Source organism: Phocoena phocoena, chromosome 5, assembly GCF_963924675.1.
Source record: "Phocoena phocoena chromosome 5, mPhoPho1.1, whole genome shotgun sequence".
In the NCBI taxonomy this organism is placed as follows: Eukaryota; Metazoa; Chordata; class Mammalia; order Artiodactyla; family Phocoenidae; genus Phocoena; species Phocoena phocoena.
Genome location: NC_089223.1, coordinates 24,232,240 through 24,376,418, shown reverse-complemented (window position 1 = coordinate 24,376,418; position 144,179 = coordinate 24,232,240). Strand labels below are relative to the sequence as shown.

General features: G+C 38.7%; 1 protein-coding gene across 1 annotated transcript; it reads right to left on the bottom strand.

The window, feature by feature from the left end:
- Nucleotides 1–36,945: 36,945 nt before the first annotated feature.
- Nucleotides 36,946–125,872, bottom strand: HHIP (hedgehog interacting protein). Its single transcript, XM_065877461.1, has 13 exons — nt 125,064–125,872; nt 119,135–119,327; nt 113,057–113,213; nt 112,161–112,362; nt 68,290–68,441; nt 67,736–67,909; nt 66,979–67,122; nt 63,083–63,204; nt 60,654–60,777; nt 59,572–59,702; nt 55,849–55,930; nt 41,567–41,715; nt 36,946–37,793 (listed from the first exon to the last, which is right to left on the bottom strand). Exons 1-13 carry the CDS (start codon nt 125,340–125,342, stop codon nt 37,600–37,602), a joined length of 2,103 nt encoding a protein of 700 aa, XP_065733533.1. The 5' UTR covers nt 125,343–125,872; the 3' UTR covers nt 36,946–37,599.
- Between the last annotated feature and the right edge of the window lie 18,307 nt (nt 125,873–144,179).

Genomic DNA, 144,179 nt, shown 5'->3' with positions numbered 1-144,179 from the left:
ACAATTTCACATTTTTGAAGGAATTTCAATCCTGTTAGAAGTTCTAATATGGACAGGTTGTCCTCTGTTACTGAAGAGAGGTCATTCTAGGATCACCAGCACCATCAGTTCAAAATTCCTTTTGGCTCTGAATTTCCTGTCTTCAGAATCCTATGTATTACTCCTTCTTTGTGTACCCCTTCAGTTTGGTAGAATATAGCCTCTAATAACTTCCTGAGAAAGGATCTGTGGGAGATAGATTTATGAGATCTTGCATGTCTAAAATATTCTTTTCTTCTACCATCACACTTTATTGTTAGTTTCTTTGCATATATATGCCTAGTTATAAATCCTTTTCTTAATAATTTAAAAAAACATTTCTCAATTGTCCTCTAGATTCCAGTGTTGCTTATAAAAACATGGAGGACATTCTGATTCCTGAATTTTTATATTTGACCTGTTTTTCCTCCTGGGAATCTGTCAACAAACCTTCCTTAGTTTGGCACCATTCACCTGTTTCCATTTTCAATAGTAACTTCTACACTAATTCATGAACTTCTTGGAGATTCCGTGGTGAACACTAGGTTAGTATTGGCTTTCTCTACTGGTAGCTTAGGATTTATTCTTCTCGGTACAGTTATTTAACTCTTGTCCAGTGGCTTTCTAGCTTCAGATATTTTATAGTGTCTTTTCATATTCTCCCCATGCTTGTAGGTTGTTGCCTTAAAAGCTATTCCTTTAATTAGGTTTCAGAATGAACCAAAAAGAGATGTGTGTGCTCAATTTTCCATGTTTACCCAGCAGTATCCTGTTTTTAAAGCATTTTAAATGGATGTATAACATATTTAAAGTGTGTAAAACACTAATTTTAAGTTTACAGCTTGATGAATTTTTACATCTATCTACCCGTCTACTTACCTACCTCCTTACATCCCTAGATATCTGTCTATACATCTATCTAATCACTAGATAAATCAAGGTGTAGAATATATCTAGCATCCCAGAAAGAAGTTTTCCTTCCATGCCAATGCCAATTTCCAATAGTGATCTCTTCTGATTTCTATCATCATCAAATAATTTGCTTGTTCTTTTGATTAATAGAAAGATAATTATTATGCAATCTTTTGTTTCTGGCTTATTTCACTCAACATAGCCTCTGAGGGATTCATCAATGTTGTTACATGTATCAGTAAAGCAGCAGAGGGCTGAAGCTGACTCGTACCAGCTTGCAATTGTGTGCCTTTCCTTCTGAATTCTGTGACTTCATGTTGATAACTTGAAATTGGCCATGTTGGGAGTATTTATACCACAAAAATTAGAATAAACTACCAGTCAGGACTTTTCTCCTCCTTGGGGAGCCAGTTGTTAAATGTTTTTGAGCATATCACTGCAGTAGTTTTTTTTTTATTGCTGTGTAGTATTCTATTATATGACTATGCTATGTAGCTTATTCACTATCTTGTTGATGGACATTTTTGTTATTTCTAGTTTTTACCTATTATGAATCAAGCTGCTATGAGCAGTGTTGTTCATATCTTTTTAATAACATATATATTTATTTCTTTTGGGTACACACTTGGAAGTGTAATTGCTGGGTCATGCATTGGGTAGATATTTTGCTTTAGGAGATACTGCCAGTTTTCCAAGGAGGTTTTACCAATTTATACTCCTACCAGCAATGCAGTTGTTCCACATTCTTGTTAACTCTTGGTTTGTCAGTCTTTTCAATTTTGCTGGTTGTGTGATGTCTCTCTTTGTGGTTTAAATTTGCTTGTGCTGATGAGTAATGAATTGGGGCACCTTTTCTTATATTCATTGGCCATTTGTGTGTCTTCTTTTATAACATATCTGGTCTTCTTTTTTTTTTTTTTTTGCTTAATTTTAAATTGCTTTTTAAAAGTACATTCTGCATAAAAGTCCCTTGTTGGATTTTTGTATTGTAGATATCTTCTTCTACTCTATGATCTGTCTTTTCATCTCTTACTGATGTCTTCTGATGAATATAAATGCTTAAGATTAATTAAATCTAATTTAACAATTTTTTTTTTCTTTTATGGTTAGTGCCTTTTGCATCCTGCTTAAGAAATCTTTGCTTACTCCAAGGTCATGACGATATTCTATATTTTCTTCAAAAGTTTTTTTAATGCTTTTACTTTTTATATTTTTGTCCATGAAGAACACCAAATTAATTTTGGTATATGGAATGAAGTAGGCATCAAGCTTCACTTTTTTTCTTAATATGGATATCTAATTGCTCCAGCATTATTTACTAAAATTTTCATCTTTTCCCTACAGAGTTTCAGTGGCATTTTCTGGGTAAATCATTTGATTGTATATGGGTGGGTTTAAATGTGATTCTGTTTTTTTATTCCATTGTCCAATGTTACACTGTCTTAATTACTGTAGCTTTATACTAGGTCTTACAGTCTAGTAGTATTATTCCTCCAAATTTGCTCTACTTCAAGATTGTTTTACTAAGTTCTTTAAATTTCTATATAAATGTTAGATTCATTTGTCAATTTCAAAAAAAAAAAAACACAAAAAAAGATCCCTGCTGGAATTTGGTTTTGGATTGAATCTATAGATAAATTTGGGGAGAATTAATATCTTAATGATCTTGACTTCTTCCAATCTATTGACATGTTGTGTCTCTCAATTTATTTAGGTCTTTAATTTCTCTTTAATATTTTGTAGTTTTCAGTGTAATGGTCACACATATCTTTTGATAGATTCATTTCTAGTTATTTGATTTTTGAATAAAATTGTATATAGTATTTTCAAAAAATTCACTTACCAGTTGTTTGTTATATCCTAAAAATACAGTTAATTTTTGTATATCGATTTTTTTAGTGACACTTTAAATTCACTTATTCTCATAGTTTGCAGATTGTTTTTGATTTTCCATGAATATAGTCATGTTTTCTGCAAATAAAAGTAGAGCATTTTTCTTCTTTTCCAATCCTCATACCTTTTCCTTCCTTTCCTTTCCTATTGCACTTGACTAGAGCCTCCAGAACAATGTTGAAAATATTTGGTAATGGTGTCTTTTTTGTCCTTAAGACATTATTGGTTTTCACCACTGGGGGTAAGGGTGTGCTACTGGCATCTAGAGGGTAGAGGCCAGAGATGCTGCTAAACATCCTACAATGCATGGACCATATTCCCACAACAAAGGATTATCCAGTCCAATGTCAACAACACCAATTTGAGAAACCCTGGTGTAAGGGAAAGTAGACTAACAGCTCATAAACCTTAGGGCATGGCTGCTGATATTCATAACCTTGACCTTGAATCATTAGGGAAACATTAGATTATGATCAGCACACTCTAAAATGTAATGCAGTCTAGAAAGATTTATGTAAAAATGGTTAAGATTTGCAATGATTTGGGACTTAAAGACATGTTTCAATTGTCTAAAAAATTAATTTATGTGGAAGCTGTCATTTGCAAATCGTGCCAAATGCAAGAACAATTACAGAAAGGCAAGACCTCGTTACAATTTTTATATTGTTCAACGATAATTTAAAAAAATTTCTGGCTTACTGGTTTGATATTTGCACAGAGTATTTCAAAAAAAAAGAGGTTCTAAAACAAACCGCAGTTTGGACAGCAGGGCCCCAATGAACATTCTTCCTCTCTATAGAGACCTTTACACAATTGTGGGCCCGGACCTCAACCGCAGCTGGCTATCAGCTGGGAACTCACTCAGAAGGGGCTTCTTCTGCAGACCCATCATCCCTTTCACCTTCAGGGCTGATGCACCCTCAGCTGGTGCATGGAAGAGTCAACTAAATTTGGTGTAATTGCAGCAGACTTCTGGAATTCATCTGGAGGGGAGCGAAGGTGGTATAGAAGGGAACTATGCAGAAGTTCAGGAAAGGACAAACTGTGCTGAAAATAAAAAGAATATGCAACAACATCTGGAAATTGATTGAAAAAAGGCAACAACTGAAGAAAGTGCATCTGGGGAAGAGAAAACAGGACCCAGATTGCCATGGATCTGGAAAGACCAGGAGAGCAGAGAAAGTTCTATTAAAAAAAATTTTAAAAAAAAAAGACCCTGTGGCCATGCAGCAGGAAGCAAACACACTTGGCTTGGCTTCCTGACCCAGAAATCTCTATTTGTATCTCAGCATGCTTCCTGAGTTATGAAATATGTACAGGAAGGAAGCCCAGAAGAGCCATAAATCCCAGTGGTAAGGAAAGATGGCACTGCTATGGCAGAACACAAAAGGTGCAGAGTTGAGTGGAGATCGTCTCTGTAGCTAACAGGTCATCTGTTAGGCAGAAATAAGCAAATTTCATTGCCTCTTTGATCACTGCATTCCATCAGTCTCCTCAATGAAATGTTTTCTTGAGTCCTGGATCACAATATCACCAAATAGCTCAGATGACACTGGCTCGTGATGTGGCATATGTGTATTTCTCTGTGTGTTTATAACATAACAATGAATAATAACCACATCAGCCCTACTGGTCATAAATCACGCTATCATCACAGTTTCCCATCATACAGAGCCAATCACGTTCTCCCTGTCCATCTGAAGAATGAAGAGAGCCCAGCATTATTCACTGGACCTCAGTGTCCTCATTAAGTCACGAAGGAATGAATGTTTAATGCAATCTTCATATACAAAGTGAGTCTGTCATATCAAATCTCCAGGGATGATGAGATGAGGACCACCAGAGCTGCTAGCTGGTGTTTCTCATGGAGACTCAAAACTAGGACATAATTCCCTTCTCTGTTAGGACTGTGGTAGGACTCTTTGTCAAGAACATGGTCATGTTTCTCAGGAAGCTCACAGATTTCTTCCTATTGTGGTATTTTCATTCTCCTTTGTTAGCAATCTCTTTCCTTCAGTTCTTTTGGGAGAGGAAGCTTGGCCCACTCTACAATGCTGAGCTTGAATCTTAAAGAAAGGATGCTATTCTGTAGTCCCTATTATACTAATCTGTGGGGAAGTCTACTATTTGGAAAGCATTTTGCCTCTAAAGACAAAAAATGACACAGTGCACAGACACCTATTATTATGGGTTGAATCCCTCCACCCCAAATTCGTAACTCCCAGTACCTCAGAATGTGATTGTGTTTGGAGTAGGACCTTTAAAGAAGTAATTAAGTTAAAATGAGGCCATTAAGGTGGGCCCTAATACAACATGACTGGTGTCCTTTTAAGAAGAGAAGATTAGGACACAGAGGGAAGATAATATGAAGACATACAGAGAGATGGCTATCTGCAAGCCAAGGAACAAGGCCTCAGAGAAAAACCAATGCTGCCAACACTTTGATCTCAGACTTCTAACCTCCAGAACTGTGAGCTAATACATTTTTGTTGTTTAAGCCACCCAGTTGGTGGTAGTTTGTTATGGCAGCCCTAGCAGACTAACACACCCATATACAGCTTGATGTGTTTTTCTGGATAAATAGTAGGGGAGTAGAGAAGTGAAACAGAAAACTTGTGTTAGGAAGCAGGCTACCATTGTAGGCAACTAACTGGGGCGCATTCCCATAAGAGAGCCCTGGGAGAGGGTACAGAACAAGCCTTAGGTGTGTCACTCTTGAAGCCATATATCTAAGAGTAAAATTGCTGGGTCATGTGTTAAATCCTTGTTTAACATTTTCAGGAAGTGCCAAACTATACAGTAAATCCCCTACATACAATCGAGTTCGGTTCTGAGAACATATCCTTAAGTCCAATTTGTTTGTAAGTCCAACAAAGTTAGCCTAGGTACCCAACTAACACAATCAGCTATATAGTACTGTACTGTAATAGGTTTATAATTCTTTTCACACAAATAATACATAAAAAACAAATGCAAAAAATAAATAAAACATTTTTAATCTTACAGTACAGTACCTTGAAAAGTACAGCAGTACCAGCTACATCACCGCTGCTTTTACGCTTGCTTCTGGACATCCTGGGCTTGAAATAAAAATACTGTACCCCACTGTACTCTATACAGTACTGTATGGCAAAGTACACAAAAACACAGCCACTTGTAGAGGGTACACACACGTGACAATGTACTCCAGACGTGAACTAACTCACGTGATTGGACATGTGGACCCATGTCCGCATTTTTGAAGGTTCGAAACTTGAAGGTTCATATGTAGGGGACTTACTGTATTCCACAGAGGCTGCATCACTTTAAACACCCACTAGCAATGTCTGAGGGTTTTAATACTCCACATCCTCATCAATATTTGCTATTATCAGTCTTTTGTTATAGTCATCCTAGTGGTTGTAAAGTGATATCTTGTGGTTTTTATTTGCATTTCTCTAATGAGTGTTGCACGTCTTTTCATGTGCTTATTGACCATCTATATATTTTCTTTGGTGAAATATCTATTCAAATCCTTTGTTACATTTTTAATGGGGTTATTTGTCTTTTTATTGTTTAATTGTAAGAATTCATTGTGTTCTGTATACCATTTGTTGAAAAGACTATTCTTTTCCTCATTGAATGGTCTTGGCACCCTTTTCTAAATCAACTGACCATAGATGTATGGGTATATTTTTGGACTCTCAATTCCAGATGATTGATCTATGTCTATCTTTATGCAAGCACCACAAAGTCTTGATTACTGTAGCTTTATAGTAAATTTGAAATTGGGAAGCATAAATCCTCCAACTTTGTTCTTTTGCAAGATTATTTTGGCTATTTTGAGTTTCTTGCAATTCCATATGAATTTTAGGATCAGCTTGTTAGTTTCCTCAAAAGGAAAACTTTCTTTGCATTTAGTTTGTTCCTCTAAAGGTGGAAGGATGGGTTATAGATCTGAGACCTTTCTTTTTTCTTAATATAGGCACTTATAGCTATAAATTTCCCTCTAACAACTGCTTTAACTACTTCCATAAGTTTGGGTATGCTGTATTCATTCATCTCAAAGCATTTTCTAATTTCCCCTTGATTTCTTCCTTGAGACATTGTTTTTTTTAAGAATGTGTTGTTTGATTTTCACATACTTGTGAATTTTTCCAATTTTCTTCTGTTATTGATTTCTCATTTCATTCTGTTGTGGTCAGAGAACATACTTTGTATGATTTCAATCCTTTTAAATTTATTGATACTTATTTTATGTCCTAACATATGGTCTCACCTGGAGAATGTTTCAGGTACAATTGAGGAGAATGTTCATTGTCCTGTTGTTGGGTGGAGTGTTCTATAGATCTCTGTTAGGTGTAGTTGGCTTATAATGCTATTCCAGTCTTTGATTTACTTGCTGACGTTTTGTCCAGTTGTCCTATCTCTTACTGTAAGTGGAGTATGAAATCCCCAACTGCTGTTGAACTGTCTATCTCCCTTCAATCTTGACAGTTGTTGTGTCGTGTATTTTGATGTGCCGTTGTTAGGTGCAGTTGTCTTTTGAATCAGATAGGAGGAAAAAAACGAGTTACAAACAAAATTTTATTTATTCGGTCTTTTATTTTTACCTATGTCGTTACCTTTACTGGCACTTATTTTTCTCATAGATTTGCCACTGCTTTGTCTTTTAATTTCATTTTAGTGTACTTTTTAGTATTTCTTGTATGGCAGGTCTCAGGTTCATTTATGGTTTCTCATTTATTTCTTTCAGAAAGAAGACCATATAACCATCTGAGTGGCTATGAAAATCATTAGAAATGACTGATAAAATGATAAAACAATAATGACTCTTTATTACAAAAATATTTCATGTTCTTTGGAAAATACTGTAGTCCTTTTATTTTAAACCAGTTTAAAAAGTTCTCTTGTTTTTAAAACTGAAAAAAAAACTTTTCCGTAAGAGTGATGGAAAAACCCTTCCTGAATGTAGCAATACTAATAATTAAATTATGAAAAGCACTTCAGTTTAAATTATGAAATAAATTCTTTCTGAAATCAAATCTGGATCTGCAAACAGTGGTGTTTGTTTAAAAAACTGAACAAGGGACTTCCCTGGTGGTGCAGTGGTTAAGAATCCACCTGCCAATGCAGGGGACGTGGGTTCGAGCCCTGGTCCGGGAAGGTCCCACATGCCATGGAGCAACAACGCCCGTGCACCACAACTAGTGAGCTTGTGCTCTAGAGCCCGTGAGCCACAACTACTGAGCCCACGTGCCTAAAGCCTGTGCTCCACAACAAAGAGAAACCACCACAATGAGAAGCACGCACACCGCAATGAAGAATGGCCCCTGCTCGCCGCAACTGGAGAAAGCCCGCATGCAGCAACGAAGACTCAACGCAGCAAAAAAAACCCCAAAAAACAACAACAACCAAAATAAAACCCCCCAAACTGAACAAATAATGGAAAGCTTGGATAAAGGCACAGAACATAATTCTTGAATATTGAGTGGTAGGATTGCCTTACATAACTCCTTTCAAAGTGTTTTATACATATTAATTTAAACCTCACAAGTGTTCACTGGTAGATCATTTACCTACAAGTGTTGGCCAGTAGATTATTTATCCCAGAGATAGGAGATGGAATCGAAGATACAACTAATGAAGTCTGGAGTCATAATTTTCTTACCAGAAGCAAATGTTGCTTCCCTCCAAATAGCCCTGGATGTTTAGAAAGAACTAGTAGGCATTTTCCTAATAGCATTTCCATTTAATCACAGACAAAGTAGAATCTAGAGTAGGCCTTGGCACGTGGAAAGTGTGTTTAGTGGCCTTACATCATAGAAACACATCTATCTGTAGTGTGCTGTAATCACACACTATTTCTGATCCTGTCCATCACAGCTGTCATGTTTCCTCGGCCAGGTAGGGAGAGGGCAAGTCTACCCCTTCAAGTCACTGAGGAATTGATTGCTGTCATACCACATCCTTTGCTATCACTGGGGCCAAGCATGCATTGTAGATCTTACTTGAGAATAGTACTTTGCTCCAAGCCTTTCTGGAGTGTTCCTTCTTAGCATGACTCATCAGGAAGTTTTCTCAGAAACTTAGGGGCTGTCTGGGAGGTCTGGCCACTAATGATCTACCTGCCTATTCAGACAGGATATTTTCCCTTAGCCAACTAAAGAAATCCCTTTTATAAAGAGCCCTCCTGCTGAGCTTTTGCAGGATTAAGTGCCTAGTTGAGTGCCCTCTACCAGGGAAAAGTGGAATGGATTTGGTTTATTTCTTAGTTCTGTGGAATCCATTTTGAAAACTGTCAACCAGAGCAGATTAACAGAGCGTTTGCCATAAGCTATTTTGTGGATTTCACCCATAGTTCTGAGGGCTTGAACTCAAGTCTTTCTTAGCTTGAATGTCATGCATTTGAACAGTGAGGAGTAAAATGACCCATTTTGGTGCATCTTGACACTTTTTTAAAATCAGGTCTAACGCTAACATGGTATTTTTTTTTAAGGGAAGACTTATTGATAGAGGAGTTATTTTTTTCCCAAGGTCTCTCCATCTAGCAGGTTACCTGAGGTCTGTTTTATGTAATTCTTCCACTAAGTAGTGGTCGGACTTCTTTAAAAAATAAATAATTAATTAATTTTTGGCTGCATTGGGTCTTCGCTGCTGCGTGTGGGCTTTCTCTAGTTGTGGCGAGCGGGGGCTGCTCTTTGTTGCGGTGCATGGGCTTCTGATTGTGGTGGCTTCTCTTGTTGCAGGGCATGGGCTCTAGGGGCACGAGCTTCAGTAGTTGCAGCATGCAGGCTTCAGTAGTTGTGGCGCATGGGCTTCGTTGCTCTGTGGCATGTGGGATCTTCCTGGACCAGGGCTCGAACCTGTGTCCCCTGCATTGGCAGGTGGATTCTCAACCACTGCACCACTAGGGAAGCCCTAGGGAACCACCTAGGGAAGTGGCAGGACTTTTAAGCACTGTTGCAAATGTGTCCCAGAAAGTTCTCTTGGAACAGAGAAATTAGAATTGTCAACATCCAGTGCAGGTCAAGGGACTTAACTGGATTATGCCTCTGGGTTTCTATGATTACTTTGCTCTACATTTCTCCCTGTTATGCAGCTTTATTTTTCCAGGCAAACAATGCGTTAAGAATGTGTTTTTCTTTTGGCATCATGTCTCAATTGCGGAATGATTTAGTCACAGATCATCGACTGAACCATCTGTGGTTTCCTGTTTTGGGGAAGAAAGAGGAATGCACTTTGGACTTTGAAATGACAAAGGATAGAATCTTTCATTGCCATCTAAAATGGCAAGGGTGGAGGACGCAGTGCTGGAAGAAAGTTGGAGTGTTGGAGCCTGAATAGAATGAAAATGCATGAAAAGAAATGAAAGGAATGATACTAGGATGTAGCCAACACTACAACTGTAAGAGAAAGCCCATTGCTTATATGAATTAGAACCTTGTGGAATATTGGGTTCAAATTATGTTTTGCTTTAATTTCATCACTGAATAAGGGCCTTTTGGGCCCATGATTCATTGTAAGTGGCATTTGGGGTGATCCTGGCTAATTAAGTTAGTCAACATGCTTTAGAGATCATGTCATCAAATAGAAGTGGAAAATATTTTCCCAGCTATCTGAAAAATAAACCAGTGAAAAATGAAAAGGTCAGATTGCTGTAATTTGACCTTTGGCTTTTGTTATGGGCAGTTGCGAATAGCATCACTTACTCTCAGATAACTGGAGCTTGAGTTACATGCAATAAGCCTTTGGAATTAAGTTGATGGGTGGTCTTTAGTGTGTTACTCTAGCACTTGGGTACCAATACTTAATATTCATGATTACATCCAAGGAGAAAAATTCTTGAAATTGCAACCTCCTTTGGTGTTTGGCGAAGAATCTAGTTTCAGCCAAACTTTTCATTTAACCAGCATGTTTTAACCTTCCTTAACAGAGAAGGGGTAGAGTTCCAAGTACTATGAAATGTTTACCTTTGGTTCACTTGCTGGAGAATGTGACAGGTTTGCAGATGTGTTTCTAATACTAAGATAAGGAACCTGTTTCTCTCTTTCTCCTGTAACACAAAACCTCACAAAAGCCTCTGTAGTGCAGATCCAGCTGTTGGGAAAGTTCAGGCACAGAAACTCCCCAAACATGTAATCTATTGTCTCCTTGCTCTGCCTATGAATGTCTGGCTTTCACAGACAGGTGCCCTTATTTATAAACTCCTCCTGTGAAGACAGCCAAAGGTATGAGATGTGCCTGTCAGGGTGAGTGATGGGTGCAGTACTGAGGAGAAAATGGGTGGGACAGTCCTGAGTTGAAACCTGAGCTCTTCTAATCCCTCGGGGCAGGACACCTGGAAGCTCCTCCTGCCAGGTCCCCCTAATAGCCTTGGGTTTTGTCAGATATGGGAGGTGGGGAGAAGTAAACAAATAGAGGGGGGATGGGATGAAGGATGTTTGGGGAGTTTAATCCCAACCAGTGAACTTCAAAATGCCTCTCACGACTGAAAACAAAGCTCTCAGGGGTGGTTCTTTGATTTTCACTGGGGTGGCCCCTCCATGCTACAAGGCATGCCTTTGACCTACTACCCTGCCCGCCATGCTGCTCCTTCCTGCTTCTTTTGCCCCTTGAAACTCTTCCGGGTTGAATGCAGGGTGAGGTAGGGAAATACTTGAAAGAACGGCCAGTGTGAAGTCTTCTCAGTCTGCCGGGTAATCCCTTGGGTGGCTTTTGAAACATCTGTTGGATCTTTCACAAGGGCGATCTATCACCCATTGGTTTTCGTGCTTGTAAAATACAAAATACTCTTTTTTGTTTTGAATTTATGTTAGTACTCCTCGAATCCAAGAAGTGGTGCCTGATGGTTTAAGTAAAGCATTATAATGACATGACTCTGTGCAGTTTGTCTTAAGAAAGGAAACTTAACTTAGGTACCATTAATAAGCTAATCTTTTAAAAAATTTTTTTAATTTTCAAATTAAAAAAATTGAAGTATAGTTGATATACAATGTTTCAGGTTTACAGCAAAACGATTCAGTTTTTTATATATATGTGCATATATATATTCTTTTTCAGGTTCTTTTTTTTTTCAGGTTCTTTTTTATTATAGATTATTATAAGATATTGAATATAGTTTCCTGTGCTGTACAGTAGGTCCTTGTAAGCTAATCTTTTCTAAGTGGCAAAGCACTGTGTAAACAAGCTCATATGTTGTAGAGGAAAGGTTTGATAATTAGACACATTTGGTTTAAATTTCTGTTCCAGCTTCTATTACATATAAATGACTTTGGACAAGTTGTTATACTTTGTGCCTTAGTTTCCTACCTCTATAAGATGGGTTATACCCTACTGTCTCTCTTTAAGTGCTGTGATAGATGAGTCCATGAACATTACCCACGGAGCAGTCATTCTGACGCAGAGGGTACCTCAGTGCATGCTAGCTCCCCCCTCTAACAATTCGCGATAGAACCTGTTTTAAAACAAGGATTAACTGTGAAGCAATGACTCCAAAAGGTTATCTCCTTGGTTGATTTTTTAATCACTGTAGAAAAAAACTTCCCTGGATGCACCTGAGTTTTCTGCTGTTTTCACTCTCTCCTGGAAGAAATGCTGAGTACAGAAAGCAACAGTTAAAGACAATGTTTGGTGGATGGGAAATGGATAGAAACAGGAGAAGTGTCCTAATCAGGAAGACTTTTTTTCCCTGTTCTTAGAACTTTGGTTTTCCTCATTAAACCCATCTCTAGAGATATAATCATGGCTTTTCTCCACCCATGTGTCAGCCATTTGTGAAGATATTTTTGCCTGTGTGATAGAAATCTAATTTCAGGGATAATAAAATAAGATTAGAGCTGGAAGAAATTATCCCTGTTATTAAAACAGAATGTCGATGGACCCAGAAGGGATTTGAGAACCTAGAGATGCCACACGGTGAGTTCGTGGTAGAGAAAGGATTAAAATCCAGATTATTGGATTTTTAATGCAAAGCCCTATATTTCCGGGCTTCATCATAACTGTTTTTTCTCTCAGTCGCTGCTCTTGGTTAACTGGAAAGAAGCAAGCCGATATTAAGAAGGTGGGCTTTTTTACTCACCTACAAATGATCTTCTAAGTGATTTGAAAGAGAAAAGGCAGGTGGATTCAAGTTGGAAAAAAGGAAAGAATCAAGAATGGCCTTTCCAGGTTGGAATCCCCACAGCAGTTTCTGTTTGGGGCAAATATTGGAATGTTGAACCTTGAGTTTATCATTGATTCTACTCATTAATGATCAGCACACTCACTGATTTGAAGAGCAATGAATTTATATGATTTGTGGGAAATCAGAGGAGTGTTTCTTAAAGCTGTGTAAGGAACCATCTTATACGGATTTGTTTTGATTGTTGTACGAAACTAAATCATAGTGAGATTTCTCAGGCTTTACAACCATGAATTAAAAATTAACAACCAGTCTCTCTGGCCAAAATCTTCTCCCTAACCTGTGTTCCGCATCTTGTTCCAAGCGCGGCACACCCTGCCAAGCATACTGGATGTAGCATCGGCAGCGAGGATTGGAAAGGAGCATTTTGCCCTGAGTTTGATGGTGTTATTTTTCCCATGGTTTGATTTGCCTGGCATTCTTTGCCTGCATTTTTTTTTTTTTTCCTTTCCTTAGTTGCTGACGAAGTCGAGAGGGCGCTGAGGCTGGCTGGGTTTATTACTTTTGGCAGATGAATGGTGTGATGTGGCTTTACTTCCTATTTGCAGAGCCTTTCTAGAAACCTGGGCTCTGTTCTCCGGTGAGTCCTCCTTGTGGGCTTATATATATTAAAAAAAGAATGAAAATGCGAAAGGAGGAAAGGAATTTTAAAAAGCAGATTCTTAAAGAGAATGGGACCCCATGGGAAAGCAGGGGCAACAGAAGGGTTGGAGCAGAAGCCGATCGTCAGCATGTAGAAACTGTCTTTCTTTCCAGCAACTAATGTGTAGAACTTGCATGTGTCCAGTCTATCTCGTAGCCTGTTGTAGCTAATAATGACAATAACAAAAGCATCAATTACAAATGACACATGTGTGGTAAAGCTGACTTTTTGCACACATTATTTCATTTAAACAAAGAAAGTCTGGAACACAAAGCAAAATTTTTGAAGATTTGTAGTAAAACCCCGAGAGCTTGGGCCCCAGGATGATGGGCCAGCGCGGCACAGAGGAGGAAACGGTGGACCTGGCACCCGGTGTATGGTTTTTGCTCAGCTGAGACATTAAAGCCTTGGATAAGGCATGAGTCCCCAGGCCTGTTTTTCTCATCTTTAATATGATAAAATTATAGTAGATGATGTCTAGGAATCCTCCCAGCACTAATATTCTAATTCTACGAGCCATTTCTCTGGGTGGGGAGAAAATTTCATCTTAAACAAGGCACCATTTGAATGTTCCAAGGCTCACTCTTCTCTTTGAGGAAGTCCCTTACTGCAGCCAGAAGTCTGTCCAAAGGTTTACACATGGTTTACAAAACCATGATCTTTTTAAGCATGCAGCTAGCTTAAAAAAAAATTAGAGCTTTCATCACCACCATTTCTATTCTGAAATGAAAAATTCTCCCTGAAAAAATGTAAATGGGAGTGTGTCCTATCCATATTGTGTAATGACCTCACCGTGCCGCAAGTCTAACAAAAGCAAGAATCCCTTATTGGATGCCATAAGCCAGCTCTTTTTTAAAAGTATCTTAATACTGTTTAATTTTTTTATTGAAGTATAGTTGATTTACAATATTGTGTTAGTTTCAGGTGTATAGCACAGTGATTCAGTCATACATATATAGATATTTATTTTTTCTCAGATTCTTTTCCCCTATAAGTAATGACAAAATATTGAGTAGAGTTCCCTGTGCTACACAGTAGGTCCTTGTTGGTTATCTGTTTTATATACAGTAGTGTGTATATGTTAATCCGAAACTCCTAATTTACCCTCCCCCCGTCTCTGCCCTTTAAGCCAACTCTTCCTGAATGTAATTCTAAGTCAGAGAGATCTTCAGTCTGCACATATGAATCCCTGTTGTGTTACTTAAAAAGAAGTTTCTATACAGCCAGGCAAATACGGGAAAATGAAGAGCAAGCACGCAGACAAGGAAAGGAAAGGACAAGTTAGCTGTTTTTCAGCAATGATCTGGAGTGTGTGTGTGTGTGTGTGTGTGTGTGTGTGAATTAGGGAAGGTGGGAATGATTGAAAGAATGAGTGTTATAAATTCAGAGGGTTTAAACTTAAAACGATAGGAATCTTGCCTCCTTAACTTGGGGCATATGATTCTTCTGCACGCTTGTCCTTTTCACATACGCCTTCAAAGGAGATCTTAAAACCAGTGAGAGCACACTCACTGTAGCATGAGAGAAAGAAGGGAAAATCCAATGAGAATATTGTCTTTAGTAGAATACCAGTTTCTGAGTTGGGCGTTTCTAGATCTATTTCTCCTTAGTTTCAAGAAAAATTTGTAGCTTGTCATTGGGAGCTGTATCTTTTTTTCCCACACCTGCTATGTTTTTTTTTCAAAAGTAGTTTTTTATTGTTCATTTTAAGGATTCTGTTTCATAAGCAAACATTTTTCAAGTAAACTTTTTATTTCGGAGTAGTTTTAGAATTATAGAAAAGATTTCTAAATATTTAGAAAACACAAAGATTTCCTAAACATCCCTCACCCTGTTTCCCTAGTGTTAATGTCTACATTGCCATGGTACATTAGACAAAACTAAGAAATAAATATTGGGATATTAATATTAACTAAACTCTAGACTCTATAGATTTCACCTGTTTTTCCACTCATGTCCTATTTCTGTTTCAGAATCCAATCCAGAATCCCACAAGGAATTTAGCCTGCCGTGTTTTATAGAGACAAACAGAAGGGTCTGGGGAAGACCCACAATGCATTTAAGAGGTATTGCCTTTTATCCGGATTTTCCCCATTGTTCTGGAGGTGCTGTTGCACAGTGATTAGCTAGACTCTGCTTTTTTAAAAAAAGTTTATTTTATTGAAGTAGAGTTGATTTACAATGTTGTGTTAGTTTCTGCTGTACAGCAAAGTGATTCAGTTATACATACACATATACATTCTTTTTCATATTCTTTTCCATTATGGTTTATCACAGGCTATTGAATATAGTTCCCTGTGCTATACAATACGACTCTGTTGTTTATCCATTCCGTGTATAATAGTTTGCACCTGCTAATCTCAAACTCCCACTCCATCTCTCCCTCACCCCTCTCCCCCTTGGCAACCACAAGCCTGTCCTCTATGTCTGTGTAGACTCTGCTTTTCTGACCAAACACTGATTGATCCCAAGGTGGCTTTGGTTGTTCTTCCTTGATAGTGCCATTTGCAAACCTCTATCAGAGCACTCATCAGGCTGGACTGCAATCTCACGGGCAGATACTGGGAGTTATTTAGCATTAAAACTACACCTGAGGCTGAGAAGAAATGCTGCCTGTTCAGATAATGTAGTTTGTTTCACATGGCTTTGGTGGCATTGAGTAAAGGAGTCTTGAGACCTTTGCTTATGGCTAGAGCCTCAAACTATAAGCCCCATGAAGCAAGGGATTGTTTCTGTTTCGGTTACTACAGGCTTTCCAGGTCCATCTTGTGCCTGACCCAAAGTAAGCTCTTAATAAATACTTGTTGAATGAACAAATGCATGAGAAGGTAAGAAGCTGCAGAGCTGAAGGAACACCAGCAGAGACAGGGAACACCACAGTTGGCAAAGGAAGGGCATTTGGCCCTCTCGGTCCCCACCCAGGCGGCCTTGGCAGAGAGGAGGAAGGAATCCTCCCCTGTGGGGGGCAGCTCCGAGTTCTTCAGCGGTTCTGAGTTGGAAGTCTCACTTCACTACATCACACCTGGCTATATTTCAAGGATTAATGAACAGCGTCTTGTCAGGTTTAATATATCGCACTTGGGCAGTTTACTTTGCCGACGTAATCATAAATTCTCTGAGCTGCGAATCACACCTTAAGGACTTAAATGTGAGAACCAAAGAAACAGGAATCACCGTAAAATTTAAAAAGTGCCAGTTTTGAGAGAAAACTGTAAATTTTCTAGGACATTAGGTTTCAAAAGAAGGATTACACACAGACTAAACAAAATAGAAGTCATAAAAATTTAAAGACACCACAAAACATAACAAAAATAAGATCCTTTTTAGTTATGACAGAATTCTAAAAGGAAACTTACACCAAATGATGCCACCCAAGCAGAGCCATTAATTAACCTAATGAGAAAATATCTTCCATTTCCATGGCCAAAGCATGTCAGGAAGACTTTGACATTTTAAAATAGGAAAAAAGAAAGAAAGAGACAGAGACAGAGAGAGAGAGAAAGAAAAAGAAAGAAAGAAGGAAAGGAAGGAAGAAAGAAAGGAAGGAAGAGAGAAGGAAAGGAAGGAAGAAAGAAAGGAAGGAAGAAGGAAAAAAGGCAGTTGCACCGTTCTAAAAAAGTTTTAGCTATTCACTTAACAGTTCAGGAAATCTGAGATACTTTGATAATATTCTCAATGACCCCTTTGGGACATTTTTGCAATTGTCGCATAAATACAATGTGGATTACAAAAACAGTATTGGGAAAAAGAAGTTGGAGTCAAGGGAACAATCAGGAAACTAAGGATCAGCATCTTAAGTGGAAGCTTAGCCACTGACCTTTGGGCAGAACTTCAGAAGATGAACTTGAGTAATGTGGAGAGAGATAGAGCAATGACCTGCCTTCAGCCCTGTCCCTCCCAAACCTACACTGACCCGAGGACTCAAGCAAAGCGTGGAGATAGAAAAATATGTATTGTGAAACAAAACAATGACAAAATAAAATTCCCCAAGCCACCCCCCTTTCTGTTTCCTAGTACTTTTATTGGTTCTATGATTCATGTTGCTTACGTTACAACCAAAGTTGTTTTCTCTCCGGATTGCCATATTCCACCCCCTTTCTTCCCGGACCCCTCAATGCCCCGAATCTCTCTACCGGCTCTCAGTCTTGAGCCCAGTCATGAGCTCAGAGTGAGACCTGGGGAATTCACTGATGCCCGCTTTTTTCCGCCTGAGAAATGGAGACGATGATATTTCCCATATATTTCTCAGACGTTATTTTAAGGGTTAGCGAGGTCATGTGGGTAGTGCTTTGAGGTCTGCAGATGAAAAGGGCTATAGGAGGCCAACATATTATTAGTCAGCTTTCTTCAATTGCTGTACATTCTCGTACTAGCATAGTTAGAGTCGAAAAGGTATTAGTCGGGGCTTTATGTATTTCTCCCCAAGATCACTCTTAAAACTGAAATTGCAAAGTGGTCCCAGTTGTGAAAGTCGAAACCAGAGCAGGTAATGAAGGCTCTAGGCCTGATTCACAGGCATCCGGGGCAGTGCTTTGTGGCCTGGACAGGCTCCAGGTTCTACCTTCTCTGGTGACCTGAGGGGCAGCCTGCCTGCCCTTTTGCCCTTTCAGAGGTGATAGACAGTTAACAGAGTCCTGGCAGCCCTGGAAATTTTGCCTCAAGGTCTGAGGTCATAGATGTTTTTCCAGCCTATTCTGGGAGGGTAGTCTAATTCTTACCAGCCTACTGATGCTGCCAATCATTTCAGGAGGTCCTCCGTTTGGCTGACTGTATTCAAATAGAAGAAATGAATCTTGAGTCCACCCTTTTTCAGTCTGACATATTACCGAGTCATCCATCCTCCTCCCTTTAGGGATAACCCCAAGGCCACTGGAAATGTTCAAAGACGTGCCTAGGGCTTCCCTGGTGGCGCAGTGGCTGAGAGTCCGCCTGCTGATGCAAGGGACATGGGTTCATGCCCCGGTCCGGGAAGATCCCACATGCCGCGGAGCGGCTGGGCCCGTGAGCCATGGCCGCTGAGCCTGCGCGTCCGGAGCCTGCAACAACAAAAAAAAACAAAAACGTGCCTAGACTTCAGGAACTCCGGTGCTCCTGGGCCCGGTGTCCATACCAGGGTATTAAGAGCTTGACTTTCAGGGTTTTGAACTTGGCCAAGGATCATATTATTGAATCAGAAGATCTTTAAATGAAGGTTGAAAGGATTAATCTTTTTAACTGTGAAAAAAGGCTGAGGATTTTTATATGGCAGTTGCGACTTGATGATGAGAGTGAAACATTTTTGAAATGAATTTAAGTGCGAAAGTCTAGATTTGTGTTAAATACATCAAACGTATTGATTCTGGACTTGTTGATTGTTAGATCTAAGTTTGGAGACAGTGGCTAAAATTCTTTAGTCCACCTAAGTGAATCTTGAGAGTGCCTTCCTTCTCAGACTTCAGGATGCGTCTGAATTTCCTGGAGGAAATTAAGACGTTTAGTGCCGAGCATCACTGCAGAAATTTCTGATCTAGTAGGTCTGGGGTGAGAGCTGAGAATTTGCATTTTTCACAAGTTCCCAGGTGATGCTGGGTGCCGCTGGTCTGGGGACCATGCTTTGGGCATGGGCTATAGAATCTGGAGTCTAAACTAGACTCTTACTACACTATGTATGGTCTTGGACCAGGGTGTCAACATCACATAGAAGCTTGTTGAGAAATGCAAAGTCTCAGGCCCCACTCCAGACCTATTATGTCTGAATCTGCATTTTATAAGATGTCCAGGTAATTAGTATGGACATGAAAGTTTGAGAAGCGCCACTCTCAAGCTCCCCATATGTATTTGTTACTATCCAGTAACCTGTGAATTGTTCTGCATTCTCAGGACAGACATCTCTCTGGGCCACGTAACTTTCCATTTGAATACAGCTGTGCTTGAACATGACCAAGGACTTTAGGAGAATCAGCCTAGCACAACAGAAAGAAAACTCATCTCGCACTCATGTTACATCAAAGAATGAATTGGGACCTATAAAAATGGCCAATGAACAAATTCAAACGGCTTCAGTACACAGACAAGCTTGCTTTTGCTGCAGGCACCAAAGCCCAAGGAGAGACTTTGTACTTCTGAAATCATCAATGGGGTGACTCCTTTTGAGCCAGACTCCCCTGAACCAGACGGGAGCTCATGGGTGTTCACCTTTTAGCTCTGTCACACAATGCTATAGAGCAGAAATGTCAATGCCTCTCTTGGCAGGGCTAGCCGCAGCGCTCCCTGTGTGAAGACAGGTGTTCAACATCAAATAACACGGCCCCGGACCTGAGCAACCCAGAGAGAAATGTAAATGAAACTAAACAGTTATGATAAGAGCCAGTCGACCACCCGGTCCACCCTGCCCCCAACTCATCCCCTCCACCCCCCACCTCCCTTCTTTGCTCACAGAGCTGAAATGACAGGAGTGTCTTCATAATTTCAAATGCTGTTTGAAAAAACAAACTTCACAAACCTCAGAAATCAGGGCAGATGAACTGAAGGTCCTGGGCACAAAGGACTTCAGGCAGAAGAACCCATCAGCCTATGCAGGGAAGGACACAGTTGGCAGGTTACAGTTGACTAAATGGGCAGATTGGGCTACTCAGTCAAACATTTGGTGCATGTTTCATGGGTTTGTTCTAGCAAGTCATTCATTCAAGAAGTATATACTCAGTGGTAGGGCCTATGGGGAAATACGAAAATGCAGCTCCTTGTAGGGGAAATAAATGTGAAGATAAAAAAGTAGAATGCAAGGTTCAGAGGGTTCAGGAAACCCAGCAGAGAATCTCACGGGGTGGGAGAGAATCATAGGGTACAAATCTCTGAGATAAAGGAGACGTGGGCCACGGCAGTGTGAGCAGAAACTGGTGATTTTGGTTGTGGATGTACTGTCTCTTGAGGTCACTCCATTTTGATTTCCAATGGAAGCCAAATTTCCAGCCACCATGGAAGCAGTTGGACCACGCTGGGGCCAATATGCTGTGAAAAAGCTAAACCTAGCCTCTGTGGAGAGACCACGAGGAGTACAGGAAGAAGAGTGATGTTTAGCCAGGCCTGCCGGGGAAGCTCCAGTCACCTCCTGACTGCGACTGCACAAGAGCCTCTGAGCAGAAACCACACAGCCGAGCCTTTCCTCAATTCCTGTCCTAAAGAAACTTAGAGATATAATAAAATGATTGCTTTTGCTTTATACCACTAAGCTTTGGAGTGATTTGTTGCCTAGTCATTGGTAAACAGAAGTTGAGAAGGAAATGAACAGGTTGATGGCATAGAGAGTAACCGGGAGCCAGAGCTACTTCAAACAGGGTGGGGAGGGGCACAGAAATTCCACCTCAGGAGGAAGATGTGAAGAGTTTGGAAGAGGGCATCACAGACAGAAGAAAACACCAAGACCTGAATGGGGGAAAGGTCTGGTCATGGTCACAGAGGCCAGATGGGCTGGAGTATTGGAAGCAAAGCGAGGAATGAGGTTGGAAGTGTAGGCAGGAGACAGTTATACAAGGCCTTGGAGGCACTGATAAGGAATTTGGGTTTTATGTCAAGTGCATTGGAAAGTCCTGGGGTGACTTAAGGCCACTAGCTAACCCCAATCCATACCCATTACTCCAGCTGCCTTGGCTCCAAGGCTCTCTCTCCACAGGCCACAACTGCCTTCATGCATGATCATTAATCCAAATAATAAGCTTCCACGTCCATTGGAAACCAAAATGAAGTGACATCTAGAGACCATACATCCACAACCCCCAACAGCCCACGCACCCTCTTCTCTACAGGGTTTGGTTATTCTTGTACCACAAAGTGGGTGTGCATTCGTTGTTTAGCTGAAAGTTGAATGAATGCCCAAATGTCAGGATAAATGGATGCTTCAACTCAACTCTTTCATGAGACTAAAACACGTCCTTTGTGAAATGGTCTTTCCCCTTTGACCCACCCACTTTCTAAAGGATGTAGTAGTAACTACACAGCAGCAGTAAGAAGTCTCCCCTACCCCTTCTTCCTTTTAAGCTGACATTTCTCCCATGCTATTTAGCTCTCGTTTGAAAGGCACAGACATTCTGAGCTCTTCCTGTGCTCCCAACAGGGCCTGGACTAGTCTTCAGTAATTACTTATCAATGGATTGGTGGATTGTTGTGTTCTCAACACTGTCCTTGACAAATCAGTGTCTCCTGGTCCTAATGTCAGGTTTTATTGTGTAAATGAAAAGAGAGACTATGTATGAAGGAAACCTCTCGATTTGCCCCTCCTCTCTCCCTTCCTCCCTCCCTCCATCTTCATTCTTTGATTTTTCTCTCATTATAGAAATGTAGGGCTAAGTTTATTTTGTTTTTGTTTTTTCTCAGACTCTGGTGATCAGACTTCCCTGTCTCCCTTTCCACTTGCCGTCAGTATAGTACATTGATACGAGTCCTTTTTTGAAATCTAATATTGTAGGGGAATCAATCAGGGGGAGCACATCCCTATGAGCTCCTAAGTCAAAACAAGCAGAGGTGAACTACTACGTTAAAACAAACTTCTAAGAAACAAATCAAATCATTTCTCACAGTAAGACAACGGACTATAGAGGCCAGTCTTCACATATATCCGTGCTGGGACAGAAAGCGGTAAAAAAAAATGATATCACAATGCTTTTTATGAGGTAAAGGCGTAGACCCTCCACACCTGCTGTGTTGGATATTCAGCACGCCTTTGAAAAACCCTGTGGACTTTCTTTTTACCAAAGTTGGTAACGTAGTGAGTCAAGCTAGATAATGAGCAAACTTACCGACAAAGCACGATTGCACTGTAGTGTATTAAACTCATCATCAGAAATAAATGTTTGAAAACAAGATGAAAATAAATATTATTATTAACTTGGTAGTCACATTGTGGGAGGCAACCCAAATACCTAGAAGTGTGGAGTGATTAGGTCACAGGAATCTTAGGTTTTTTTCCAAAAAAAGCGGAGAGACAAATGGCAATTATCTCCACGTCCTCCTTCCCCTTTTCCCTTTACTAGAAACCACCAATGTGGTCCTGTTATTCCAAAGAGATACCAGGCCAGTGTGGTCTATCAGCTTGCTAATAAGTTGTATTTACATCCAGGAAGTACCATTTTCAAAGCACTTTCGCTATGTTATCTCTGACGTTTGCAAAAATGTGGCAGTTATCCCTATGTTCATTTTATCAGATATGAAATATGTATAGATGATGATTTCTTCCAAATGTTAGCCTTCCGGTGTCTGTTGAATGTGACATTGGAAAGACCACTGATCAGTGACTGCTGGGTTTCGGACTCAGTTTTCACTGCTGGTCCTGCAACCCAACCAACATGCTATTATCCAGCCCAAATTATCTTGGGCCTCAAACTATGAACACAGATTACTTTACATAGGCATTGTTAATTCATAGATGTCTAGTTAGAATAGCACACGACCTTGAGTTACATTATGAGGTCAAAGGGGTATAAGAATGGCTGTGTTGGCCCATCTTTCCCACATTCTCTGGCTGAGGCTCTTCCTGGAAGAACGCTTTTGCTCTCTTTGAGGCCATCCTTCAAACTCAGGTACGTTTCAACCTCAGTATCCACTTAGGGCTTTTCCTCTTGCTCATGTCCACCGGGAAAAGAAGACATTTAGCTTATCCTGTAATTTCTTATTCTACCAATTTGGAGGTTACTTGGGGAGGAGTTGGAATGATAACAGAATTTCCTAAAATTTTGCTACTCAAAGAGGGGTCTGTGGGGGCAGTAACTTTGGAGTGACCTGGGAGCTCATTAGAAATGCAGACTCTCAGGCTACACTTCATACTCAGTGAATCATAAACTGATTTTGCCAAGATTCCCCAGATACCTGGTAAGAAAGGACATTAAAGGTTTGAGAAGCACTGCCCTGAAAGACAGGGTACTACTTAACAGTGCTGGGGATTGGCGATCCGGGTCAGACACAGCACCTGAGGTAGAAGAAGTACGCACATCCTCCTTTCAGATGTTTGGTGTTCTGGTGGTTTCGGTTGGTGATGCCTGATGTTCAAGGTTTTGGGCACTAGAGGGTGACATTGGGCTGCATGGCTAAGTGAGCAGGGCCTCTCTTCAGGAAGTATCTTGGGATGGATATCTTGAAATGATGTACAATTAAATTTTTTTTTGGTCTCTCATATTAAATTTAGTCCAGTTACCAAATAATGATTGACATTTATTTAGCATGAACCAGGGCGTTTACATGAATGGCCTCATTGAATCCTCAGAGGTACCATTGTTGACCTACTTTAAAGATGAAGAAATTAGGGTTTCAGGAGGTCACATTCATGGTCACACAGCTGAGAAGTGAAACGAAGTGGTGGGGCATGGATCAGGCTGGGTCTGTCTGTCTGACCGTGAGCCTGAGGTCTGATCCTTCACCCTGCACTGCCTTCTCTTTACTCCTCTCAACAGCGCTCCAGGGCAGGCATCACAGCAACCAATGGTGATCCCTTTAAACAACTGAAATAGAAGAACAAGGAATTAAATACAAATTCTGTACATTTTTAATGCACTTTCTTTGTGAGGCAGGAGAGCACAAAGCTTATTGCACAGGCTCTAAAGTTATTCAGTCTGTTATGAAAGCCACTGGCTAGGGATGGTTATTGAGCACTTGAAATGTGGCTGCTGTGATGGGAGAAATGAATATTTAATTTGCTTAATTTTCATTAGCTTACCTTTAAAATCCAATACTTGATTACTGGAAAGCTTTTAAGTATGTTTGGAACAGCTCGGGTGTGTGAATCTACTTTTTCAACTGTCAAGTTTTTTCGTTAAAAATTTTGTATCTCTGATAAATTAGGAGGTTGATTAATATAAACACACTACTATACATAAAACAGATAAGCAACCACTGTATAAGGACCTACTGTAGAGCACAGGGAACTATATTCAATATCTTGTAATACGCTTAATGGAAAAGAATCTGAAAAAGAATATACATATATAAAAAATGTATAACTGTACATTGCTGTACACCAGAAACTAACACAATGTTGTAAATTAACTATACTTCAATAAAAAGAGAAACAAGATTAAAACAAATTTGTGTCCGAATGAAGATGTGCTGTAAGTGTAGCATACACACTGGTTTTCAAAGACAGTATACAAAAGGAATGTATTTATTAATATTTCATTAATAATTCATATACTGATTACACATTGCAATGATCATATTCTGGGTATGTGGAGTTATATAAAATATATTACTAAAGTTAGTTTCACCTGTTTCTTTCTACTTTTTTAACGTGGCTACTAGAACGTTTGAAACGATGCATGTGGCTCACGTCATCTTTCTGTTGGACACTGCTGCTCCAGAGCCAGATTATTGGGTTCAAACCCTTACTCTACTGCTTAATAGCTGTGGGAACTCTGTGGCTTCCCATTTCATTTGTAAAATGGTGTAAAAGTACCTACCTCACATGGTCGTTGAGATGGTTATGACTCAGTATGTAAAGTGCTCACTGGGTGACAATTCTCCATGGGCCTTTTGTGTTTCTGCACCCCTGGTAAGCAGAAGCCCTGAAGGCCTTTGTTCTAAACTATCTTATCAAGGATGCTTGCACAGCAAACGGCCTTGGAAAATAGATGGTAGCTTCTCCCTCTAACGCAAAGATCAGGTGCGTTTGCCTGCTGTCTATGATAAAAGATTTGGTCACCCTAAGCGCAAAGTTCCTCTTCTGAAACTCAACCCACTGCACGAGCAGCTACCATCTGGGCCTTTCTGCGTCACCCTGTGGGAACTGGAGCTCAGAGAACCAGTTACCGATCATGGCTATTGCTGTGAATGATAAACTGTCCATTGTCTCTGAACCAGGAGTCTCCTGTCTTCTGCCGGCATCGGTGAAATTGTGGCAGTCTGACTTGTCTACTTCACCAAGTAGAGTGAAATTGACACCTGAAACTAACATAACATGGTTAGTCACCTATACTCCTCTAAGTAGAGTGAAACTAACACAACACTGTTAATCGACTATACTCCAATATGAAATAAAAATTAAAAAAACAAAACTCAGACCCTTCACAGTTTTGGACAGTACTTGGAACAGGTGCTGGACACACAGCACCATGTAAGTGTTGGATTTTATTACTATTTTACTATTACTATTTTATTACCCCCTCTTACTTCCATTTAGTTTAGTTGAATCACTACCACCTTCTGCCTTTTGTGTCTGCTTCCGCTTAGGGAGAGAGATTTCCTCACTCTCTCTTTGGACCTCTGGCACTCCCATTGGCTGTACCTTATCACTTACCCCTCATGGTGATGTCAGGTTGCATGTGGTCAAATTGTTAGAGCTGAATCTTATAGATCAGCCTAATGGATTTGATTTTCCCTCTCCAAATATTGTCTCTTATTGCTCCAAAATTCTTCTCTTCCAGGAGAACTTTCTAGAAATAAGTATTAAGGCACAGAGTGGCAATTTATGCCTTCTGTTCCTCTGACTGTACTTCCTCTAATACAGAGGACAGTTCGGCACATGACAAGTGTCAGCCACCACCACTTCTCTCTACCAACAATTCCATGTGTCTAGCGCTACTTCTTCACTTGTTTACACTCAGAGATGTGCAGACACACGATCACAGTGTGTAGTTTCCACATAGGCATAATAGATTTTGACTGTACTATAAAAATATACCTAGAGTTAACAATGTAAAAAATTTCAGAGCAGAGTATGTACGTTATGCTATTTGGAATAAGCTACAGGATCAAAACAGAACAAAGTTAAAGGGAATGTGAAACATTTCATTGTGAATTATGTATAAGGGATTATCACACAAATGCATTGCTAAAACGTTTTAACTGAACTCTCTGAATTGCCTTGAGCTCTGGTTTTTAAAGTAGACACCTACTTTGTATAATATAAAAAGACACCTTATTTTTATATTGGCAACAGAAATTTAAATTTAACTAAAATTAACTAAAATTAAACAGTCAGTTGCTCAGCTTGATAGCCGTATGTGGCTCATGGCTACCATATTGGACAGTGCGGATCTAGTACATTTCCATCACAGAAAGTACCATTGAGGATTCCTGCTCTCAAATTACATGAATGTTGGAATCAGATGGTAAGTATTGTTCTTTAGCAAACAGCATTAAAAGTTGCGTCCAAGGTATTTTGGACATAATTCTAGATATGTTTACAACTCTAAGTAATGTGATTATGTCTTGGTTTTAAGATAAAGGCATGAAACTTTAGCTATGAAAAAATTCAACACAACACAGGATTCACTTGCTATTGTGTCGAGGGTTATATCTTCATTTAAATCTATTTGCTCATAGTGATATTTTCCTTTTTAAATGTTTTCTCTTGCCCGAAATCTTCCACAGTTTTGTTATGGCTACATACCATCTTGGCACAGTTTACACAGCTTAAAACTAGCATGTATCTTATTTATGGTGCATACTGCTTTAGCAATCCAATTTAAGTTTACTCTGAACAGATACATGAATTGCAATGTACCTAAAAATATTGTGCTTGTTTGTGTGATTACGACGCTACTGCTGAAAATCACAGCAGCTGAGTAACAACAGCAAGCAGCCCCAGCATCACAAGAATAACTGACTGCCAGGTACAAGTATTTACCTTGTGTTGTGTACATTCTACTCAACTAAGCACAAGCCTGATATGAAGATATGGGACGTATCAGTTTTTCCTTTTTGGTGACAGAAAGCCATGATTTCCATCAAGTTTTTCCAATATTACTGTTCTGTCCTTAAGGTGAGAACAGCCTATAAACCATCCTTTAGATCTTTGCTCTTCAAAATGTGGCCCAGGAACCAGCATTAGCATCACTTGGGAGTTTGTTAGAGATATGGAATCTCAGGCACCCCCAGACCTACTGAATCAGATTCTGGGTTTTAGCAAATTCCCCAGGTGATGGGAGGTACACTGAAGTTTGAGAAGCACTGCTTTAGACACCGAAAATGAGACCTCAGTACATTTGATGCCATTTCTGAGGCACAGTGTTATGGATTGAATTGTGTCTCCCCTCAAAATGCCTGTGTTGGAGCCCTAACCCCCTGTACCTCAGAATGTGTTCTTATTTGGAGACAAGGTCTTTACAGAGGTAATGGAGTTAAAATTAGGTCGTTAGGGTGAGTCCTGATCCAATATGACTGGTGTCCTTATATAAAAGGGGGAACTTGAGCACAGAAACATGTATGAAAAGAAGATTATGTGAAGACACAGGGAAAAGACGGCCGTCTACAAGCCAAGGAGAGAGGCCTTGGAAGGGGTCCTTCCCTTCCAGCCCTCGGAAGGAACCAACTCTGCCAACATCTTGATTTCAGACTTCTAGCCTCCAGGATTATGAGACAATAAATTTCTGTTGTTTAAGCCACCCAGTTGGTGGTAATTTGTAAGGGCAACCCCAGTGGACACATGGTTACTCCTTCTTCTTTTGTATCATGAATTGTCTGCCTTTTAGATGACGTCTACCAGGCATTTGCCCTCTTGTGTCTGCCCAGAATGTGGTATCTATCAGTCAGGTAGGGTGCCTACAACAGTCCTCTTGGGAACACAGATCATGGAAGAGACAATTATGTTTCTAACAGTTGCAAAACTAGATATTAAGGGCCCTGGAAGGAATGGCAGCCTCCCTTAACCCTTTTAACAGTGCACTTCTTCAGCATGAAGAAAATAATGGCCATAGATCAGAGAGTGCTTTAGATATTTAGAGCAAGAGCTGCAGGAGACATGAAAGGATTATTCAAGAATGAACCATACTGGGATGGGAGGAACAGAAAAAGGTGATTTGGAGAATACATCAGAGAAAGCAACAAAGAACCACAGAGGGCAGGAGGAGAGGAGGCTGGGAGACTGGAAAAAAATGAGTAAGAGTATCTTTTCTAATCATTCAGACACCTCAAATTCATGCAATGGAGTAGTTAATGGAGTCCTGTCTAAGATTTGCAATTTCCAGTCTGCAACTCACATGGATCCTGGGATTAGGAATATCTAATAACAATACCTGTTACAGCTGGAAAGAACCTGTCTCTCATTTTACACATAAGGAAACTGAGTCCAGCTAATTAGCTGGAGAAACAAGCCCAGGATCCTCATCTCACAGCCATAGCCCAGGGCTCCTGCCAGCACACCTGGTGTACATGACTTTTGGTGGCTGTAGATCATAGAACAGGGCATCTATGATCATCTAAATTGCTTTACATGAAGCACATGGATTTTGCATCAAGTAGTTTTAATTATAAGGCTATGTCAAAGGGATCTGATGACATCTTATTAAATTACAAGAGTGAGCTCAAGTAGTTTCTGATGTGGGCATAGTCCCAAGAAGAATGAGTTTTATAGTCAAGGGCTACCCAGGCTTCTCTCTGCCTCTAGTGGCCCCCTCCGTTCCCCTTTTAAATTCTGTTTGTTTTAATCATAGAAAATGTTATAGAGAAATCAAGCATAAATCAAATTATGAAAATACATAAGAAATATTGCATCCAAATTGTTTTTCTTTCTTTGATCCTTTCATTCCTTTGAAGGATGGCGGAATTTAATCTCCAGAGAGAAATTTTCAGACCTCCATATAGAAAAAAATGTATTTTTTTCTGATGAGATACTCAATGTGGCTGCCATTTTAAGTTGTTCTTCCATTGGAAATAATACATTAGTCTATACAATTCTAAAAAAGAAAAAAATGAGTGTAAAGAAGCAAGTTCATAGAATTCCCTCTCAGATTAGCCGTCAGACTCCTGGACAAACTGGAAGCTGATAGGTTTAATAGTACAAATGTGCATTATGAAAATTCTTAGTGACAACTGTGGGAATAATGGCCTTTTCCATTGGTAGCTGCCCAAGTAATTGAAGGGTTATATATCAGGTTTGGCAGTAGGATCCCTCTGACTACAACTTGCTGTAATCGCGTTGGAACTCTAGGCAGTGGTTCCTTAAGGTGTTCTCCTAAAGGAGATCTCATCAAGTCCCTTTGTAATGCCACCCTGTTATCTCTCTTCTCATCTAAGTCACTCATTAACATATGTATCAATCAGAATCTAAAAAAAGAAAACAGAAACCACTTTCATGTTTACAACAAAGGGAATTTAATGCAGGGGACTGATTGTACTGGTGATGGCAGAGCTGAGAAGCCAATCAAGGGACAGTGAAGAAACCCAGAGAGATTATTAGCATCAGGAAAAAAAAAACACTTCCATCTCTAGGCTGTTATATACATATTATTATTTTCCTTATGGCAAGTAGGCAGGAGCTGCTCTAGACCTGTCAGGGATTCTAAGCAGAAGGTATGTCCTCAGGAGATTTATAATCTGGTCGGAGAGACTAGACACGCACAGAAAACAGATTGTGATTAAGGGCTAAACCACAGGGACAGAGTCTCAGAACTGGAAAGGCAGTCGCTGAGGGAAAGAGACCTTTGGTGCTTCCTGGGCCATTGAGGAATGTGCTAAGGGACACTTTTTTTGTGTGGTACGCAGACCTCTCACTGTTGTGGCCTCTCCCGTTGCGGAGCACAGGCTCCGGACGCGCAGGCTCAGCGGCCATGGCTCACGGGCCCAGGCGCACCGCGGCATGTGGGATCTTCCTGGACCGGGGCAGGAACCCGTGTCCCCTGCATCGGCAGGCGGACTCTCAACCACTGCGCCACCAGAGAAGCCCCAGGGACACTTTTCATGGTGTCACTTTGCCTAACTTAACACTCCAGAGAGTAACCTGAGTTTAGGGACTCTGAATAAGCATCTGTAACACGTTTTATTCTCTTAGAACAATCATCTCTTCTAGGGAAACAGCTTTTCCTCTCAATGAGTCAAAGAGACGTATTTGTTCAGGAAGGAAGGAGATCTAGATGAAAGCGTTTTGCTTTTCTAAAGAATGTTGGCAGATTTAAAATTCATGTTCAAAACAGCATGGCTGACCTTGTACAAATACTCTCGATACAGTTAACTGGAAGAAAAATGGCAAGGTCAGCCAGGTTGTATGGTATCTGCAATCACTTTTTTCATGTCTCTCCCCTTCTACGTGCTTCTTTCCTTCAATGTGGGCACTTAGGACTCTCAACCGCTCTTTTGCATTCTTCACTTGTTAATTCTTACTTACCTGAAAGGATCAGATTTAAGTCATTTACAGCTTAGAATAAATTTAAGTCAATATTTGTACACAGTGAAACTGACCCTTAACGTTGGCCTGTATTTTGGGGAGTAAATTTAAAAATTAGAACATGAAAAATGACAAAAGGCAAGAATATTTTGAACAAGTAGTTTGGGTACGGAATATTTAAAAATTAGTGTTTATATAGTCAGTATGGATACTTAGGGAAAACTTTAAAAAATTCCAAAATAAAAAAAATTTTTAAATAGCACATGTACATCAGGTCATAAGATAAAGTTTAATACATTTGATCATGTTAAAGGACACAAAACACAGCCAATCTAACCAAATTTCAGGCATGCATTTACATAAATATATTAAATTAAGAAAAGAAATTATACACTTAAACATCCTTTTCACCTAAAAATCATTAAATCCACAGATCAACAATAAAAACCAATTCTCTGCATTTATCACTTCAAGATACAATTGTTCTATTTTAAAGATAACACAAATACACTTGTTAGAATTTATATGCATTATACATATATTATATATTACATAGATAGTGTGTATACATATGTAGTGTTTGTACAGATAGATAAATATATATACATGGGTGTGTGCACACATACAGATACACACAGATGTACTTTAGGCCATCTGTACTGTTATTGCTGGATTTTGATGTTAAACAATTGGAGCTGGATGGGTGTGATTATTATCTTTTGCTTCAAATGTGTTCATCATACCCATGGGGCTCACAATCCCCCATTATAAACATCCTTGCCTTTTCCATAGTACATAACCATGCTGGGCACTTCAATAAACCTTTGTTGAATTATTGAATGGATGGATGGCTGAATAATAGATCAAGCAAAGAGTAATGAATATTATAATAACTTGGTTAAGTAAGTCAGATTAATTCAAATTTAGAAGGATTATCTGAGCCAATGACTTTGCATGTTACTTTTCAGAAGAACATTTACAGAAATTCCAACTAGTACATACATTAACTCTGCTCCCTTAAACGTGTACCTGCTTTAATTACTTGTGCTTCTTATTAATAGAAATCCCAGCAAGGTATCCTCTGTGAATAAGGTTACGGACAAATTGCCCAAACTGTCAACAATCTAAAGGAAAATGAGCAACTAGGAAAAGCAAAACGTGTTAGAAGAATGAAAAAGTTAACCATACTTTAAAACTGGATAAAATTAATCACAGATAAAGCCAGGAAAGACACAGGGGTTTCTGTGCTGATTTGTTTTCTGCTTCTTAATTATAATGATTTGATAATTTTTTCATTTTAATTAGATGGGTTTCTTTTAAATAGTCTTTAGCGAATTAAGCTCCAAAAATTCCTTAGTACCTCAGTATCATTTATCTTGTTACCACATGGTTCTTGGTGAGATGCACGTCCAAAAATGTCCTATGAATATAATGAGATGTGGGAAATACCTGATATCTTATAAGGTTGTCAATGCGATTTCTCAATAATAGTATTATGAACAGAATGTATTAATGTGTTAATAGTATTGGGTTCTACAGTACATGAACTCCTAATTTATTCTATGAAAATCATGTTCTGATTTTAAGAACATGAAGTAAAGAAATATCCAACGTCCATTTGGGGCACAGACTACCAAATCTGATCACACGGTGTTCATGTGAATGGAAACTTTTGGCTAGTTATTTTTTAGTGCAAAGGGAAACGTACAATTAGTTTCTAACTGTGAAGACGAAGTGTATTTTCTATTTAGCCATTATGAATTTCCCATCACTGTTATGTTCCATTTTTTCTATCCTATGTGCTAAAAATGTTTTTTTAACTTAAAAGATTATAGTCAATTGAGATAACTCACCAAACATGTTTGTTAATTTGCTTACATATGTATACATGTATTTTAAGTAATACAGAATCTACATATGCAAAAAAAAAATCCTGACTGAAATGTGAGGTCTGTGTTTGTGATATACATGAGATGTAACTTTAGAATTCATGTTGAGTTGGTACCTTTTTTTTTTTTTTCCGGTACGTCTCTCTGTATTCTGGTTTAAAAAAGCAGTGATAAGATTTAGGCCTAAGGCTTTATGTTAATACAAGGGATCATTATTTATTTTTTATTTATTTTTCAACCAACTTATAGATGACCTAAACGAAAGCAAGGTAAATGATGGGTGTATCTTGGGCTCTCACTTAATGAAGAATTGAAGAAAAGAGCTAACCTGATAAGTGAGTAAATCTCTTCATAGCCTCGAGGGAAACAACAACTGTGATTAGAAGAAAACAATACAACACCTTCTTACACTCTCATGAGTACATCATACTCCCTGAAATAGTTATTTTAAGACAATTTTCAAAACTTATATATGAGTAGCTATTTAAGGGAAAGAAGTGTTGAAGTTGGCTAGGACTAGTGTTTGGCAGGTATTACGGTTTTGTTTTTAATATCAAAATGCTTCTATTCTTAGGTTTCCCACTTTCTTTGTCATCATATTAATTATTAGAGGTATGATGGATTTGTGTTGGTGTGATGACGAGAAAGAAAGTAAGAGAGCAAACATCTGTTTCTTTAGGATATTCTAATGGAGAACTTTCTAAACGTATTGCCAGTAGTCACAGTAACAGGCCCACTAACTTCCTGTGGGTCATAAAGAAATAGGTACATTTTCCGGGCATGGAACTTTGGTCTGAGTTCTCTGCAAGTTCAAGGCTCAAGGGTGGGGAAAGAAGATTCTGAAGTTTCCATTGAGGAACTACTTATTTTTTCCTCATCAATTTCAGATAATCTTATTTAAAATAGACTCCACTGAGATGGTGGTTGCTTGAATAGGAAATAGCTACTAACTTTCCCTACTGTTAACTTGCGCTCTTGACTGGGGATATTCTTTTCAGCATCCAAGATGGAACCCCAGCTGAGCTGGGACATCCAGGCTGGGAGTCATTTACGCTTTTTGTTACTTCTTTCAGCGATATTAATAGGTCAGTCTAGTATGTTCATATTTGTGTACTGTTCTTTATGTTATAGCATCTGAGCAAATGTGGTACTAGGAGAAGGTGTTTTCAGGAAAATAAAGAAAAGATCATAGCCAGCAAAATCAATAGCAACCTGCCCCAGGGTATCTTTATGATGGGTGTACTGAAGACATGTCTGTTTAGTCAGAACCAATAGAAATAGAGAAGAGAGCTGTTAAGAGGAAGAGGGGTACATGGGGGTGGGGAGGCAAAAAGACAGAGAAACAGAGAAAAAGAAAGATAGATATCTCAGATAACGTTCTATAGAGACATCCAGAAACTCTAACTTATTGATCAGCCAACTACAAATGCCTATGATACACCTTAGTTTCCTCTTAAAAATGTAGGTTTGGTTTCTCTTTTATGTTTCCAAGCTAAAAAAGTTAGACTAATAAAAGTTTAAATTAATGTGTTCTTTAAAAGTCCCTAGATGTAGCATCTAACCTTAAGTCCTAAACCTAGTAAGCTTCTTGTATAGTTTATGATTTGGAGATAAAAACGACATCACAAAAATGTTAAAAATTATTAGTACATTATCATGTAATTATTTTCAAAGAAATAAATAGAGAAGAAGTGACTGCTCTGAAGTATGTAAATGAAAAAGAGAATGGTTTTCTATTTAGGTTGTATGTATATGTTGCATGTGTAGGTAGGTTTCTTTGCTCTTTCTTTACGAGATAGTCTGTTAACCTGAGAAAACTTCTGAGTGTTCTTTGTGATAAAATAAAAGATATATTTTACAATAGCCACATTGAAAGGAAATTCCAAGAAGAAAGGTATGAATGGAAGCACTTTTTATCATCACTCAAGTTTCTTAAATCTTCCCTTCTTTCCACTTAAATGATGTGCCTATTCAGTTATCTTCTCATTACCTTAAATAACTAGCAAGAAAACGAAGTTCTATTAATCAGAACAAGAGTTTGGCAGAAGCAGTGGCAGAAAGTTTTTTCCCAACTCTTTATAACTACCGTAACAGCCTTTCACATTAAATTGATACCCAAAGCTTAAGCTCTAGAATGGAAAAAGGGATAATAATCTACATTTTTCTGTTTCTTTATTTTATCTTTATCTCACACATTTGTATCCATACCAAGGACGTTTTCTTCTATTTTGATTATGTGCTCTTTGAACCGAGTAGATGTTACCATTCGTGTGATGAAACAATCATTTTTCCCTAGCTCATACTTTTTAACCAATTCTTACTTGCCTCTCATCATGAATTATTTAAGATCGTTCTCCAGTCACATATTTAAAAAATCTACTTGAAAGGAAAGGTCAAAAGATGTTTTGAAATGACCACTGAGATTTTAAAAGGTAGCTATTAATTAGCCATTGCTATTTACTTCTAAGAACAGAGAGAAATGACTCCAATGACTGTCTTTGCTGGGGGTCTAATATCCCTGGATCTTGTGATTTTCTTTTTCAAAGATTTTGATCTGTTATTCTAATGACTCACAATAGAAAGGGCAATGATACCTGGGGTACATATGTTTTTCTAAGTCATTTGAAACTCTTTCACTTGTGAAAGGGCTGTATAAAATAGCTGGGTCTGATCAGTTTAATCTAGATATTTTTAAACAGAAGAACAAATGGCGATAGAACGCCATTTCTTTTGGAAAGATTCTTTTGGAAAAGATGGAAAGATTAAAGACGTAAGAAGAAATGCTGGGCGTTTTCAGATTTGGCTGAATATATAGCAGTATCCTGATTGTTTTCAGTGAAACTATGTACAGGAGAATGTGTAATAAAATTGCACAATTTGACAGATTTAGACAGCTGGCTCCCTCACAAGTAGTTCACATTTTGTGAATGTCACCCACGTTGAATAAGAGACGATGAGATGGTTAAGGTCCATTTACAAAAATGGTTGTCAGGACATTTTGTTTTTTAATTGTAAAACTTTCTGTGATGGAATTCAGTAAAAGGGCTACGAAGAGAAAGCAAAGAGGACAAAAGACTGCTATTAACCTACAGATGTGGGCTAGTACAGGGTTCACTGCAAGATTTGTCACACTGTTGGGCCAATGAAGTGTTCGTGTGACTAGAAGGGACCACCCCTTTTCTGGGGTAAGAGGGCAATTTGGTCTCCATGCTCATTTAATCCTGAGACTTCTTTGAATAGACTGTCAATTGAAATCTAAATTGTGCAAAATTATGCATGCACTTTTTAATGCAGGCTATTGTTCACTAAGCACTGCACCAAGATTTGTCAACCCATTTCCATTGGGCATGAGGCCACTTGAAACTTAAGTAATCATATATGGAAGACAAGAGCAGAGTACTTAACCAACCTTTCTATGTTGTGGTTTCTCACTGTGCTTTATTTGCAGATCTCTCACTTTAAAACAATAGACAAATATTAGTTACAAGATTTTGTTTCTTTTTGAAATTGAGGCTCCTTTTCATAAAGGTAAGGAGCGGGTTTGGGAAGTCAGTCTGTGCTGTATAATCTGTCCTACTCTACAGTTTAGATTCTGGAGGAGCAGATGTTTAGAGAAGGGCAACCTATAGTAGGTGCCCACATGTCATGAGTCGATGTTTTCTCAGTGGGGCAAAGAGGCCTGATAATTTTGTTATAATCCAAACGTGGCAGGATTGTCTCAAAAACCATGAAGAAAAACGTGTACCAGACTTTTTGCAGTTTAAGTTAGAACGTGGCATTTCTTGAAAAACCCGAACAGAACATTTACAGGAAATTTATTCATAAATGAACCAGAGAGGATTTTCACTGAGTTCCGAAGGAACGTATACATTAAAAGTCATATTTGGCAAGAATGATCATATTAAAAATTTGTACAAGTGACAGCTTACACAGGCAAGATTTGTTAAAAACGAGTGAACTCTTTTCCAGTGAGGCGATCAGTGTGAAACCTGCAACATTCTCGTCACATATACTCTGACAGTCTTGCTATGGTGAAAAGCACTTTACAAATGTTTAATGCTGGAATTTTATAAGGAGTGGCTGTTTTCTTGCTTTTTCATCCGTCGGTAATGATTACATGTTGGCACAAGGATACATTGCTAGATTAGATCCTCAGCACATTAAAGACTGTTTGCTTTCTCACTCCCCTTCTTTCCAATTAAGTTGGTGAAAAATGTAACTTTAGTATTTTACAGGACAGGGTAAAGGTGTTTCATCTAGGTGATGTCTATATTATAAAAATAAAATAAAAAATATAAATATGTAACACAAACCCAGTGCCTATTGTTAAATAAACTATACAATAAAAGCAGACCTTTTAGGAAGATTGGTTTTAGACTTTGCCATTATGATTTAATTTGAAAACAATCTTGAAATTAAGCTAGAGTAACCAGATTTCTCTGCCAATAAAAAGGTAAGTGCGTTAACATTCTGCAATTGGATACATTGATAAAAATGAAGATTACAATTTTATATCAAGTTGCCCTCTTAGAGATTCATCAGGGAGCTCTGAAACATTCTCTCATATTATAGTCCTTTAATATAAAAATATGGCCTTTTAAAATTCAATCCATCAGATTGCACAGTAATGTTTTAAAACTCCATTGAAGTTGACTTTAGTGATTACAGACAGAAAATTCCTGGGAAGGCAAATAATCTCTTCTGGTGACATAAAAATTCTGTTATCAATTTACAATGGAATTTCTGGGGAAATTACTCCGCACAAGGAAATATATATTTAAAAAACCCATCTGTTATACAACCACACTCACGGGGGTTGTGAGTGTGTGTGCGTATGTGCATATGTGAACAAACGTGCCTATATACACACACAGGGTCTGCACATTTCTGGAAATGACTTTTAAATTAATCAAAGAAAATGAAATCACAGGAGTGTGTAGCAGGATAACAGTCGTTCTTTTTAATGACAGGATAAAAAATAAATGCCCATCGGAAAGGAATAGTCAAACAGTCCCAGAAACTATACAATGTAACTTGTTAGATCCAGCAAATAAGATGTCATGTCAATGATCTGATCAAGAATACCTGCCCTGGTCTCTCTGCGGAGGTTTCTGTCCACTTGTTCACACTGAGGACCAAGATATCCTTTTTTACAGAGGCACTTGTTGGGTCTAACACAGACACCGCCGTGGCGACACGCTGGCTCACATTTCGCTGGGAGAAAAAAAAAGAGCAATAAAATCACACTCCATTCTGTAAGTCGGAAACAGCACCAAGTATGAGGCCAATAAATATCTGACGAGTGAGGGAACGGAGGGAAAGGAGGGGGAAGCCAGTCCCAAAATGATCCCAAAGTTAATAAGTACAAAGGAAGAAGGCTTTCAGACTTCTAGTTATTTGGGGGCCAGAACACAACAGACAGTGGGAGACATTTCGAGAGAAGCGGATCCTCCAGATCATGGGAAAAAATTTCAATCCCTTGCAGAACTGACTTTATGTAAAACGAGGATTTCAGTTCTTTAAAACCTCTGCCTCCCTAGGGCATCTCCAACACAGGGCCTGCCAAGTACCGCTCTGTTTCCGTCCCTCTGGGGTAGGACCTCACAGTGGGAAGGGCGCGGCCGGAGAGAAAGGCCCAGCGGCTGGAGCATCACCAATGTAACATCAAGAAATGGGCAGTTTTTTGGGCTTCCCTTGTGGTGCAGTGGTTAAGAATCCGCCTGCCAATGCAGGGGGCATGGGTTCGAGCCCTGGTCCGGGAGGATCCCACATGCTGCGGAGCAGCTGGGCCCGTGCGCCACGGCTGCTGAGCCTGCACTCTGGAGCCTGCGAGCCACAGCTGCTAAGCCCACGTGCCACAACTGCTGAGGCCTGCGTTCCTGAAGCCTGTGCTCCGCAACGGGAGAGGCCACCGAGATGGGAGGCCTGTGCACCGCGGCAGGGAGTGACCCCCGCTTGCCGCAACTGGAGAGGGCCCTCCTGCAGCAGCGAAGATCCAATGCAGCCAAAAATAAATATGTAAATTAATTAATTAAAAAAAAACCACTAGAGTTTTAAAAAAAAGAAAAGAAATGGTCAGTTTTTGATTTTGGTTGGAGGGAGGATCCACCACGTGGATTCCCTTGGATTCCTCCCTTTCCTTGTTCCCAGGGGGTGTAGTGCATATGCCCCTTTCTGATTACACCCTGAAGCCCCTTCTTGGGGTCAGTGCAGTTGCCCAGAGAAAGACGTTCAATCCTTTACAGGGCTGCTCTACAGAGCAGGATTGCTTCAGAAAAGAATGTTTACCACTATAATATAGGTAGGGAATGTAAAGATTTATTGCTAAAATGAGATGGAGCATAAAATTGGGTATATAACTTAATTGTCTCTTACTGATAGGATGAATCTGAGGTATGCAGCCACTGTAGACAGAATCAAATTCCTTGAATACATGTCCTTATACTTTTACGGGACAGAATTATTTTAACCTTTTCCAGGGCGTTAATCAAAATCCAGGGGTCTGTGGCTGATATATGGGAAAGAAAGAACAGGGAGAAAATAGACCAAAATAGTCTTTTAAATTTGTGGGAGATGAGCAAACTCTGTGAGTATGTGAATAAAGTTCTTACTTGGGTCAAAAGTTCTTACTTGGGTCAAAAATACCACAAATATATTACTTTAATAAAACGGTTCTGGTTTCTCTTATATATTCAAAGTATTCACTTGATTTAGTGGAAAGATTAAAGTACTTTATGACAGCCGTCCCAACCTTTTTGGCACCAGGGACCGGTTTCATGGAAGGCAATTTTTCCACAGACCGGGGGTGGGGGGAGGGGGGATGGTTTGGGGATGATTCAAGTGCCTTACATCTATTGTGCACTTTATTTCTATTATTATTACATTGTAATACATGATGAAATAATTATACAACTCACCCTAATGCAGAATCAGTGGGAGCCCTGGGCTTGTTTTCACTTGCCACTCACTGATAGGGTTTTTTTTTTTTTTTTTTCGGTACGCGGGCCTCTCACTGCTGTGGCCTCTCCCGTTGTGGAGCACAGGCTCCGGACGCGCAGGCTCAGCGGCCGTGGCTCACGGGCCCAGCCGCTCCGCGGCACGTGGGATCCTCCCGGACCGGGGCACGAACCCGCGTCCCCTGCATCGGCAGGCAGACTCTCAACCACTGCGCCACCAGGGAAGCCCGCTGATAGCGTTTTGATATGAGTCTGCAAGCAATTGATTTATTATGGTCTCTATGCAGTCAAACCTCTCTGCTGATGATAATCTGTATTTGCAGCCGCTCCCCAGCGCTAGCATCACCCCCTCAGCCCCACCTCAGATCACCAGGCATTAGATCCTCATAAGGAGCGTGCAACCTACATCCCTCGCATGCACAGTTCACAGTAGGGTTCACGCTCCTACGTGAATCTAATGCCGCCGCTGATCTGACAGGAGGTGGAGCTCAGGCGGTAATACGAGCGATGGGGAGCGGCTGTAAACACAGATGAAGCGTCACTCGCTCACCCGCCGCTCACCTCCTACTGTGTGGCCTGGTTCCTAACAGGCCACAGACCGGTACCGGTACCAGTCTGTGGCCCGGAGTGTGGGGACCCCTGCTTATAAACTTTCATTTATATCATATATCATTATTAATATCTATTATGGTATGTATTAAGCTTCCTAGATTCAAAATTATGTTTACCCTCAGTTTAACATACTTTACTAGCAGGCACTCAATAAATATTTGTTATCTGATGACTTGAGGTGACTTAAAAGGTTAGACAAAATATACGTAAGGAATAAGACAGAATGGACACCCCGTAAAAGCAGAGAGAGTAGATATTGTCAAGCATAGAAGGAAGCAGAAGGAAGATATATCATCAGGAATTAGAATATTATTGCATTTAAACACTGATTCTCATTTTTTGGCCAACTAATGAAAAATGGGTCAATAGAATGTAAGCATTTTAAAAAAATAATGTAATTACTTAATTTCTATTGAGTTTCCGTTATGATAGCTTTTTCCTAGATACATAACCATGATATCAATCAATCACGTAATATTATTAGTGCTGAAGCAATTTAAGCTTAAAATGGATACTGTCTCTGTGACTTTAAATGTCTACTTTATTTGAGGTAAACGAGGTATGGTTGTAATCTTTTGAAACAAATACATGTTTAGAGTAAAGAAAGAAGGCATTTATGAATTAAGGATACTGTTAAATATTAATATGGGACCTGAATTTTCTTTGGCAAGAGATACTTTAATATTTGAAATAGCAGAGATCAAAATCTTTTGCAAGTAATATGTATATGCCGGTTGTTGCAAACATACTTTCAGTATACACATCTTAAACTCTAGGTACCTAAATTAATCTAATTGTCTTACTTCACACCAAGTAGAATTTAAACGCGATTATATGTATCTGCGGAAGCCGCAAGTTAAAGGATAGAATAACCTTGGAATGAATCTCTTGCTCTCTGAGCAGCTGCACACCCACCTGATGGTCCACAAGGCAGTGGCAAAAAGAATGGAAAAATCTCATTATATGCCTCTAGATAACTGCATTTTCCCCTTTTCTATAAAAACACCCACTGAAAACCCCTGTTTTTAGCACGCTGCGGCAAGAAAGCAAGCAGCAAATTTAGGGAGGGCCTTTACGGAGTGTTTGGAAAATGCTGGCACTCAGAGAGGGGCTTTGCAAGCACCAGGTCATTGGCTGGTGTGAAAGTTCAAACCCAGGACTGAGAGTCCACAGGGATGATCTAGTTGGGCTGTTTTCATGTGTGACTTTGCGAAAGAACTCGATGATGTTTATGATTAACTTATATACGTGAACTGTTTCCATTAGGAAAATGGCAACGATTTCAGGTGCAAGTTCAGAAACAGACTGAGCATTACTATTGTAAACGGCTACAGTTTTGAACACTAGGTCATTCTAGAGGAAGTAACTAACGTTAAGTTCTTGCAGGCCCGAACTCCCCAGGACAGAAGGAAAACTAACCGACTCTACACCAGTCTCCTTCCCATCCGGGACTGCAGCAGCACTTTCCAGTGGGCGCGCAGTAGCCGTTCCGACAGAGCCGGCAGCACTCAGAGGTCAGGGTCTGGGCAGGCTGGACCGTGGCCCTGCATTCCTCAGGCATCAGAGGTCTGCATCAAAAGACAACCGTCAAAAGTGCATTTCGGTTGCAAATCAATATTGGAATGAAATCTAGTGATTTCGTAGCTTGCAGAGCATGTCTCTTGCTTTCCAAAGAGACCTTTCTTTTACGCTACTCAGACAGAAAGGTCGACAACTTTCTAAGAGGAGAAAATACACACCCATGAGGAAACAAACTAATCAGTTTTGAACCAAAAGGAACAAATCAAACATGGTAAGAAACTTTATCATGATCAAAATTCATTGATTAAAAATGTAATTACGTTACATCAATATTTTGGTAGCTAAGAATTCCTAGCAATTACAATTTAAAAAATAAAGATGAATAGATATTTCAAAGCTTTTTTTTTTTTCCCTCAAAACGCCAAAAGTTTTTAGGAATAGCACCTGAGATAGGTTTCACTTGTTATTGGCATATTTGGCAACATCACGAGGCTGAAGGCATTCATCAGAATGAACAGTTGTAGCCTAAAAAACTTGGGAATCATTTTTTATTTCATTTTTACATTTCTTTTGAAATACTTTTTCCAGAATGACTGTTCTTAAAAGGACGTCATAACACATATGTGTGTTTACTACTGACTCAAAGTTTAAACTCTTTATGCAAAGAATGATCTACATAGAGAGATTTTATATACATACATGTATATACGTACATATATATTTTTATAATTTGATTTTGTCCCGCTATGAAGAAAAAGAATGCTAATAGTAGCAAACAAAAACATCTTATCTGTCATGTTAAAAGTCATAGACTTTGTTTTAATTGCTCTACAATTGCCATCATTTAGAGAGGGACCAAGATGCCTGCTTGGTTTTTGAATAAGAGGGTGTCTTTCAAGTTGTTTCACGCTGGAATCATGATCACACCTGCTCATTACCTAATCTTTGGGGAAAAATGTGCAGTGGTACTTTGCTATCAGTCACTGCTACCTGTGCCTCAGTGTGGTGAGAAAGCTCTTTTCAGTGAAGGAATGTAAGTAAACACTTCATCACCAGTCAAATCACCACCAGGAGGATGGGCAAATCAGTTGGAGTCCTTAAGTACCATAACAAAGAAGGTGATAATTATAGGTCAGAACGACCACAGAGGTGAATGATATAGCTTTCCGAGAGAAGCAAATAATTAGGCCCTGCAGACTCAGTTTTCTTGAGACAGGTTATCTTGTTATGCCCCTGTAGCAATATGAACAGTGATAATAATTTGGAGCTTGGCCTCAGGCTGTTTCTACAATGACTCAAAACCATATTTAAAATATCTAATGACTTCTTTAGTTCCTCTCTCCAATAAGATCCCATTCTCTGTTGAAAGCATTGTTTGGGATTGACATGTACACACTATGATATTTGAAATAGATAACCAACAAGGACCTACTGTATAGCACAGGGAACTCTGCTCAATATTCTGTGATAACCTAAATGGGAAAAGAATTTGAAAAAAAATAGATACACGTATATGCATAACTGAATCACTTTGCTGTACACCCGAAACTAACGTACATTGTTGATCAACCATACTCCAATATAAGATAAAAACTGAAAGAAATAAAAGTATTGTTTTGCAGCTAACGTGACAATTCAGAAAACTCCCTTAAATCTATTCAACCTCTTATTTAAATCTAGAAATGGTCAGCTTATGTGAAAGGTACTTAAGGCATTCCATATTTTCACTCAGAACACACCATCAAGTAGCTCCTATGTGCCCCCAAGGGAGTCTTTCTGAGAGTAATGGTAGAGTGTGATAAGGTGAAGATGTTCAACAGATATGCCAAGGAAAGTGAGGGTATTACCTTGGCCTTCTTATTGTTGAATAGCCCGTCTGCCTACTTCTTCCTCATATAAAATTCTTATTTTGTTTGTGAGACGACGGTGGCATTTGTGACCATCAGGAGAGCAGTTTCTCGGTAGCCATGATGCTCTTCTGAGTCACAGGCCACCACCATTTACTGAGTGATAATCGGTAAACAGGTATTGTTTCCATTTTACAGGTAACTGAGATTCTGTTTACCCAATTCTATTTGTTACTCACTCGTTCACGCTCTTTCTGATTCATTCAAGAAAAGAGGCCCGGAAGCAAAGTGTGTCAAGGATATGTTACGTGTTATATGCAATGCAAAAAAGGCAGGCACATAGCTCACATGCTACTTGATGATATGGTTCATGCCTGAGCAGATGAATCTAAAGAGGAGAAGACACCATGTGGACTAAGAACGTAGGTGACTTCGATCAAACAACTACCACCGGAAGGTGTTGCCTGTTTGAGGCAAAGTGTAGGGACATTGATTCATGTGCACTGGGAACGGATAAGGGGGTATGATGAATAGAGATTCTCTGTGGAAGTTCAGTTCTTCAGGGCAGGGTATCTGATCCTTTTTTCTGGATGATCCTCCAATTAGGCACTTTGTCTGATTTTCACCAAACATTCAAATGTGTGGAAACTCAGATTATGGAGGGAATTCTAAGTTGTTTTTTTTGCCTAGGGTTGAGCAGACGCTTATCTATCGGTGGATGTGACTGCTTCATGCTTGGGCTTGTTTAGCTTATATAAAACTGTGTGGCTGTCATATATAAACCTTACGATGCCCTTAAATTTTTAATTACCTAGGAAAATATTTATTTTTTCTTTTATGAAGTTGACAACCAACATTCCTCACTTAGCATGTTAAATAGATTCTGTCTCTGTTATTCTATTGGGGAGCCTTGAACATGAAAATGTACATAAAACATAGCCCATCGCCTATAGGACTTCACTTCTCTTAAGGAATGAGTAATCTTATTTCCCCTTTCCCTTCCCCATTGAAATAAAAGCTTTCTGAGGGCAAAAACTATATATTCAATCCTCTTCAAGTCTAGTCATTGACTCTGACAGGTACTGTGCTCTTCATGGGGATAAGACAGAAAAAAAACGGGGTCCTAATCTTCTTGGAGACCACTGTGGAGAAGACAGACAAGCAAACACAAAAGTATAAGGCAGTATGATCTTTGCTATGATTCACAGGAATACAGACGAAGGTGCAAGTAATTTAGGATTGAGGGATGTTATAGAAAGATGATATTTAAGCTACCAAAGTATTTTATCTCAACTACTTATAGTCATAGGAGGTAGGAAAATACCATAGGCATTCGATAAATGTTTATTGAATTGAATGCATATAGTAGAAACTTTTTTCAAATCTGGAATATAAATTCCATGAAGACAAATATTCCCCTCTCTTCTCTTGTGTCTTTCCAAGACCCAGAAGAGTGTACAGCACATGGAAGATCCTTCTTAAAAATCTGCTGAATGAATGAAACGAGTGGCATTTTAAAAGGGTGTTTGTTTCTTTAAAATGCTACTGAGTGACGATATTAGGAATATATGGACTCTTTAGGGGAGGGATATCATTAAAATCGAATCACTGTACTTTTATATCATAAGCATAAAACTAAAAACACTCACTGTATTTCTCTCTATTGGCTAAATTAACTTGTATTAATTACAAGTATTTGTAATTACAAATTACAAATTTGTAATATTGTATTACAAAATTCTTCCAAGGCATAGTTAAATTCATTTTAAATAAAGCATTTTTACACTAATTATAATCATAATAAATAAACAACAGGCTAAGAAGTAAGCATGACATAAAGAGATGGGATTACTTTTCTCCTCCAGCTGGGAATTAAGTCAACATATGAACATTCATTTTTCTAGTAATACATTTGTTAAAGTTTGACAAAGATTTTTGGTGATCCCAACCATCTCTTTCCTCTCCACTCATTCTTTGTTCTAGGGACATTTCTTCTTTCCATTGAAAAGAGTAAGGTTCCTTTACATGGAATGAGGAGAAAGAAAAGGGAATAAAACAAGTAAATTTGAACTTTATTATTATTGTCACCTTGAAATAAACCATCTTGTATATTCCTAATTACTACATATACACACCTAGATGGGATCTCAACAAAAATCTAGGGTATATACTTGTGATAGATGAACTCATTTTTCATTCTTATTTTTATTACACTGGGAAATTGAGCATCTTAATGTAGGCCTAATAAAAATTACTTAAATGGTCTTGCTCTCCTTTTAAACAATTACTTTTTAAACTTTTGGACTCTTAGGTCTACTGAATGAAGTCTGAGATAGCTTTCAAGATAGAAAACTTACCCAAGAGGATATTCAGATTTTTAATAAAGAATATATGGTGCCCATTTGTTGACAGTTATCTCCATAGTTCTCAAACTTAATTTAAATTAGAAAAACACATTTTCTAACCCCTTTACACATGACAAATAATGAAGCACTAAAGGGATAGTGTAGAAAACTGCCCAACATTTTTTAACGTATAAGCATTGTTTTCAGAAACATAAGACATTCTCTTAGAAACCTACGTTGGCTGGTTCTGTGTAGTAGCATAAAGCTTTAGATACTTTCTTGAAATAAAGGAGGAAGTTGAGAAGCCTGATAATTTATAACACACATTATACTGTGACGACTTTTTGTGAACAGCTAAGGCCAACAGCGAATGTCTCTGGGTAGTGGGATTAAAGAATGGTTTTAATTTTATGATACTTCATAAGTGAATGAATCAGTCAATAAATGAGAAGTCTTCTGTGCATTTGCGTGGAAGCACAGGGATAAATTCTGTCTTAGCAGGCCTGATCCTTAGAGTGAGTGTTACAGAACTCGATCTGTTGTGTCCTTTATGAAAAGTAAAGGGGTTCATTCTGAAATTTTTGTTAGGGGTTCAGATTTTAAATGTATGTTATTGTAAAACAAGGTACATCGATCATGAGTAATACTTTTTTTTTTTTTAGTAATACTCTTTTATAAAAATCCTGACTCATTGGAAATTTCAGAAGATGTGCTAATTCTATAGCTTCTCATAGGCAACAGTCTGCTTGAGGTGATTAAGGACGTGATGTAAGAACTGTCTTATTCTTTTTTTTTTTTTTTTTTTTTTTGTCTTGTGGGATCTTAGTTCCCTGATCAGGGATTGAACCCAGGCCCTCAGCAGTGAGAGCTTGCAGTCCTAACCACTGCACCACCAGGGAATTCCCTTATTCCTTTATCCATAGTCACACTGGGACACATGGAAAAGTGTTCCCTTGCAACTGTAACCTTTGCAAAACGATTTTTCTTCCATGCTTTTTCCTATTGTCATGAGGTAGGAAAAACTGATAAATCCAAATCCTCATCACTCAGTGTGGTCCCAGAGCAGCAGCCCCAGCAGGAGGTCGTCTGAAATGCAGACTCTCAGGCTCCCCCCAGACGTACAGAATCAGAATCTGCACTTCGGTCAGTTTGACAAGTGACTGACGTGCAGGTTCAAGTCTGAGAGGCCCCTTTCTTTTTTCTGCGGTACGCGGGCCTCTCACTGTTGTGGCCTCTCCCGCTGCGGAGCACAGGCTCCGGACGCGCAGGCTCAGCGGCCATGGCTCACGGGCCCAGCCGCTCCGCGGCATGTGGGATCTTCCCAGACCGGGGCACGAACCCGCGTCCCCTGCATCGGCCGGCGGACTCTCAACCACTGCGCCACCAGGGAAGCCCCGAGAGGCCCCTTTCTTAATTAGGGCCATGCCCAGCCAAAAGTGGTTAATGGGGCCATGAATAAGTGTGGTCAGGAGCTTCCAAGTACAGAATATTCTGGGATCTTGTGATTGGATGGAGTACGGCCTCTACACGAGGGGGCAGCCTTCCTGTGCCACCACAGAGTCTGTGGTTTCATGGATTTCCTCACTCGGTAAGCATTCGATATACAAGCCATAACCCATAACCACTCATTGTTCCTAAAACCATCACTCAGCACTTTTGCCTCAAAAAAAGTAAGAAAATGGGAAATTTCTCCCATTTGTATAGCTTGAGGCATAGGAATGAGCACTAGTGTAGTAGTGGTATGTCATCTTTTAAATTATTCATTTTAGTGCCTTTCTCCAAGGTCAACATACAAACTACTTTTTCTTTTCTTTTTTTTTTTTTTTAGTCTGGATAATTTTCTTCAGTTTGGGTGTTCACTAAATGCTTCTTACTCATGTTGACAGTTCTCTTTTCAGGGTCAGTTTACCCATGAGGAGTAGAATTTTGGATTCCGACTACATATAACCATTTTGTAGTACCTGGTAAAACGATAATACATCATACAAATTCAATTTTGCTCTGAGGAGTCTTATACATTCATAATACAATCCTATTCCAGGTTGGAGAACAGAGAAAATGCTTCTGTGTAACCACGCAATATCGGTCTCACAGGACTTCGTGGCTGTAGAGATAGCAACACACATTTCCTAAGAATATTTTTCAAGTACCATTTGAGATATACCAAAAAAGTAATCGTTTTAAGAGCTACTTGCTTTCATTTCATTCTTAAGGAATGCCTTCTTTGACATTATATCATATGTAAGCTGCTTCGAAAAATCTTTTTACATATGTCCTCAGTAACATATATAAAGTGAAGGAAAAGAAAACAAATTCAAGACTACCTCTGAACTTGTATACATTATGGGTCATATTAAACATTTTAAATTTGTACTGTATATTTCTAGAATTCAAATTTAGAATGGGAAAGGCAGTGCTCTATCTTATTTCTCAAACCGCTGCATTTCTGTGTTCTGAAATGCGCTGAACAGTGCGGCTGGGCCTCAGCTCTTTTCTCTGTGACTAAGGTTGCCTTCATTTTGAGGTCTGTGATTTAAATGCTGAGAACATGCTCACTCAGAAATAGTGTCGACTGGCTTTAATATGGCAGTTTGGGATTGAGTAGGTGCTAAACTCAAAGAGGACAAAGGTAGTGGCAACTTGGTGGAGCTGTGAGTCGGACCGCCTAGTGTTAATGAAATTATTAGAACGTTCACAAATACCTGCTCAGTTTTGTTCTATGGTTAAAGATGCAACCAGAATGAAAGCAGATAATGAAGCCACTTACACTTTCCAGTCATTTCATATTAAACTTTATCCTCACGAGATGGGGCCAACCTTGCTATTCTCAAATTTAGAAGATCAGAACATGGACGAAGATATGAAATAGCTTTCATACAGCTAATTCCAGGTAATCTGGAACTCTTTTCTAGCACAGCTTTCTACTCAACTGGTGCTTTTTAGGAAAAAGGGAGCTAGGCACCTGTGTTTCAGGCCTTATTAATCTTCCCTATCCAAACATCACTACCACTATACACAAGTATCTAAAAGGGTGTGTGGATCGCCTTCATTCAACTTTATCAGCTTACCTCAGTTTATATATTTCCAGGCGAAGATTAGGAAATGAAAAGTTATGTATTTCCTTAAAAGGAAAACCTAGGAGAAATGACGAATGTAACTGGATGATGAGGTTGTCTGCTTTTAGGGAAAAAAGGATAAAGTCCAATTTTATTAAATTGCCTTAGGTGTTTCTTGTATTATGTTTGCAATGTCCTCAATTCAGAAACTGGTCCACTACAATTATTAGAAAAATAGGCATTTGCACTTTAATTCAGTGGACTTGCTCCTGAAAAATCTCGTATTCTACAAAATCGCATACTAAAAATAAGGCTTATGGGAAAAATAGAGTTGGGGCAGACCCCTCGAGATCCATGCAACTTCGTAACTAAAGCACTAGCAAAAATAAAACTTGGTACCTTGGGAGAGGGCAGCCCAGGGAGCAGGTCGGCAGTAGCTGGAGGAGAGATTTGCTCAGGGGAGATTGAAGCACACAAAACCAAAATGGTGATGGATGTGACGCTTTGAACTCAGGAGGGAGTGAAACCTGCAGAGAGCCATGCAAAGCTGGAGGAATGTCTCCTGGGGGAGGGAAACTCATTGCGGACACTTATTTCTCATTTTAACAGTCAACTGAGAAGACGCCTTACTGCCTGTACAGCAGCCGGGCTGAGGCCTTGTTCCCCCTGGTAGAACAGACTGGACCAAGAAGCCAACTCATGGTGAGTTTTACCCATCACCTTCTGGACCATTATCTGGCAACTTGTAATGTACAATGTTCTGGCATAATTTTGTCCCAAAGTGGCAATATTTATCTCAGATAATATTGTTCATGTTTTCGGTAATGTGTGCAATCTCCTGCTTTAAGATAAAAATAAGCTCTTTAGAGGAAAGGACTAAATTCTCACGTATATTCTCCCTCCATAGCACATAATACAATATCTTGAACACAGGAGACAAGCCAAAGATACCTGCAGACTGATTCAATCTCATGTTTTAATCTTGTATAACTGTACTTTGATAGGATAGAAAAATAAAAACTGAAAAATTAGGGTACAATAAAAAGCCAATGCCATTGCTTCCTAATATAAAGAAGGAACAACATTCTGTTCAGAATTTTACGTCTAAAACCAATTTTTTTTAACTTAAAAACTTGATTCATAAGCCATAATTGATAAAAATGTTAGACACTAAATAAGAAATGTCTGCGACTGGGAGAATAGACATTTTAAGTAACACTTTGATTACAACATAATTCAAAAGTCTTAAAGCCTATATAGTATTTTTCTTTTAGAAGCCATCTAAAAAATAAATCTTTTTCCCACTTAAAAAACTGTAGACTACTAGTGTTTTAATTTTGTATTCTATGAAGGCAGAAAATTTAAATATCACTAAATGTTTTAAATGGGAAGTAAAATTTGAAATGATTTTCTGTCCCTTAAAATAGCACAAAAATGTCAGTTTAAATTCTCTTTGAAGACTATTAGGATGACAAATTCACAAATTTTGATGTTACACCTTTTGATTCATTTGTCAATGTTGACAAAAACGAGTCATTTAAGCAACAGATTTTTTTTAGCTCAACTAAAATGAATTAGTAAAAAAATGATGCTAAGGTAGTTTTTTTTTTTCTTTAAAAAGTTTATCTTCCTCTAGAAACCATCTTTTTGCAGATTTGTGTGGCTGTTTTATGCAAGATTAAATCTGCCTTTATCTCGAGAGCTGTAACATCTGATGATGATCCACTGTCACAATAAAAGTAGAAGATATTCAGAAGGTCTAATAATATCAGATTTCCACCACTGTCCCTGGTGGGGGAGAAACATGGGTATTGAAAAGAAATGCTTTTAAGAGGCTCTTAACAAATGAGGCTCTTTTTGAAGAAAATATTTTTAATTATTCATATTCTCCATTTTATGCCTTTTTAACAAATGCCATTTGTAAGTGGCAAATCAATCAAGTTTTCATAGCAATCTGTACAATTACTCTAGGAACTGATATTTCAACATTTAAAATTGATAATTTAAGAAAGACTATAATTAGTATAAAGCAGAAAATTCCCTTGAATGCTGTGGTCATATGTCACATCTTCAGAAAATAGGATATAAACATAAGAAGATTTATAGTATAGACTTTTAAAATAGCATGGTCGTTTAGAGAAAATTTTTTCATAAGTTATGGTATAATATTTTGTGTATATTTTGAAATAGGCGATGGCTCTACATAGCCTTGTATGGAATACCTGAGTATGTTTAAGTGTGTTTGTGTGCGTATATACAGAAACACACAAATCTTGGTAAAATATGAATACAATTCCAGTTACACTTAGGCCGTTACCATATATTATGTATGCATGGTCATCCACTCATTAGAAGTTTTGACTTTGATCTTATCTCATTCTTTTGCAATATATCTTTAAAATTTCAGATGGTATCTGACAGCATAGGAAGGATTAGTTCGCTAAAAATCTTGTGCACTACCACGTAAACTATAATAGCATATTAAGAATAAAATATAAGCTGGCACCTAAGTGTATACTCTTTTTAGTTATTGGAAATGTAGAAAAATTATAGCAAAAATGTGGACCATGCTTCCTTGTCTCTTAGACTTCAAATCCACCATGCTGAATGCATTTTTATAGGGCATATACTTGTCCATGACCTCTAGTGTTAAGAAATTCTGTCATGTTTGAAAACTAGTCCCTCGTCGAGCCTGTGTCCCTGTTAATAGCTGAAAGGTCAATGGAGCTGCTAAACAGTTTGTATTACTGTCAGGGTGGCCATGAAAACACCGCCTGCAGCAAGAGGACTTGGCAGCTGGGTCAACAGGCACTGTGGGGATTTATCAACCTAGGGAGGCCACTTGCATAAAACTTTGACTGATGAATTGGGACTAGACTGGCTTATTGGGCTAAACCTTCTCCATTATGCATGGCTTTCTTTAGGATGGCAGAGCTGCCTGCCGGCTCCCTGAGACATATGCGAAGGATAAACAGAACCAATTTCCTCTCATGAAGTGATTTTTGAGAAGAAAAAAAAAAAGCACACTTCAGCATCCAGTAGACTAAGGAGTAGGATGAAGATATTAAATAAACAAATAAATAAACAAAGAGCAGTAAGTGGGGTCATCACAGGAGGGGCAGGGAGGAGACAGGAGGGCAGTTTTTGATGTTGGTCACACAAGAGTCTGGGGACAGGACATTTCTGCAAAATGACCTCTGAAGCTGGGAATTTGCACTGTTAATTTACAGACCTCTTAAGGGAATGGGTTGTGTGACTTAGGGGTTAACAGATAAGCAGCGTGTTAAAATAGAGTAAGACTGGGTACACAGGAATTAAATCGACATATTTAAGAATGATTTTATTTTACGAACTCCTGGAGAAATAACCCTGGAAACATTTCCAGGTCAGAAAAGGTCATTTAGTTTAAGTCCATCTGAAACAAAAATTAAAGAATCTTTTTCAATAGTGTGAAAATATTTGTGTTCTATAAAATAAAACTAAAGCTTGGAAAGTTCAAACCTCTGTTAGAATTCTTTCATCTCCATCCCTCAGGAGCGTTTGTGTGATCCTGAAAAGATTTAACAAAGACCAAGCCTCTAAGACATGACTTGGATATTCGAAAACTAGGTACTCAGGGCTCTTTAAAACTCCGTGGACACCTTGACCTCAATTTTGAAACTAACACTACCTCCAAAATTGAGAGATCACCCGCAAATAATTCTTGAATGCATGGAATGAACACCAGTGGTACTAAAGAACTGCATATGCTTTAAATACAATATTTAATTATCTTCACAGCGCTCTACAGAAATGTAGCAGAGGCAGAATGATGACCTGTACTTTACTGACAGGCGAAGGAGCACAGTATGGTGCCACAATGCAGCGTCCACACTAAGGAAGATTCAGAGACAAGACCGTTTGACTGCCTATCCTGCCAGGATAGATCCTCATCTTGACAGGCTTCAGATGGCTCTACTAAGTGAGACTGAAATGAGTGTCCAGCTCTTGTCCTCAATGCCTTGACATCTGCTGGCTGAAGCAGCATCCCAGACCAGGGCATGCAGAACCCAGTACTTGAGGCTTTGGGGGACTCAGCAAGCTGAATGATTGACTGTACTGATTCGCCTCTAACTCCACCCTGCCATGAAATGAGACTCTTCCACTTCTGAAGGTATCCCTGTTCTAACAGGGAGGCAAAATTCCTCCCTTTTACGCTTTTCCTTTACAAACTCCTGAGTTCTAGTGAAGCCATAGAGACAGCTGGTTGTATTCTCATAGAATTTTTGTTTTTTTGATTGCAAACAATGGTATTTGTTTTTTTTTATAACAGGTTATCTTGCCATCCTTTTCTGAGAAGGATGCCCACCGTAAATGATTTTAAACTTATGTAAATGATTATGTAACATATAGCCTGAGACCAGATTGCCCTTACAGACTGAGCTGGTAATGCTGGGACCTCGTCTGCCTTTGTCAAAATGACCAAAGAATATTACATATCGTTTCAAAACTCCCTCATTTTTCTTATATGTGAGTGTGTGTGTGTAGGAAAAAAGAGAAAAAACATAAATCTTATGGTGTGTAGGCATGTAACTTCCATGATACATAATACAGAATATAAAAATGTTATGATTTGTAGTTATTCTCTTTTAGAGTCATGAGTCAACTGAATGTTTGAAATTCATTCTGAAAACACTCTAACAAGTCTGGGGCTCTTCCACAAGAATACAGTTCATTTAAGATTTTCATTTGAGTTAGGTTTTTTGATGTAACAAGAAAAGTCTGTGTATAATTTTTTTCCGTTGATGAGGCTCTTTCTTCAATTTCTTCCTCAAACAGTTTAGGAAAACAGTTGTGCTCTGAAGCAGACATCCTGAACACAGCTAGGTTAGTAATTAGCTCGTGTTTCCAAAATAATCCCGTTCACATATACTAAGAAGTGTCTGCTTATATAGAACTTCCACTCATCTGGGGAGAACTACTATAATAACAAACGTTGGCTTCCAAATCGAAACAGCATGAGGCTCCCAACAAATGTTTATGAAAACATTTGTTTTCTTAGAGTCAGTTTAATTTTGAAATGTATGCCTGGGCCTGTGTACAAGGACTGTGTCTCTGGGACTCTGTTAATCCCCCCACCTTCTGAAAACCAAACACACATCTTAACCCTGGCCGCACGCATGACACGACTCACCAGAAACAGACACCATAATGAGAAGTCAGGCCTTTCAGGTATGTCACTCTGAGACCACCCTACGAGAGGAGGCCCCATGATCACAAAACCAAGGTCCCTCATGGCGGCCCTGGTAATTAGACACTAATAATGGACTGAAGGTGTAAAATTCACCTCAACTCACCACCAACAGACTAAACAATCCAGAGGAAGAGAGAAACATTTCTGTGAGAAGCAGTGAGAATTAATAACACTACCAGAAAGCTTGCAAAAGCACATCAACTTTGACAAATATAATGGAATAACAATGGCTATTTTGAAACTAATGGCAATAGATTTGAGTGAAATCGTAGCCCTCGTTCTGAATCGTTAGAATGCTATTTTATGAATTAACACTGGTTTGACTTTTGTTCTTAATATTGCCACCTTCAACAAGCACCGGAGTGTCTGATGTTTTATTTTTCATTCATTACTTTGCTTCTCACAGAAGGACACTGGTTTCACACTCAAGGAAGAAAAGAACCCTTACAGTGTGTGGATGGGTACTTCTCTTACTGTGAAAGAAAATGTGTACTGTTAAATAGAGAAGGAAAACTATCATTATGACTGTGTGATAGATGGGTGTATGTGATACCTTCTATCATAGAGAGACCATTTTTGGTCTCTTTTTCTGCAGCACCAATGTCAACCTATATTTTTCTCAGGAAAGATAGTGTTTTAGGGTATAGAAAAAGGACAAGAATCTCCATTTGTTAGTCAGTGAATTTTTCAGAAAAACATACACAATTTATAACCTACAAATATTTTAAAAGTGGAATTAAATGAATGCTCTTAGTAAACTTTGCAGATTATCGGAATTTTTTCTCCTAAAAGGGACTTGAAATTTGGGAATTTAAATTTGCAAGTGGGCTCATGAAGCTAAGTTAGCATAGAAAGAATTGGAAATTCACAGCACGGCAAAGCTAGGGTCTGACCACTACTGGCGTTCCATAGTAGTCGTTATTTGTGAAGATACCGAAGTCCTATAATAATTGTTTCTAAAATTATGGCTAATGTCTATTTGACAGTATATAATTTTAGCAGCTTCTGAGAGTTCTGATTTTATCCATGAAATTAACAACTGACGAATGATGACTCAGGATAATTTGAAAGTTGTGTGTGTGTTGAAGTTGGGTGGGTGGGTAGAGAAGAACTGGAGAGGGATCATTATGTTCTCTAAAGGATTAAAACGTTCACATCTTCCTTTTGCCGAAATAAGTAACAAAATATTTCTTCAGTTTTCATTTGTTTAGTCACAGAAGCTGTGAGCATCCAGTTATAAAATGAGGCTCCAATGTTGAGCTGCCGAAATAACTTATCCTGATTACCTAACAAAAGTCATACTAAGCATACTAAGGTCTGCCAGAATGTTCCTGGTTTTCTCGAAAGGAAAGGAGGGTTTATTGCTTCCAACAAGAGAGCGGAAGCCGCTGCCTCATACATCAGGGTCCTCCTCGGACATTTAAGTGAGGACCCTGATTCCACAAATATAATGCTGCTTTCAGATGACAGCAAAGATGCCATGAACGTGATCGAGATAAGGCCTTTAAAGTTCAGGGTGTTCAAGTCTAGGCCTCAGAGACTGGAACTGAGGGTCTCTCAGGAGAGCACTTAGCAGATGGGCAGGGCGGAAATGTTCATCTTTGTTGAGGGCTAATTGCGATTCCATCACTAATTTGAATGCACTGGAATAACTAAGAGAATATTACTTGACTTAACGGAATATTAAAAAAAACCTCACCTTTTGGGATCTACAATTTTGTAGAGTTTTCCATTGTGAGTCTGGGTCATACTTTTACTACTTGATAGAATGTAAACTTCACCTATGAAGAGAGAAATACAATGTTAATTCACAGTATTACAAAGCCTTACCTTCTTTTGCCTAGCAGATTATTATATATATATAATACGTATGTATATATGTATGTGTATGTAGGTATGTGTATGTATATACATATATATTCATACATCCTCAGAAGATCACTTGTCTGAGTGCATCCAAATTCCGGTCACTTCTCCCCACATCTCACTATTACTCCAGTGCGAGCAGGTATTAATCTCTCACCTGGAAGATGGCAACAGCCTCCTAACTGGTCTCCCTGTTTCTACTCTTATTCTTCTATGTTTATTCTCAACATACCAGTCGCAGAGATTCCTTAAAAGGCAAGTTAGATCATATAAATTGGATCACATTCCTCTGTTTCAATACCCTCCAATGGCATCTAATCTCTCTCCCAGCAAAGGTAAGTCCTGACAGTGGCCTACAATGTCCCCCCCTTACTGCTCTGACCCCATCTGCAATGTTTCTAGCCTCACCTCCTGACTTTGGACATGCAAGGCAGGTTCCTGTCCCAGCCTCCTGTCACAGGCCCCTGGTGTCCCAGGCTCCTCCCGCCTCAGCATCTGTCCCACGTCTTATCTCAGGCTCCTGTCAGTAGACCACCACTAGATGCATTGTTCCCCTTTCATGTCTGTGCTTAGATATCATCTTTCTTGACTGTTCTATTTAAAAGTACACTTGTCCCAACTCCTAGCCATCTCTATCCCTCTTTACAACTAGATTTTCCTCCTAAGCACTTATTACCAACGAATGTACAATATATTTTTTAAAAAATTTTTTATTGTCTTCCTTTAGGATGTAAATTTCATGAAAACAGTTTAGATTGTTATCTCTTTATCTGCTCCTGTATCCCCAACTCCTAGAACAGAGCTTTGCACAGAATAGGTGCTCAATAAATAGTTGTAGAACGAGTGTAGAATGGCAAGTTTTATCTTTATTTATTCCACCCAAGATTCAAAGGTTTGGTTACCAAGTTGTTACTGTTAATTGATAATTTGAGGCCAGATGGCATTGGGTACTCCTTTTTAATTTTTAGCTTTTTAAACAAAATACATTTAAATAAATAGCTGGGGGGAGAGAGAGAGAGACCCTTCTGCTCAATCCCAGCTCCATGTCTCTGATTCCTGACACCAGGCTGTGTTCCTGAAAATGAACTACAACAGATGGAGTACCCTCTTAGGAGAGAACCGCTCTCGTTTATTACCACTCCTTCCATATAATTCAATATATAGAACTGATCACATGAATAAGGAATTAGAAGCTGTATTTATGATTATATGTTTATAAGGCTTTAAAATTTATATTTGGTTCTCATTCATGAAATAGGTCTTGATTTAGTCTATATGTCCCTTTTCTATTTTATTATTGTGTATTAAGCACACCCTACTACTTTCTCACTTCTGGAAAGGATGTTATGGGATTTACATTAAAAACACAGACACAACAGAAAAAATAAAAATGACGTTAAAAGGCAAAGGAATGTAAGTTAAAAAAATCATATTTATTTCAAGTACTTTATGTAGTTTGCCGCATTTAGTCCTTACAACAAACCCATCCTAATTTTATAGTTAAAAAAACACACACACACACATAGAAAAAAGACTCTCAACACTTTTTGTTTCAAAAAATGAAAGCTCTAACTCACTTTCTTATATGGCTCTTAATTAAAAACCAAAGAGTTTTGCATTAAAGAGTGAAAGTCTATTTATTTTTAATTATGAAATATACACTATGTTGTTGCTTTTGGACAGTAAGAACTGTATATGCTTCATTTCTTGGTTCTCCTCCCAACACTGTATTAAGTGTGGACAGATATTTGGATATTTTAATGGGGGTGATGCTAATAGGATGAATGATGGTGAGTCACTGGCAGTAAGGTCTGGGGAAATCAAAATGATTCATCAAAATGGTTCTAAATACTCACCTCTAACTCTGCCACAAACAACGTGATCCTAATTTATATTTTAAAATCAGAGTTTGCCAATGACGTTTAAATTACAATTACAGAAGATTTAAGCGAGAAAAGGTATCTTTCTGGTTCATTTGAATGGGGTAGGAGAATTTCAAGGGAAAATTCAATGCAAGATGCTTTCAATGCTAGAACAAGAGAAAGATAGATTGGACTTCTTTTTTTTTGAATCCTTATATTCCTGCGGCTTTGAAATCTGTGTGTTGTGTTTCAGGAAACTTGTCTGAGTCCCTTGGTAACCTAAGTGAATGGCATGGATGTATTTCTGATGAATTCTCTGTTTGATGTAGGAAAACCAAATCTGCGTGTTTAGAGTAAATAATTCTGATTTAGGGACTTCCCTGGTGGCGCAGTGGTTAAGAATCTGCCTGCCAGTGCAGGAGACACGAGTTCGAGCCCTGGTCCAGGAAGATCCCACGTGCCATGGAGCTACTAAGCCTGTGCACCACAACTACTGAGCCTGCGCTCTAGAGCCCGCGAGCCACAACTACTGAGCCTGCGAGCCTAGAGCCCGTGCTCCGCAACAAGAGAAGCCACCGCAATGAGAAGCCCGCGCACCGCAACGAAGAGTAGCCCCTGCTCGCCACAACTAGAGAAAGCCCGCATGCAGTAACAAAGACCCAACACAGCCAAAAATATAAATAAATTTATAAAAAAATATTTAAAAATTATTAATAATTCTGACTTAGCTAGAAACACAACTTTTCTTTCTTAACACCTAGAAATTTATCTCCAAGGCTAAAGGAGCATGGTAGCCATAGTTTGTTTGGATATTATTCTTTAAAGGGAATCATTATGAAAACTACATTTATCTCTGAAATTTAAAATTGGTAGCATTTCACCCTTTGATTGATAACATTCCAATATCAACTTCTTTTTGCTTGGTAAGCTGCATACATTTTGATAACATACCAACAAATAAATTGTATGTTATCCTAGAGATTATCAATGAGAAGATAATTTCCATTCTGTTGGAAAGCAGATCTACAAAGTTGGATTATCTTGCACAAATTTCATGCCTCGATGGGCAAAAAAATAAGGGATAAAGTGAGATTCAGGGGCTTCCCTGGTGGCGCAGTGGTTGAGAGTCCGCCTGCTGATGCAGGGGACGCGGGTTCGTGCACCGGCCCGGGAGGATCCCACATACCGCGGAGCGGCTGGGCCCGTGAGCCATGGCCGCTGAGCCTGCGCGTCCGGAGCCTGTGCTCCGCAACGGGAGAGGCCACAGCAGTGAGAGGCCCGCGTACCGCAAAAAAAAAATTGACATTCAGATTCCAACAAATTTTAATTTATTCCAAGAGACATGGGTAAGTGCAAAGGTTCAGATAAAGAATATAAACAAATGACTTAGCTGCATCAAAAATATCAGTAGGCATTTAAAATTTTCTGTCTTCAGACTCAAAAATTCTCTTTTGTTCCCGAGTCCCAGTTTTCTGCTTTATTACTTTCATATTTCTGGTGGCGTGGGTGGGAATAAGGTTTAAAGACCCCCAGAGAAAGTTTATTGGAAGAGAATACTGAGTTGGTCCTCTTTGCTGTAGGTTACATTTCCAACAAATGGAGGATGAGATTGTTATACTTATTTTTCAGAGCAGAACAGAGCCTCTTGGGCAAAGATTGAGAATGGAACTTAACAGAAATAGTTTGTACAGTACCTAATTCGTCTTCTCCAAATCCCAAAATGTGACCTGAAAAGTAACCTCTACAGGAACCACCGTTGCCAAGACAGAGTGGCTTTTCTTGCCATTGCTTGGTCACAGGACTTTGCTGGAGGGTTAAGAAATTCCTACAACAAAACATACCAGAAACCTACGATGAAAATATGCTTTTGCCTGAAAAACACAATAAAATGTTTAAAATAAAACTCATAATAAATAATTGTTGTGCCACAGACCTGGCTTCTAAAGGGAAAAATAATATAGCCCATAATGTGTGTGAATACGCCGAAATTCCCATGTGAAGAGAAAGTACTTAAGATAGTATTTTGTTTGGAGGCGGGGTACTAAAAGTACCTGAGTCTGAGAAAAGCCCTCCCCTTCATCCAGGGAATGATACTTCCTCTCCAGGACTAGACTCCATGCTGTGCTATTAATCAGAGAGAGGGATGGGGGAAGATCATGGGGTCAGTACTCTTTTTTAGTTCCTTTCAGCGACCAAGCATATCAGCTCTGCCATATGGCCTGAATGCCAGTGACACGGGGAACAAGATTCTTATTTTGGGTTTCATCACAGAGTTTCTTATAATTATCAACAATGTGACCTCTAAACTTTAGGCTAAAATTTAATTTTGTAGCATTCCTATGAATAGAGACAAATTAAGGTCTGTTGCCAAAAGTCCCAAAAGTTTGGCAAAAGCAAAAACTCTTAGCCTTCCAGATAATGTTTAAAATATTTATACAACTCATGTAAAACCACAGTTTTCAATTTACTCATGATCATGGTAAATTTATGTTAAGGATGAAGGGAAGACTCTAAATAATATGAAATGTCTATCTGAAGACCTCTCTGCTCTTAAAAATTATTTTATGAATTTGATCAAGTCTGTTTAAAAAGCATCTCTTAGGAAGTTCTTGAATTATCCCACCAAACATGGTGGAACTAAAAGTAAATAATATATATGTGTGTCCCACACCTGACTTCCAAAGGGAGGCAATCATTTGAATATTTTATGATGGTTTGCCCAATAATCAATGGATATGTCATTTGATCTATCAAACTGTGGTATCAGGAAACCTACCCATTACGATCTCCAAACACGTAGCTTCCATAGAGTCTTTCCGACTGGCAGCCTCGGTAAACAAATCCACCAACCAAAGGACCGTTACTGAATGGCTTGAATTCTAAAAGTGATGGCTCACTTTCTGGAAATAAATAAACATAACATTAGATCAAATGAAACATATTTTCATAAAGGAAAAGTAATGTAGGCCACACCACAATTATTACAGTAATTTAACTCTGAAATGTGTTCCATGATGCATAAGATGGATCCTTGTTGTAGATATTTAGTGAAAATAATTACCCCTTTTGCTTAAATATAATGTAATTAAATATAATGTAAAGGGCTTCCACACATAGCGGAATGAAATAAAAATGCTCTGCAAATGTTTGTTGTTATTATAACTGCCAAGATGTATAAAATTTTCAATGACATTAGAATCTGGTATTTTGCAAAATCATGGACCTTAGAACTAAAATACTTTAAAAAATACTTAATTTTTTTAATATTGAATTTTTTGTAGAAATGCTTTTGCATATGCCTACTAAACTAAGCCAGACCTCTCAAATTTTATAAAATGCTTAAAACTTCAAGCTTTAAAGAAAATAAAGGTATGGTACATAAAAGGTCTTCAAAACCACATTTGTTGCATATTTTAAAACACTGTCACTTAGTCAAGTAATATCTTCATTTAAAATGTCTTAAGAGTTCTGTTTATAGAGTTATGTGGTTAGCAAAGTCTATTTCAGTCATTCCTTCAGAATTACATGTGGATAGACATGTATCTCAGTCTTTCCAGGCATGTCATTATGTACTTGAATACAGGGATGCCAGTTGCAATGGAAAAGATACAAAGTCAGCTGCAAATTAATTTGAAAATTACTTATTACGTACTTAAATAAGTCACTATCAACAGGAAGTATTTTAGGCAAAAGCTTCTGTGGAAAGACAGTAATTCTAAAGTCCTTCCCCCACCCCATGCGATTATGGTGAATACGATATTATAAAAAGTAGAACAGATATGTTTTAAATAACCAGGATATTGAGAGGCAGCGTAACTGAAAGACTAAGGTCATGAACTCTGGAGTCAGGTTCAAATCCAGATCCTGCCACTTTACGTGGTGTGACAGTCAACCTTTCTGTGTCTCAGTTCCCTCATTTGTACAATGTGGCCAATAAGAGCGCCTACCACATAGGGTTTCTCTGTAAATGAAATGAGTGAAGTTTGCAAAGTGCTTACTGCGGGAGCTGGCAGGTAGCAAGCATTGTGGATGTGGCTATTTCCTTTTTTTTTTTCCTGATTTATCGAGGTATAATTAACAAATAAAATTATACATGTATGTGCATATATGTGTGTGCATGTGTGTATGTATATACATGTATGTGCATATATGTGTGTGTATATATACACATTGTAAAAGGATTCTGTGGCTGTGTGTTTAATACATAAATGTAAGGCCATCAATATTATAACCAGTTTCAGCTGAATCCCAATTAATGTGATTGCAGAATTTAATCTACAAATATAACCAAAATTCCCACAAGCTAGTGACTCATTAGATTTTTTTTCTAACCACATTGTTCTTTGGTTTGGCTGTTATAAGATGCACACACACATATATGAATACCTGAAAAAAAATAAAGTAAAATAACTGAATACCACATGAACCAACACAGCTGCTTCATTCCTGGTACTAAGTAAATATCCGTATTGAATGAATAAGTAGAAGAAGCCATCAATTTAATAATCTTCATCTACTATATTCCCTGAATCATAATCATATTTGATATATTGTTTCCTCTAAAAGGAGCATATACAAAAACACTGAAAAATATTAACTTTATATTTTAATATGTATCTCTAAATACTCTAGTAATCATGTTATTAAAAATAAGATCTAAACATTCCATCTTCATGACTTGGGTAAATAAGTCATGTTTTTATAAGTCTATTACTTTGTTTTCTCTAAAATAAACACCTTTAAAAAATACATTCTTATTTGAAACACTTATAATTTTCCTAATTGCTGAGACTAGTACGTTGGGTATTGAGAAATTTCTTACCTTCAACAGTTGTTTTTTTCCCTCTGTATATAAGATGTTAAGACAAGTTCTCCCTTATATATTAAATAAATAGAAGGTATTCATCTCGATTCTCAGATGAGCAAAATATAAACTGCTAACTTTTGAAGGTCCATTAAATTTTTTGGACCTACAGAGCACCATTCAATCCATGGGAAAGGTAATTACCCACATGGAACCCCTAGAGCTTGTAAGAGTCCAGTACTGGACCTTTAAAAAGTGAGCAATTGACGCCCTCACCATGGTTAGGCCAGTATTTTGATGCTTTCCCAAATGCTCATTTTGCAGAAATCCTTTTCTCTTCATATATTAAAATAAAACAAAGCCCAAACGAAAGCCAAATCAACAAATTATGCTCTACTTACCATAATCTTTTCCCTTAATTATCTGTAGGATTCTGGCGGATGATCTGTTCTTTCCATTGGAGTCTGAGCAAAGTATCGTTAAATTGATGTTTATGTCAGTGGGGTGTCGATCCACAGCACATCTGCGACAAAATGGGGGTGACACCCATGAATTCCAACCGGGGTATCTTCAAAGCTCAGACCAGAGATTCCTGACATAGGAATCCTTTGTGGGCTGGCAAGGATCCTACAGGCGATTTAGTTTGGAACCTCTAAAAACCACCGAAGGAAACATCCTGTTTGCTTACTCTGCTGAAGTTTCATGATCTCTGGAGTGTATTTCTTAATTTCTCTTGGTATCTACCTCCATTATGAATATGCACACTGACTCAGAACATTTGTTAGTCTGTTGTTAAGGAATAGCACATGTATAATACACTGGTAAAGTATAAGGGTAAGAATGGCGGCACCATCAATTCACACCTGCAACACGTGCGACACCAAGAACACTTGGTCCCCAACTTAATGATGATTCAGCTTTATGATGCTGTGAAAGTAGTATACATGCAGTAGAAACCATACTTCCAATTGTGAATTTTCATCTTTTCCCGGGCTAATGACATGTGGTACAATACTCTCTCGTGATGCTGGGCAACGGCAGCTGCAGCTCCCGGTCAGCCACTCCATCACGAGGGGAAACAACGATACGCTGACACCGATTCCGCACCCCTGCAACCATTCTGCTTTCCGCTTTCAGTACAGTACTCAATAAATGACATGAGATATTCAACATCAAATAGGCTCTGTGTTAGAAGATTGTGCCCAACTGTAGGCCGGTATGAGTGTTCTGAGCACGTTTAAGGTGGGCTAGACTAAGCTATGATGTTCGGTAGGTGAGGACCATTAAGCGCATTTTCGACTTAACGGTATTTTCAACTGATGATGGCTTCATCGGGACTTAACCCCATCATAAGTCACGGATAACCTGTAATAGTTATAGTATTAGTTTTGTGTTTCTTACATAGAATCACTACGTTCTAAAGTGTGGGCTGCTCTAATGAAGGAAAGCATGCACTCCAGTTCAAGGAATAAGATAAAGCTGATCCCCACAACCATTGAGGTCTTTCACGTGGACTCTGACTTTGTGTTCACCCCCCAGTCTGGGGCCAGAATATTTCTGTGACTTAAGCCACTGACTGTAAAGTCCATGGGGACAGGAACCACTTCCGACCTCTTTATCACTGTATTTCTACTCCTTAGTTCGAACCCAGGAATATAAGAGGGGCTCAATGTCTGTTGAATGTTGAAGTCAATGAGTGACTAGGTATGGGGAGTTTGGGTTGGGGGAAGAATGAAGTTGAATAACATTTTTGAAGTTCTCACAAATTTGGAAAACAGTCTTGCACTGTATTTAGGTTTCTCAAGCTTGGCATTATGGACATTTGAGGCCAGATAGTTCTCTCTTTTGCGGGGGGAAAGGGGGTTGTTCTGAGCACTATAGGATATTTAGCGGCATCTCTGATCTCCATACACTCGATGTCAGTAGCATGATCTCCTCCTTCTAATTTGTGAAACCCAAAAATGCTTCTAGATATCGCCAAATGTCCTCTGGGGGCAAAGTCATCCCATTGAGAATCACTGTTTTAGGCCAATAAAATACACTAATGACAAAAACAAATTCATTGGGGCTATTAAATAAATTACAAAATTAAAAAGAAAATCTGAGAGTAGATTCTGGGGCTTAAGAGACGTAAGAGTCACATGCAGCAATTATTTAAGCAACAACGACAGTGAAACAAAACCTGTTGACTCCAAATGATCCCATTCATGTTAGCCTGACCTGCCAAAGGTGGGTTAGTGGTTCTGTGGCCACAGTCACTTTCTTGTCCTCATTAATTCAATGATTCGCAGAATACAACGTCTGGCAGGGATCCTGACACGGGCCTGCTGTGACTTAAGGTGGAACCAAGTCCATACAGGGTGAGAAATTTTTCCTGTACTGCTTTTCTTTTGAAAATGGAGAAACTCTGACCAAAAAAGCTTTGTGTTTCTAACAAAGAAAGAGCAAAGAGATCTTTGGCCAGGTCTCCCAAAGGTGGAGTTGCTGGAGACCATGAGGTCTAGCTCTGACTGAATATCAAATCCACCAAGAACCATGTGGCCTTTTTAACCTTTAGCCTCATATAAAAAAGAGCGCAGACAGTGAAACTTCTCGGTATGATACTGTAAGGGTGGATCCATGTCATTATACCTGTGTCCAAACCCATAGGATGCACGACCCTAGGAGGGAACCCTACGTAAACTATGGTCTTTGGGTGGTAATGATGGGTCAGTGTAGGGTCATCAATTGTAACAAATGTACCACTTGGGTGGGGGAGGTTATGTATGTGAGGAGGCAGGGAAATCTCTGTGCTTTCTGCTCCATTTTGCTGTGAACCGAAAACTGATCTAAAGATGAAAGTCTTTAAAAAAAGGCAGGGGGAGGTGCCTGATGCCAGCTACCTCAGAGTGGTGGCTGACAGTCATCAATCAGGTGATGGGCACGTGATACGTGGCTTGCTACTCTGCACCAAGGTGCTTAATAAGAGCCAGCTTTACTTTCAGCCAATAATGATTTTAGTTCCCTTTCTGCTTTATTAAATCCTCCTTTGCTTGAAATACTCTTGGAGGGAGGCAGACTTTTCAGCCCTCTATCACGGGAAGAGGTAAGACTCCACAGCACAGGCGTCCTGCCACACATAAGGTCTGTAAGGCACCTCGCCCTGTGTTTTCACACTGAGGGTCGGGACCCCCCGGGAAGGTTGCATGAAGGCTCCAGTGGGATTGTGGTGACTCAGGCTGCTCGACTTCAAAGTGCTGCTTTGTGGTGGTATCTGCCGGGTTCTGAGCTCTAGGAATGGAATGTGACAGTTTCATCCACTTCCTGAACCCACCTTAAGTAGTCCCTGTCGCCCAGATTTTAAGATCTGCTGAGATGCCAAAAGGGAAATGAACTGTAGACTTGGACTTTGATGGAAGGGAGATGAAGGGCAAGGAGGGATTATAAAAAGAAAAAGTTCGAGAAATACTCACCTTGCATGTAGTGAACACTCAGTAAATATTAAATAGCAATAATAACTAGTAAATGAATAAATGTGGCCAGATACCTCTTAGTATGAGTAACAGACCACAGATTAGATAAAGCTTTCATCATAGAATTGCTATATTACACTTCCTAGCATTTTTCAAGTATACCCCAAATGTCTCATTCTACATTCTTCTTAGCGGTCCTTTCTTTATGGTTCATTGTAGTAAACAGGCAGTCTGAATTCCTTCAGTATTTGTAATTTCTTGCAAGTAAAAAAATGTTAACATTTAGCTCAATTCCTTCCAAATGACACTGTGTCATCATCTGTTAAGTGAAGCTATGATAATAAGAACCATAATTTATTTAAAATCCATCACGTGTGTCAGATACTCTATTTGATTCTTCACTTATAGATCTGTATTTAATCATTACAGAATCCTTGCAAGGTGGCTATTACCATCCTCATTTAATGTATTTATAAGGAAATTAGCATTTAGAGTGGTTTAAGGAGACCAAGTTTATTATCTGTCTGAACTGTTCAGATTAAAGTCTTCATCATGACACCTGTCCACCAGTGTTTATCCAATAATAACTCTCCAAAATGTTAAGGCGATATTTCTCTGTGAGCTTGTCCTCTGCCTTGTCTAATCTGCCTTCTCCATCTGCTTCACACATTAATAGAAGAAAGAGGGCAAAATACTCGGTAAGATAATGAACCAGTGTAATTTTAGAGGCATAACCTTGGATACCACTCTTAGCTGCTCCGTGCCCGGAAACCCTCCTTCTTTCCCCACTTTGTGAATCCCGGCCCTGCTGTAAGGCAGGAGAGAGGACGGGCTTGTGTTCTCACCTGCCTGGATCGTGGAGGCCGTGGGCAAACACTTCCGGGGGCTGGTTGGTGCTGTTGAAGTGCGGGTTGCTCCTGGGTATGGAATAAGGCACGTGGCACATGGCAGTATCCACGTCCAGACGGAGCACGGAACCTGTGAAGTCGCTGAGGAATCGGAGGACAACGTAAGTGCTTTCCGTTTTTGTTAGGTATTGCGCCTACCCTCAATGCAGGGAAGTTGCCCTATGGCTAAAAAACCACCCCCCGCCCCCCATTTGAGACAAAATTATTAAAGTTCCAAATTCCATATCGTGGGAAATGAAACCAGGGGCAGTTTGGCTTCAGACACGTGGCAGCACCGAGACACAGCTCGACAGTGGCTGAAGGCTGCAGCCTTGGTGGTGCACTGCTTTTGGTATCTGTCCTCTAAAATGTTTTTTTTTTTTTTTGCCAAGCCACATATTTAACGTCCCCCAGGAAGCTCCGCTGGACAATGCTGGTCCATTAGGTAGAGTGTCGAAGGCAGCAGGGATGTGCAGGGCAGCTACTGCACAAACCCCACAGCAGGAACTCGTTTCAGGACATCTCAGTAGAGCGACTTTCAAAAATACTATAACAGCATATGTATTTGAATTCCTCTTCATGTTATAAATGCAGATGCTGATAATAAAAGTTGAATATTTAACTGAGGTGATATCATTCAAAGACATAAGTGATATAACTCACTTAAAACATTTTACCATCAAGGGGCATCTGTTGTTTTGTTGGATTTTTTTACCTTAACCCATCCATTTCTTCCATGTCATCCAGAGTGATCATCCCATCACCGAGGATGATGTACAGAAAGCTGTCAGGACCGAAGAGCAGCTGTCCTCCCAGATGCTTTCTGTGGAGTTCTGCGACCTCAAGAAATACTCTGGCCGTTCTCAAATCAACTTGATGGGGATTTTTTCTAGGTGGTGGGGAGGAAACAAACCATGATTGTGAAAGACGTAAGGTGAACCCACGGAAAGTAAATAGGGCACAAAGGGGGAAGCAAACATGTGGCACGTAAATAAGCAAACATACTGAAAATGCAGCCAATAAAAATTACTGAAAAATTATGTTAGTCTCCAGGTTTCCAAAGTGTAGCATTTAAGTTGAAAGAGAATTGTGGAGAAGTGCCAAAGCTACCATTTTTCGCAATTTTCCTTAAAGACACACACAGGATTTTAAGCCAGATGGAGATTGGGGTTTAATTATTGCCACCTGATGGTTAATTATTTGTAACTTCTAGACAAAAAATTATAAAGAGATAATGAGAAAATAAGATGAAATGTCTTTTAGTAGTACCTGGATACTGTGTATTCCACAACTCTGAGAATATGGTCATGAGGCCCCATAGCCCACCGTTCTTGGTTGGTGGTATAAGACACATAGAGCTTTCCATTTTTCTTGTAATTGGGATGGAATGCAAGGCTTAGCAGTCCTCTTTCATCTCCTCCCTGCAGTCAAATGAAAAACACAAAGAATTGTGAAGTTAATTATGTTCTTTATTGTGTTTCAACTGGAACCCCCAAAAGAGTCTCTTTCTTTCTCCTGGATAATCTTTGCCCAAACTCTTTTCTTTTCTTCCTTGCCTACTGCACAAAAAGGATTATAAAACATTTCACTTTGCGGAACTCTTTAAGGGTTAGAACAAGACAATTGTCTTGTGTGGTTATCTATACGCAAGACCCTTACACCACTTTTGTCAAGTGATTTGTGTATGTAATCTGGGGAAGCTAGGAAGACAAGTTTAAGTGCTGTGAAGAATTCTTTGCTGGGTTACTAGGTTGCTTGTAGTTCACAGAAGACAAATAAAAAGGTTCGTAATCAGCAGTGACTTCTAGTCCAAGTCTCCAAAACCTAAAACACAGTGTGGGCTGCCAACTCCCACTGTCTTGGCAATCTGTTTAGAAAACAGTTAAATTGCTTGTGTAATATGTAAACCTTTGTTTTACCCTGGAGGCATCTACATCAGTTGTCACAACCGTGGTGGTCTGTTCATCATAGCTAGGTAATAAGCAGCCTTGGCCTCTCTACATCGAAATGAGGTATTTTTACATATATCCCTTTGCTGCCTAGAGTTTTTTTTCCTTATAGAAAAATGGAGAAATGAAAGGAGAGCTAAAAGCCAGGGCTGGGATGGGGGTGGGAGAAATCCTAGAGAGGAAAGGAGACACTAGGAAATAAAAGAAAAATCCCAAACAACCTTCTTTTGTTATTGTATGAATGTCAAGAATTGTATACATTAGGCATGCCAAATGCTGTAACAATTAAAACATCATCGTGTGCTTAAATAGAAAGGCATTTTATCTTTATTTTCTGCTAATTCAGCTCGATGAAACTCAATATGGTCTTAGCATTTGTTTTATCCCACAAGTAGTCTAGGAATTTCTATAATGAAATCAAAGTATCTAAAATTATCTAGATCAGAGACTTCAAGTTCAAATTCTGGTAAGCCAGGGAGCACTTCCTCTGTGCTCTGCTGAGTTATGCACAACGGCGAAAGAAAAACGTGGCAGACACTGAATGTTGCGACTGCCGCTAGGACATCACCTCATACACGCTGTTTCATTCAACAGCACAACATTCTTATGGCAAAAAGCTGTAAGTTACTCCTTAGAAGTGTTAGAGGAAAAAAAGTCTCTAATACCGCCATGTCTTCACAAGGCTGTGCTCAATCACGGAAGCGCTCTCCTGCCTCTGTCCCCCAGGATAGCATGTGTTACTAACAAAGCACAGAACTGTTTGTAGTTTGTGTGCTACAAGGATTTGTGAATTTAAAGCTTTAGGCATAAAAGTTCACTTTTAATAAGCACCATTTGTTTTATTTCCCAGATTAGAGAAAAACTGCTTTCAGAGGTATGCCATCCAACGCGGAAAACATCCAAACTTTAAGAGTGTGTAAATAATAAAGTGGATGCAAATATCCCAGACCTACCAAATTATTATTCAAATGTCAAAAAAAGGCAGTCTCTTCATTTGCATATCACGATATGATTAATTTTAAGAACAAGCTCGCAGAAGGGTTAAGTCTCTAGGACTAGGATTTATGAATGAGCCTTGTTTTTTGGGGTTATCTTGTTATGATGATTTTAATATTGACTCAACATTGCTGTTTTTCTTCTTATATCTTCAGTAAATAAACATCTCTTGCCTTTCTTATGAGATATTGAAAACAGGGATGTGTAACTAAGATTCGATGGTAGAAAAGCCACTGCACATGTAAACCTCCTTGATAGATGTATAAGAAGGCCTAGGGGTGGGATTTAGTTTGTGATTAATTCCTCTCCGCATATATTTCCCTCTAAAGCTGTGAATGCAGGGTAAGTACTGCAAACCCACTTCACAAATGTTTGCGTTCCACTGTAAGAAGCTTTTGTTGAAAGTAGTTCTTTTGTAGTTTTTAATCAAATCATCTGAGAGACAACTTGAGCTGGCTAGCAACATAGTTTAAAACTGTGCTGCTTGCTTTTTGGGAATTAGGAACATAGAATTCATGCACTGTAGAGAGACAGATGGGAAAAGAGATCAAAATAAATCCACAAGTGGTAGAAGACAGTCATTTACGTTAAAGATTCACCTATCACACGAATGAATCTAGAGGGGCATCGCTGACTTTTATTAAAGGGCCAAATATGGAAACAGAATGAGACATCTGAATGACAAGAATATAAATCAAAAAAGTCATTTTAAAATGTCCTGAACTTTTCAGGTTATAGGATTTATATTTGTGTAATCATTACATGTGATTTCATATTTTTAAAGTCAACTTCCAGGTGTGAAGTAGTGTTCTGGGTGGTTTAGAAACATGACTAATGACTCAAGTTATTTCAGAGAAATACTCACTTTCATAACTATATTGATGAAAGTATTTAACATTCTATGTAAATATCCTAGAGTGTCTCTTGAAACTAGCTTTTAAAATCATGTCGTATAGCACAACTCTTAAATGCTCAGAGATTGGGAAGGAAGGATATATGACTGCTGTCAGGAGATTTAGCTCGAATTAGCCTGCAGAGTTATGCTGTCCATTTAAAGTATGTTACTGACAAATCATAAAGATGGAGAAGTATGTCCAAAATGTTGTCCTTAGTCATGTGAGAAGCAGCAGTGTGTCCAAATATTCACATTATACTTTGTTACTAGTACCAATAGCTTTGTGTACACATCGTGCTTCTGGGAGTATACATCACTGCCTGAAACAAACGGGCAACAAGTAATTTACAAGCAATACTTTAGGGTTTCCTCTGTTTGGGTAATGCTTTTTTTTTTTTCCAAAGAAGGTTTAACTTTGGACCAGGGTCAGAGGCCATAATGCCAGAACCACCACTAGACATTTGAGGCTTCCAGACCCCCTGTGGTTGCTTCAACCATAGTCTTCACCGGCACATTGCCGCCTGACAGCCCGAGTGTTGCCCCTGCAGTCAGGATTGGACCAGCAGCCCAGCTCTCCCAGGCTCAGCAGAAAGCCCTTGTGTCAATGTTAGACTGTCTTCTTATTCCTTCCCATCCGTTCCCCTCGTTATGTGTAGCTTTACGGATTTGAAACCATGCCCTCCTTCCAGAAATGTCAAATTACTGAACTGTTTCTGCTGAGCATTTGGAGAGAATGAACCTCTAGTGAGTTTAATTAGTTCAGCCAAGCTGTCTTAAAAGGGAGACAGACACATTTGTAGAATGGCAAATGGAAGATGTGCGGGGTGGGGAGCCACACCTTTCAAAAAGACACTGACTTCTGACATCATACTTTTGAAAACTATTAACCCCACGTCCAAAATGTTGTCCTTAGTCATGTGAGAAGCAGCAATGTGACCAAATATTCACATTATAGTTTGTACTTCGTTACTAGTACCGATAGCTTTGTGTGCTTCTGGGAGCGTATATCACTGCCTGAACTAAATGGGCAACAAGTAATTTACAAGCAATACTTTAGGGTTTCCTCTGTTTGCGTAATGCTGTTTTTCTTTTTTTTTTCAAGCTCACTGACTGAAGCCTCAACCAAGCATCATCGTAGGCTACCCTGAGCCCCTGTCTTCCCCGTGCTCAGTCCTCTCAAGATATGAACTTCTGGACAGCCCCTCACCGAGCACCAATGACTCCTCAAAATCAGGTAGCTGAATGATTTGAAAATAATGTCCCTATACACTTTGGAACCTTGAGATTAACCCATGTTTCAGAGTAAATCATAAAACCCTCCTTAGAGACTTTTAATAAGTAGTTAACTGCCATTCTAATTCTCATTCAGCTCTCAGGAACAATTTCACAGGGTCAGCAGAAAAGAGACAAAAACCCCAAACAAAGAGTATTGATGACTTTCACGTAAGTACAAGATCAGATCTAGTCCTATAGTTTTGAGATAAACTCTTCCCTGGTGAACACATGGAAGTTGTAACCAATTGACTATGAATAGTCCTCTTTGAAGAAAATGAAGCATCTATTGAAAAACACAGAGAATCATAAGGTGATTCTAACAAGAAGTATGTTTTTCTTTTTTAAGAGAAATTTTGGGCATGGCCTTGCATTATGATATTTTAAAGAAAACACTCCAGTGTGTTCATACTTTCAATGTGGTTAATTTTTTTGACTTCCAACTTCTTTAAAATTTGCCTTAGTATATGTACATTTTTTCATTCCCGTGCCTTCATATTTCATATTTGGCAATCGACTTGTGTATTTTAGGAAACAGGACTGGGCAGCACTGAGCTGGGAGCATCATTTCTCATTTTTCCATAGTTTGCTTACTGACCTTTTGGCAAGTGACTGGCTTCAAGTTCAGTGATCTATACAGCAGCCTTATGGTATAGAGAAAGCAAGGAAACATAGATTAAAGTAAATAATGCACTGCTAAATTCAAGATATTCCTTGTTACCCCCTTGTCAAAACAATTGCGTATTTAACATTCATTCGACAAATATTTATTGAATACCTACTACGTGTTAGGCATTGTACTTGGCACCAGGGATAAGACAATCAGTGAGAACCAATTCCTGCCCTCCAGGAATTTACCCATGGAAGCAGATAACAAAGGAACAAGGGGACTTGGAGACCAATGTGGGCCCCTCCTCGTGCAAACCTGTACTTCTCAGACTGGAACTTTTTGCTGTTTAGAAATGACAAATAGGTTTATCTGAGAATTATTAGCTCAGATACAATAGCAGGTGTATTGGTTTTCTCTTGCTGCTATGAAAAATCACCATGAACTTAGTGGCGCGAAACGATCCAAATATATTATTTTAAAATTTGTAAGTTAGAATCAAACATGGGTCTGACTGGGCTAAAATAAATGTGTCTGCAGGGCTGTGTTTCTTTCTGGAGGCTCTAGGGGAGAATCCATTTCCTGTCCCTTCCAGCTTCTAGAAGCCATCAGGCATTCCTTGGTTGATGTCCTCCTCCCTCTATCTTCAAAGCCAATAACAGCAGGATGAATCCTTCTCATATCTCATCCCTTTGACCTCTGCTCCCCCTTCCACTTTTAAGGATTTGTGATGACATTGAACCCACCCAGATAATTCAGTATAATCTTAATTCCAGTGCAGCCTCAATTTCCCTTTGCCATGTAAAGTAACATATGCACAGGTTCTGGAGGTTAGGATGAGGACATCTTTGGGGGAGGGGCAGTTCCTGCCTACCACACGGCTATTTTAATCTATTTTTTAAAAGGATCCAAAGCATTGATGACTTGAGCCATCTTGGCCGTGCCCTGCTGTGAGCACCCTGAAAGAGGAGGTTGGTGAAATTCACCTATACGTTCACAGAGAGATACCTAAGGAGAGCGCTTTCACAGCAAGCACTCTCCCTCAGCTGTGAGTATTGCAAGAACAACCAACACCCTTCAGAGTGAAGTGAAAGCACTTTTCAGAATGGAGGAGGAGAAGGAAGAGACCATCTGTTAACATGTGGGCATAGATGAATTCAGTCAAGAGCAAACTCCTGTGTTAATCACAGGATGCAAAGAAGGTAAAATTCAATGTGGGCAAACCATTTCCATGCAATGGAGGATTTTAAACTCACTAAAATTGTGTTATTTTGCTTTGTTCATGAGTTTTGAAACACACTGTAGGGTATTCATTTCTCCAACAACTCCTGGAAAAGATGAGAAGTGTTGCTTTTCAATAGCTCCAAGTCTAATTTGGTCTCAGAAAGGAGTCAATCCCCTGAGGCCCCTGACTTAGTTTATGGGAGGGACTGCGTGATGTGGTCTGTGCTATACCAAAAAATGTACTTGGTCTTTGGCCCTGGATCTTGGCACAGAGCTCCTAAAACCATTGGAATTTCCTGAGTGAAAGGAGTGTCTTTTGTACTTCATAATAAGCCCTGTCAACCTTACCTGAGTTTATGCTAATGAAGGGACTCTTGGTGGGCCCCCAGATAGCTTCAGAATGGGGGCTGGTAGCCAGAGGGACCAAAAAATGTGATTGAAGGATTGGAGCTTTCAGTCCTACCCACCAACCTCCAGGGAGGGGAGACGGACGGGAGGTTGAATTCAATCATCAATGAATGGCCATGATTTCATCAATCATAGCTGCCTAAGAAGCCTCCATAAAACCTTAAACAATGGAGTCCGGAGAGCTCCCAGGTTGGTCAACACATTGAGGTGCTGGAGGGCATGGGAGTGCTGGAGGTGCCCAGAGAGGGCACAGAAGCTCCATGTCCCCCTAACTCCCATACCTTGCCCTGTGCATCTCTTCCATCCAACTGCTCCAGAGTTATAGCTTTTATAACAAACTTGTAATAGTAAGTAAAGCAGTTTGCTGAGTTCTGTGAGTCTTTCTATGAGTTATTGAGGCTGACGGGGAGCTTGTGGGAAGCAGAAATGTGGGTAGCGTAGGCACCCCTTTTGTAGCTGGTACCTGTAAGGGAGACAGTCTTGTAGGACTGAGTCCATAATCTGTGGAGTCTGGGCTAACTCCAGATAGTGTCAGAATTGAACTGAGTTGTTGGACACCCAGTTGGTACTGGAGAATTGGTTGATGTGAGAAAAACAAAACAAAACAAAACACCTCTGTCATTTGGTGTCAGAAAACACTCCAGAAAAAAATCCAAGAGGTTCTTTAGCCTATCCTCCTTTCTAGGGAGAAGGAGGTCATGGTCAACTCTATCGAAGAAGTTGAAGTTAGACTTGGAATAATTTGGTAGTCTTCCTGCCATACAAATTTTACTTTGGAAATGAACGTTTTCATAAAATACCTTGTGCCATTTTATTACTCACTCTTTTGGCTTTTCTTACCTTCACTGTTCTCTGAACAGTTCTCAGCCACAAAATACTGAGGACCTATCACTCATAGTACTAATTCTCCCCTTTTCTTTAACATTTCCTCTATTTTTCCACATTTGGCTTTTCTTTTAAATAAGTCTGTAACTTATTCTAATTACTCTTTTGGTTTCCTGATAACTGAACGCTCTTCACGGCATTGTCTTGTCTCTTTTTTTTTTTTTTTTTGCGGTACACGGGCCTCTCACTGTTGTGGCCTCTCCCGTTGCGGAGCACAGGCTCCGGACACACAGGCTCAGCGGCCATGGCTCACGGGCCTAGCTGCTCTGCGGTATGTGGGATCTTCCCGGACCAGGGCACGAACCCGCGTCCCCTGCATCGGCAGGCGGACTCTCAACCACTGCGCCACCAGGGAAGCCCTGTCTTGTCTCTTTAAGGCCTATTCTCTGCTTAATTGTATTTATCCAATACAATTCTAGTTCTTTAGGAAAGTATTTATAATTTTCAAATACTGGCAGGACCCATGCTTACCTCGACCATACCCACCTGACAAAGAGGTCTGTCCTGCTTCAAATGAATTTGGAGAGCTGCTAGGAGATACCCAGCAATTCAGAGCTTTTAGGAAGTGTTTTATGGGGTGTATAACTTCTGGTATGCAGCAATTGGTCCATGTCAAATCTACATTTAGGATTGTACAATTTATCTTCTGAAGGTAGCAAATGCAAAAACAGACTAGAAAAGTACAAATGAGAGGATAAAAGACATCCTAGATGGAGACCAGCTATCTCAAAGTCACAGTACCCTCTTCAACAATTCTCTTCCCCACTCTTTTCAAGCATAAACAAAATAAATCAGTCACATAGGGTTTAAGTTATGACCTACACAGGGAAGATACTAGAAGCGGTTATTTTCTAGAATTTACAGCTTCCCAGCTGCTTCTTATTCCAGGTACTAATATTCTTTTGACATCTCATGCCTATGGGGAAAAAAGTATATACACATTCAGTTACATATGTAAAAACTGTTCTGGTCACAATAATTTATGTATGGTGTACATGATCTATTTTATACCAACTTTATATTTGTCAAATTGAATCAACTTTCGTGTTTCCCTTTTTCCCTAGGCTTTTTACCATTTGAACTGTGATGTTTGATACAGGATGGCACATGAGAGAGTGGATTGACTGTCCCTTTTACATTGTTCCACGCAGCAATTAGCTGCTGTAGAACCTTTAATATATGCTGTCCAGTGAATCCAATATGGTATCAGAGAATGGCTTGAGCACGAAGGACTCTTTGGCTCAATATATGTCAAGTGTTAATAATATCTGTCATGTTCCAAAGTTCAGTTCTCCAAAACATCTTCTCTAAAAGAAAACAATGCTTCAATAAAACTAAATGTGTGGAACATCTATTTGAAATGATTACAAAATACTAAAGCTACAAAAAGTATAATAAACTTTTCTTGAAAACAAAATCCTAAACCAATTTGCAAGGCAGAAATAGAGACACAGATGTAGAGAACAAACGTATGGACACCAAGGGGGGAAAGCGGGGTTGGGGGGATGGTGGTGGGATGAATTGGGAGATTGGGATTGACATAGATACACTAATATGCATAAAATGGATAACTAATAAGAACCTACTGTATAAAACAATAAATAAAATTCAAAACAAAAACAAAAACAAAATCCTAGCACTAAACACTTTTCTGAAGAAGGAAATGTATAGAGACGTTGGCAACACTTAAAGAAAGCAAAGCTCTTATGCTGTATGTTTAGGTACCTGAAAACAAATGAACAAAAGTTTGACAGAAACTACAAGAATATTCATGGAATTAAAAAAGGAATAAAAATGATAATTAAAGAAGACTGTAGCTACCTTAAACTCTTCTATTGCAACCTACAAGTTTAATACTTGCTGGACCTTAGATTTTTAAAAGTACACATTTCCTGTATAAAACAGGGTATTCAAATATCTTGTAATAAACTAAAATGGAAAATATTCTGAAAAATATTATATATATAGATATAAAAATTATATGTATATAACTGAATCACTTTGCTGTATACCTTAAGCTAACACTATATGTAAATCAACTACACTTCAAATAAATAAATAAATATTTTTAAAACACACATTTTTAGACTGAATTATAAATGAGTAAAATATTGGGGAGCTACATTATTAGTCACAGCAAAATGTCAGATAGGTAAATTAGGAGCTAGACCAATTCTCCACTAGACTGTAAGCTTCTTAAAGGCAGGGACTTCCTCTTGGTATTTCTAGTGTCTTACAAAGTAAGACAAAGTGTCTTACAGTGGAAGCCTTGTCATAAAAGGTAACATGTATTGAGCTCTTACTATGTGCCAGAAACCACGCTAAGTAATTTGCAAGCATTATCTTGTTTAAACTTTATACCAATTCTAGAGTTTAATACTATTTTATTATTATCTTTATTTTCTGGATAGGGACACAGAGGCATGAGGATTTGAGTAACTTGCTCCAAATGTGTGTGCAACTAGAAGAGGCAAAGCAGAGATTATCTGATTGGAGAAGAAATAATGTAAACTGTTATGTTCTACCACTTCACCAAATATTTCCTAAATGAAAACATGAACAAATACAAAATAGATAGTATTCCCTCATCAGCACCCCATTGTTCACAGACCGAGGCAGTACTGAAACAGTCTTACTTAAGTTTACAAAGCTGTGCAGGGGAATAAAATGAAACATATATCAGTTACGTTAACACAAAGGTTAATTTAGGCTTAAGGCAATGTGCTGATAAACCAACTATCTGGGAAAAAAATCCTGACTTATGTATACATTTCCATGGTGTAAATACTCTTGCCATGGCCAATTTCAAACTGGCAACTTGATGTCTGACTGTGGTGTGTGAAGAGGTGAGCACAATTAGCTCTGGTAAACCCTGGACCACCACTGTAGGACATTTCTATTCTCCTTCAAGCCTCTTTTATTCTTTTCCCCACTAGTATTGTGCTCTTATCTTTTATCTCCTGCTTTACAATTTTATCAAACCTATTCCTTTCAATGCGAAGCACTCAAATCTTTTTGTGAATTGAAACGGGGTTCAAAATATTAAATAAATCATTAATTTAAGATGAGGGGAGGAGGTACTTTTTTTTTTTTTAACTGGATTTTAGATGAAACTATACGTAAAAACTAGCACACCACCAAAAAATAGAGTAGAATGCTCAACAATCCTTTCAAGGAGTTTACTTGGTTGTTTCAGGGGCAAGAAAGGCAAAGGAAAACTCCTTGGTAAAAATCTCTCCTCCCTCTCATAAAGTTGCTCAGATAATCAAAGAGGACAATAAATGCAAAATCATTTTGTAAATTTCAATGTGCAATCTGAATGGAAGATACAGCTATTTACAATGGACAGAGAGGTAAGAGCCATCCTCAAACTCAATTGATCCATAAAACAATCAGATATTGGAAGGGAATGTGATTTTGAAATAGAGAATGTGTAGCCCTACATTTGAATCAGATGAGGAATGCATTTAAATTATGTAGAGGGGTATTATTTTGCCAGCTACCATCTGAAGAACTTTTGGACTTCAGAAAATTGCAGGCATGGAAAGGCACAGTTATATTTAGCACCAGACTTACCACATAGTTTTGATAAAGATCTGGCTATATCTCTTTAGAAGATTTAGATGGTATGTGTTACCAGTGGCTTATTAATGAATGATTTACAAGACTCGAGGTAATCTGAATTTTTATCCTAGCATTGAAACATACATACTTGGCTACTGTAGGAATCCTACTTTTTTTTTTTCCAGTTAAAAATATATATAGTGTTTGTATATTCTGAAGTTAATTAGTAAACAAGCAAAAGGAATGGGAGAAACAAATTAACCCCAATATTTGTTCTTTAATAATATAGATGGCAAGTCACAATATTTTCTCCCCTCTAAAAACAAACTCTATGTAAAAATGCACTTTCAAGATTTATGATAGAAAAATATGCATTCTTGATATTGGCAAACAGCTGGGAAAATTACCTCAGAGCAATATTACAGATTAAAGACACTAAATTTAGACGCAAGTTTGAATATCCAGTTATGACCTAAGAATCTAAAATTATTCAAACAGTATGTGAGAGTATGTACATCCATTAAAAAAATATACATATAAAAATATACATATCCCCAAAGATTTGATTATGCTACAAATAAAGGAAGTATTTGTTTATGTTTGGGGAGTTTCAATTTTTACTTATCTCACTCCCTCAAGGATTTCCTTCTTAACATTATTCTTAAAGAGTAAATATTTTAAAAAAATTATTAAGTTGACAAATATTGGGCAAGCCTTGTTAGAAAAGCAACTAATTCCTCTGGAACAAGGAAAACGATTTAGAAAATACCTTAACTCCTTCAAACCCCAAAGCTGTAACTTACTTAATGGGTAAGAAGAAGTGTCATTCTATCGTCCCACAGCTTGGAAATATCTTTCTTAGAATGACTTGGTCTGTCATAAAGAAAGATAATTTTTCATAGTTTATTTTAAAATTTATTTTTATTTTTATTTTTTTTTTTGCGGTATGTGGGCCTCTCACGGTTGTGGCCTCTCCCGTTGCATAGCACAGGCTCCGGACGCGCAGGCTCAACGGCCATGGCTCACCGGCCCAGCCGCTCAGCAGCGTGTGGGATTTTCCCGGACCGGGGCACGACCCCGTGTCCCCTGCATCGGCAGGCGGACTCTCAACCACTGCGCCACCAGGGAAGCCCTTTCATAGTTTATTAATAAAGGTCTAACTGAAGTAAGGATTATTAACTTTTATCAGAAAAAGTAAAAATTTTAATGAAATTATTAGAAATATTAAATTTTCATACTGAAAAGCTAAAGAAATAAAATGGACTCATATGATTTCATTTACCATCTTTAAAGCTAAAATCTTTGTGGCATAAAGTCTGACCATTTTATTTTAAATATTAAACCCAAGGCTATGAAGCATGTTTCCTTAATATTTTCATCTGATTTATACCTTCGTAGTCCGAAAAAACTTTTGTCTCCTGTCAGAAAATGGAAGATTCAGGGTCCTTTCATTAAAAAAAAAAAAAAAATCACAATATTAAGGATAAATGCCTCACTCTAGGTAAGGGTACAAAATTGTTTTAAATTAATTTGACCCCTTGCTTTTATAAAGTTTGTTTTTTATGACGTGTGGCTAATATGATGGTCATGCAGCTAAAAGCATTATCTTCACATCATTATATAGAAATACAACACTAGGATACTTGAGTTTCCTAGTCATGTTTCACTGCTCTTTGCCATTATATATTTCCTATTGTTACTCGAAAGAACTCAAATTGACTTATATGAGAACAAACATTAAACAATTAAGTTAAGATTATTGCTTTGAAAAGAAACCTTGAAAAAACCCCCAAGAGTTTAGACCACCAAGGAGCACTAATAAATTTAAGAAAATATGAGGTTTCCTCTATGTGACTTCTCTTGAAAAGTTATGCAATAGATTGCTTCAACTTCAAGGTCATATAAAAATTATGGTACTTTTGAAATTACTTTCTGAGTAGAGTTTGCATTTACATGATTTAGATGTCAATTAAACTTGCAATTTACCAAAATAATAAAATGAAATTCTTTGAATCTGATATTTTCATTAATCACTATTTTACAAAATGATCAAATTCTAGCAACATTAAAAGACGAGCACTCCAAACCTTCATTTTTACATTAAAAAATCATTCTTACTCCAAAATATCATTAGTTACAAACCAACATTTAGTAAACAAACATTTGCTATGCCTCAGATATCCAAATTAAGCAACTCTTTTTGAAATTTGATATATTACATATTTATAGTAATTCTGAATAAAAGTAATTAATATATATTTCTGGAAAAATGCATCTTGAATATTAAATTAGGTAACAATTTAAAACATAAATTTTTGCTGTTCCATGTTTTCCATAATCAGGAAAGTATGATACTATATGGCATTAAGTGTATATTACAGATATCTGAAAAATCTGAAGTCCAGATTAAAGATATGAAAGTAATTATAAAATCAGAATAGGATTTATGAAGAAAGACTAAACGGAGGGCTGGTATTTCTTAAGTTCACAAAAGAAAAAAATCTGAGTGCACATAACTTGCTTCAAATACATGAAGATTTATTTTAAGGAGGACAGTGTGTAGCTGTTCACCTTTTCCAGGGAAGTTTCGCCAGTAGGACAGTTTTCAGTGCAAAAGAAGCTCTGTTCCCTGTAATTCTTAATATAATGGAAAATTTGCTTTACATATTTAGGGATAATATAATTTTGGACCAAAAGGCAAAATTTGAGGAAACTTCTGTTATTCAAATTGCCTGAATTAGTGTTCTTAGTGAACTGAGGGAAAAGCCAAACAGGAAAAAGAGCAGAGTTTTCTAATATGTTTATAATTCAACATTTGTAGCAATGTGGACAAAACTGATGACACACTAATTGCCCCGTTTTCATTCACAGAATCACCATGCAGAGACTAGTTCCTGGTTCTCAAACATGGGGCAAATGAAGTGTTTATAAAGGTTCCACTTTCCCAACCGCCAGCGCCCCCCCTCCACCATCATCCATAGCGTGGTTACCATTTATCCTCACTCACTGCACAGCTTTGCTCTCAGATTCCAGCACTCCACTCAACCATCGGGGGGCAAATATGGTGAGCCAGTTTCTCCCAGGTCATTAGGCATCAAATTCCTATTCGTTGGTGTCGAGGATGGGCCCAGGGGTTTAGACAGCCTATGTTTGCAACTTGGCTCTTCCACTTGTTAGCTTTTTACGTGAGAAAGTTACTCAGTTGACTCACCTTCAAAACAGGGACATCTGCTATCTCAAAAGTTGTTAGGGGGAGGGAGTTAATTGAAAGAGTGTAGAATGGGCCCTGACACAAGATGATGTTCATCAAAAGTCATCCAATGTTACTATATGCCACGGCCAGCTATTGTATGCTAGTTGGGGGAAGAGTCTTCAGACAAGTAAGCCTACAAACAAATGCATAATTAAATGTTGGAGAGGACTAAAAAGAAAAGAATAGGGTGTTATTGGAATGCATATCAGGGGGAATCCAATTTAGGCTAGGGGGATCAGGGAAGGCCTCTCTGAAGACATGCATTCAAGTTGAGACTTCAGGAGCCAGACAATGAAAGGGAAGAAAATTCCAAGGAAAGAAAGAATAGCATCTCCCAGAGAGACACTTCATTAATATTGGGTATAATTCTTTGGGAAAAGAGAAATGTAAGGAAAGAGTACAAAAGTACACACACTTTTCCATTCCTGCTCTCTGACCGTGAAGAGTTTTAGGGATCTGAGGTCACGGATGAACAGAGTGAAATAAAGGTGGGTCTTTAATATGAGAGCTGGGTTTGAATCCCTGCTTTGTGACTTACAAGCTGTTTGACTTTGGGGAAGTAATTTAACACACTTGAACTTCAGGTTTATTTTTGTGGTTTTTTTTTTTCTATTGTAAATGAATTATAACTTCTACTTCATCAGGTTTCCTTTTTTAATGAAAAATACAATAAAAATTTTAAGTTACTAACACTCAACTGGTCCATATTAGCTGCTCAGTAATTAGCTCTTTTCTTCCTCATCGTGAGGGATGGAGCGATGGGCTTGTAGGTCATGTACATGACAGTAGGCAACAGAGTGCTATCCTTAAATGTAAGGAAGGATTGAGAGTTTAGGATTATATCCGGGGATGAATAATCATTTATTCATCAATTATTCTAACAGAGCTATAACCTCCAACCAAAATGTACACTATACGATCAGCTGTAAAAGAAATGATAATTCGATTATTCTTCCTAAGCACTCATAGTGTTTTTCATCTTGATAGGGAAAATATCTTTTCTGTCTTGATGGTTTCAAGTGGAAAACTACGGTTGGGTAAAATATTTGATTTGTTTCTCATTTGATGGCTTGTGTGACAAAGTGACTTTCAGGGTGAGGACCTTGGAAAGGGCATTGTTGATGGCCTTTGGTTTTCTCATGTGTGGCATCTGCAGTAAAGCTGCTTGTTTTACTGTATATTTGTAATTATGTGAAATCAAATTAAGGAACCAATTTTAAAAGGCCATCTTTATATAGGAAATCTAAATCTACATACTTATTTAATTACATAAATAAAGATACTTAATGTTTGTATTTATACATAACATGTGAATATAAAAAAAGAAAATATAAACACGAACACATTAGCAAAAACTACATAGATACTTTAAGGATCCTCATACGGTTAAAAAAGCAAATTTCCAGAAGCAGCAGTTCATCAGCCGAATTATGGACACAAATGTCAGCAACATCCACAAACTGCCTTGTTCTGCTCGTTCTTAAATATTTCCAGACACAAAATATCTTGCCTTTTATGTTACACCTATAAGCCTGGGGAGTGGGAATCAGGAGATGTGAAATTACCAATCAAAATTAATATGCATAATATAAAACCTTTTAAGGATTTTTTTCTTACACTTATAGCCAAAATGTAAGGCCATGTTGATGTGAGTATTAGAAATCCAAGTATCCAGAAACCCACATTTTATCACTGTAAAAATGATAAAGGAAGTCATTTCTTTTATTGGAAAATGGGTAATCTTTTCATTGTGTGATAAAAAAGAAGACTCTCACAGATACATGTGAGATTGTCCGGAGAACTCTCAAATATACAAGGAACATTCTTTTGTATAATACCACACATGATCCTAGAGTAGTCTAGAAGCAGGAAATGGCCCAAGACAGAACTGCCCTTACTGATGCTGGAGTGCCTTTGGCATCCATCCTTTGCTGTTGAGCTGCTGAAAACACAGATCAAGCTAAGTTTTCTTTGAATCAAGTAATTTCCTGATATAAATCTAAACGGAGGTAAGAAAACCATGGACAGGATAAAGGACAGCTCATTTTTCTTCTTTGGCTGTGAGAGGTTTTTGTTTCTGTTGGCGGTGTCTGATGATAAGAAGAGCCTTACCCCACTTCCTACACACAGGTTTGTAAAAAGCTCATCTGATCATTTAACTTTGCTTCCTTAAAACAATAACAAAGCAAAACTTTCTGACTCTCATTACCTAAAAAATAAGTTCAAGGGATTAGACAGGGAACACAAGACCCTTTTCAAGACAGCCCTAACCTCTTTTTCCAGCCTCAGCTCTGCCATGCTATCTCAATGCTACCTAGGTTTTCACATCCTGATGCCTTTGCACGTGGTTATTTCCTCTGCTTGGAAGACATCCCCATCTAGTTGCTGGGGAAGAACTTATAGATCTTTTAGGACCCAGCTCCAGCTCTTCTGCAGTCTACTCTGATCCCAGAGCATGCCTCTTTTTCTTCCTAGCACTTTCTACATATTGCTAGGACACCATATCACTAGCCTATTACGTTGTGTTGATTGTACTTACCAGTCTCCCTACTCCATAAAGAAGAAATCTTGAATGGAAATCAAATCTGATTATTCTTTGACTGTATCCCAGCACTCAACCCAATGGCTGACACCTAATAGGCATTCAAATAGTTGGCTGTATGAATAAAAGACTATAAGACCTATAGCTCCATCTCATGTATTATATATATCTTTGCCCCATGCTCTTCTAAGGCTCAATTTTATCAAATAAATCATTTAAGAGGATTTATTTAGAAAAGGCATTAGAGTAAAGCCTCAGTAAAAATAGAAAGTTAACTTCCACTTGGTATTAGTAGAACAAAGGAGCATATTGCTAAAATTTACATTGGATGGTTATGAAAAGCCTTTCTCTAATTGCAACTAGTAATGGTCTATAAAATATTACTCTAAAATTGTTCTTCGAGTTGTAGACTTATCCAAGCAGTAGTTCAGCCAAAAATACAAGGTAATTATTTCCCATTATGAGTTTAAGAAACTGTGTGCTTTACTATCATGCTGGTTTTCATGATAAATGTGTAAAAGAGAACTGATGATAATGTAGTGGTCCTAGAATTACTTCCTAGAATTAATGCCACCAGAAAACATCAGGTAAAGTAGTAAGGGATAATGCCAGACAATTTGTTTTTCTTTATAACTACTGGTCTAGAGCTTTAGAGCTTCAGAGCAAAAACACTAATAAAAGTCAGTCATCATTATGATGTCATTCTCATAATTTCCTTAGAAATAAACCAGCAAGTACAAAAAATATTTATAATGTACGACATCATCTATGTGCCTTTCCATTGCTTAAACTTTGGGCTATATTTAGTGAGGTTTCCTGTTTGTTATAAAGAACATCTTCTAGATGAAACAAAATACATTACTAAAAGCCCTCTGAAGTCAACTATCTTTGTGACCTGCACGTGTCCAGGAGTGGCTTAAACGCTATGGACCAAGCTTAAACTGTATGACCTAATCCAACAATTTATAAAAATATTTTTTTCATTTTTGTGATCCTAACTCTCTGGAAGATATTTATCTGTCACTGAAATGGTTTAAGTATCTAAAAGAAGCTCCTAAATTATATCTGCCTACTGGTATGGCATGGGCTCTAGATGACATTTATAACATACCAAACTTGCTGGAGAAATAAGCACGCCAATGACATTTATAGTTATAGTTTTTGGTGCTCTTACTTTAAACCCATAAAGTGTCTATGGCCTTTAACCACATCCAATTTACGAGTAAGGACAACTTATACAGAATAGGAGACACGGGAGAATTGAGAAGTTTCGTGTATATGAGAAAGAATTCCCAACTCTTCCACTTCTGCATACAGCTTCGTAGACGATGCATTTCCTCATTTCTCCCATTCTGCAACTGTTTCATCTGGCAGAGTTAATTAATGTCTACCCACTTGACACAGTCTCTTTGACATTTAACGTGCTCCCCATGACATGTGTCTTTTGGTGTGCGAAATTGACTTGGAGAAGCAACAGAACAAAGGAGCCTCAGGTTTCTTCAAATACATCAGACGGGCATAACCCTTCTCCATAAGTTCTAATGTTTAGACTCCCAATTTGTTTTGGCAGAAGAATCAAACTTCCCATTCATCTGAGATAGGGAAAGCCTTATCTCACCACAGGTGAGCCTTTTCCCCAAGATTTGCATGAATAATGTATTTTCACCTGTTGGTTGCTTGGGACTTCAAAAAAAGAATCTCCAATTAATTCCACAGAAGGACATTCTGTCAACCAACATCAAACGGACTCTTCTAGCAAGCCACACTTAACTTCCTTTACAATCATATTGCTCCAGGCCAAATCAAGCTTAGCTTCTTTTTCTGCTTCAACAAGATGTTCCAGGGTTGACCCATACTTGGGAACAGAGGCTGATGGGAGCAGGAATATGATCTGAGTTTTAGCTTTGTGTTAGTTTATTATGGAATGCTCAGTGGACGAGCAGAGTTGCAAATCAGTGCTGATTCTGGAGCAAAATTTCTTCAAATGTTCACAGGTTGGTTTTTGGATGGTTATTGCACAATTACTAGAGTCAGACAGACAGGAATTTGAATCTTAGTTCTGCCAGTTTCTAGATATATATCATTGAGAAGTTTATTAACTTTTCTGAACATGAGTTTCTTACCTATAAAATAGGAATCGAAATACCCAGATTATAGGACTATTAATAACACCCAGAATTAAAGGTGTACCTTAAAAAGTCTCTGAAATAGAGTGAAACCTCAAAACGGTACATCCCTTTGCCTATCAAGTTGAAAGGTGCATGTAAATAGAGTATAAGGTATCATATCCAACTTTGATAATGCTAAAGTGGCCTATAGACCAATAGCAAAAAGATTTCAAAAAGTTACTAGGCACCTGGAACACCAAAAGCACTCAGCAGATCAAATGACTTTTATAGCTTTATGGTCGGGAGATAATTCCCGATTGTGGGAAGAAGGAAGACATCAAAGCATCAGTGTGATCTAGGGCTACTCCACATCTAGAGCCAAAGAACTGGAAGATGCTCACTGATTCTTGAGCGTATCTAATACATTTTCTTGGTTCCTACTTGTAGACGACTGAAATATCCTCCTTGAGGTTGGCAGAAATTAAGCATTAAGTTTGTACTTGTTTACAGTCAATGCACTAATGTTTACTCTAAACTCTTCTACTTCTAGGTAGAAGACTGGTTGTATAAGAGATGGATTTGCTCCACATTCAGGCCCTTGATTTGTCTGACCAGTACCATTTGTGGGATTGTACTTTATAGTGAGCAGCAGTCCTTCTCCTCCACCCCAAAGCACTCTACTTCTATGAAAGCAATGCTTATTACAAGGTAGCTTTCCTGGGCAGGACACATGAAGAGAATATTATTAGGCTATCCAAGGAGTTATTGCATGGATGGCTGATGCCTAGATAGACAGACACAAGCAGGATTACCCGCTACATTATTCAGTCAAAACCAATGAATGATAAAAGGACTGACTGAATATAACAATCTATAGAGTGACAAAGCTATGGTATATTACCAAAGAATAAATCACCCTTGCCCTGAAGACTTGATCGCTTATCTTAAGCCAATCTGTCATGGAGCCTAAAAGATAAAGAGTGATGCCTTGAACAGGAATGATTTGGAAAGAAATCCAGGCTAAGTATCTTTCTTTTCAGTGTTTATGCTTTCATACGTATTCTGAGAAACTTTTTGTCCCTGTGACTGCTGAGGCCCGACTAAGGTCTTCTAGGGAAGCTCTGACAACTACATGAGCTGCTTTGCTGAGTGTGTGGCCTTAGGGCGAGGCAGCAAATAGCCAAATAGCTCTACATTCTCATTTCTTTGTCCTCTTCTTTCCACTCAGAGTCACTCACATCTTTAATAACTTTTTAGTAGTCTATACTAAGTCTACACCTTAATAGTCTAAGTTGTTATTAAAAACTTTATTTCTAAATACAATTTATTATGGATAAGCAGAGAGCAAAAGTCTTCCCGATAATTCCTTCTAGAAACATTTCATATTTTCCCTTTGTTTTCAATATTTCAAACACATCTTTAATCCTCCATTTCTTCCCCATCCTAACTCCAATAGCATGTTTAATCCCCAAAACACTACTCTTTTGAAAGATAATGACTTAATATACTCAGTCTCACAAGGTAACAAAATATTGTATTTTAACCAGCCCTTTTCCTTGAGTAACTTTTATGCTGTTTCTTCTGATTTCTTTCAGTTTTTTTTTGACTTTGCAACATTTCCCCAAGGACTGCTTCTCACTAATTTCCTGGCTCTGAAAAAATTCCTTTTCTTTAAGCTCGGTGTCATAATAATACTGCTCCGAGCCTCCAGGGAGGATACGGAACTTAATTATATTATGGCCACTGTACTTTGGTGGCTCAGCCACACTTATTTCTTAACCAATTCATATGCTACCGAAGGCAAAACCAAGAGTAACCTCTCTTTATGCTTCAGCAACAAGCTGTTCCAAGAAAGCCGTTGTTTATAGTATTGAGAAACTGTTCCTCCAAGCCACATCCCAGTGTAACGTTCAGTTGGCAAAAAAGAAGGTTGTATGTTGTTCAACAGGGAAATCTGCCTCATTCGACCACCCAAGAGGGCAGCAAAAATAAGTCACCTAGCAAAGGTGGTCTTTTATACAAAGGTCAAACAGAACTTTACTGGAAACTTTGGGTGGACTGGAAAGTCCTGGCTTAATATAGTGAACTGCATAATTTACCATGTGCTCAAATGTTACTGTTTAAGTAAAGCTTATTGTAAGATCAATGCATGCTCCGTTATACTTTTTCTTTAAAAAAAAAAAAAAGTGATTAAAAAGGAATAAAAATGAAACAAGATGGCTTGTGCAAGATATTGCTTCCAAATCCTGGACACAACCCCCTTCTTACTCCTGTTTTCATTTTTTTTTTCTTTCTTCTTTTATTGGCCTTTGTCTATAGTGACAAAGTGACAATAAAAGAAGAGGACTGAATGGAGGAGAAGATACTACGGAAGTAGAAGAGAAAAAGAAGGAGGCTCGGTCATCATGTTGCTTATGTCAGGCACAAAATATCAAGTTCAAGTTAACTGATACCCCTCAATTTTTAAAACATTTTGTTTTTAGTTATTTTGCTGCCATCATCAATGTCATTTCTATGTCTATTTTATGATAATGAGTGAGTTAATGATCAGCCATGGTATAATTAAGGAAATTTGGTAATTTTAAAATTTATAAAGCTTAGGGTGACTATATGTCCTAGTTTGCCTGGACACAGTTCTGGTCTGTGTTCTAATAAAACTCTCCTTTCACTCGCAGAGGTATCCCAGTTTGGATGATAAATTAAATGGTCACGCTTCATTTAATACGTACTTCAATTATTGAGCACGTGCGGACGAGGAAAATTTGGAAAGTATACTTTTAGATGAAAACATCAGCTCTTTGTCCTGCAAATGGTGCCACCAAAGTCTGGTATGCGGGAAGATGTTATCAGTAGAGTCCCTGTCCCTCAGGAGAGACAATGTCAGTGAAAGGTAGTTAGTGCTACAGTAAAGGGTGTAACTTACGAAGAGTGCTCTTGGGCTATTCTGCATAGGGCAGAAGGCTGCAGTTATATACAGGCAGACCTTGGAGATACTGCAGGTTCAGTTCCAGACCACCACAATAAAGCAAAAATCACAATAAAGCCAGTTACACAATTTTTTTGGTTTCCCTGTGTGTATAAAAGTTATGTGCACACTATACTAGAATCTATTAAGTGTGCAATAGCATTCTGTCTTAAACAACAATGTACATACCTTAATTTTAAAATATTTTATTGCTAAAGAATGCTAACCATCATCTTAGCCTTCAGTCAGTCGTAGAAGAAACATCAAAGATCACTGATCACAGATCACTATAACAAATATAATCAAAAGGAAAAAGTTGGAAATATTATAAGCATTATCAAAATGTGACAGAGAGACACGAAGTGAGCAAATGCTATTGGAAAGATGCGGCCGAGAGAACTGCTCCACGCAGGGCTGCCACAAACCTTCAATTCGATAAAAACGCTGTTATTTGTTAAACGCAATAAAGCGAAGTGAAATAAAATGAGTTGTGCCTGTATAGGCAAGGTTGCACTGTTAATGGTAGGAAGCAGCAGTGTATCCAGGGAGTCAAGATAATGGGTTGGGATTTGAGGTATATATACAAGCCCCAGGGGTGCCAATGACTAATGGGAATCCTACCTAAGTCATTTAGAATAGAAAGCTACAGAACGCAATCAAAAACACCTATACCATTTTCTTTTCACTAGTTCCAAATACAGAACTCTCAAAAATAGTTCTTTGTAATGACATCCTAAAAAATCAAAGCCCTGGAAATATAAACCACACAAAAAATTTAGGATTTGAGATAAGACTAAAATGTGCATTTAGAGAAACGTGTTTTTTCAAGATATCCCTAATTTTGTTAAAACATAATTGTGTAAATGAATGTAGTGTCTTCAAAGATTGAAAGCAGCTTAACTTATAAGAGAGGAGTGTATTGAGAATAACTAATTGACCACCTAAATCTGGGGTCAGCCAACTTTTTCTTAATGGGTCAGATAGTAAATATTTAAGCCTTTGAGAGCCATCTAGTCTCTCTGTGGCAATTACTCAAGTCTGAAGTTGTAGCACAAAGGTAGCCATGGACACTACATGAAGAAATGGTGTGGCTATGTTCCCATAAAACTTTATTTATAAAAACAGGCAGCAGGCCAGACTTGGTCTGTAGTTTGCCGACCCCTAATCTAAGTCATTACCACATAGTATGTCGTAAGTGCACTTTACTCTGGCCCGCCAGTGGTGCAATATCCACATATGTAGAGGGAGTTGGTATAATTTATTAATGCTTTAAATTCAATTATTTAACTATAATCTTAATTTTCAAACGCCAACCATTACAACCACAGTGATCTTTTGTTAATTCTTTAACATTACTAAAACAAAAAGAAAATGATGTAATTAGCTCCTGTTCCTTTTAACCACGGATCAACTTTTATACTTAAACTCCTCATAAATATAATCACACGTATTCTTTATTTCTTATACAAAAATTAAGACTAAAGTAAATGGCACTTGCTCTGGTCATTCTGATCCGAGGTTCTTTATTTTAAAAAGAAAGTGAGAAACGTTGGATTGCATATCAATCGTCTAAGCAGATTAAGAAGGTTTCAAAACTCTTGGACAGGAATATAAAATCCTATGATCTGACAATGGAGCTTGATTCTGGAAGTTACTACTGTAATGTGGGACAGATTACAAAATCAGAAATTTGTTTTCAGTGTCTAAACTCTCTCAGGTTCTCCTTTCCTTTTTCTCTCTTTAAAACTATTTCTCCTTCTCTGAACCCAAAGATTCCCAAGTTTTGTCACCACCAAAACCTGCATTTGAGAAAAGAGCTGAAGTTTGTTCCCACTAAACCAAAAAGACTGGTAAGGATAACATTCAGCTTTCTCAGGGACATCTGAATTTTAACAAAAATCAAGCTAGTAAAAATCTGACTGATAATCTTTAAAAAATATATTTCACACATCCTTGCTTTTGTAAATACAGTTTTAACATTTTCTTAACGTCTTAATGTTCTCTTTTTAAAAAATGATCTCCTCTGTATTCTGTTTTCACACATTGAGATTGTTTTCCTGAAGATAACTCTAATTATCAACAATGCTAATGCTGTCGTTCCATGTCTCTCTTTCCTTAGGAAACTCCATTTAATTGAAATATCATCGAGAAGACAATGCAATTCTCTTTTTACACTTTGATATTGGGGGATGTTTCGAAAGAGATAAATCTAACCTAAGGTGAATAGTTTGGCAACAAGAACTGCCACGTAGAACTTCACTTTGCATTCATGGAGAAACACCGCATTTCCTTTAAGAGCACCTGAACAAGAGACAGGTATCGCCACCCTGACATGAATCTGCTGGTCGCGCTGTCTAGCCTTCAGGGAATGTATAAAGTTTTTTTCTGCCCTGCAAATGTGCTGCTTTCCTATCCTGCTCTCAGTCTCCACTTCTCAGTAAATCAGCCTCTAGGGTGCCCTGTGTGTCCTTCGTATTTCTAATCCACTGTCCACTGTCACTCAGAAACTTGAACATTCTGGGAAAACTAACAGCAAAACACCAGCCTTTTTAACTAATGAAGATTAATTTTATATTATAATTCAATGTCAACATGGCTCCATGTAGCTAACCAAACTCAAACAAATGATTTTGTTTTTCCAGGCTCTCGTTTCCTCAACTGTGAAATGAAAGAGCTAGGTTGAATGATTCCAAAGGTTCCTTCGACTTCGAAAGTTTTATGATTTTATGACTAAAGCACATGACACTCAGTGACAGCTATTTTCTTGGAAGCTCAGAAGCCATTTTTGCTTAATTATGCTTTCCCAGCTCTGTCCCTAAAAGTCGATGTTGAACTCACCGCCAGACAAATGAGATGCTAAATCACAGTGCTGTGATCTAAGGGGTCCAGGATTTCTCCTAGGCAGTTCTGAAATCCAAAAAGCTTTGATAAGCAAAAGCTCTTTTATAAGTTTTGTGTAAAATTTATTTGCCCGCAAAACTAGATCTGAACTGTTGGGAAGAAGTTTACAGTCTTTCTTTAGTCCACTCAGTTTGAATATTCAGATTTTTCTGCATATATATTAATATATTTTTTACATGGTGCTATCCCAGACCCCATCAGGGTTGTTAGATAAAATAGATAAAATGTAATATGTGAACCATATTGACTAAGTATAAATCTGGAAATCCTTGAATTCTGAAACTTATCTAGTTTCAAGGGTTTCGTGTAAAGGGTGATGAGAGATGGTGAACCTGATGTACTTCTAATGACGACCTGAAATCTACAATATTTCAAATTTTGCATTAAGAATAAATGGTCCTTGGCATTATTTACATGTTTTTTTGTGATACGTTCATGTACATTCTTTGAAAACTGATCATTTTCGCCATGTATCTTTTAAATTATTAACCAAAATATTTAGTTAAGAAAGTAATACATTGTAAATCAATGATACTTCAATAAAATAAATTTAAAAGTATTCAGTTAATAAGAAGTCCTCATTCCCTGTTATAAATAGAAATTTTATGTATTTTAGTATTTTTCAGGTCAATATTAGGAATATTTCATAAGAAATAAGTGAACAAGTAAATGGGGAGATGTTTGAACTTGCTTCAAAAGTAACCCCGGAATGCAAATCCAAAGGCCCTCATTTCCTCCATCTTTCTCTCCTTCTAATTCTATAAATCTCTATCTTCATGTTTACAATCAATTCATTGTATTCCATCAACATATAAAGACAGAATTTCTGGACTTTCCCCAGTTCCCCTGGCTCAAATAGAAGAAATCCAATAAACATTAACTCGATGAATGAATCGGTCAATGAATGGATGACACACCTATAGCCATCTCCCCCATGTGGAGCAGAGCCATGTTATTTTTGCAGATCCATAAAACACAGGGAAAACATTCAGTAAGTTCCTACACAGAGAACTTCGAAAAACAGATTATTCCTTTGAGCTGAATTCCACAACTCTGTCGCCCTTTGGATCAAACAGTAGGTAGCTTTATCACCATCTCTGGGTAACAGTCCTCTAGCTGGATTCCACCTGAACCTTCCATGGGTGAAAAGCCAGTTTCAAAGAAAAATACCGTCCCAATCATTTGACATAATCAAATGGCAGAATGAAAAGTCTGACAAGGGGTCAGGGTGATGAAATAAAGCAGAAGGGTCAAGTCATTGCCACTTTCTACATAAGCAAATTAAACACTGGTTTTAGAAAGAATGGATATGACAGACAATGGTATAATATATGCTAAGGAAAACAAGTTAATTTTTTTAGTGAGGGATAATGAGTGCATAGGCATGTTTTTAGGCAGAGAAAAGTCTGTCATATACTTATGTAATACTATTCCTATTTAAAATTCAGATATATAAGACATAAACTAGTTTTTTTCCATTAAAAAGAAATTAACTTTTAATTTTTGAATGCTTATTGCATGTAGTTAGCATTAATTTGAAGAACATGCTTAAATGTGACAAAGGCTTTCAATAAGAAAACAAATAACTAATTTAATGATTTTCCTAATGTTAGAGATAAAACTATGCACATTCTTGGGTAGTCAGGATTTGTGTTTTTCAAACTTTCTCTTGCTTTCACTTAAGTGAGTAAACAAGAACAGATTTTAATGTGCTTATTAAATACCTAGCAAAGGCATACTAACAGACTCATGAGAATATTGAGTATAAAAAAAAGTATGACAATATTATTCTTTAAGTAGTCTACAGTACATTAATCACACCATTATGACTAAAGACAAATTAAAACATGTCATACTTGTTTACCAAAATTAATTAAAATGCACAAAATGAGCTCAACATCATTGGAGAGAAAACGTGAACTTTAGAGCCATAGGGTGCAAAATATTCCAAAATTACATGTTGCCAAAATACAAAACATTATCATCAAATGTTTCATATTCTCTATTTAAGCATTTTGAAGGCAGTTCCCTACACGCTTCTGGAATTCTTGCAGGCTTGGATGCAAACTCTACTGTGACTCACTAATAAATATGATTAATGGATGAAACTGAAATAGAAATTTCACAAAAGCCTTTCAAAATAAGGACAGGACCGTGGGTTGTATAGATGTGTTTCTTATGGGGCCTCAGCTACCCCGTTTTGCAGATGGGTCATTTTCTGTGATTTAAAAGCTATTAAGTCAGTCTTTTTGGCCTCATTGTTTCTGCTGATTTAGCCATGCTTCCTGATGCATATTTTATTGGTATATCGAACCAAGGTATCTTGATCTACATGTCTTAAAAATAATCATAGACATAAGCAAGAAACTAGTATTAGGTGAACAATAAGAAAATACCACCTACTTAGGTATCTTGTACCAACAGAAAGCTTTAGTTGGGCTGCTTTACAACCCTTGAATGTCCTTGAAATATGACCCAGAGGAAAGCCCAGTAATCAGAAGCATGGGGAGGAAGGAAGACAGGATTGAATATTAGAAGCCTGGACTCTGATTCACAGTAGACTTCTCTGCCCAATGAGTAGTGGATGTCTGTTGTGTAGACTGCCCAGAATCCACTCCCTCCTCTGGTAACAATACTCCGATTTTCCTTTGGGGTATTACCCCTTCCACACTTGGGGCGTAGTGCTTTGGACTGTCCTGATCTCTGCCCCTGGCTCCAGAGACGGGCACATGACCCCAGGCCAGGCCAACCATGGTAGCACATGACTCGCCCCAGGGTGGGTGTAGGTCCTAAGACTGGAGCATCATTTAGGGAACTTCTGATGGAACTCTTATGGAAAAGCAGCTCTTGCTCCCCTGGATTTGCTAAACTGGAAGCACGTGAGCCTGGAACTACCACAATCTGTGCCACAGGAAGAAAGCCTGGCAAAGAATGAAGCTAAGACAGGGGAAAGCAAAGCCGGGAGTTGTTTTGTTTTGTTTTGTTTTTTGATTAAGCCCATTTGAATTGAGTTTCTGTTTTCCCTAGGATCTTCTCCCTTTGCATTCATTTTTAAGTTCTTCAGTTCTTGAACTGCCTTGCCCTCCAGGAAAAGGAGAAGCTCCCAGATCCCCTACAAGGGGAAGTAGGGCAGTCACAGCAGCCTAAGGAAGGCAGCCGGTTACACGAGAGCCTAATACATCACTGGGGGCTGGCCAGAACTGTCCTTGCTGTCTACTCTAGGAAGAAACTCAGAATCCCTGAGTATACGAGACGCTTTATGGGGGCTGTCTCTTGCCTCAGTTTACATGTCTAGCCCCATCTCAATCCTTTCATGATGTTTCCTGCATGAAAGCCTCAGCCCTCTTTCCTGCCCATACCCTTAAAGAGTCATTCCTTCCGTGAGGTGCCACCATCCTCAGATGGATGGAGTTCCCTGTTCTTTCCCCTGGGATCTCCCATACTCAGCTCAGACTTTCGTTATAGCACGTACCAGGTAATTTTTTCTGTTTCCTCTCCCCTGTTAACTTGAGTTTCTCAGATCTCTATTGATTTTCCCGCCCACCATCCATTCCTTTTGGTCAGAGCACTCTGATTTTCCTTTGCGGAATTACCTTCCACACACCAGGTCCTGTGTTTTTTGGTCGGGTTCCAGAGGTGGGCCCTGTTCAGTACCTAACACACGAATGTGTCTTCTGGTCCATGTTCAATGGTAATCGAACAGCAAGTCTCCAGGCAATAATAAAGCAGAACAGGCTGTAACGGTCAAAACCGTCAAGATACTTCTGCGCAGAATTTTTGACAAAACAAAACAAAAACAAGCACACACACAAAGAAAAAAACGTCCGGCCATATCTCAGTAGAAGCATACATGATGACAAACAAATGCTTTTGGTGGGATTAAAACGAGCAAACAGCCTAAGATAGTTTGAATTTTAGTGTCATAATGTGACATTTATTGTATTTTAACTATTGCTTCCAAATTCATTTCAAAATTGTGAGTTTGATGGCCATTTTCTCAGCTAAACTCTTCTTAGGGTTATCAACAAGTTACATCTACATCCTGCTTGACTGTTACTTTACTGTTGCTACTCCTCCCACATCCAAAGATAAACAACTGGGGTGGGGTAGGAGGAAGAGGACCTTCTGGGCTGAAGTGTTTGGAAGCACGTGCCTATGTATTCCTGAAGTATTGTCACCAGTTTAATATTTTCTTCACCATTTAAAGATTGCTCCCTGTCTCTTGACAACTTCTTTACGGCTGAATTTTTCTCCTGGGTGGCATTTAAACTATATTTAAAACTTACATCTTGTTTATATACGCTCTTGAGCCAGAACCTTTGGTTTACGGGAAAGAATTTGCTGATCTCTTTCCTTCCCCACTAAAAAACTACTGAAGTTACACTAATTGCTTCTACGACTGCATATCGCTGAACTCCTCAAAGGGCTGACATCACATGCAAAGCTTAGACCACTTGGCTTTGCTTATGTTACAATCTGACATGTAAGTCAGAGAGATTATAGAAATATTCTACATTTAGTCTATGTATTTAAATACCTAAACATTGTCTGATTAAAAATTAGGTGTATAATTTTTTGGAAGAAGCTTATCTTTAGCAATATTTCATTCAGTCACACAGTGTTCTATTATATATGTGTGTATGTATATACATACATACTTACATGTATGTATAATACACTTAAAACAATAAAACTGAGCAATGAAGTACTTTGCTTTAGGAAAGAATTAAAAATACTGGTCTCTTCAATGTCATCCAAAACTAATGGGAAAAGAAGAAAAAGTAGACATTCGCGGAACTAAAACATAGACATCTGGGTCTACCTAACTTATGCCCTGATCATTAACAAGAAATTAATGATCACTTTGTATTTTATATCCTGTAAATGAGCATTATTTTCCAATGTTTTCAGTATAAGACAGCCAAAGAAGGGTATATATTTTTTCATCTAAAACTGAATCTAAATTCCTACATTTGATAATTTTGATGTAATTATCCTCCCAAAGCACAATAAAAACTTTCTCATAATGGAGACAACACAAAAATTGACAAGACTTGTTTTCAATAACTAAATATATCGTGAAAAAAAAATGTATTCTGATGCAGTATCTTCAATCATCCTTAATGGCTCTTATAAATTTTCAAGTGCCACGATAAATTCAAATTAGCAAAATTACAGGGATTAAATTTTCTGCAGTGTTTCCCAAATGTCACCCAAGGCAGTCATAATTTAACTATGAGTCCGTTTGGAACTCATTTATATTTCAACTCATTAAATGTTTTTTAAAAGTCAATTGTAGAAATAAAAAAGCGTCCTGGCATGCTTCATTGGGAAGTTTAGCAACAAATGTGCGGTTAACACTATCTTATGGGCACAGGAGAGGCCTCCCTTTTCATAAGATATCCAACAATGTGACTAAATGCCTCCTAGAAATTTAGAATTAGAAATGCAAAGGTTAGATAAAGTTAAAGGTCATCCCCCTACAGGCAAGAGGGGGCCAGCTCCCTACCAAGTTTCTAGCAGACTTGCTTCCCTAGGGCACATCATAAAAGTAATTTACTGACAACTCACCTTACCAGGGGTCATTTGGGGCCTCAAGTCTTCTGGAATTCACTTTTAAGAAGCATGATTAAGTGGGGACAACTATTGGCCCTAAAGTATTTATGCTGAGAACAAATGTCTGTCGGAATTAAATCCTTTGTGTGTGGTGGTTTCAGACTTAAAAATGATGTGTGCCCTGATGAAAAGCACATATATTCTATTCACCAAATTAAATCTTAGAATGAATACTGGTTAATTGATTTATTAGGTTTAAAACAAATACTCCAGAAATCCAAATAGACAACACAGCCTAATAAAAGGGAGAATGTATTTACCAAGTTAGTTAAATCCTTTTCAGTCTTTTCTAGTCCAGTTTTGTCTCACACTGGAGGAGAAATGTATTCACGTTATTTCAAAGAAAAATGAAGATGCTATTTAAACCAAGCCAGGAAAGTTGACTTAAGAAAAAGTTTTTGCAAGAAAAAGCGATTTCCCGATTAAAACAGATCTCCTGCTTTGAGTGTTTTTGATAATTTTGACATGAAATATTTGGTTTAATATTAGGTAGAGAGGGCTTTTCCACATTAAAAAAATTACTAAAGGTGAAAATATGTGTGCATTGGACAAAATCAAAACAGATTATCTGACACTGTGTGTGGGATACAGCTCTAATCTATGCAGTGCGTGGAAGTGAAGCTGGTACTTTGAATTGCCCAGTACACATCTTGGTAATAGCAGGGGATGAGGCATACGATTTCAAGGAACACCCACAATGAAAATTATTCTTTCTAAACAGAGAATTGTTTTGGAATACGTTAGGTTAATTGGCACCATGGGATTTCGTTCAAGGAAAACACAGAGCACCGAAATCCTTACACGTGCAAGTAAAATGATGGAGCGTACCCTCTTTCCCTTTTCAGTTTTTCACATCTAGTTACTCTGTGCACAGCCAAATTAACTTTTGTAGATTCACAGGCAGGTAGAAAAGGAGCCAGTTTTTTTTGTTTTTTGCCATCTTAATTTACAGCACGAAAGACTGATTAGTTAAATAAGGTTCCATTGGCATAAACAAAAAAGAAACTCACTGACTATATCTGGGAACATTCTACTTTGGAGAGTGAATTATGGATATTTTAGAAGTCAAGTCATTATTTTATTTTATTTATTTTATTTTTATTTTTTAGGTCATTATTTTATAATTTGAATAGTTAGAAATTCCCTACAATAATATTTGTGTATCCTCCTTATTAGAAGGCCATAGTTTTGTATTCCATCATTATTTTAATATTCTCTGACTTAAGGATACCTGGATTTTGGCTTCTTATAGACTAAATCTAATTATAATTACCCTTTAAAAAAGTAATCACCTGACCCCCTTCCTCTATGTGAATGTACATTTCCCAAGGAGGAACGTGTGTGTGAGTACACAGATAGTCTTTAGTTGTGGTTACCATTTTCATGAATTAACATTTACAACTGGTATAGAGTGAGCCTTCTTCTTTATAGTAAATACCATAACTGATATTTTCCTGTAATTCACAACCTTTCACCGGAACCAATTAAATGTCCTATGTTGTTAAGGTACTGAGTTTTAAAATCTGCACTTTAAAACTATGGGAAAGAATGTATACATTCGGTAAACACCATGTGTAAAAATGCTTACCTTTAATAGGGTAAATTTCTAAATATTTCTCCAAGTGTTGATGCACTGAAAGTTGGAAATGAAAGGAAGCTCAACTATTACTGATTCGCTCCTTTACAGAGAAAAATTGAGGCTCAAGTGGTCAATGACTTGCCCGTTGGCACAATGCACTTTCAGAGCAGAACTAGTACCAGGAGTCGATATTCTTCCCTGTGTCCCTCCTTCCGCTCCTGCCCTGCCTCTCCGGCTATCTCTACACCGCTGTTATTGATCTTGTTTAAAAAGGCTTAAGTCATTGCGGCAGCTTCTCTTGTTGCGGAGCATGGGCTCTAGGCGCGCGGGCTTCAGCAGTTGTGGCCCACAGGCTCAGTAGTTGTGGCTCGCGGGCTCCAGAGTGCAGGCTCAGTAGCTGTGGCGCACGGGCTTAGTTGCTCCGCGGCAATGTGGGATTTTCCTGGACCAGGGCTTGAACCCGTGTCCCCTGCATTGGCAGGCGGATTCTTAACCACTGCACCACCAATGAGAGGCCCACGCACCGCAACAAAGAATGGCCACTGCTCATTGCAGCTAGAGAAAGCCCGCGCACAGCAACAAAGACCCAACGCAGCCAAAAATAAATAAATAAAATAAATAAATATATATATAAATAAACAAAAGGCTTAAGTCAGACCATGTCAGTCTTCTGTTCAAAATCCTCCAGTGATTCCCCCTTTCACTCACAGGAAAAGCCAAAGACCTTAGGAGAGCATGTGAGACCCTGCATTATCTGATGCACACCTTCCACCCCGCCAGCACCACACAGGTGCTCTGCAATCTTATCTCCTATGAGGACTCTCCTCTTCTGTCACTCAGCTCCATAGTGTGTCCTCCCCAGCACACCAAGTACTGCTCACTTCAAGGTCATGGTGTATCTTTACCTTTGAACCCAGGTTTGAAAACTTACCACCCTGTTATTCCTACACATTAAAGACATCATGCTTCCATTAACTGAAACCTGAAGTCTCACTTCATGCTGAGTTATGCAGCTTTCAAAAATTAACTGGAGTGATGGTGACCTTCCGGAAAGGTGAGTGCACCTATCTGTCAGTGTGGTAGGGTGCCCAGTGGGCTCTGTACTGAGGGACACTGCCTGTGTTTCTATATCAGTGCAAAGGAAAAAAATCAGAATAAAGCAAAGTGAGCTCCATGCTCTCTGAGCCTGGGCAATGGTGGAGTTGCCAATGCCCGAGCCACACTGACCACTTCTCTTTACCGTGATTTTCTTGGAAAATGTTGGAGACTTACACTGCTTCCTATTTCACAGAATTTTGGAGCTAGAAAACACCTAAGGTATCATTTAGCCTAGTCCTCTGATTTCGAAGATGAGGACATAGAGAATCACAGAAGGTTAAGCAGATTGCTCCAAATCACACAACCACTGGCAAACTCCGTGGATGAGCGCCGTAGCCACTCAGAGATTAGTTCTCACACGTACCCAACTGAGGTGGGATATTACAGGAAAGACACCGGAGGGATCAAAAGCATTGACAATTTGATGCTGTCGCCCAAAGTTTTAATAATTACAAGGGAAGAAGCTCACCTAGTTAGTCATGCCCATAAGCCTTTTTTGGTTTTCTTTCTTTGTTTCGTTTCTCCGCTTTTATGCAGAAGTTTTATATGTATTGACATTTAATCAAAGTCAAAATCTTAAAATACACACACACACACACACACACGCACGCACACACACACACACAACCTTCCTTGGACAAGAAGACATTGTCTTTAGGTTGCAATTAAGGAATTTATGCAATTAAAGAACTATGCCAACTATTGGGTAAATCTTTTTGGAGCTGCCTACATTACTGCAAGTCACACAATCCTAACTAAGATCAGCCCCAGGGTGGTGTGCGTGGAAACCCTGGGCGTAAATACATTATTAATGTCACGGGGTCAACCTGGTCTTCCAAACCCCTGGAGATTTAAACAGAAGCTTTACCAGTGGTACAGGGTAAAACCACAGACTAGGTAAGAGACAGAATGAGCTATGTGGCTTTTTCAACCTCAGGTCACAGGCTTGAGTCCAGTCTAGGCTAGTAATTGATAACTTATGACAGATGTTTGGTGACCTGTGTGGGAAGGGAGTCGGTTCAAGTTTTGTTTCCCTTTTCCTGAACAGGTGTGTTCACATCCATCCACAAAGATGTTTGCACTGTGGGAATCTCATCACCAAATCTTTCATAGAAAGGCTAAGAATTTAATGGGAATTAAATTGGGTTATCTTTTTATCCTCTTAAGGGTTAGTGCTGTCCTAATTTTTTCCAACCTCAAGCATCTTCCCTTTGCTCTCTGTACATAGTATTTTCTTTTTTTAAGGAATTCTTCTGAACAGTTTCAAACTGTTGGCTAAGAGTTCTTAGAACAGATGTGTTTTCCCTATCTAGAAATAGCCTGAGGACAGATGTCATTTTATTTAACTGTGTGATCCATTTGGATCAAAGGTGCTTTAGGGTAAGAGGTTGGTTTGGAAACAGCTTCTTAGAATTTTTTTTTAAAAGTACAGAATTTAGTTACTCTTAAAGAGAAAGCCAGAATATTCAATATTTGAATATTTGGAAGGAATATTCTTTTCTCAAGAATTTTGTGACAATATATAAACCTTTAAGATCCTTTGTCATCATGCTTTATTTTCATATTAGTTTCAGCTTATTGGGTTCAGTTTTACAAGCAGATTAAATATAATGTCAACCGCAAGCAATCATGGTATTAGTCTAGATCAAATTTATTGATGGTTTTTTTTCTGTTTTTGTGCTACTACATATATGTATGATAGAATAATTAGCTCATATCTTTTGTCTTAAACAAATAATTATTTTTTACAGATTTTCTGTGATTTGAAATTTAGGCTTGTGGATCTGCACAACATTTTAAAATGAGTAAATGGATGAATTTAAAGTTAGTTGTATACAACATGCCCAGATAGAGTAAAATGAAAATTCACTAGGAAAAAGAGTCAAATTTTACTCCTTTTGGATGGTAATTCCCGAAAGCCACTGTGGCCGTATGCATTGTCACCTAGTATCACAAAGACAAGCTGGGACAGAAAATGACATGATTTAGAAAAAGATGTTCTCGAACTTTTCTCATTATAACGCATTACAGAATGGTCTCAATAAATAGCATTTCCAAAGATGATTTTAATTTCTAGACAGTGACCCAGTTTTTCAAAATGTCCTCAGTTCTGGCCACTTTGATATTATGATAGTTCAACATAATTGCAGACTTTCAGACTTTAAAAACAAAACAAAACAAAACGTCAATTGGCAAATACTACCAACAAATAAATTTAAATGTATTATAGTAATTGATAACATATTTACGTACATGTTTATTTTACATAAGTATTATATACATAAATCTCTCTATATATTTAGTATATAAATGTAAAGATGAAAGAAGTCTGTTAAAAGGCAAATGCTACATAAGCAAACTCCCAAAATTGGTCTTAGGTAAGAAGACAAATCAAGGAGCAAACATGCTTACAGATTTAGGAAGCTTTCTGTAAACTACTGAGTTGATGTGATAGGAAAAGGGTCTACTGCGGCCTGGGGTCTGAGAGGGAGGTAGCTGAGATCATTTCATTTAAATATTCTCGCACCTGACCTCTAGCACATTTCATGATAAATGAACTGATGTCTGTTAGGTTGTTTAATTCTGAAACCTTCCTTTAAACTTCTCTCTTCCCTGACCTCATCCGCTTCTTTTACAAAAATATTTTGTTGAGTAATACACTCTTTGTATCATGACATTACATGTTAATTTCAGAGCAACTTTGCCCAATTGCTCCCCTCCCAGATCCTGAGATTCTAAATCTGTGCTTTGAGCTATTGTTGCTGGTGGGCAAAAATATGTGCTTTCTTAGTTTTCAGTCTCAGTATATTTCCTTTGCAAATCCTACAATTTATTAACTCTATGGCAGAGTGACACAAACCATGTTCCAAAATAAACACACAAAAAGACCTACATTACTATAATATCCAGGTTGAGAAAAACTACTCTGAAAGCAAGGAAATGCTGAGGAAGCTTTTGCTGCTGTACTCATGGGTCAGCTGCTTTGTGCTTCATCATCGTCAGGCACGTGTTCTCAGAAACTCCAGACCTGGGGCGTTTTGCATAATGAGGTAGGTGGCAATGCCCTATGCCTAATGCCAAGAGGTGATGATCTAAAAATGAAGACGTTCTCTTCCTCCAGTTATACATTTTGATAAAAAATATATTCTAGGTTTATCTTTTTGAATGGAAGTAAACCCACAGACATACATCAGTATAACTTTGCTCCCATAAGACTGCCATATAATTCTGGTGCAAACACTAACACTATCATGGAATTTCCATAAATTGTCATCCAATCTCATACGAGGGAGGACTGTTAAGTACTACAGAGTATAGTTAACTGTGGCCACGGGAGCTTGTAAGTCATTCTGAGGGCTGGGCACCTTTTCCTTTCCTTCCTCTTCCTTTCATGTTAGTGTAATAGATGATGATAACAGCTAATGCTTACAAGGTATTTCGGATTCATGTGAGATTGTACACGTAAAGTCGTAGGTGCAACCTTTTGTCACCTCTACACTACAGATGAAGAAACCAAGCCTAGAGGTTAAATAACTTGTCCAGAGTCAAACAACCAGCACGTGGTATGAATGCAGTGACTAGCACCCAAGTCTGTACGCTTGACATTAGATCTAGGCCATCAGCCTCCCCACTGTCCTGCGAGCCAGGACGAGCAGCACTGAGCATGTCTACACCAACCGTCACCCATCTCTGCTTCTTAAACGTGCTACCCAATCTTTTCTCCTGTGCAGTGGCTGATCAAAAGCACAGTACAGCACAGCACCGTGGCTGACAGCACAGCGTCCGACAACTGCCTTGCAAATCTGGCTCTGCTACTGGCTCTGTGGTGTTCTCTCGGGCAGTTTCCTTAACTTCTGGGTCTCAGTCTCTTCATCTGTGAAAGGGGATATGCACACCTGCCTCACAGGGTTACCAGAAGGATTACAGAGGTACTCTATGTAATGGCTTAGCAAAGTAAGTGCTTCAAAGAATGGTGGTTATGATTAGTAAGAGAGAAGACTAGAGTACAGCAAGTCCCCTACATATGAACCTTCAAGTTGCAAATTTTGAAAGATGCAAACATGCGTTCCATCTACGTCAGGTGTGAGTGACATTGCAGCTTGCCCTCCGTCTCCTATTGCTGACGATACTTCAGCTCTACCCTCTGCCACCTCCCCTCCCTCCTCCAGTCAGAAACTCTTCTTGCCTGTTCACTCCATGCCAGCCCCTGGATGCCAGCTGTGGTATTGTACTGCTGTCCTTTTCAAGGTATTGTATTGTAAATTAAAAATGTTTTCTTTATTTTTTGTGTTTGTTTTTTTACGTGTTGTTTGTGTGAAAAGTATTATAAACCAATTACAGTACAGTATATAGAGCCGATTGTGTTAGTTGGGTACCTAGGCTAACTCTGTTGGACTTAAGAACAAATTGGACTTAATGAACGTGCTCTCGGAACAGGACTCGTTCGTACGTAGGGGACTTACCGTATTCTTGCTAACAACATGGCTGGCTTGAAGACTATCTTTAGTACTGGGAAAGAAAAGCTATTGACTGTCTCTAAAAGGGAGTACTGTGCTACCTTCTACTACTTAGAGGCAGTTTTGGGACACCTGTGATTTCCTTTTCATTAGATAATAGAGCCACTGGAAAGTCATGCCAAATGATATCACCAGCAGCCCTTCTCTGTTCTCTTTCTAGTCAGATACAGAGAGGTGGTGGCTGCCACGTCCAGACAGATGCTTTTGAAAGATGGCAGTGACTTTCTCTAGGGTGCAGATTTCTTGGTTTTTTACTTGTTTTAAATGATTACCATAGGACTTCTGAGATTTATAGGCTCTATTTCCTTTGCCCTTCAAGTCTTAGATAAATATAAAGACATTCATGTAAAAGCTTTCCTCACCTCAGCTGTGAGTTACAGGACCTAAAATGTAGGAGAAAGCAGGTCTTTCTTTACTCAACTGGAGGGACCCTGCATACTGCAGTTTCGACTTCAGTAAAAAAAACATGATGCATGCTGGAGAGCACTTTATAGATTAAACCAGTTTATACTGGCATACACCATATCTATGTCCATTGACATTTATCAAAATGCTTTATCAGTAGAATTGCAAATGCCAAAGTAAAAAAGTAAGAGCACCAGAAATGAAATTAACTTAACCAAACGAAATTACACTGAGATTATTTCACATGACCAAGGGACAAAAAAATTATTTCTCTGTGGACTTTTGTATTAGATTTAAAATGAGATTAGACTTATGTAAAAATTGAAAACAACATTTATCTCAGAGTACAGGGCATTCTGATGTAGGGTCAGCAACACCCAATAAAATAAAGTTGGGTTTAATGCCACATCATTACTACCTTGATATATATATATATATATATATATATATATATATATATATATATATAAAACACAGTAAAAAATTTTACTTGCGGATCTATATTTTAATGGTTTGGAACCAGAATTTTAAACTACCCCCAAAAGAAGGCATTTAAAAGTTTTTAATCTGAGGAAAGACTCTTCAATTAACTTTCTACCACTTTTAGAATGAATTTATCTAATGGTTATTTCTACCACTACAGCAATTGTCTTTCAGATGAGATTTAATAAATTCTAATGCAGTAGTTTGATATGTCACAAACTTTAAAAATGTCACATATACAAAAAATTCCAGAATGGTGACTCTTCTATTGTAATATTTATCAAATATATTAAATATATTGCTGTTTTCTTTCAACCGAACACACACTTTCTTTTCAACCTGAAGCATGCTTTAAAGCAGAGTTCTAACAATTTTCCTGAGGAAGTATTTGATATGGGACCCAGTCACTGCCACATACATGTGTACGTGTGTGCACACATGCGTGCTATGTTTCCAACAACAGTTTTGAAAAGTAAGTTGCTTCTCATTTATGTTCTGACTCATTTCACTTGAAAAAAAATACGCTAACATTGCATGGGCTGCCATAAGATCACCAGTTAAAGACAGAGGAAAATGTAAAAGGAAGGGTCTCTGACAAACTTCAGAAAAGTAGGACATCAATCCCAATGGGATGATGAGCAATGGATTTCACTAAACTTTCGCTGCTCATTAAGTATGCATGTGATTTACAAGCATGTGAAATCAGGGCCGGGTCCTGCCCCGGCACACACTGCGTCCTCCTCCACATGCTCTTGTGGCTCCTGGCACCTGGGCCACTGTCTCTCAAGAGCCCCAGCGTCAATGGGCTCAGCCACCCGGACAATCAGCAGCTTTCAGCCTTACGTCCTCTCCTCCCGCGGTAAAAGGACTGCTTCGAAAAGCATCTTTTGAAATGAGGACCCAAGTAGATAGAGAGGGACAGGAGCCCAGGCACACTTGTTCCAATGATCGACAAGTCTTAGCTCTGTCTGCTGCGGGTGCGAGCCTCTCGGTCCTCTGACTGAGAACTGGGTCCCCTGAGAACTGGGGTGCAGAGAACGGTGTGTGTCGGCTTCCCTGGGGGTCCACCCTGTAGGTGACAGGCGCAGGCTTGTCTTAACTGCCACACACATGCAAAGCTAAGGCTGACTTTCAGATCCTTGGTGGTCAGGGGAAGTTTGGTAAGATTAGACTAGGGTAACTTCTGGCGTAACAAGCGTTTTCAGATATAATAGCAAACTACATAGTTTAGGAACAGGAATGAGAACAATTTTGCCAACTAGCTGAATACCAAATTCCCAAAAGGAACAAAAATAGGAAAACGTAATAGGTAAAGCAATTGTCCAATTAGAATGAATTGTTGAGATTTTTTTTTTTTTTGCGGTACGCGGGCCTCTCACTGCTGTGGCCTCTCCTGTTGCGGAGCACAGGCTCCGGACGCGCAGGCTCAGCGGCCATGGCTCACGGGCCCAGCCGCTCCGCGGCATGTGGGATCTTCCCGGACCGGGGCACGAACCCGCGTCCCCTGCATCGGCAGGCGGACTCTCAACCACTGCACCACCAGGGAAGCCCAAATGTTGAGATTTTTAAGTGTCATCTTCCGAAACTTTCTATCAAGAATCTTACAATGCTGACAGAGTTAACTACTCATCTCCTCATTCAGAGTGGACAATATGTGTAGGTCAGGTAAATGACAGAAGGTACAGGACAATGACAACTGGTGTCCAACCATTTGCTCTCAGTGGTCATTTCAGTAATATGACTTGGCCATGGATAGGCAGAGAAAATGTGTCTCATTCCTTATTCAACTGATCCAGGGGTCTGGCTCAGTCTAGACCAGTGCTTCTGAAATTACCTGTAAACGCTTTAAAAATGTACCAATGCCTGAGTCCTAACTCTAGATATTCTGATTTAATTTGGGCAGCAGAATTTTCTAAAGCTCCCAGGCGGTTCTACTCTGCAGCCATTTTTGGAAACCACTGGTCTATCATCCTCAAGGACTTCAAGTAGATGAGGCTGGTTCTAGTACTTCCAGAAGTTCTGACTAGTAATTCAGATATAAGCTCAATTTAAAGATTTCAAATCACCAGGATCCTGGAATTTCCCTCTTTGGGAAAAACAATATCAACAACAAACAAGGTATAAGCCCTCCCCCCGACACTAGACACACAAAATGAAGATTCTAAAGTTTGCTCACCAGTTGGACACTTGAGCCATTCTTCATAGCATCAGTATGAGTGGTCAGCTTGTACAGTGCACTAAAACCAAAGATCTAGCAAACCACTATCTAGTTTTAAAACCTATTTTTGACTTACTCTTGGCAATTTCACAAAGCTCGGTTTTCTAGGATTTGAGCTGTTGTGAACGGAATCACCTCTTCCTAAATGGCAGTTTAAATTCATATGGCACAGAGTTTACTCCATTAATCCAACTCCATAATTTATTTCCTTTAGCAGAAAGAAGTCAATTCTTTAGCGGGTGCTTTGCACTTTTGCACCTAACTTTTGCTCGGTGAAACTTAGTTACACTCACAGGGTACTGAAATCTCCTACAATCAGGGTGTTAGATAAAAACCAGATGCCATATTTTTAGCTTCAGTCAGGACCCATTTAGGGAGGAGTTTTCCAAGTTCCCCAAATGACTGGCTCTTTGCTGGTGGTATCAGAATCAGGGCTGGTAGACATTGAAGGAGATCAACCAAGTCTAGCTTTTTGCCACAAAAAGGCCAGTCCTTAACCAGGTGACAGATATCCCTGTCAATTCTTAATTGACAATTAGCAGAAAAGGAATTCCAAATTCCCTAAAGCCAGCACTAGCTTTTAGAAACTCTTATAATCAAGAGTTCCTCTTTATGTCTGATTTAATATACTCATACTGATGGTTACTTAATATCATGGGGAGATCATCACTGTGGTTTGTCCTGTATTTATTTCAAACATACCAAGGTTGTGTTTCATATACATTATTAATTCTGTGATTTGAAAATTGCAGTCAATACTTTGGTCTGTTAAAACAGCTTTATTCCCTCTCTTAGGATTTTTAAAACGAAAAGACTAGAGAAGTGATATGCATAATAATTTATGAAAATTCCTATTTGCATTATTAATGCAAAATGATCATTGATGAACACAGAATACACTAACTGTACACTAACATGAACAACTAACTATTCACATATCAAGAAGCCTGAAAAATGACTGTGAAGTAACTGTGATAATGTTTTCACTTCAGAAGTCTCTGAGGGGCATACCACAAAAAGCAATGGCATAATCCTAATCAACTCATGAATGTGTTGGCATCCGCCCCATCCAACCAACAGTAGCCACTTCTAACACTTCCAATCTGTGACTTGTGACAGGAGTTCCTTGGAGACTGAGATAAAGGCCAGTTGTTGTATAAGCTACTCGAAGCGACAAGGATGTGGTCTTGTTACTCCCTTATCAGTATACACTCAAATATCCATGTGATAGATTCCTATCTTATTGATATCACTAGTGCCAAATACTAAGGGAATCCAAAATATGCACTTTGAAATATGTCTTTAATGTAGAAATATGTATTCTATCAATACATATGGAGAAGAATGGATTTCGAAGTTTATTTTAAGCCCCAGGAGCCCTGCAGCTCTCCTAGGAAAGGAAGGCCAAAAAGGGTTCTGCAGAATTCCTAGAGGCCTGCAGAATCATGGCACTGTCATACCCCAGTTTGTATAATTTTCCTGCATGATGAGATGTCTCAAAGTCAGAGAAGATACACTTTCATTCGTATCCCAATGAATGGGTGTAAATGAAGAGGGCGTCTGACGTAACTCTAGTTAGAAGCAGGGCATTCTTTAGGCAGTTAAACTGAAGTAGAAACAAGAACATCAGTTTTTTTCCTTCTTACAACAAAATTTTCAAGTATTCTGAGCCCATTTCTTTCACCTACATTTTATCATACACAGATTTTTAATACCAACATTTTAAGTAAAATAGTATTTGAAAACTATGTATTATTCTCTCAAATACCCAAAGATATATTAAATTTTAGAGCAAATTGGCAATGTGTATTGTGGCATATGTCCTTCAACTCAGTAATGCTCTTTTTATCAGTGAATTTCAAAGAAATCATCCATGATCAGGTTAAATAATATATACAAGAATGATAGATAACATTATTTACAATGATAAAAGGAAAATAGTGGGGGTCTTCCTAAATATCTCATAATAAGGAAATGGAACACTCAAAAAAACTAAGTTTTTGAGAAAAGTTTCCAAATCTGGTAACATATCCATGACATACTGTTAGGTGAAAAAAGAAGGCTAAAAAGATGTATATATGGTTTGATTTCAATTTTATTTTAACACTTCTTAGGAAAAAAGCTATCAGAAAACATGTTCTTCTGTTTCCACATTTATTAATATGGACCTGTGTTACTTTTGTAGTCAGGAAAAATTCATTTAATTTTAATATAAAAACTGGAAGAAAGTATATCATAATGTTAATAGTGATATTCTTTAACTGATGGGATTACAGGTGATGATTTTTAAAATACTTCACTTTCCCCAATTTTTTATTTTATAGAGAGCATGTTTAACTTTCACGGTAAGTAAAACACTTGTAGTGAGTAATGCACTTGCTGCTGCATCTTTATTCCTTCCTCATGAGGTACCACTTGCAATGAGTTATCAGAACACATTTCAGAATGTATTTATTGAACTCTGATGTGCAAAACACTAATGCTTTGTTTTAAGAGACTTTGGAATATTTGCTGTGAATTGTAATGAAAAATTTTATTGGGAGAAAGTTGAAACTACTGATTTAAACAGCTTTTCCAAATGATCTGTGTCTTGGTGCCAAAGTCCTTTTCCTTAAAGGACCGCAAGTACCATAAAATACTTCTCTTATGCAGTATGTCTTGGTGATGCTGTCACAACATGGCCTTGAGGCTGGGTGGTCCCAACAATAGGTATTCTCTGTGCTCTAACTGAGTCACCCTAATTATTTCATGTGGTAGATATTGAATAGATAGATGTCGAATATATTTATATTTTTTTCTGATTTGTTTCTACTGGTTTTGATGTTCTTACCTTTGAATAGAGCTTAACAAAGCAAAGAGGAGCTTATTTCGATATGAGTAGCAGAGTATAAATCCTCCTTTGATTTTTTTTTCCAGTTTAGAAAAAGATAACCAGTTCTTCCCCAATCATACTTAATTCGTTTCATTCTAAAACGGTCATGAGCTGTTAAATGTCTTAAGTTAGAATGCCACAATTTGCCTTATAGCTTAGCACTGCTAATACTGTACTGTGTTACTCTCTTGTGAAATAAACTTGACAGTAATTTTATTTATATACCTACTAGATTACTTTAACATGAGAATTCAAATTGGAGAAGTGGGAAAGAAGGCAATAGATGGGCTTATATATTATAAAGGTGGCTAATTATAGATAAAAATATCTGACTTACCTGTAAAAATATTGTACAAGGAAATTACAGTATAAGTAGCATTTTTTATGACACAGATGAGGTAAAAGAATGATTTGCAATTGCCAAAGTAACCCAAAGACCTCTTTGTTTCTGCTAGCAAATGCTGATATACAATTCTAATGCCTGTTAAACAATATTTAAACAAATACTTTATAAAACCAATAATTATTTTAAGTATGTAAATTACATAGGGAAACCATGTCAAAAATATCAATCTGATTGCACTGCTTAATAGTCACCAAATAACATTAAAAATTTAATGTCATTGTCCCGATTTAGTTGCCATAATTATTGTTCCCTTATGTTGTCTCCTTATTTTCTCCTATGTTATTTCTTTTATTACAAAGAAATACCTTTAGTGAGGAGAACACTAAAATAAAATTAACATAGCCAGAGCAAAGATAAATAAAATTTAAAAAGCCAACCTTTATTCCACTTTGAACAAGTTTGTGAATGTCCAAATAAGGCTCCTTGAAAATTTCTCCTTCAGGGGTAAGTATCTTCACGTAACCTTCTTTTTCCAGAATGAAGAGACGGTGTGAGCCATCCCCACTATGCAGGGCGCTGACGGGCTGGCGCAGCCCACTCACAACCTCCTGAATACAGAAGCAGTTGTGTTTGTGCTTTCTAAACAAATTAAAGAAAACCAGTAAGCTTTTCTTGAGATGAAGGAGGTAAGGGATGCACTTAGCATCCTTTTCAAAATATATTTCCTCTAGGAATCAACGGTTTTGATAATCATGAAGGGCTGCTAACCCAAGGTCACACTCTGATTCTTTTAAATTCTTTTCAATGAAAAGAAAAAAAAACAACACAAAAAAGCCTTCTATTAGGAAGTAAAGGAGAGAATCAAAACACATATGTATTTTAAAATTTCACAAGCTCACTATCTCATCTTTCAGTGACTAATTAAAACTGACTTTACTCACAATAATTAAACCTTACAGAAAGGCACTCAGAGAGAAAGTTCTAAGATCTATTTATAAAACTCTGATTTGCTACTAATAATTGTGCTGAATGTTTCCACAGTGCCATAAGCTAACAACTATCATAAAATTCAAGTTTAAAACTATACTCATAAAATTCCCATGAATCAGAGAGAAGCCAAGCTCATAACAGAAGATTAGTAGTCTCAGCATTAAAAGCATTTAAGCGAATATGATTTTAGAGAAGCAAACTACCAAAAAGAAAACAAAAAGCATCTGGAGGATATAGCTGCTGGACATGAGCATAGCCAGTTGACTCATTGTTAAAACCACAAGACTTGTCGGGTTTTTTCTTTTCTTTTTTTTAAGATTAAAGAACATTTATCTTTATGAACCTGCTGATCTCTTCCACTTTGTCGTATTCTTCCATCTGGTCCAAGTAGTTAGATGCTGGTCCTCTGATTTGTTTTCTTGGAAAATCTGGAAAGCACAAGCCACCATCTTTTCTTGCATAGTAAAAGCAAAACTCATCAGCAGTAGTTTGAAGGAAACCTTTGAAAATGTAAAAGGACACCTTAGAAATATTTAGTGTCATGGTAAAAACAGAGCATTTGAAAGACCAAATATAGGTAAAGGATTTTTTAGGAACTATATGAATATTCTAGGGAAATATATAGACAAAAAACAAAAGGTAAGAAGAACATATTTTTTGGCTTGGGATTTCCATTTCTTTTTTAACCAAAATTTAAAAATTGCAGTAAAAGTGAAATGATATTGTGTTGGATGTCTTAAAAGGCTCCTATGAAACAGAATTGATACGAACACAGCATTAATCTTGTTATTGCATTGACTCTATTTTCACGCCTCCCTGGTTACTATATGTTGTACTTTCAAGCTCATGTGATTACTATTCAGCACTTTTTTTCCCACAGTACTATTCCTAAGAAGAACAAATTGCGATCAGGAAAGAGATAGACCATCGGGAGGCAGTTTGGGTCATTTTACAATTCTTATTGTATTGTCACTCATATATGATTAAATAATAAATCTAGTTACTATCCCAAGGTCATTCATTATATGCTACAGTAAATGACTGACTCCCTGCAATGATCAAGCAATGAATTGATGCCAGTAACAGAGGCTCTATATTCAAATGTGTTGGTGCCTTTTTTCTTGCTCACTTACTGGAGACAATGATTATTTTATAATACAAAAATTTTCTTTAAGATATCCTTTCAATATTCTCAGGCAGAATAGCTGACATACTACCCCTCAATGAAAAAAATATTAAAACAAGCCAAAACAAAACTGCAGAGTAGACTTAAAAGGATGTGAAAGACCTTTTTTTTCATTTCTTACATAGTAAGAATTTTTATCAAATAAAAAGTTGAATAAGAAAGAAGATCCTATTACAAAAACAATTTTGACATTTCTTTTAAAATTTGAATTAATAAGGTAGGTTTTTATTGGGGGGAGGGCATATTAATTAATCAGATTCACTTCCATATTCTGATGATTTTGCTATTAAAATATGATGTTGCTATCAGAGTTGACGTTATATGATGTCCCAAATTCCTGCTTCTGGTTTCATACCTTTAATTATGTTCAAGGTCTTGATTTTTATCTAACAAATTAGATTATTATACTCCCAATCAGTTTTGTAACAAAGGCACCTGGTAACCCAGGTGAGGTTTAGAAGTTGTATAACGGATGCAAGTTTGCAAGGATTTGCAAGAACAAGGATTTGGGGACAACCAAGTGAGGCGCATCAATGGAACATGAAAGACCCTAAAAAGTTGAGTTTCTGTGAGCTTGACCTAGGTCCCCTCAAACCTAAAGCTAATCTTGGAATCTGCGGGTCCCAAATGGTTAAAACATAATATACATTTTGACCTAACTTTTGGGTGAAATGGATCACCCCTAAATTTCTGAGACAGACTCTTCAAGGCCAATATCTGACTCAACTACTGGGAAACATCTTGCCTTTGGGAAACTGGCAAGTAAAAAAGCAGATGTCCTTGGGAGTGTGTGTGTGTGTGTTGCGGGGGAGGTGGGCAGAATAAGGAGGCAAGGAGGCTGTCAGCTGGGGAGGAGGCAAGGAGGCTGTCAGCTGGGAAGGAGGTTATCTTTCTTTGAAAAAATCCAGGGATTAGAAATTGGGGAGAGGAATGACGGCTGCAACTGCTTTTACTCATCTTCAGCAATTCACTGTTTGCAAAAGATAACTTTTCTCCTCCATTCTTTAATGGCTAAGCATCAGATGAAAACTGCCCGGTAGTGTGAAATAATTCTGTTTGAGGTAAAAAGAAGAGAAGGAAAACTGAGTTGCTAAATCAGACTTTTCACAGTTTGGGGCTAGAAGTTTTGGGGGGCTAGGTGTTTTATATATAAATATATATAGATATGTAGATATATATCTCTATATATCTCTCTCTATATATCAATATATATTTACCTTCAGGCAGGGAGTTCTCCATGTCAATCTGATGCATGCGGGAAGACTGTCATACTATGGATCTATTTATAACTGAATGTGTGAAGGAGACCTTTTGTTTTAATGTGATTATTTGCCTGCAGGGGTCACAGAAAAATTCCAAAGTGCAATTCAGAGGAAATTTTGAGTTTGCTTTTTAAAAACATATCTGTTTTCCAGCATTACAGTCTGCAAACCAATACCATCTTAAGGGGAAATTAATGAACAATGCCAGTGGCTAATTCTATTTTATAAGAAATTATTAGCTGGGGACAAACACGAGGAAAAGAGAAATCATTTTCAAATGGAACATCTGAAGATGAATGAGGACAGATTCATAAACTCTGTCGCTCCAGAGATACTATGCTCTCTTAGCAAATTAAACAAAACAAAACCAGAATGTTAACAATGAATTATTCCGAGCTTTTGACAGTATTGAGACAAACTGAACAATCTAAGTGGGAAGAAGGGGGCCAACTCAGAAGACTTTTACATAAAAATCCGGGCATTTTTCTGACAATTATGTTACTTTGAATTGAAACATCTAATACTTTTGTTAGTACTTTACCTTAAATGACCCGATTTTATAAGCAGGGATGAGTAAGATATATTTTCCTGTGAAGAACTAAAAGAGATCTGGTTTCAGGACATAGGGCTAATGTTTACTGTCAAGGAGGATATAATTTACCGAATGGTACCCTTCTGTTTGGAAGGAAACACTGAAGAGCATTTTACTGAAGGTGTACAGCTCACCCTGGATCACCATAATATGATGAAGTCCACTAACAACGGAAGTACACTGATGATTCCAGCAGCTGTAATTTTTTTATAACTCCTGATAATTTATCAAATGTTTTGGAACTGTAACTCTTCTCCTGGATCATTAACCCAGTCCTACTATACCACAAAGCACCCTATAAAATACTGACATGTCAATAAATATTCTCTGTGCAGTTTTCTAAGCTCTGAGCATGTATGCTACAGAAAAGTTATGTTTTCCTCATTATATATGCTGTTCATCATGATAAAGAAAAAATGAAAAAACCCTACCATCTGTAAGGCTTGCACTAGAGAGCATTTTCTAGCAGAGGGAGTAGACTTTGGTGTATTCATATATCTGCTCTGGTTTGCTCTCTTGGGAACTAATGAGACACACGTGTAAGATATCTGACTGGGTCAGGAGTGGCTGTGGACTCGAGAAACTCAGTGGAATCAAATTCTTGACCTTGGCCTCTTTAGCAATGGGATTAAACCAATTGAACTAACTGTGTACAGACAGATATTTCACACTACCATAACCTACAGCTGAGATATGATGGTCCAAGAGTGATAAAAATCACTATGATAACAAGTATAAAGGGAGAAGCAAGGCCCAGAGATGTCCTTTCCTATCCTTTCCACAGAGGGTATTTATTAGGCCATTATTTAGTGAACAGTAAAGCATCTCCTCTGTTCATCATAATTCAGGCAAAAGACGAGACCCATGGTATTGAGAAAACAGTTCCTGTGGTTTTTTTTTTAATGAAATTTGGGTATTTTTTTAGAAGTGTTAAGAGTTTATCTCCCTAAGTAAAGTCACAACAGGAGAATATTATGATTCATAAAACTCTAGTCTATCCTCACTGTAGTGATTTTTAACTTCCTTTTTTCATTTTTGTGGGAATAAGCAGACCATGAATGTTTCTGAATTAAAGTTTCTAGAGAGTAGCTGTCTTTCAGGTATACGTGTATCCCAAAGTGAGTGGCACTTTCTTAAAGCCAAGAGGGTGAAGCAAAGGGATAGACCGTTTACGTGTTTAATTCTTTACGTATTGGGCAGTGGGGGAAGAGATGAAGATGCGTCTAGAATTATTTTCACTCTTTCAACCCCTTTCAGCAGTTCCCTTCTCTTAGCAAACTACAACCTTTAAGGTCCCTTCCTCTTCATGTTTTTGATTTGCAGAAAGATGAGGCTAACAATGGGGAGAGTTAAAAAAAAAAAAAAAAGAAGAATCACAAAGTAGCTGTTTTTCACAATTTCAAACTTCGGAGAAAAGCAATCCGTGTCATTAAATAGACTTAAGAAGGTGAAATTATTACAAATTTTGAGCAATTTCTGAAAAACGAGTGTTCTAGAATTCTAAAGAGCCTTCTCTGCTGGGGACCAGATTATCATCTGATTCATCATACTTTAGGAAATGGTAACCTACGTGCCAAGGATCAGTCTGGCTAACAAATTGATCAACCTAAGTAACACAAAGAGTGTGTTATTACAGCTCACTTTTGGGACAAGTATTTAGAGCAATTATTAGCATTTGATGGATGCAGAGGAAGCCCCCTCTGCTCGCTGCTAAAGCCTGCTGGCCTGGCCCTGAAAAGTAGCCTTGCTGCTCCACCCACCACTGGAGTGGAGCTTTCATCTGGTTATCTTTCAAGGCAGCCTGGGTGGCCACCAAAAGCACTTGACATCTTGATGCACTTCAGCAGTTTTACATATATACAAACTTTGTAGGAAAATTAATCTGTCATTCGTCACCACATATGTTGATCTGGGGAGTGAGGTGCTTGCAGCTCTGGCTCCTGAGTTGTTTGCTGTGCTCTCTCTTTCAGTGGATATTGCTTTTTGTTGTTTGTTCTGGAAGCTAAAATACCTTCAAATATAGGAAGCACCCCACAGATGAGTCTCTAAATCCAGCCTAGTGGTATTTATCGCAAGTAGATAAGGGTAGATAAAAATGCCCACTGTCAATACCATTTTCAAGTTATAGTGGTAAAGGCAAACCTTGCAGACTGGAAATGTGCAGAACTTTATGGGACCTAATCTGTTATCACTTCTCGGCAGGCCATCTAGGCAACCGTGACCTATTCTACTTTGCTTTGGGGAACGTGATAAAGAGAAAGAAACAGCTGGTTTAAGGAAAGCCTTAGAAACATGGCTGTAGTTAAAAAAAACAATAATAATATTTTCACATTGAATGGGTTTAGATACTTGTTATGGTACACCAAAGGAAGCAAGCAACCCTAGTCAAAATGTTTTCTTAGGCTATTAGGAGAGCTCTATAAAAAATACCAAAATCTACACTTTTCTGGGTCAGAGAAAAAAGTAAAATGTCCATAGCAGTTAAAAAAAATTCTCCAAGTGCATCCTACAGTTCTTAAAGCTCGCCTTGTCCTTCAGTGCCATTGAGTTTTATAAACTGTTAGTTTCAGTAGATTTGTTTGTGGGTGACACTGCCTAACTAAACAGAATTGGACTCGTTAAATTCGTTTCTAACTCTGTGTTGATTCTTCCAACCTAAAGCAACAACCACCAAGGTTTACAAGCTTCTGATGGTAAAAGTAATCAATGCCCAAGAGCTTATATGTTTATTAGGGTCCAAAAGGCGACAGTGACCAGGTATATCTGGGAGCATAAGAACTTGAACTTCTTTTAGCCTATCACTTTCTCATAGTACAACTTTGGTTACAGCATTTAACTTCTCCTGAGGCTCAGTTTTCCTCATCTGTCAAATGGAAATGACCAGACCTTTCCTATCTACCTCACAGGGTTTATGAGGAGCAAATTAGTCATTATATATGAAAATGATTTGTAAGGTGTTACTTTTTGGGGCCTTTTGAATTATATTTTATTTAAGGAAATACCTTAAAAGTCAGTGTATAATCTGCACTTATGTATCAGCTGTGTAGAAGGGGAAGCTGTCTTGATATCAACGCTGATGACTAAAGACACCAACAAGAGATTTGTGCTGATAATCCAGCTGTGTAAAGATTACCAACTGTATTATCCATTTAACAAGAAATGTTAAACACTTCAACAAAACAATGCATTGTTTGTAGGCTGAAATGACAGCAGCAATTTGAGCAGCAATAAAAGGTTCCAAGTTTGGAACAGTTAATTATGAGGTAAAAATAGATACTGTGAAAGGCAGATACATTTTACACTCTCCTAAGCAAGCATTTAGGAACAGGTATCTTGGGAAGCTATTCCGCAGTAGTTGATTTAATGTATCTTTTTTTTTACCTGGAACATGGCCTCGGCAAGTATAAAAGAATTCTTTGCAATAGTCTTTGCAGAGCAGGGGAAGTGCCAGGTCTCTTTCCAAGGATTCTGTCTCAGGTGAGTAGAACAGGCTCTGAGAATGTGGAGAGCAAAGTGCACATTTGATTTCCTCCAGTAACTTCCCGCATTCTGTGTTGTTGGTAACAGAAAACATCTGAAAGCCATAAATCAGAAACAAACTTCTTTTTAGTTCCGTGAAGTTAGGTTTAGTTATGTTTTTCGGTCATCATGGAAAGAGAAAAGTGTCATTTAGCTGTTGTCTGCAAAGAATCACCAAGTCACAATACAGTATGCCTTTATAAGGACACAAGTGCAGTCTCTTGGGTTGGGATGGGAGGGCAAAGGGTAGGGATGCACAGACATGCTTCTTACTCTTGCAAATCCAAGTCTGTTTATCTGTCCTTCAGGTGTGAAAAATTAAATGACAATTATATATAGATTCTTTAACCCTTTTTCTTACTCTGCCTCAAAGTATACACTGACTGATAATTTAACTTTAAAACTCCAAATACCTTTATCCCACTGTATGTAAAGCAACTTTTAAGACATGGCTTATTTGTGTCTTGGGTAAAAATCTATTTCACTCCTGAAATTCCTAACGACATTCTCAAAGATATTACTTGAATTACATTGTTCTCATTTTAATTAATTTTCAATACACAGATTGCATAGGGAAAGTTTTCTAAAGGGGGGGGCAGAAATATCGCCATTTCATGTTCTGTAAAAGTAATACCTGAAGCTGCGTCAAACAGGTTTAAGACCAATTTTTATTATTCATTGTATTTTAGCCAGGAAAAATGTTCTAACTAGTTCCTCAGGTATGTTATATGCACGAAAAACACAAGAGTTTAATAAAAGTGATTTTGTATTGTATTTAGTGAGTTTCAGTGAAAAAGGGCATACTTTTATCTTTGTTTATACAGCATTATTATGTCTTTTATATCAATAAGACTAATTTGAGAGTTATTGATTCATTGAGATTAGTACTTTGCAGATAAAATCGGTTTCAGTGTCTAGCACTAACTTTAAAAAACTGACTTCAGGACGTCCTCTACTAAATATAAATATAGAATATCAGCACAATATTTGAGATGTGAAATGCAGTGCTGTCTAAATTAAGCATTGATTTTTCATATTAAAAAACACCATATGGTATTAAAAAACACCATCATGGGACTGAATTTTATGTTTTCCCGGTTTATGTAACTATGTTTATACTTAATTATTTCTTTAGAACTATGAACTGAAATTAACATTTTAAGCTCTATAGATCACTGCTTAAAGCAAATATTTCATTCTTAAGTTGAGATTCTATTTTGAGTAAATTGAGTGAATCACATGGCTTCTATTTTTTTAGGATAAAGATATTCTAAGTGATCACAAAATTTGGACCTGAAAGAGCAAAGCAACTAAAAAAAATTGTTGAATACAAGGCATGCTGAAATTTTAAATGTCCAATAGAAGCTACCCTGTTTTGGAAAAAAAAAATATGTGTATAAATATGATGAGTCGTAACTATCTACAATATTCAGAAAAGTTATTATTAATCACAATTATGTTTGCCTTTTGATTTTTACCAATTTATTTAAATGACAATAGCTTAAATGGTTAAAGTTTTCTAAGGGGAAACATACACCAGACACTTAGAATTTGCATTCCAAGAATGTTTTAAATGTCTTTTGTTGTCCATACTCTGGCAGACCTCACCAGATCTATTCAATATTAATACTGTTCAACTTTGTTCTGTTTGTTTATCATACGGCAGTCCACTAAGAACAAAACAACTGCAGGATGCTGAAGCCACCGCTTTTGCTGGCGGAAAAACTGGAATGTAATTACCTTTGGTTTTATGGAGAACATGCATGCTTCGATTTTTTTATAGCTGAAACAAAATGATCCCCATATACTCTCCCAGCTGCTATCCAGGAAGAGCTTGATTTTAGGGCCTCAAGAATTTTGTCTTTTACAATTTTTGGAATGTGTCCTGGCCACAAGATCTCTCATCAAAAGTGCAGAAATAGGATTCAATAAATTATCTGAAATCAAGTATAATATTATTCTTTGTAAAGTTTCATGCTGTTCCAACCCAGCAGGATGGTAACATTTTGCTCTGTGTGAGGTCTGCAGTGTAAATACCTATTTGAAGATAGATAGAGCCATCATTCTGGCTTTGGTTTCAATGAACCAATAGTCTTACTGAAGTCAATTAAACTGACTCAGCCCAAGCTGCAGCGCTGTTTTAGACAGATGAGTGCTGCTGTGGGTAGGGTATTTTTTTCTTCTTTTTTGCCCAAGTGTCTGTGTCTATACAGGTCCTTAACTTTATGTCTGACAATGTCATCAATCTTAAGAAGAAATTTAAGCTAATATCCTGTTTCAATTTTTAAAAGCCATATACGAAACCATCAAATTATAGCGGTTTAAACTAAATATACTTTGGAAATCATGTAAAACTTCAAATCATTATTACAGTGTGCCTAGTAATGATTGTGGCTGTTGCTGACTAATTTATAACATCTGGCAGGTCATCCTCTAATCTTCAGCCACATGAAAGTAAAACCCATACAAGGAAGGTAAGATAAATCCTGGAACACACAGTGAAGCGTGGCCTACAACTACAGTTTATCAACAAACAGTAAAATGGGTGACAGAGACCTTCTGTATTTCTCTTTATTTATCAAGTAACTAAAGAGAGAGGATAAAAAGGCACCCACATGGGTTCGATGAGGGGACAAAAGGAGAAAATACAGGACAGTATATTAAGATGACGCCTTAAGATCACTTGGTACACAAAAAGTTATTTCTAAAACTCATATGCCTACAAGGTTGTTCAGCTGTTGGGTAGAACACATGCGTCTCTGGACTGTAGTGCTGGATTATGTCATTAAAGAGTTCAGTTTCAATTTTAGGCTAATATGTAAATAGATCATTGTACTAAGGCAGCTGTTAAAGGGACCCCAGGATGAGTTATTTGTTTAGTTGGATGTGTTCAACAATAGCCTTTGTCCCTGAAAGAGCCAGAGCAAACAAATGATTGTAAAAGGGCACACTTGAAAACAATTACTTTTCACCCATTCCTTGACAGCTTTGGCTGTGAAACCACCCAAGGTAGAGAGAGCTTCTATGCCTCTGTGGCTACAAGTTAAGTTTTAGAAATGGGGGTATTTCAGTTGGTTGCAGATTCAATTTGGCTAATGGGAATTAGATCCTTTTAGCATCTTGTATTTAGGAGCTGCAAAAATATTGCTAAGACAATATAACTTGCTAGATATTGGCAGTACTTATTTGTAACAGTAGTTAACCATTTCGTTACAGTACAAAAAACTATTAAAATATACAAAGAAATGAAAATATAGAATAACTTAGAAGAATAATACCATGGCTAAAGAATTGAACTCAATCACATTCAATAGTTCATTACATATTAAAGAAAATGGGTTAGCCTGGAAACTGGACTTAATCGCACAGCTAAGCATGATCAACATTCTACCCAGTTTGCTACTATCTATTTGTCTGTGAAGTTTCTTCACTTAGGAAAAAGCTACTCCTGTAGTTTCTTGAAAAGTTGCAGAAACCTTTCTGGGGAAATTTGCTTTTTTCGTGAACAAAAAAAGGGCCCTTTCAAATAGCCATCATCTCTCCTGCACACACATTATGAAATAAGACCCTAACATATATTATAAGCCAGGAAGGCTTAGGGGGAAAAAAGGGAAACACTGAAGTTTATTATAAAATAACATGTTTTAAAAACTATTAAAACTTGAGAACTAACATGGGTCAAGAATGCATATGCGTAACTATATCAAATCCCTGATTGGAACAATTTGAGTATTGTTGGTTTATAAACCACTCGTAATGGAACCAGCAAAGTCTAGTGTACCAAATTTAATTCAGACACATTTTCCAAATGAGTAGGGGTTTGTTGGAGATTGGAAGCACATAAAACAGAAAGGAATGTGGATAGCTAACGTGGCAGAATGATTCCTAAAGAATGATTTTTTTAAAAAAAATTTATATAATTTCTCTTAAGGGTTATAACTCCCCTCAGTCTCAGCGCCCCCCCACCCAGCTCCCCACTACATTTAGTTAAGAAAAAGTTTTCACTCCTCCTGTACCTGGAAGAGTTCAGTATTGCAGGGGTCTGCGGATCATTGGTACACTCATAGCGTATACTGCTCACGGGGAGGCTTAATGCCAAATATTTCGAATCCTTTCTCTCAATTTCCTGGTTCTGTCCGGCTCCTGGTAAAAACCCTGGAGCTGATGTGAATGTAGCGATTTTGTACTTTAATTCAATTACAACACAGGAGCTTAATGACATTGTTTGGAACAAAATGCGGGAATATCTGTTCCCTGAATCTCAGACTACTGCTGCATGTGGTAAGAATAAAGAGAGAGTTACAGCTGAAAACCTGCAGCAAGACAGTTCTCACTCAGCTGGGAATAGAGGGAGTTGGACAAATGCTCCCTCAAAAGGCATGAACATTTGGACAGAGCTGGGGACTGAAAGAGAATGATGTTCTCTAGTTTCACCCATTAGTGAACCAACTAACAAACACAATGGTGTTGTTGTTATTCTTTTGCCATAAGCAACAGGACTCTGTGTGTGGGCAGCAGTTTAGTGGGGAAGAGGATAAGTCGACCCCTTTTTGTCCTATTGATTTTTTCCTATTTGCATGACTTGAGCAAATTAAATGATGCAATATGGCTTTTTGTTACAAAACAAAGTGAGAGATACCACCCAGACACATATGTTGATTCCTAGGAGCTGTTTACATGAGAATAGAGTGAAATCTACCGTGAACTGAGCATAAAAATTAGATTCAGCCTGGGTTTTTTTTTTTTTTTTTTTTTTTTTAATGCCTGGGCCAGCAAGACTGAAGCAGAAGTTTTCCAAGAGTCTCTCAGACCTTGACAACTGCAGTGTTGTAACAGAGGAATTCTTAATTAAACCTAAAATGGGGGAAGGGTGGGGGGCAAAGACACCTGATTGTTTATTTCACGCGCAGGGATTGTTAATGACTGGTCCCCGGAGTCTTTCCTTGGAATGCAGTAAAGAACACACATTACTGCAACCCAGGGCAAGAAAAATGTTGCAAACTCAAATGTAAGCATGTCTTTACACCCAACCAACACTATTTTCATATTTGTTTAAACTTATTAACATCGGGAAAATATAAATGCCATTACCCCTAAAACAAGTTTCTGGAGAAGATCTTCCTACACAACTAACTACTACTGAAAACCCGAATTTATAATGTTACAAAACGTGACAGGAGAATCGCCTCGGTTTTACGTGATAAACATGCCCCAGCAAAATCTTTCGCCAATTTTTGGGTTCTAAACTGGAATACCAGGAGCTCCTTTTCGCTGTTTAACTATTGTAATGCAAGACACCCCCCCTCTGACGGGGCTGGGGATCATAAACCAACCGTGCTTCAACATCCTTTACGATTCAATCCTCTCTAACCGAGCACGTGGAGAAACTGCACAAATCTTTTTACCCTAGAAAAATAAACCAGAAACCACAGCCACCTTCATTTACAGTTTTACCGCAACCAATGCCCGATTCGATCCAAAACACACTGTTAATCGCGATTCTTATAAAATATTTACCCAGCCCAGAATGCGGGTACCACAGAAGCTTCTCTTTTCTGAGACAGGCAGTTTTGCACAGCATCCCGACCGGAGACTCTTGGGGGCGGGAGAGGTATCTGCACACCCCAGAGGAACACACAAACGAATCACGCTAGCGCTTTAGAAAAGTTATCGAAAAGAACTCCCCAGAGAAGTTTCGCCCCTCTTCCAGTCACCAGCACTGCCGGAGCCACAAGGCACCCCACCCAGCCAGTATGCCAATCTCGCAGCTGCGAGGCGGGTGCGTGCCTACCTTGCTATCCAGGCGCCCCAGCCCGGGGCTGTCACTCCGCAGGCAGCAGGACAGCCGAGGGTAGAAGCCACCGCACAGCATCTCTCCCCCACTCAGCAGCTCCAGCTGGGACATCATCCGCCTTTCTCTCCTTTTCAGGCGCTTCGGAGGGTTCCCATTCAGGCACCTTCTCCTCCTCGCTCCGCTCCCTTCGCTTCTTTCCCCAAACTTAGCATCTCCTTCAAAGAAGCCCAGAGCCACGGCTAACAGCAGCAGCTTAAAAGAGAGCATCTTCAGCATCGCCTGCCCCGCGCGGCAGGGGCTGGGCGCGGGATGAAGGGGGGGGAAGGCCACTGCCCAGCAGGGGCACTAGGGCGCAGCTCCAGGAGGAGGCTGCGGGGCGGCAGGACACTCGAGAGGCAGAGAGAGGTGGCGGGGGCGAGAAGATGTAGAGCGATGCAACTTTGCAAAAAATAAAAGACGAGGCGATGGGCCCAATGCCTCAGGGGAGCCCGAAGACCAAGATAAAGTGCGGTTGACACCGTTTGCGGTGGTGCCAGTGTCAGTTGGGTGGGGGGCTTTCTTCTGCGGCTGAGGAGTGGGAAGAGGGGAAGGAGTTGGAAGAGGAGGAGGTAGAAGAGGAGGAGAAGACGGCCACAGAGGTTCACTTGTCCGTGTAACGGGAGTTGTTTAGGTGAGACAGTAGTAGCAGGAACAGAAACGGCGGCGGCGGCGGCGGCGGGGCAGGCGGAGGCAGGGCCAGCGCTGGGCTCTAGATGATGCTGAGGTCTCCTCTGCCGGCGGCTGCAGCTTCTCACACAGCCTCTCATGTTTCGTTCCCTCTTTTCTTCTTCTTTTTAACTAGCGCGCGGGGAGGTGCTGCCACCGCGCGCCCCTTGACGTCACCGCTGCTCGCGCGCCCCCGCCCGGGTTGGGGGGAGGGGAGGGGGCGGCCCCGGCGGCCTCCGGGGTGCGGTGGGGAGGGGCCGCGGGCCGTGGCGGCGGGCGGAGGGGGAGGGCCCGGCGGAGTCCTCGGAACCAGCCTGGAGGGCGCGGGACGCCGCGCGCCCGCTTGGCCGCGCCGTCCGGGTGGGGGCGTGCACGGCCCTGGTCCCCCCGGCCGGCCCGCCTAGGACTGGGGCGCGGCCCGGTGGCTCCCCGCCTGCTCCTCGCTCCTCACGCAGCCCCTCCGTGCGACCCCGGGCGTGAGGCGGCCGCGCTGAGGCGCCGAGAGAAAGTGAGTAAGAGAGGGCTGTGGGAGGCGAGAGGGGAGGGACCCTTCCAGGGCCTCCCTTGCCCCGGTCCCTGTCCGCGCCTCTCCCGGGAGGGAGGATGAGCCGAGTGGGCTGGAGTTGGCGGGAGGGAGCTTTCCCTCCCCTGGCCCGCTTGGACTCCCCCAGACCCCGGTGATTTCCAGAGTGAAGCTCGAGCCGCTAAAAATCGTCCTGGGGGTCTGATTGAGAGACGGGGGCAACAGCCCAGATGCTGCAAGCCGCTGAGTATGTGGAGGTGGTTTGAAGACTGTGCCGAGAAGATGTAGCCATCCTTGCCTAAGTTCTGCGCCCTCTTGGAGTGGCACAAGCGCGTGTGCGTGAGGTGGGGTGTCGGGGCCTCCTGGAAGGGTTGCTCTCGCCTGGGTCCTGGGCGGGCTGGCCCCGGACGCCCCGTTCGAGGGCCCCACCTGTGCCCTGGAACTTAGCCGGGCCCCGCTGGTGCCTCCCCGGGAAAGCAGGAACGCAGGTTCCCCTGCCCCAGGTGGAGGAACGGAGAAGAAGCTGGCCTTGGAATCAGCATGCATTTTAAATGAAAAAAAAAAAAAAATCCTGAGGAGATTTCCGCAGGGGTGTAAACACAGAGACATCAGCTCTGGACGAAGAATTAGTAGTGGGTTTGCAGGCGTCGATGAGCGGGATGCGCTACGTATCCCGGGTACCTAAATAAGTTAAATCGCTCCCCCCACCCCCGCTAGACAAAGTCTGCGCAAAGAAGGTGTTTCTAAAGTGATTTGTGCCTTATCAAGAGTGGTGACTTGGCATTGATTGGATCCCCGCAAGTTGGCATCAAGAGGAGTCTCTATGGGGTTGCATCACAAAATGTGCTTTCTGCCCACTTGAGTATTTAACAGGGGAGCTGACTTTCTGGTAGATGGGTTCTGAAGAGGAGATAAGGCCGTTTTCTCATTTTGGCAATGGAGGAACATTCACCATATTTGGATTTGCTTCACTCTTCAGGCACAGATTTCACCAAGCTAATGTAAAAGTTGGTGACCGTGGGTGTGGATAGCTGATTAAACTACTTATTGTTAAAGTGGTCGCAGTGGCTAGATAAGGCTTCTGCCCCTTTCTCTTCCTGGGCCTGGATTTACTGGTGGAGCTAGGTTTTTCCCAAAAGAGGTGACAGATTAGAATAGCTGAGAAGAATCTGCTGAGATATTCAGTCCAGACCTGAGCTCATTGTAGGACCCCTATGACTTACTTAACATTTCTCCCAGGGGCCATTGTATACACAAGACTTCTGTATGCTTGTGATCGCAAATGCTTCTTCTGATCCCACAGACTGCTTTATCTGACATTCTAACTGATGTGAAGACTTTTTAATATAAAGAAAATCATAGAGCTAGAAAGACTTTAAACTCTCATTTAATAAACAAACCTATAAGTGAATCCCATCGAGATTATATGACTTGTACAATCTAATTAGGTAGTTTAAAAACCAGGGGCCCAATCTAGGTTGCTTTCCACTATCTAAAGCTTTATTCCCAAACACCAGTTTTATGTTGTTTTTCCAAAATAAAAAAAATCCTTTAAAAATTCTATTTCAGTGCTATGAGCTCCCACCCCAAGTGATGAATTCATCTTAGTTTTGGAACAGGCCTTCCTTATGGTTCATACTTAAAGACTAAGGACATTTAAAGGTAAATTAATTTTGGTTTTAAAAAATTATGCAGATGTTATAAACTGTGACCCTAAGTTAAAGATATAGAGTTTATGAATGATTACTGAAATGAGACAGACTTGTTCCTTCTTGATCCATGGGAGCTAGAACTGATCCCATCTGCTCTTCGTCACGCCAGTCCATAAATCGGGTCACTGATGAGTTAGCTGCATTTATTTTCAGCGCCACTGATAGAATTTCCAAATAGTCACTAAGCAGTGTTATACAAGTGAACTAACTTCCAATTCGTTTTTTGCAGAGGGAAATTGCAAAGCTCATCTACAGCCAGATTGACAGCATATTTCTTTTTAGGAATCAAGAATCAACACTGGGCTATTTCCTAAGATTAAACCATGAAAGCCCACTTGGAGGCTGCATGGCCATCTGCACACTTGAACCTGAAAAATGGACTTTTTCAATCGGGGAGATCTCCTTCAGCTAAATCATCAGAAGTGGTGAGAAGAAAAGACCCCTACCCAACCAACCTCCTCCAGACAAATTAAATCAGTCTAGCAAGGAATGGAGCTGTACAAGGGTGGCCAGAACACCATCTTCTGCTTGCACCATCACTGAGCCGTCCCTCTAGGACTGCCACCTACATGCCGGTTGTACCCAGGGCAAGGCATCCAGCTGTGTCAGGGAATGGGAGCTGAAGGCCTGCTCCACTCACCAAGCTGAGTTTATTGGTGCATGGCCGTGTCTGCCCAGATGATGTGGCTCCTTTTTCTAATCTGCACCAATGCACCCTGTATGGGCTCGTGGCATGTCTGACCACCCTGCTCCCATATCCCAGTCCTACCCAGGATTCTATTCCTTACCTCCATGGATTCAAGATTTTCATGAACAAATTAGGTTTCTTGCAAAAGATGAAATATTTGACCCAAATTGAAATTAATTTCATAGGTAAAGCTCAAAGTATTACCATAGATGTGAATTACATATGTATATATGCATATATAAACAGTCATGTAGATATACATGTCTGTGTATCAGAAGTTAGCAAAACTTAAATTTGGTAAATGTTTAAAATAAAACGATTTTGGATATTCGAATTGGTTTTATATATGGATTTCTGGACTTCACAGAAATATGTGCTATTTAATTCTATTTCAACAAACATATTAAGCACCAGCCACTGTGCTAAGCGATGTGTACCCAGTAATGAAAAGTAGTACAAACACCCTGCCTCTAGATAGCTAATAAGCTAGTAAGGAAGACAATCTAGTAAGGTCACAAGTGAACTTATGATTGAATAATTATGGTAAAGGCTATGGAAGAAATGCTAAGATGGAGAATAACAAAGGCACATCGATTTCAGATTAAGTGACTGGAAAAAGCCTCTCTGTGAAAATGACATTTCAGCTGGGACCCAAGGATGCGCTGGAAGGAGTGTATAAAGTGACTCCTCCCTGCCATTTAAAGTACAGAAAAAAGAATGAAATCATGCCATGTGCAGCAACAGGGATGGACCTAGAGATGATCATACTAAGTGAAGTAAGTCAGCCAGAGAGAAAGATAAGTATCATACGATATCACTTATATGTGGAATCTAGACAATAATACAAATGAACTTATTTACAAAACAGAAATAGACTCACAGACATAGAAAACAAATTTATGGTTATCAAAGGGGAAAAGGGGGGAGGGATAAATTAGGAATTTGGGATTAACAGATACTACTATATATGAAATAGATAAACAACAAGAACCTACTATATAGCACAGGGAGCTATATTCAATATCTTGTAATAACCTCTAATGGAAAATAATATGAAAAAGAATATATATATACACATATATATTCATGTATAACTGAATCACTTTGCTGTACACCCAAACCTAACACAACACTGTAAATCAACTATACTTCAATTAAAAAAATTAAAGTACAGAAACAATTGAATTCAGAATAGAATATGATACATTTAAGGGAAAGCACAGATAACTAAGAAAGCACAGATAACTAAGAAAGGAGAGGCTACAGGCCAAACTCATAGGGTAGTTTATAGACTCCAGGAAATTAATGAAGTTATATTTATGCATTTGTCATTTCCTTTTGCAAGTACCTTATCCTCATTGATCTGTGTCTCTTTCTTCAAATCCTGGCTTTTCACTCAACTTCTAGGGATTTTAGTTCGAATGGCATTTCAGCCATTGATTCTCACCTAATCACTTATTTTCTTTGTTTTCATTTGTGCATTGTTAACGGGAATTGAGGTTTTTTCTTCATCCGTGGGAGCTGAATATCCATGCAGTTGTGAACTCCATGTGGGCAGGAACTGCAACTCCAGCACAATCTCGACAGTCTCATTCAGTCGCATGGTATAGCGCCGACCTCTCGATAAATGCTGCTGTCCAATCCTGTTTGAATGAATACTTTTTAAAGGTTTTAAATAGAGGAAACATTTGTATTATAAAAATTTTTAATTGTTAAACAGAAGAGAAGACGCACTTAAAGTGCACTCTCACCAAGGAATTTCAGGAGACATTGTTACCGAAGTGTGAGTCCACCAAGGAAGGGCAGCCAATAAAGTTAAAGAATAAATACACATCCTTTAAAAACTAAAGACTGGGGGCTTCCCTGGTGGCGCAGTGGTTGAGAGTCCGCCTGCTGATGCAGGGGACACGGGTTCGTGCCCCGGTCCAGGAAGATCCCACATGCCGCGGAGCGGCTGGGCCCGTGAGCCATGGCCAATGAGCCTGTGCGTCCGGAGCCTGTGCTCCGCAACGGGAGAGGCCACAACAGTGAGAGGCCCGCGTATCGCAAAAAAAAACCCCCAAAACTAAAGACTGGTTACTGTTCAGGTACGCTGATGACAATGGTAGGGCTGCTTGTAGGGGTTTTTCTATAGTTATTCAGTGTTTCTTTCAGAAGTTGACACCTGCTGGGTGCCAGATCCTGTTCTGGGTGCTGTGGACACATCAGAGAGCAAAATTTCTTTCATGGAGCTCATGTTCCACTGGAGAGGCAGATAGCAAGTAGCTTTAGAGCATGCCAGAAGATGATGAGTGCTGTAGAGAAAGGGGGTCGTGGGGAAAGTGTGCAGTGGTTGAGAGAAATGTAATTTTATATATAGTTGGCCGTCTGTATCTCCAGGTTCTGCATCCGGGAATTCCACTAATTGCCATTGAAAATATTTTTAAGAAATTCCAGAAAGTTCCAAAAAGCAAAACTTGAAGTTGCCATGCTGGCAACTATTTATATAGCATTTACATTATACTGAGTAGTATAAGTAATCGAGATGATTTAAAGTCTGTGGGAGGATGTGCATGTGTTATATGCAAATACTATGCCATTTTGTATAAAGGACTTGAGAATCTATGGATTTTGGTATCCAGGCATCCTGGAACCAGTCCCCTGTGGATACCAGGGGTGACTGTACATTGTCAGGAAAGGAGTCTCCTGAGGTACGGGCAGAGACTGGGGCATAGATACTTGGACAGAGGCTTGAAGCAGTGAGCCTCTGCTCACTTACAAACATGGATGCTAATGTCTAAGCACAGGGAACAGCAAGTCAAAGGCCATAAAGCAAGCATGCTTGGTATGTTTAAGGATTAGCAGAGAGACCAATGCAGCTGGAGCCGAGTGGGTGATAGAGGAAATGACAAGAAACGAGGGCAGACAAGTAGCCGGCGTCCCGCACTGCATAGGATTTTATAAACTATGTTACAGACTTTGGCTTTTCCTCTGAATGAAATGGTTATCACTCTGGGGTCTTGTCAGAAATAAAGAAATTCTATTTATTAATTAATTGTTAAATAAAGAGTAGCTATTTCCTATTTCCACAGAGCAAATTAAATATAAGGAATTAGTTAAATGGGTGTTGGGAAACTGAAGAAGGGAAAAAAGATTATTGAAGTAAAATAGCGATTGCAGGAAGCAGCTCCCATCCCTGGGAATTGGGGGACAAGGGGAGTCGGAGTTACCAAAACCTAGAAGCTGACTAAAGAGCCCTGGTGGAACTGTGGAGACGCAGTCGTTGCCCAGCTGGTGTGGATACCTCCCAGATGGTGACATGAAGTTGATTATGGGCGTGCTGGGAGAAAATAAGACTGGAACCAACTGCTACTGACAGGATGCATTAGTTTCCTAGGGCTGCCATAGCAAAGTACCACAAACTAGGGGGCTTAAAGCAACAGAAATGTATTCTCTCACAGTTCTGGCGGCCAGAAGACTGAAATAAAAGCATGGGCAGGGTTGGCTCCTTCTGAGGGAGAATCTGTTCTGGGCTTCTCCCCTAGTTCTGGTAAGCTCGGGAGTTCTTTTCTTGGTTTGTAGATGGAGTTCTCCCTGTGTCTTCACATCGTATTCCCTCCAAGCATGTCTGTCTCTGCGTCCATATTTCCCCCTTTCATAAGGACACCAGTCATATTGGATTAAGGTCTATTTCATCTTAACTCACACAACTGCCAACACCTTATTTTCATTTAAGGCCACATTCAGAGGCACTGGGGGTTAGGACTTTAACATCTATTAGGGGGACACAAGTTAATTCATAACATAAGGGGTCATCACTGGGGGGATGCAGACAGGAATGGCAAGGAAGGTGCCTTCCAGCTTCCCTCCTGTGCCTTGTCTTAGGTCAGGCTGCCAATAAACAGAGCTCAAGGCAGAGATCCTCGGCCAATTAATTTATTGAAAGAGTACTCTTAGGGAAGGAGAGTGAGGGAAGCAGGATAAGGCAAAAGAACAAAGCTAAGTAAGGATGTAAGCTGGAGACTACCTTCAGTCTGATCCCACAGGGGCCTCTAGAGCATGAATTGCACTGCAGAACTGGTCCTAACTTGAGGCAACGGTGAGGTGGGGTGGAATGATTTTTTTTAACCCACGTATCGGTTATTATTTGAAGGTTGCCCCGTAGGGAGACACAAGCCCCCAGGTAGACAGGTCCCATTCTGCCAAGAACAATGCTCTGAAGAAGCAGCAGCTGTGAACTCTAGTAGCCTATGTTTTTCAAGGAATTTGTCCATTTCATCTGTTGACATAAAGTTGTTCATGATATTGCCTTGTTATCCTTTCATTCTATAGAATCTGTAGTATTGTTACTTCTCTTATTCCTAATATTGACAGTTTGTGTCTTCTGTCTTATTTCCTGATCAATGTGGCTGTAGGTTTATCAATTTTATTGGTTTTCTCAAAGAACCAGTTCTTGGTTTCATTAATTTTCTCAAATGTTTTTGTTTTTTATTTAGTTGATTTCCCTTCTGATCTTTATTGTTTACTCTTTTCTGCTTACTTTCGGTTTAATTTGCTCTGATTTAGCCAGTTTCTTACAATGGAGCCCAAGGTCATTAATTTGGGACCTTCCTCTTTTTCTAATGTAGGCATTTAGCAGTATACATTTCCCCCATAGTACTGCTTTTAGCCACATCCTACAAAATCTGAAACGTTGTGATTTCAATTTCATTCAGTTCAAAGTACTCTCTAATTTCCTCTTTGAGTTCTTCTTGACCAACAGGTTATTTAGAAGTGTCCAGTTGCTTGGGGATTTTTAAAAAGCCTTTCTGTTGTTGATTCTATTTCAATTCCATTGTAGTCAGAGAGCATAATCTCTTAAAATTTTTTGAGAGTTCTTTATGGGTAGGAAAATGGTCTATCTTGGTAAACATTCTGTGTACAATTTTGCTGTTGTTGAGTGGAGTGTTCTATAAATGTTGATTAGGTTGATTTGTTATATAGTGTCGTTCAGTCTTCCATCTTTATTGAGTTTCAGTCACTTGTTCTATCAGTTATTGAGAGAGGAATAAATATTGACAGTTCTGAATGTATTAGGGATTTTCCTGTTTCATCTTGCAGTTCTTTCAGTCTTTGTTTCCCTTTCATTTTGAAGCTCTGTTACTGAGCACATAAGCATTTAGGACTGTTGTGTCTTCCTCATGAACTGTTCCTTTTGTCATTATGAAATGTCTTTCTTTATCCTTGGTGATAATCTTTGTTCCAAAATCTACTTTCTTATTAATATAACCACTCTTCCTTTATTTTGATTAGTGTTAACATATTTTCTCCCATCCTTTTACTGTTGATTTATTTCTGTCTTTATATTTAAAGAGCATCAATTGTAGGTAGCATATAGTTGGGTTTTGCTTATTTTTGTCAATGTGATAAACTATGACTTTTTTTTTTGTACAATTAACAATTTACATCTTTATTGGAGTATAATTGCTTTACAATGGTGTGTTAGTTTCTGCTTTATAACAAAGTGAATCAGTTATACATATACATATGTTCCCATATCTCTTCCCTCTTGCGTCTCCCTCCCTCCCACCCTCCCTATCCCACCCCTCTAGGTGGTCACAAAGCACCCAGCTGATCTCCCTGTGCTATGCGGCTGCTTCCCACTAGCTATCTACCTTACATTTGGTAGTGTATATATGTCCATGCCTCTCTCTCGCTTTGTCACAGCTTACCCTTCCCCCTCCCCATATCCTCAAGTCCATTCTCTAGTGGGTCTTGTCTTTATTCCTGTCTTACCCTTAGGTTCTTCATGACATTTTTTTTTCTTACATTCCATATATATGTGTTAGCATACGGTATTTGTCTTTCTCTTTCTGACTGACTTCACTCTGTATGACAGACTCTAGGTCCATCCACCTCATTACAAATAGCTCAATTTCGTTTCTTTTTATGGCTGAGTAATATTCCATTGTATATATGTGCTACATCTTCTTTACCCATTCATCCGATGATGGACACTCAGGTTGTTTCCATCTCCGTGCTATTGTAAATAGAGCTGCAATGAACATTTTGGTACATGACTCTTTTTGAATTATGGTTTTCTCAGGGTATATGCCCAGTAGTGGGATTGCTGGGTCATATGGTAGTCCTATTTGTAGTTTTTTAAGGAAACTCCATACTGTTCTCCACAGTGACTGTATCAATTTACATTCCCACCAACAGTGCAAGAGGGTTCCCTTTTCTCCACACCCTCTCCAGCATTCATTGTTTGTAGATTTTTTGATGATGGCCATTCTGACTGGTGTGAGATGACATCTCATTGTAGTTTTGATTTGCATTTCACTAATGATTAATGAAGTTGAGCATTCTTTCATGTGTTTGTTGGCAGTCTGTATATCTTCTTTGGAGAAATGTCTATTTAGGTCTTCTGCCCATTTTTGGATTGGGTTGTTTGTTTTTTAGATATTGAGCTGCATGAGCTGCTTGTATATTTTGGAGATTAATCCTTTGTCAGTTGCTTCATTTGCAAATATATTATCCCATTCTGAGGGCTGTTTTTTGGTCCTTTGCTGTGCAAAAGCTTTGAAGTTTCATTAGGTCCCATTTGTTTATTTTTGTTTTTATTTCCATTTCTCTGGGAGGTGGGTCAGAAAGGATATTGCTGTGATTTATGTCATAGAGTGTTCTGCCTATATTTTCCTCTAAGAGTTTGATATTTTCTGGCCTTACATTTAGGTCTTTAATCCATTTTGAGATTATTTTTGTGTATGGTATTAGGAGTGATCTAATCTCATACTTTTACATGTACCTGTCCAGTTTTCCCAGCACCACTTATTGAAGAGGCTGTCCTTTCTCCACTGCACACTCCTGCCTTCTTTATCAAAGATAAGGTGACCATATGTGTGTGGGTTTATCTGTGGGCTTTCTATCCTGTTCTATTGATCTATATTTCTGTTTTTGTGCCAGTACCATACTGTCTTGATTACTGTAGCTTTGTAGTATAGCCTGAAGTCAGGGAGCCTGAATCCTCCAGCTCTGTTTTTCGTTCTCAAGATTGCTTTGGCTATTCGGGGTCTTTTGTGTTTCCATACAAATTGTGAAATTTTTTGTTCTAGATCTGTGAAAAATGCCAGTGGTAGTTTGATAGGAATTGCTTGAATCTGTAGATTGCTTTGGGTAGTTATAGTTATTTTCACAATGTTGGTTCTTCCATCCAAGAACATGGTATATCTCTCCATCTATTTGTATCATCTTTAATTTCGTTCATCAGTGTCTTATAATTTTCTGCATACAGGTCTTTTGTCTCTTTAGGTAGGTTTATTCCTAGATATTTTATTCTTTTTGTTACAATAGTAAATGGGAGTGTTTTCTTGATTCCACTTTCAGATTTTTCATCATTAGTGTATAGGAATGCCAGAGATTTCTGTGCATTAATTTTGTATCCTGCTACTTTACCAAATTCATTGATTAGCTCTAGTAGTTTTCTGGTAGCATCTTTAGGATTCTCTATGTATAGTATCATGTCATCTGCAAACAGTGTCAGCTTTACTTCTTTTCCGATTTGGATTCCTTTTATTTCCTTTTCTTCTCTGATTGCTGTGGCTAAAACTTCCAAAACTATGTTGAATAAGAGTGGTGAGAGTGGGCAACCTTGTCTTGTTCCTGATCTTGATGGAAATGCTTTCAGTTTTTCACCATTGAGGACGATGTTGGCTGTGGGTTTGTCATATATGGCCTTTATAATGTTGAGGAAAGTTCCCTCTATGCCTGCTTTCTGCAGGGATTTTATCATATATGGGTGTTGAATTTTGTCAAAAGATTTCTCTGCATCTATTGAGATGATCATATGGTTTTTCTCCTTCAATTTCTTAATATGGTTTATCACATTGATTGTTTTGCGTATATTGAAGAATCCTTGCATTCCTGGGATAAACCCCACTTGATCATGGTGTATGATCCTTTTAATGTGCTGTTGGATTCTGTTTGTTAGTATTTTGTTGAGGATTTTTGCATCTATGTTCATCAGCGATATTGGCCTGTAGTTTTCTTTCTTTGTGACAGCCTTTGCTGGTTTTGGTATCAAGGTGATGGAGGCCTCATAGAATGAGTTTGGGAATGTTCCTCCCTCTGCTATATTTTGGAAGAGTTTGAGAAGGATAGGTGTTAGCACTTCTCTAAATGTTTGATAGAATTCGCCTGTGAAACCATCTGGTCCTGGGCTTTTGTTTCTTGGAAGAATTTTAATCACAGTTTCAATTTCAGTGCTTGTGATTGGTCTGTTCATATTTTCTATTTCTTCCTGATTCAGTCTTGGCAGGTTGTGCATTTCTACGATTTGTCCATTTCTTCCAGGTTGTCCATTTTATTGGCATAGAGTTGCTTGTAGTAATATCTCATGATTTTTTGTATTTCTGCAGTGTCAGTTGTTACTTCTCCTTTTTCATTTCTAATTCTATTGATTTGAGTCTTTTCTCTTTTTTTCCTGATGAGTCTGGCTAATGCTTTATCAATTTTGTTTATCTTCTCAAAGAACCAGCTTTTAGTTTTATTGATCTTTGCTATCATTTCCTTCATTTCTTTCTCATTTATTTCTGATCTGATTTTTATGATTTCTTTCCTTCTGCTAACTTTGGGGGTTTTTTGTTCTTCTTTCTCTAATTGCTTTAGGTGCAAGGTTAGGTTGTTTATTCGAGGTGTTTCCTGTTTCTTAACAGGTAGGATTCTATGGCTATAAACTTCCCTCTTAGAACTGGTTTTGCTGCATCCCATAGATTTTGGGTCGTCGTGTCTCCATTGTCATTTGTTTCTAGGTATTTTTTAATTCCCTGCTTGATTTATGCAGTGATCACTTCGTTATTAAGTAGTGTATTGTTTAGCCTCCATGTGTTTGTATTTTTTACAGATCTTATCCTGTAATTGATATCTAGTCTCATACCATTGTGGTCAGAAAAGATACTTGAAACAATTTCAATTTTCGTAACTTTACCAAGGCTTGACTTGTGACCCAAGATATAATCTATTCTGGAGAATATTCCATGAGCACTGAGAAGAAAGTGTATTCTGTTGTTTTTAGATAGAGTGTCCTATAAATATCAATTAAGTCCATCTTGTTTAATGTGTCTTTTAAAGCTTATGTTTCCTTATTTATTTTTATTTTGGATGATCTGTCCATTGGTGAACGTGGAGTGTTAAAGTCCCCTACTATGATTGTGTTACTGTCAATTTCCCCTTTTATGGCTGTTAGCCATAAGAATTCAGGTACTCCTATGTTGGGTGCATAAATATTTACAATTGTTATATCTTCTTGGATTGATCTCTTGATCATTATGTAGTGTCCTTCTTTGTCTCTTGTAGTAGTCTTTATTTTAAAGTGTATTTTGTCTGATATGAGAATTGCTACTGCAGCTTTCTTTTGATTTCCACTTGCATGGAATATCTTTTTTGATCCCCATTTTCAGTCTGTATTTGACCGTAGGTCTGAAGTGGGTCTCTTGTAGACAGCATATATATGTGTTTTGTTTTTGTATCCATTCAGCCAATCTATGTTTTTTGGTTGGAGCCATTTACATTTAAGGTAATTATCGATATGTATGTTCCTGTTACCATTCCTTAATTGTTTTTGGGTTTTTTTTTTGTAGGTCTTTTCCTTCTCCGTGTTTCCTGCCTAGAGAAGTTCCTTTAGCATTTGTTGTAAAGCTGGTTTGGTTATGCTGAACTCTCTTAGCTTTTGCTTGTCTGTAAGGTTTTAATTTCTCCATCGAATCTGAATGAGATCCGTGCTGGGTAGAGTAATCTTGGTTGTAGGTTTTTCCCTTTCATCACTTTAAATATGTCCTGCCACTCCCTTCTGGCTTGCAGAGTTCATGCTGAAAGATCAGCTGTTAACCTTATGGAGATTCCCTTGTATGTTATTTGTTGCTTTTTCCTTGTTCCTTTTAATATTTTTTCTTTGTATTTAACTTTTGACAGTTTGATTACTATGTGCCTTGGCATGTTTCTCCTTGGATTTATCCTGTATGGGATTCTCTGTGCTTCCTGGAGTTGACTGACTATTTCCTTTCCCATATTAGGGAAGTTTTCAACTATAATCTCTTCATATATTTTCTCAGTCCCTTTCTTTTTCTCTTCTTCTTCTGGGATCCCTATAATTTGAATGTTGGTGCGTTCATTGTTGTCCCAGTGGTCTCTGAGACTGTCCTCAATTCTTTTCATTCTTTTTCCTTTATTCTGTTGTGCCGTAGTTATTTCCACTATTTTATCTTCCAGGTCACTTATCCTTTCTTCCATCTCAATTATTCTGCTATTGATCCCTTCTAGAGAATTTTTTATTTCCTTTATTGTGTTGTTCATCATTGTTTGTTTGCTCTTTAGTTCTTCTAGGTCCTTGTTAAACGTTTCTTGTATTTTCTCCAATTCTATTTCCAAGATTTTAGATATCTTTACTATCATTACTCTGAATTCTTTTTCAGATAGACTGTCTATTTTCTCTTCATTTGTTTGGTCTGGTGGGTTTTTACCTTGCTCCTTCACCTGCTGCATATTTCTCTGTCTTCTCATTTTGCTTAACTTACTGTGTTTGGGGTCTCCTTTTTCTAGGCCGCAGGTTCGTAGTTCCTATTGTTTTTGGTGTCTGCCCCCAGTGGGTAAAGTTGGTTCAGTGGGTTGTGTAGGCTTCCTGCTGGAGGGGACTGGTTCCTGTTTTCTGGTTGATGAGGCTGGATCTTGTATTCCTGGTGGGCAGGACCGCATCCAGTGGTGTGTTTTGGGGTGTCTGTGAACTTATTATTATTTTAAGCAGCCTCTCTGCTAGTAGGTGGAGTTGTGTTCCTGTCTTGCTTGTTTGGCATGGAGTGCCCAGCACTGGAGCTTGCCGGTTGTTGAGTGGAGTTGGGTCTTAGCATTGAGATGGAGATCTCTGGGTGAGCTCTTGCCAACTGATATTATGTGGGTCCTGGAGGTCTCTGGTGGTCCAATGTACAGAACTTGGCTCTCCCACCTCAGAGGCTTAGGCCTGACACCTGGCCAGAGCACCAAGACCCTGTCTGCCACATGGCTGCACTGTTCATAGGAATGCAGTTTAATGCAGCCACTACTGAAAACAGTATGGAGGGTTCTGAGCCCTTTCTTGGGAGTGTGTTTGTAATGAACAGCTGTGGGGGGAGAGGTAATGTTTCTCCTTCAGACAAACAGGAAGCTTGCTAACCTCTCATTTTAAAAGCAGTGGAGTCCTCAAACTCAGTGTTCCTCAGTGTAATACAACCAAGTACATGTATAGCACCCAACTGAATCCCTCTGTGTCATCCCAGTGGGAACTCCAGATTTCTATCTGGTATGATTTTTTTTCTGACTGAAGAACATGTGTTAACAGTTCTTGTAGTCTTGTGTTAAGATTCTGAGTGTGATGATTCAGCTTTGATATGTCTGACAAAATCTTTTTTTTGCCTTTGTTTTTGAGAGACATTTTTGCTGGGTATAGAATTTTAGGTTGACAGAGTTGCTGCTGTTGTTGTTTCCCTAGTACTTTAAAGATGTTGCTCTACTGCCTTAACTGTATTTTTCCGAAGAGAATTTGGTCTCATTCTTATTTGTTCCTTTGTGTATAATGTGCCTTATTTCTTTGATTGTTTGTCACATTTTCCCTTTATCGGTGTGTATGCGTCTTTTACTTCTATTATGCTTTGGTATAATTTTCTTCATGTTTCTTGTGCTTGGGGTTTGTTGAGCTTCTTGGATTTTTAGGTTTACAGATTCTTCAAATTTGGAACATTTCTGGCCATTATGTCTTTTTTTTTTTTTTTTTTTTAATTAATTTATTTATTTTTGGCCGTGTTGGGTCTACATTTCTGTGCGAGGGCTTTCTCTAGTTGCGGCAAGCAGGGGCCACTCTTCATCGCGGCATTATGTCTTTAATATTACCTCTCCCCACCTCCTTTGGGGACTCTAATTACATATCTATTAAGCAATTTGAAAGTTTCCCATAGCCCACTAAAGCTCTCTTAATTTTTTTCTTTTTTATCTTTATTTTCTCTGTATTTTATTTTAGTTTCTATACCATCAAGTTCACTAATCTTTAATTCTGCAATGTCTAATCTGCTCTATCTTATCTCAGGTATTTTCTATTTCAAGCATTGCATTTTTCATCTTGAAAAGTTTGATTTGGGTCTTTTAAAAATCTTTCAAGTCTGTACCTTACATTCTTGAAAATATGGAATATAGTTACCATAACTGTTTTAACGTCTAATCCGACAATTCTCTACCATCCATGCTGATTCTGGAACTGTGTTTGTTCATTGATTTTTTTGCCTTATTATGGTTTACATTATCCTATTTCTTTGTAAGCCTTATAATTTTTTAATTAAATTCAAAACCTCGTGATTTTTACTTTGTTAGATGCTTAATATTACATTTTTATAAATATTCTTGAACTTTGCTCTGAAGTTTGGTTAAATCACTTGGTAACAGTTTGATCTTTTCAAGCCTCCTATTAAAGCTTGTTAGGTGAAACCAGAACCACCTTTAACCTAAGACTAATTTCTTCCACTATGGAGGTAATACTATTGTAAATACTCTGCCTGATTTTCCTTGAATTATGATGTTTTCCCTCTGGCTGTTTGGAACATGAACTATTATTGGACCTGTCTGAGCTCTGAGTATCTGCTCCTTTCAAGTGGTTCTTTCCCTTTCCTAAGATAATTTCTCCACAGGCCTATGCCACTAAATATGAAAACTTGAGGGGGTATTGCCTGTGGATCTCCGTAGCTCTTTCTCTGTACAGCTGTCTTTCCCCAGGACGCTGCTTTTTTAACTCCAGCTTTTGCCCTCACTAGACTCCATGTGTCTCTCCTCGATTCAAGGTTACTGCCTGGTTCTGTTTGGATTCCCTTTCTTTGCACTGCAGCCTGGAAAATATGTCTGGGCAGCAAGCTGGGACTGTCACGGTGCTCACCTTGTTTGTTTTCCCTCTCTCCGGGACCAATGTCCTCTGCTTACTGAGTTGATGTGCAATGCCTGAAAACTTTGTCTAGTTTTTTTGTCAGCTTTGTTAAAATAATATAATATTAACTGTTTAGTTGTTTCAGGAAGGGTGGTCTAAATGGTCCCTCTTACTCCATCTTGGCTAGAAGCCGAAGTCTTATCTTTTTTTTTTTTTTTGGTGATATTTTGGATAACCAATTCAATTTCTTTAAGATTTTAGGCTATAACCTATACTTGGTGACTGTTTTTATTTCTTTACAGTTTCTTCTTGTTAGCCAGTGATCATGTTGTTCTCCCTCCTTGGACCTACTGTTTCCTATAATCTACACCCTCACAAAGTAGTTGGCAGGTTTTTTTTTCCGTTTTGCCCTTCATTATGAGTAGTGATCCTAATGAATTCTATTCACATTTCCTTTTGTTATATCAAGGCCTTTCCTCTCTGTCCACCCGCTTTTGTTTCTAGAGCTGTACTCGGGCCTTCTTCCCCCCTCTGCGTTACTCTGGGGAACCCTGACTCTCAGAATGTTTTCCTTCTCCTGCCCGGACAGCAACAGTTACTTCTTTTGTTTATGCTAGACAGTGTGTTAAATTTATTTGGAAAACACACAAAAAACCTTCTTCTACTTTTTTTTTTTTTTTTGCCTAGAGGGTAACACCTGGCTGCCATGTATTCTGAATATATGGATGGGGAAATTCGCAGCAGGCTTTCAATAACTGCTCCTGTTTTCAGCCCTGTGTGGTACCCTGCTGCTCATCACACCTGGCATCCTGAGTCTATCACCCTCCCACCTCTGAAAGGCAGGATGGCTCCCTCCTTAGCAGCAGCCCCTCCGTATTTCTTCTGGGCTGTGCCTTTTCCTGGCTTGCTTCATTGAACTGCGCTCATCCACTCACTTTGCACCCTCTAGAACTGTGTTGAAACAGTTCATCCATTGATAAACTACCTCTTGTTCTTTTCACTGCTCTGTGCTTACCCCTCTTCTTTCAGCTGAGGTATTCTTCTTTTAATGGGATCTGAGGAACGAGAGGAGATAAATTCATATGCTCAGTTTGTAATCTTGACCTGACACCAGTTGCTATTTAGTTACTAAAGCCAAGGATTTTTTTCTTCTAGAGCTTACATTTAATTTTTAAATTCACACTGTTGACCAATTCCTTTTCCTGAAACCATGTCTTTCCTTGTTTCAGTAACTCCAATCTCTACTGATTTTTCTCTTATTTCTCTGGATATTACTCCTCTGTCTTCACTTTCTCTCTACATCTCTTTACATGTTTTTATATCCCAGATTTATATGCTTGAGCTTCTTCTCCGTTTACTGTACCTATTGAACATTTGCACATGGATATCTACCTGTGTCTCAAACTCAGCACACCCCAAACCAAACCTGCCATCTTCACTCCGGTATCTGCTCCTCCACCCACCTGTACCTCCTTGATGAACAGAACTTCTGTGCCTCTAACCACCAAGATAGAAATTTAGACACCATCTCTACTCCCTTTTCAGATTCAATTGGCCATCATACCTTGCCTGTAACATCTCCTAAATAGTGTTTAGATTTACTCACTTCTTTCTATTTTCTCAACTATTGCTTCTTTTATTCCTATTATTTATAATTTTTATTACAGAAAAATTTAAACACAGTAAAATGTACCTGTCACTCAGGGTCAAAAATTACCAACATTTGGCTAATTTTGTTTTATCATCCCCTTGCTCCCCATTTTCTCCTCCATTGTTTTAAAACACATTCCAGATGTATATCATTTCATCTGTAAAAATTTCAGTGTGTCTTTCTAAAAGGAAAAGATATTTGAAAACACAGGCACAAAATCTTTATCATCATAAAATAATAATTCCTTAAAATATATTCATATATCCAGTAAGTATGTTTCCTTGTTGTCTCATAATTTTTGTTTTTACAGTAGATTGGTTCAGATCTGGAACTAAGCAGGAACCACATGATGTATTTGGTTGCTATGATGTAACTGAGTCTACTTTAGTTTAGAGGTTCCTCCTCCCTTTTTGTTTTCTCTTCCCCTTTATTTATTGACTAAATCAGGTCATTTGTCCTATAGAATCTCCCACATTGTAGATTTTTCTGGTTACGTCCTCATGGTGTCATTAAAGATGCTTCTCTATTTCTGTATTTTCTGGAAACTCATATTTAGATCTAGAAGCTTCATTAGAATTTTTGTAAAAATCGGGATTCCCTGGCAGTCCAGTGGTTAGGACTATGTGCTTTCACTGCCGGGGCCCTGGTTCAAACCCTAGTCAGAGAACTAAGATCCCACAAGCTGTGTGGCATGGTGGAGAAAACAAAACAAAAAAAGAATTTTTGTAAGAAAGATCCATAGATGGCTCCTATGTCATCATATCAGGGGGCATATAATGTATAATGTATGGTTGTCTCTTTTTTTGTAATGATATGATTTTTCAGTGGCTTAGTGTGTTATTATTCTAATCCATTCATTGTAAAAAATCCCTATAACCTCTCACTTAGTGGTTTTAACAGCTATTGACTATCATTGCCTAGGTCTGTTATTATTAGGGACCT

Excerpts from the sequence above, each read along its gene's own strand:
- HHIP (XM_065877461.1), bottom strand. The coding sequence starts at position 125,342 with ATGCTGAAGATGCTCTCTTTTAAGCTGCTGCTGTTAGCCGTGGCTCTG. Across the intron at positions 112,363-113,056 it reads AAAGTGGAAGAGATCAGCAG|AAAGCACAAACACAACTGCT; the intron begins GTTCATAAAGAT and ends TAATTTGTTTAG. Across the intron at positions 37,794-41,566 it reads AGGAGACTGGTGTAGAGTCG|CGAAATGTGAGCCAGCGTGT; the intron begins GTTAGTTTTCCT and ends TTTTTCTCCCAG.